Source organism: Ochotona curzoniae, unplaced genomic scaffold (genome assembly GCF_017591425.1).
Source record: "Ochotona curzoniae isolate NIBS_2020 unplaced genomic scaffold, NIBS_Ocur_1.0 contig_2321, whole genome shotgun sequence".
NCBI classification, from domain to species: Eukaryota; Metazoa; Chordata; class Mammalia; order Lagomorpha; family Ochotonidae; genus Ochotona; species Ochotona curzoniae.
The window spans coordinates 8,908,585-9,039,285 of NW_024465421.1; the positions used below are offsets into that span (position 1 = coordinate 8,908,585).

A 130,701-nucleotide genomic window follows, 5' to 3' on the forward strand; every position below is an offset into this window, starting at 1 on the left:
TTAATGCTGCTATGAGCAATTCCCAGTTATTAAGCACCTCGGTTGAACCAGAAATAGAGCACCTCCTTCCAACTGCACTATTATATTTAATGTTCTTTTCTCCTAAGTCATTCAGAACTCTGTGCACGCCATTCACGCTGTGCCACTTGCAAGGTTGCCTGGTGCATGTGTGACTATAAATGAGGTCAAATCCCTGCTTTACCGGAAGATGCTGATGTCTTCCCATTGCCTGTCGCCCTGTGAGCCTGTCGCCATGGGAACTGTAATCAAGTACACAAGAACACCTCCATGAACAAATCCTGGGGGAACAAAGTTCATTTTAATGAAGCTGGTCTGACCGCCTAGCGATCTGGAGGACGTCCTGGGCTTCTCTGAGGCGTTGTGCCGCCTCCTGACTTTAAGCTGGCTCTGGAGGAGGAGAAAGTGGAGCTGTCTCAGGTAGGAGCTGGGGTGGAGCCCGAGCAGGGAAAGTCGGCCCAGGCCTGCCCCACCTGCAGAAGCAGCAGGAGAATGGTCTCGGTTTCCCCGGGGCTGTGCCAGCTCTGCGGGGGTGGGGGGTGGGGGGATTGCACCTGCCATGTGGAAAGCATGCTGGCATCCCAGACTTGGGCTGGAATGTTCTGAAGGATTGCTGCAGCCCAGGAATCCTAGGTCAAAGGGATCCAGGTCTACAACACCTGCTCTGGCCCGTGCAGATGGGACAGGTAGGGGATGGAGTTGCCCTTCCCTTGGCGCATTCTTGCCATGTGCTGCAACGTGTGCCCTTCACCTGCTCTCCAAACAAGCCTGGGGGTCGGGAGAGGAGTTTTGTCTTCCTTTCACTGCAGGCAAAGAGCCTGGGGACCCCTAGGCCCCTCGGCCCTTGCCTCCTTCCTTTCCTCTGTTGGGAGAACCAAGCTTTCTGCCTCGGTTTCCCTGGGCCTGGGGTTAGTCCTGGCCCTTGCCATGCCAGAGTCCCCGGCCAGAACTAGGCCCTGGAGTTAGGACCATCATGGTTCCCATGCTTGTCATGGTAGACTGGGCTTGGCAACAGGAGAAACCAATGCTTAGAACCAGTATCTTATTGGTGTATTAATTGCATTTACTTGTTCTCTTTAATTCTCATTTTATTTATTTGAGAGATGGGGAGACAGAGAGCTTCCATCCACTGGTTCACTCCTCGAATGCCCAGGAGCGGGGAACTCAATCCAGGTCACCTGGGTGACAGGAACCCAGTCCCTTGAGCTGTCTCCTGCTGCCCTCTGGGAGACACCCTGGGGTGCCCATGAGCAGGAGGCTGGAATCAGGAACAGAGCCAGGACTCAGACTCAGGCACTGCTGTGGGATATGGGGCCATCTAAGTTTTTTAATGGCTAGGCCAAATGAGTCACCAGAACCACTACTTAAAATATAGTTACTATAGGGCCAGTGCTGTGGCATAGCACACTAAGCCTCTGTCTGTATTGCCGGCATCCCAGATAGGCACCAGTTCATGTGCCAGCTGCTCTGATTCCTATTCAGTTCCCTGTTAATAACCTGGGAAAACAGTGGAGAATGAGTCAAGTGTCTGGGCCCATGCACCCACATGGGAAATCCAGGGCAAACTCTGGCTTCTAGCTTCACACTGGCCCAGGACCAGTCCTTGAAGCCTTCTGGGGAGTGAATCAGCGAGTGAAAGATTTCTCTCTCAATCTCTCTCAAAATCTCTCTCTCTCCTTTCTCTGTAAGTATGCCTTGTAAATAAAAATAAGTTGGGGGTCGGTACCATGACTCAACAGGAAATCCTTCACCCTGTGGTGCCAGCATCCCATTGCGTGCACCAGTTTGTGTCCCAGCTGCTCCACTTTCCCATCCAGCTCCTTGCTTATGACCTGGGAAGTCAGCAGATGATGACCTGGGTCCTTGGGACCCTGCACACATGTGAGGGACCCAGAGGAGGCTCCTGACTCTTGGTTCCCGGCTTTGGACCAGCTCAGCTTTGGTGTTCATGGCCATTTGAGGAATGAACCAGTGGATACAGGACCTTCTCTCTCTGTGACTCTGCCCTCCTGCTGCAGTTTCTTCTTTAGCTTTCCAAAACACCCTAGGCCTGTACAGGGAAGTACGTGCCTAGCCTTAACAGCCTGAATCAAGCTGATTTGGACACAGTCTGGGGGACCCTGGTCACATAGGAGTGGGTCCATGGCAAGGTCAGGTTCATAGCTCAGGCTTCCAGGCTCACTCCTGGTCCCTCTCTTACACCTGCCCATGCAGCTGAGAAGGGTATGTAGGCGAGAAGGCGGGACAGAGAGAGAGTGTGGGGGCAGAACATGACAGAGAGAACAGAGCCTTCTAGGCTTGAATGGCCTTTGCCTGTCCGTCTAGCCCCTAGGCCATGTGGAAGGCTGAAGCTTTTTCCTCTATCCCTGTCCAACAAGCAGATTGGTTGATTTAAAAAAAAAATACTATGTTACTAAAGTTGTAACACAATTGATTAAAAAAAAACCAACAGAATGTATCAAATTACCTGTACCTGGATCCCTTCTGCTCCAGCTCACCTCCTAGAGGCCATCACCGTGCAGTTGTACCCTGACCATCTTCTGATGCTTTCCCAGATGCATTAGCAGGTAGCTGGATAGGAAGTGAACAAGGGACAAGAACGCACACTCCTCTAGGGGACACCGTTATTGCCAGCAGTGGCTTAACTCACTGCATCACAACACTGCACCCTCGCACTCTGAATGGTCACAATATTCCAGACTGAACCAGGCTGAAGCCAAGGACTACAGACTCCATCGGTCTTCCGCAGAGGCCCAAGCACTTGGGCCATTCAACATGGCTTTCCCAGGTGCATTAGCAGTGAGCTGGAACAGAAATGGAGCAACAGGGACTTGAACCAAATCTGTGCTCATGTGGGATGCTGGCATTGCAAGTGACAGTTTAATACAATGTGTCACAGTGCTAGCCTGGGTCCCACTATTCTTATTAAATGTTTATAATTTTTATTTTTTTAATTTAAGAAGCCGAGAGATAGAGATCAAACTCATCTTCGAGTTTGCTCCCCAAATAACTGCAATGACAGAGCCGATGAGCCAGGAATTGACGATGTCAAGTCTCCCCACAGGGGGACAGGAACCTAGATACTTGAGCCATCACCACTGCATCCTAGGCTCTGAAATGGCAGAAAGCTGGACAGAAACTGATTCAAATTCAGGCATTCAGATATGAGAATCAGGCATTTTCTAAACACACGCACTCCCCATAGTAGCCAGCGATTCCTTCGATTCCTTCGTGGGTATCATTCATCTTTGGTTTTGCATTTCCCTAATGAATAGTGCCCTGAGCATCTTTTTAGGGTCTCGCTTTTACATCGTGATTTGTTGTTGCAGAGTTGTAAGAATTCTTTAACTTCTAGATAGTCACTTCCTACGGGATACACGATTTACAAATATTTTCTCCCATTTCACTGACTGTAGCTTTTGACGCACATCCCCCTGGGGCTGCCCAGTCCTGACTCCCTGGTCGGAGATCATTTGCCCATATATGGTGAAGTTTGATGCCACACACTTGGGAGAGTGGTGGGGCCGACAGGACACGGGCTCTGTCTTCAGGATAGAAATTCTCAACATTCCGCTTCAGGCAATATTTGTCCAGTGCTCAAGGCCTGCGCTCAGCGGGCACTAGAACCCGTTTTCCCACGCTTACTGTCGTCACTTCCTATCGAGATAGTAAAGGAGATAGGACGACCCCACTACCCCATGCTCAGTGCAGGGCCCGGGGTGTCCGGAGCACGGACAATCAAAATGCCTGCTTCCTCAGGAAGATGCTCTCGTCTCTAATACAGGGGTACTAGAAACATGAAATGTTCAGATGGGAGCCTTAGGAGCCTATGATCAGAGTGGCTAAAAGCTGGGGTGCTCTCCCGCAGGCGGTGTAGCGAACCCCAAACCCCGCTGGCAGCCCGGAAAGTCAATCCTAAAGCCGGAGCCCCACCTTGCCGGGCGTAGCCCGCGTCCTTCCCCGGAACCTGGGCGCGGCTGGGCTGTACTACCGGCGCGGGGGGGACACGAGCAACAGGCACACACACAAAAATGCCTGCGACAAGATGCTCTTCTCATTTGTGTCCCGCCACTCCAGAGGCCATGAGGGTTCCGCCACGTCTCCAAAACTAACTCTCCGGGGGTCCCCTTCGCTTTCCTTCGTCTCTCGCTGAGTTACTTCTTGGCCTTGACCCCTCGGCGGGCCACTCTTTTGGTACATCCCGACTCTGATTCGCCAAGGCGGGGCGGGCGCCGAGGGCCACTGCGCATGCGCGCGCCGCGAGGGTGGGTGGGGCAGGTGGGAGGAGTGGGAGAGGGGAGCGCGAGCGCGGACCCCGCCCCTCGGCGGCCGCACGCGTGACGTCGCCGGGGGCGCTGGCCTCCGCCGGGCTCTGAGCGGTGAGAGCGAGGGGCTGGCGGGCCCGACGCCGCCAGCGAGATTGGGAAAGGGATGAGGGTGCTGCGGTCCCTCGGAGGGGGCGTGCGGGGGCGGGGAGGCCTAGGTGCGCCAGAGGCCGCTGCTCACCCTCAGGCTCTGGCCCCCCCCGGGTCCTTTTAGTTTCCCCTTTCCAGAAAGTCCCAGGACTACTGGAGGCAGGGCTGAGGCTGAGCGTTCCTGGCGCCTGCATTTTCGGGTCTCCTTCCCTGGCCCCCCACCCCGTTTGCCCGCCTCTGGCCTTCCAGATGTTCCTTGTCATCAGGTTGACACAGGAGGCTGACTTTGACCCTGCCACTGCTAGAAGAGCGAATGCCCGGGCCTCGGTTCCTCCGCTGTGTGTGTGCGCGTGTGTGTTCCTTGCCTCACCTGATTTTGTGGATCAGTTCCACATAGAGAAAAAGGGAAAGGGGACGGACATTTGTGGAGTTTCTGCAGGGCCAAGGAGACACCTGCTCTGCCACGTTTAGTCTTTATCTGATGTTATTCCTGTGTCACAGACTCCTGAGCTCACTGGGGGTGCTAACCGCCTGTCCCTTGGTGAATGAGGAGCAGACCCGAGTGTTGGGCTCCCAAGAGCGGTTCTGGTCAGACATTCCCTGCCGGGTCTGGACTCTGGAAGGAACTGTGTGGCTTCAGGCAAACCCCACACCTCCAGCACTGCTTCCTCCTGTCGGAGAATGGAGAATTCTCTCTCCTGCCTTCTGATAGCTGGCTGCCGGGGCCTGAATGTCATCAGAAGCAAAATGCTGTGGACATCTTGGGGAATCCAGAGCTTTGGATTCTGATCCTGGCTCTGCTAGCTAGAACGGCCTGTGTGGCTCTGGCGGCATCACCTCTTCACCTCGGCCACGCTAGGCTTTGCATCCATGGGGGGTCAGTGCCTCTTGCAGGCTTTATGTGGCTCACCTTTCCCCCCCCTGTCTTCTAGCCGCCTCTCCCTGGAGGCCCAGCTGCCTTTGCTCCCCATGGGCAGCTGCCAAGCAGGGCACAACGTGCAGCTGTGTCTGGCGCACCACCCGCCCCTGGTCTGTGCCACCCTGATCCTGCTGCTGCTCGGCCTCTCTGGCCTGGGACTTGGGGGCTACCTCCTCACCCACCGGAGCAGCCTGCGCAGCCCGGACATCCCTCAGGTGAGCACCCCCCTGCCCGGTCCCATCCTCCCTCCCCCCAGGCAATCCTGTACTTGCTACCCTTCCCCTCTCACTTGTTGCCCGTCTTCCTCTTCACACACAGGACTGGGTCTCCTTTCTGAGGTCTTTTGGCCAGCTGACCCTGTGCCCCGGGAATGGGACAGCCACAGCACAACGGCCAGGCTCTCATGTTGTAGGCTTACTGACCACGTTGACTTTTGGGGATGATCCAGGCAGGAACAAGACCCAGACATTCCAAGCCAGCATCCCAGGCCGGCAAGTGGGATTGAAAGGTGAGCTGGGTGCGGGGTGTGGCGGTGGAAACATGTGGCATCCAAACATGTAGAACTGAGCCCTGCCTCTCTCCTCACCAGCCTGGTGGCTATGGGTACATCCTTGGATGTTACTTACCACCTCTTTAGCAGGAATTGGGTACTTGTTACCCAAGGGAAGCATCTCAATCAATGGCTTTTCTTTGCCTTTCCTGATTCTTTGAGTCTCTCTTTGTGGTGTGATGACAGGCCAGATTTGACCCAGTGTTCTTGCTGTCTCCTCTTAGAAGTACCTTCTCTTTCCATGTCCTGTTCAATTAAATGAGTGCCTTAAGTGCTTTGCTGTGTTCTTAGATTAGCCACTGTTGGTTTCCAAAGAGTTTGTCTTTTGGGAACAAGTGAGGGAGAGCGCGTCACCAAATGGACTCTGATGCCCGTGTGTATTTGACTTTAGGTGCCTTATCAAAACAGTAAGGAAAGGGTGCTGGGGTGTGATGGGGAAAGCCACTCTGACTTTCAAAATAAAAGAATAAATCTTTTAAAAATGGAGAGATGAAGAGGAAGGAGGGAAAGAATTTTTTGGATTTCCGAGGTCAGAAGGACCTCACGGTGCAAAGCGATACTGTCATTCTAAGATGCTTCTCAGGTCACGTGGGTGAGTGTATCCACCCAGTATGCATGGATGTAACAAACTCCAAGCTTGAGGGGTGCCTGATATGTACAGATTTGACACAGATTTTTCTACCTTTTGAAAAAAATACCTGGGGACCAGTTTTGTGTTGCAGTGTGTCAAGCCAGCACTCGCTGCAGCTGACATCAGCATCGGCCTGTGGGTTTGAGTTCTGGTTACTCTGCTTCCAAGCCATCTACCTAGAAATGCATGTGGGAGGGCAATGACTAATAGCCCAAGTGCTCAGATCCCTGCACCTCGCCCCCAGGTGAAAGGCCAGGGTGGGGGTTCCTGGCTCCTGGCTTTGCCCTGGCACAGACCCTGCTATTGCAGCCATTTGGGGAGTGAGCTACAAAGGAGGATCTCTCTCTCTTGCTTTCCTTTCAAATGCACACATCTGAAACAAATACATTGCAACTGGTATTTTGGCTTGGTGAGCTAAGCCGCTGCTTGAAACACCCACATTCTATATCAAGAGTGTTGATTCAGGAGCTCAGCATGGTAGCCTAGTGGCTAAAGTCCTGCTCTTGCAATCCCCTGTGGCCACCGGTTCGTCTCCTGGCTACTCCACTTCCCTTCCAGCTCCCTGCTTATGGCCTGGGAAGGCAGTGGAGGATGCCCTAAAGCTTTAGGACCTGACACCCATGTGAGAGACTGGGGGAAGCTTTTGGCTCCTGGCTTTGGATTGGTTTAGCTCCAGCCATTGCAGACACTTGGGGAGTAAACTAGCAGGTGGAGGATCTTTCTGTCCCTCCTTCTCTCAGTAAATTGACTTTCTAATAAAATAAAACCAAGTAAATCTTATTTCAGTACCCATGCTACTTTCATCATTCTCATGCAACAGTTGAAATACATGTTGTCACTGATGTTAGTTCAAAAAATAAGTAAATCTTGAAAAAAATGCTCAGATTTAATAAAAATAAAATAAAATTTGCAACAAGCTTTTTTTTTTTTTGCAGTAGTAAACATTATTATCCCTGAGATTTATTTGAAATATACTTATTGCTGATTGGAAAAAAATACATTGCTCCTTGGAGTTTTCAGAAAGTTCATAGAGGGGCTGGTGTCATGACATAATGGGGTAAGCCACCACTTGCAATGCTCGTGTTCCTTATGGAGGCCAGTTTGAGTCTCACATGCTCTACTTTCCACCCAGCTCTACGTTTGTGGCCTGGGAAACCAGTAGAGGGTGGACCAAAATCTTGGGACCCTGCACCCGCTTGGGAGACCCAGAGGAAGCTCCTGGCTCCTGGCTTCAGTCTGGCTCAGGCCGAGCTGTTGAAGCCACATGGGGAATGAGCCAGCAGATGAAGGATTTCTCTCTATATTTCACCCTCCCTCTCTCTTTGTGACTCTGCCTTTCCAATGAATAAATAAATAAATAAATATATAAATAAATCTTTTTTGTAAAAAAAAATTAGAGAAATGAATGTTATAAAATAAATATGAAGTTCAAATTTTTTGTACTAAAATAAGCTTGTTTTTGAATCCCATTTCTCAAGGTTTTTGAAGTACCTTTGTATGATGGCTTTACAGAGATAGGATTCATAGATGATACAAATCCCTGCTTTCAAGGGTCCAAGGAAATGGCTTTTAGTGTGTACACAACAGCCTGCAACTGTCACCACCACAATTAATATTGAGAACATCCCCATCAGCCCGGAATAGTCTACACCCATTAGCAGTCACTTCCCTCCCCCATGCCAGCCTCATAAGCCTGGGCAGCCACCAGTATGTTCTCTGCGTATTCATCCTTGCATGCTTTTTTGTAACTGACTCCCTTCACTTTGAAGCGTGTTTTTTTAAAAATAATAATCATCAGGAAATAAGATAATTTATTCATTCTATTTTATAATATAAATATTCTTACAATTTGAATTACACTAAAATTTATAATTTATTGTTAATGAGATAAATTAATTTATTAAATAAAAGATGAATTATTTTATTAATAAATAAAAAAACATTTGTTGACTTGAAAGGGTGACAAAGAGGAAAGATCTCATATTCCCTGGTTCAGTCCCCACCTGTCCACAAGGGCTGGGCCAGGCCAGAGCCAAGAGCTTCCTCCAGGTCTCCCACATGGGTGCAGGGGCCCGGGGATTTGGGTCATCTTCTGTGTTCCCAGGTGCATTACCAGGAAGCTGGCCTGGAACTGGAGCAGTCGAGTATAGAACCAGTTCCCTGATATGGGATGCCAGCATTGCAAGCAGCAGCTTAACTCACTGCAGTACGCCAGCCCTGGAATCATGTTTTAGAGGTTCGTGGGTTTTTTTTTTTTTAAGATTTATTTGTTTGTTTTCGAAAGTCAGATATGCAGAGAGGGGAGACAGAGGGGAAGCTCTTACATCTATTGATTCACTCTTCAAGGGACAGCAACAGCTGGAGCTGAGCTGATCTGAAAGCCAGGAGCCTGGAGCGTCTTCTGGGCCTCCCACTCGGGTGTAGGGTCCCAAGGCTTTGGACTGTCCTTGACTGCTTTCCCAGGTCACAAGCAGGGAGCTGGATGGGAAGCGGGACTACACCCATATGGGTTTCCAGTGTATGCAGAAGAGGACTTTAGCCGCTAGGCTACTGTGCCGGGCCCTGTTTTGTTTTTTTTTGTTTTGTTTTGTTTTTAAGACTCACCCTGTATTAGTTCTTCATTTCTTTTTATAGCTGAATAAGATCCATTGTGTAAATCTTACACTTTTTTGTTTACTCATCATTTGATTTCTGTTTGGGTTGTTTCCATTTTGTTGCTATTGTAAGTGATGCCGCTATGAATACTTGTGTACATTTTTGGTGGGAACATATGTTCACACTTCTCTGGAGAATATACTCATGAGTGGAATATCCGATAAGGCTGTGCTTAATCTCTTGAGGAACTGACAGACTGTTTTCTGCCCAGCTGTACCACTGAGCGTGCCCACTACATGACTTGCACTTTCCCTGCCATGTCACCAGGGCTTGTTATTTTCCGTCTTCCTGATGGTAGGTGGCCAGGGTCTGTGTCCCTCTGAGGTTGTGATTTGCATATTCCTGGTGACTCATTTTCATGTGCTTCATAGCCATTTGCATATCCTCTTGGAACAAATGAATATTCAGAATCTTTCACATGTTTTAAAAATTGGATGATTTAATTACTATTTTAAATATTACATTAGATTGATTAATATAATTATTAAGTTGTAATCATCCTTTAACGTATTATTTTATTTTTCATTGGAAAGTCAGATATATGGAAAGGAAGAGAAATAGAAAGGAAGATCCACTGATTTATTCCCCAAGTGGCCGCAACAGCCAGAGCTCAGCCAATGTGAAGCCAGAAGCTCCTTCTGGGTCTCCCATACTGGTGCAGGGTCCCAAGGTCCCAAGCATTATTTTTTTAAGATTTATTTTTTGGGGATCCTGGTGCAGTAGCCTAGTGACTAAAGTCCTCACCTTCTATGCATCGAGATCCCATGTGGGCACTGGTCCATGTCCTGATGGTCCCGCTTCCCATCCAGCTCCCTGCTTGTGTCCTGGGAAAGTAGTCTAGGATGGCCCAAAGTCTTAGGACCCTGTACCCACGTGGGAGACCTGGAAGGGGCTCTGGGCTCTTGGCTTCAGATCAGCCCTATGCTCCAGTCATTATGTCCACCTGAGGAGTGAACCATCGGATGGAAGATCTTCTTCTCTGTCTCTCTTCCTCTCTGTATACCTGACTTTGCAATAAAAATAAATATATCATTTTATTTTTTTTAAGATTTATTTACTTTTTATATCAAAGGCAGATATACAAAGAAAAAGAAGAGAAAAATCTTCCATCCATTGGTTCACTCCCCAAATACTCACGACTAAAACTGAGCTTATCTAAAGCCAGGTGTTTCTTTGTCGCTTTTAAGTCTGTTCAGAGGCCCAAGGTTTTTTATCCTCCTCCGCTGCTTTCTCAGGTCATAAGCAGGGAGCTGGATAGGAAGTGGAGCAGCTGGGATTAGAACCAGTGCCATTCTGGAACACTGGCACCTGCAGATAGAGGATTAGTCAGTTGAGCCGTTGCTCCAGCACCCTGACAACATCTCAATACAAGCCCCTTATCTAAATTATAATTTGTAGGTCTACCATTTAAGTTGTCTTTCTATTCGGTCAATAGTGTTCTTTGAAATAGAAATGCCCTTAATTTTGATGAAATTCAATTTATTTTTTTTTATTTTGTTGCTTGTATTTTTGTTATCGTGTCTAAGGATGTTTAACTCAAACTCACTAAAATTTATGTGTGTGAGTGTGTGTATAAAGATTTATTTGGAAGACAGAGTTACAGACAAAAAAGGAGAAATACAGAGAGGAAGAGAGATCTTGCATCTGTTGGTCCACTTCCTAAATAGCCACCATGGCCGTGGGCGGGCTGAAGTCAGGAACTAGAGCTTCGTCCAGGTTTTTCATGTTTATAGGATCCCAAGTCCTTGGACCATTTGTTACTGCTTTCTCGGGTACATTAGCAAGGAGCCGAATCAGAAGTGGAGCAGTCGAGACTGCTCCAGCAGCGGGATGCTGGATTGCAGGCAGCAGCTTAATTTACTGCATCATGGCACTGGCTACTACATACATACACATTTTTCTAGGGACTTGATAATTTTACTTGAAAGTCAGATAGAGATCCCTTCCATCTGTTGGTTCACCTCCCAAAGAGCTTCGAGTGGTCAAGGGCTGGGCCAGCTGATGTCTCCCACTTGGGTCATCCTCTGCTTTCTCAGACACATTAGCAGGCAGCAGGGTTGGAAGTAGAGCAGTTGGGATTTGAACTGGCACTGCTGCAGGATGCCAGCAGCCATAGTTAAGCCATAGCCATATAACTGCCTGTGCCACATTGCCAGCTCCCTATCCACTGGTTCTCTCCCCAAATGGCTGCAATTGCTAGAGCTGAGCCAATCCGAAGCCAGGAGCTTCTCCTAGGTCTCCCACATGGGAGCAGGGACCCAAGGGTTTGGGCCATCTTCCGATGCTTTCCCAGGCTATAAACAGGGAGCTGGATGGGAAGCAGAGCAGCCAGGACATGAACCAGCAGCTACATGGGATCCTGGTGCTTGCAAGGTGAGGATTTATCCACTGAGCCATTGCACTAGGAGCCAGTTTTAAATTTTTTATGTATTTACATATTTGAAAGGCAGGGAGACAGAACGCTTGCAGGAACTGACTGTCACTCTCTGAATGCCTGCAACAACCACAGCTGGACTCTAGCAATGTCAGGAGTCAAGGACTCTGTTCAGATATCTGCGGGGGCCTGGCAGGGACCCAGCCACCTGAGCCATCACTTGTTGCTTTCCAGGCTAGGGAGGTGGGACTTAAGGACTCACTACAGGTAAGGCTACAATAATCAAAGCAATGTGGCTCCAGGATGAGGAGAAACACACAGAGCAGTGCACTAGGAAGGAGTGTGCAAACGGACATGTACATGTGCTTGGGAACATTGTGGACGTGGGTATGTAGCCCAGCAGGTGCTCAGCGACTCTCAAGGACCACCTTCTGTGCTTAGCACCCGAGTTAGCAAATTAGGCACCAAACTAAGCTTTTTTTTTTTTTTTAATTTATTTACTTTAAATGTTTAAATGTTTACATAGTTGATCAGCATGGGAAGGATCCAGGATTAGGGATCACTGTTTTTGAACTTTCTATTTCTTTCTCCTGTTTCTGGGGGAAGGAAGGTGATAAGGGGAAGAACCATGCCTGGCCTTTCAACCACTGCAGTACTCGGGGATGGGGAACAGTTACGTGACATCAAGCCAGGGTTCCCATGTGGTGCATGCTCTGAGGGTTCTGCCTGGGTGATTTTGATAGTTCTGAAATGTCAGTCTTGCCAATCTACAGATGAGGAAACCCTTCCGGCTTCCACTGGCTGACACAGTCAACCCCACAGTCTCCATTCGTCCAGGTTTTTGCTATCATCTTGTGGCTGGGATAGTTGTCCAGTTTGTTCTGTTCTCCTTCCTCTGCCACAGTATCAGATGTCCTCTGCAGGCCCCAGTGGGCTGCCATATCCTCCATGTACTTCAGGCCTGCCATCCACTGCTCCAACTTTTCCAGTGAGGAGGACCAGTTCTTGCAGGAGGACCCAAGGACCTGGGCCAGGCAACCCGGTCTCTGCCATTTCCAGAAACTTTTTGAAGTACTTGTGATCAGTAGAATCTCAGTATGAGGACTTTGGCTGGCAGTGTGGTTCAGTAGGTTCAGCAGAAGGCACCTTGTGAAGCAGCAGATCACCACTTAAATAGGTGGATTCCTACAGCCCATGTGGGCACCCAGGTGGAGTTTCTGGTTGCTGGCTTTGGCCTAGTCCAACCCTGACTGTGGTAAGCATTTGGGGAGTTCATTTGTAGGTGGAAGATTCTCTGTCTCTCTCTCCTGGCCATCATTGCTCTGCCTTTCAAATAAATAGGATCTTGAAAAGCATTGAAGAGGGGTCAGTGTCATAGTATAGAAGGTAAAGCCTCTGCCTGTGGCACTCACATGGGTGCCAATTCAAATCCTGGCTGTTTCCCCCATCCAGCTCCCTGTAATGTGCCTGGGAGTCTTTGGGTCCCTGGACCTGTGTGTGAGACCTTGAGGAAGTTCCAGGCTCCTGGCTTTGGATTGGCTAAGCTCTAGGCATTGTGGTCATTTGCGGAGTGAATCAGCAGATGTAAGATCTTTTTCTCTTTCTCTGAGTAAACTCTATTTCAAATAAAAATGAATAAATCTTAAAAAAAAAAAAGGCATTGAGGAGACAGCATGGACAAGCAGAGAGCTCCTGCCTGCTGGTTCACTCTCCAAATGTCCTCAAAGGCTTACGCTGGGCAAGAATCAAAGCCAGGAGTCAGGAACACAGCCAGATCTCCCATGCTGCTTTCCAGGCAGGTGCTGGTGGGAAGCTGGAATCAGAAACTAGAGTCAGAAATTGAGCCTGGGGAATTCAGATATGGGATGGGAGACTTTTACTGCATTTTATCTGCTAAATCACAGTCTTTCCTTTTTTCTTTTTTTTTTAAATATTTATTTATTTCATTGGACAGATATACAAAGAGGAAGAGAGACAGAGAATAAGATCTTCCGTCCATTGATTCACTCCCCAAGTGGCCGCAGCAGCCAGAGCTACACCAATCCAAAGCCAGGAGCCAGAAGCTTCTTCTGGGTCTCTCACATAAGTGCAGGATCCCAAGGCCTTGGGCTGTCCTCAACTGCTTTCTCAGGTCTCAAGCAGGGAGCTGGGTGGAAAGCAGGGCTGCTGGGACGTGAACTGGTGCCCACATGGAATCCTGGTGCGTTCAAAGCAAGGACTTTAGCACTAGGCTACCATGCCAGACCCAATATTTCCTTTTTAAGAAGAGATTTATTTATTTTTATTGGAAAGGCAGATATATAAAGAGAAGAAGATACAGAAAGATCTCCCATCCACTGATTTCACTCCCCAAATGGCTACAATGGCTGGAGCTCAGCCAATCTGAAACTAGGATCCAGGAGCTTCTTTCAGGCCTCCTATGTGAGTGAAGGGACCCCAAGGCTTTGGGCCATCTTCAGCTGCTTTCCCAGGCCACAAACAGGGAGCTGGATGAGCAGTGGAACAGCTGGGGTACAAACCAGCACCCATATGGGATCCTGGCACGTGCAAGGCAAGGAGTTTAGCCACTAGGCTATCATGTTGGGCCCAGTATTTTCTTATAATACGTAGTTAAGGTTTTTGTTTTTGTTCTATAGCATTCTTAAATATATGTAGATTTTATTTTACAGTGAGAACTAACAGCTTAATGGTGTATCTATTTTTTCCACACAGAAATTGTCCCAAGGCCATTTACTGACAAAGCCATCATTTCCCCACTGATTTAAAATAGGGGTGAGCCTTTTAACAGAGTTTGATATCTGGCGGAAAGCTGCTTTCTTGAAAAGGAAGAACTGGTTTATACAGGCTGAGGTCAGCAGCCTTGCCGGTATTGGCATGATGTGCTGTAGCGATTACAAGCCAAATTCCTTTATGCTGCTGTGAAAGCCCAGTTATTTTCATTTCACAATGATATAAATGAGGGCATATGAACTACTTAATTTGAATAGAACTGATGTGGCCGTGCAGAAAGTTCCAGCCACCTTCGGGCCGTATCCCTGCCCTAATGGAAAAGCTCTGCTCCATGGAGAGAGGTCACAAAGCCTTCCCAGAGGTCAGTGGGTGCACAGAACCCCTGCCTCCATGTGTACAGTCCTGGACCCAGTGCCCAAGAAAGGGAGCCACCAAGCTGGGGTGCAATGTGATTTCCCCCTTGGGGCTTGCTGCATTCCTTCCTCCCTTCCGATAAGTCCTGCTCCCGTTCTTATATTGGCTTGAAATTCGTTTCTTATGCAGAGTCAAAAGCTTGGATTATGAGACCCATCCCCATAATACAATCGCTGCCCAGACACTTTGTGTTCACACAGAGCCTCAGAACTGGGTGAAGTCTAAAGTCAGCCCCCGTCCAACCCCTCATTTTCTCTTATCTCTTCTTCTGTGTCTCCTGCAGGGTCTTCTGCGGATGAGTCCATCCTCATCACAGCCAAGGTGATCCCAGGAAGGACCCCAGGAACCTGCCTGTATTTTAATGCGGGTGCAGGAATCCTGCCCTCCAGCCAGCCACCCATGCCCTGCCCCGAGGAAGCAGCAGGCAATGGCAGCGTGAGTCCTCGGGTGAGGCAGGAGTGTGTCCACATCTGGAGCCACGAAGGCCTGGTGCTCACCAAGCTGCTCACCTCGGTAGGAGCTCCAGGGGCAGTCCTGGGAACTGCCTGCATGCTAAGGGTTGAGTCTCAAAGGTGTCTGGAAGCAGTCTTGCCTGGCAGCAAAAGTACAGACCTTCTAACCTTGTCTTGGAGGCTGTGTGACCCAGAGCAAGCGTCTGAATGTCTCTGAGCCTCAGCTCCCCAACGTGTAGGAAGGCATAGCCAACACCATCCTTCAGTTCCAACAAATGACTTAAATGATAGTGACTGCAAAGTGCCCAGTGCCTGGTTGGGCACATAATAGAGCTGTGATGAATGACAGCGATCATGGTCTCAAAATACAAAAGAACTCCATCTCGACCTCAGAGAAGTTCAGAAATGGAATGGCCTGATCGCTGTCCTAGGCATGTGAGCAGTTTCACATAAATCAAGCAGGGGGCAGTTAATCCTACGCAAACCTGTGTGGAGGGCACCCCAGAGAGAAGATGGCATCTGAGAAAGGCTGTAGCAGTTTGTAATATACAAAGTGCTTTGAGATCCATTATCTTATTTGATCTTCAGGTAGCTTTTTGAGTTAGGAGTTATTATGATCCCGTTTTGTAGATGAGGAGCAGCTTGAGAAGGAGGGAGGGAATTGCCTCTGGCCACACAGCTGGCTAAGTGGCAGAGCCAGACTTGTAACCACACCTTCTGCCCTGTCCTGTCGGGGTGATCCTTGATGAATGTGGGAGGCTTGGGAAGCGGGTGCAGAAGGGGCAGGTGAGACTGCTGGGGCCCGATCACCAGGCCAGAATGCTGCAGTTTGGCTCTGAACAAGGGTCCTAAGCAGGAGAGAGAAGTGGCCGCTGAGGCTGGATGCAGGAGGTGGGCTGCATGGAAGAGGGAGGTGGACCAGGAGGCTGCTCTGCTCTGATCTCCCTGGTTGGCAAAGCCCACAACCCCTGCCCTGGGGGGAGCATGCCTTGGGACAGTCAGGGAAAGCCAGGATTCTAGATCTGGCACTTCTTGCATGGCTTGAAAACATCTATGACACTGAACTTTCCTGTCTCCTGTCAGGGGCTGGGCAAGAAAGCGGTTTGGGACCCATCATGACAAACTTCGGGTGATGGAGAAATCACCTTTGCCCTTTGGTCATTCACTGGATGTAGGACCTGCTCCCCTTGTTGCAGGCTTCTCACTGTCCCCCATTGGGCTGGGATCAGGTGTCTTCCCAAGAGAAGGTGCCTCTCCTTGCAGCAGCTCCCTGCCTCATGTCCCCTTCCCCCTAACACCTGTCCCTAGGAGGAGCTGGCCCTGTGCGGCTCCAGGCTGCTGGTCCTAGGCGCCTTCCTGCTCCTCTCATGCGGCCTGCTCTGCTGTGGCACTGCCGTGTGCTTCCACCCGCGTCGAGAGGCCCACTGGTCCAGAACCCACCTCTGAGGGTGCTGTCCTCCTTCCTGCCTGGTTCCTAGGTGAGCATTTTTGGTTTTGTTTTTTTCCTCATCAATCCTGTGGGAACAGGGAATGGGGTGGGATAGGGTGAGGGTAGCAGATCTAGCCTCAAATATGGCTACTTCTGGCCTCCTGAAAACCCAATTCAGTGACATCCTGCAGGGATGGAAGACAGTACATGCCCTGAGCAGTCAACATTTTTCTTACTTACTTTTGCTTTATTATTAGTATAGAACATTTGGTACTCGTAGAAAAGACCAGAAAACATAAAAGTATAGCTTGGCAATTTATCTATTTATTCATGTATTTATTAATGCATTTTTAGATCCCACTCTGGGGACAGTATTCCTAGCAAGTCTCTTCTGGTTCCCTTGCAGTGAGTAGCTGTCCTGCTCTGTGGCTCATCATCAAGCACACATTCCTAAATGGTCTGGTTTGGCTTTACTTATTTCTGAGTTATGTGTAACTGAAAAAGCCAGGAGCCAGGAACTTTTTCTGGGTCTCCCACATGGGTGCAGGAACCCAAGGACTTGAGCCATCCTTCTATACCTTCGCAAATCATAAGCAGGGAGCTGGATCAGGCAGTGGGACAGCCAGGACACCAGTTGGCACCCAGATGGGATGCTAGTGCTTGCAAGCAGAGGATTAGCCTGTTGTGTCACCATGCCAGCCCCTCTTTATAATTTTTTTGAAAAATATTTTTATTTATTTGAAAGAGAGAGGAAAGACACAGAGGGAAAGAGCTCTTCCATCCACGGCTTCACTTCCCAAATGGCTGCAATAGCTTGGACTGAAAGAGGACAAAGCCAGGAGCCAGAAGCTTCTTCCAGGTGTGCCATGTGGGTGGCAGGGGCCCAAGCACTCGGAACATCTGTCGCTTTCTCAGGTGCATTAGTCAGGAGCTGAGTCAGAAGTGGAGTAGCCTAGACTCAAACCAACACCCATCTGAGATGCCAGGCCATGCTGACAGTGGCATAATCCCCTGTGCTATAGCGCTAACCCCTAGAGTTAACAGTCTGCCTGACACTGCCTTTACCTTTATTTCCCATCCACTTTTTGGCAACAGTTGTTCATTGCAAAGCTTCAGGTTTGACACTTCATCTGGATTATGCATCAAATTTGTCTTGCCTTTGCCCTGAAATTTAGAATCTAGCTTTGATGTAAAATTTTACGAACTTCACCCTCATCAGCCCAAAACAATCTGATGACGTCCACTTCCTGGGCACAGCCTAATCACTCAAGCATTTGACACACACTTCCATTTAGTCATCGCCGTGTTTAGGAAAAGCTGAATCCACTAGCAGGATCTTTGGAGGAAGTCGGTATCAAAAGTAGCAGTAGGTACAGGCCAGAGGAAATGAAAGGTCAGGATCAACTCCACTTGCTTTGCTGAGGGCCAGGCCTGACAGCCCCAACTCTCTCCTTGGCACCAGGAATAGTGTTGCCCTCTCAGCCATGGACAGCAACCAGAAAGCTGCCTGGCCCTAGAAGCTTCTGGGACCCTGATGCCACTTGGTTGGTTGATTGACAGTTGACAGTTGTCACTCCCTCTGCTGCTGCTCGTGTTTCTGGCCCATCCCAGAGCTTCCTCCGAGGGCCTCTGACGTGTCCCGTTTGTTGATTTGTTTTCTCTCCAGGTGTAGATGAGCTTCTTGGATCTTGGTTCTGAGTTGGAAGATACAGAAAATGAAGAACTGGAATGTGGGAAGGGGGAAGAATAAAAGGGTTTTTTTTTTTTTTCCCCATTCTTGGCTTAGGTACTTATTGGGGATGGGCTGACGTGGAAATTACAGTGTAAACAGGATTGGCAAACTTCTGGTTGATGCTAATTTTTGCTACAGATTACATTAGGTTGGGAGCTACCTTTAGCTCCTCCATGATTGGGATCGGCTTTTGGAAAACCAGCAGATGGTTTTGGTCCCAGGCTTGCCACTTTAGGTCTTGTTCCCTTCCTTCCTTCCTGTCTTAAGATTTATTTTATTTCTTTGAAAGGCACAGTGACAGGGAGATACAGAAAAAAAGATCTTTCATCCCCTGGTTCACTCCCCAGATGTCTCCAACAGCCAGGAGCCAGGGACTTCATCCAGGTCTCCCACAAGAATGGCAGGGGCCCAAACACTTAGGCGTCTTCCACCACCTTCCCTGGAGTATCAGCAGGGAGCTGAATCAGAGGTGGGGCAGCCAGGACTGAAACCGGCACTCTGGTATAGGATACAGGTGTTGATTATTTCTTCCATAAAATAAGATCGATCTTACTAGCCAGTCGTGGAGATGCTTCGATATTTGTTGCCCTGTGACCTGGGGCATGTCATACAACTCTGCAGAGCCTAGGTTCCACGAAGGAACCTGGCCAATTGTGTTTCATTGAGTTGCAAAGATGCCTCGCACCTGGGCCCCAGCGTCCAGGTTGGATGCTTCCTAGCCCCGCAGCCATCCACTTTCCCGCCTTTTCCGCGCCGAGCAGTGGCCCTCCCTTGCCTCTCCCAGCCGCCGGCCGTGCACGCAGGCGCAGACTACGCAGCCTGCCTTCCACCCGCGCCCCTTCTAAACTTCCCCTAGCAACAAGCTCTGGCTCGGAAGGAAGGCGGGGCCGGCGCAGGCGCCGCAGCTCTCTCCACTGCCAGTCGTTGGAGAGCGCGCTGGGCTCCTCCCCGCGGCAAGCGAGCCGTTCTCCCCGCCTCCTCCCACCCGGGGTCCGCGTGGCGGGGCGCGCGCGCACCCGGCCTCGCCGGCTGCCCGTCTCCCGGGCCAGAGCGTCAGGAGAGAGGGGCGGGGCCGCCGGAGGGACAGCTCCGCCCCCTTTGGCCCGGCGTTCCTACTGCGCCTGCGCGCTCCCGCCCGGTCTCCATCTTGGAATTGGAAGGAAGAGGGAGACCGGGACGAGACCGGGGCTGTGGTGCGGAGAGCGGCTGAGACGGACAGGCGAGGGAGAGAGGGTGCAGAATTGTCAGCTGCGCCTTCGCTACAATCTTCCGGCTGCTCTCGGGAGAGAGAAGGGGCTAGAGAGGAGGCTGGGGCTGAAGCGAGGGCTGTCACCCTCGGACCCCAGCGGGAGAGGGGCCGTGTGGCCAGACGTCCTCGGGGTGGGCCCCCTGTCGGTGGCCGAAGACCTGGGGCTGGCGCCCCTGGGTCCCATATTTCCGGGCTTAGCCCCTCGCTGCTCCAACACCCAGGTATATCAGCCCTCGTCTTGCCGATACCTGGGACTCTGTTTGATAGAATTTCAAGTCTCTGGGATTCAGGCCCCTGCGTGCATCCGTCTCCGGGGTTCATCCCCCCACGAGGCGTTCAGATATTGGATTCCGTTTCCCCCTGCTCCAATATACGGGGTTCAGACCCCACCGTCCGAAATCCGGGATTCAGCAACCATCGCCCTCGAGGTGGGGGAGGACTGGACCGCGAGGTCAGATTGGGTTGTCACCCCCTCCCCTCCAGGGGAGGCTTCCCGGGCCCGCCCCTCAGGGAGGACGAAAGTCGAGGAAGAGGTGGCAAGGGGAAAGGCCTCCTTGCCCCTCTCCCCGCTGGGCTGTGCCGCTGGAGGACCCCGGGCGGAAGCGGAGGCGCTGGGGCACCAGAGTGACCCCTACCAGGTGAGGTGCTGGGTGCAGGGGCGCGGGGTCCTGAGCAGGCAGTGTGCACAGGAAGGCCTTCACAGCTAGTGGTCAGTCCCTGGCTCGCATGGCCTGGCCTTGCCTCCCTCTTCCCCTTCCTCTTCCCTTCATTGTGTCTGGATGGTAGGGGACCACCTCGGGTGACAAGGGATTTTTGTATCACCAGGGGGTCACATCCTGGAGTGCTGGAGCCCATCGGGTGGGTTTCTCCCTCTGGCCTCTGCCCCTCCCTGATTCTGCCCTGTAGATTGAACCTCACCGGGTTGTACGTCTGCTTTACAGGCCTGGTCTGGCTGCGTTTGTTGTGCTGTGTGTGTGTATGTTTGGGGGTGGGGGTGATACCTGGCAGTGTTTTCCCTGCCCAAGTACCTTCTAACTTCTTGCTGTGATGCTGTAAGCTCTTGTGTTTGTCAAGGCGTCTCCAGAAAGCGCCTTTTCAGCCATTCTCTCATGAGCCACGTGCCCCCCCTTCTCCCTGTGGGAACTTTCATATATCCATCCTCCCATTTCACAGTTAACAACACTGAGGCTCTTGAGAAGTCGCCCAAGGTCACCTAGTGACCGAGGCAGGATTGGAACCCCGTGTCCTCCAACCATCCCAGGCCCTGATCCGCAGTTTCCTGGCATCTTTTCTGTTGAGCCTGGATTTGGCTGTGAGGGGGAGGTCCATAGGAGAAGTTAGGGTGAAATGTAAAGCTGGGAGATGAGCCCCCTTACTACTGGTGACTGCCCTCAGGTGCTCTTCCTGGGGCTGGAGTCTGCCTCCCGGCTCTGCTGTGACCTTCAGCTCCACCCCCTGATCCCAGACATTGGTCTGGTGATCACCCTTGTACACAGCTCCTCACAGTTGGAAGCCCAGCCATCAGAGCAGGATGAGGGGCCAAGGTATGGGAACCTCGTGGTGAGAAGTCGAAAGGAACTTCAGAGTCCTGTTGCTGTCCCTTCCCAGCTGGGTGGGGGAGAGACAGGATGGATGTAGTGCAGTGTAGAGACAGATGGATTTGGGCTTTCTCACCTGCACGCCACAGTTAATGCTGTTTGCAGTTATGGGGAGGAGGTTTCACGAATAGCCCCCATCCCTTCCCTGTGGTCTGCATCCTAGGTGGACATTCGTGAGCGTGGGGCTGGTTCAAGAGGCCAGGAAGCTTTCTTTGGCAAGTTGGGGAGCACCTGCCTCTGTGTGTGGGTGTGTGGTGCAGGTGATGGGGGCTTGGCACGGCTGCTGGCGGAAGCTGGGAGAAGGAGGCCTGCCTGGAACTGCCTGCTGAGGGCTGGGCTGAGGACCGTCACTCAGGCTGGCAGGCTATTCTGAGTTCGGAGCCCCCTGGGGGCTGCTGGAGAGGCAGGCTCCCCGCCACACCCGTGCCCTCTAGCTTCCAGTGGGGCTGAGAAGACAAAATTAACAACACAACAGGAAACAATGCACAGCAGAATATAATTACACGCTAAAATTGTTAGGTGCTTTCGAGTAGCTAGAACTGTGCTATGGGAGTCCAGCTGCTCTGAAGGCTGTTGGTGCCGGATTCCAACAAGTGCTTAGCCGCAGGGGCGTGTCCTAGAGTCCCCTGAAAGATGCTGGTTCTGCTACCCTGCAGGCACTTGGGCTAGGTACTGTCCTTCTAAGTGTTCCCCAAGGGCTGCTGTGGTCAGGGGAGGCTGCTGTGCCCAGGGTGATGAGCACACAGGCCTGGCTGAGGAGTCAAAGGGGCTGTTGTCTGACCTTGGACAAAGTCCTATTCCCCTTGGGTGCCCCACTGTGACCTGTGGGAAAGGGTGGCCCTCCACCTTACCTCTGCAAGCGTGTTTGTTTTGTGAACAGTAAGGGTGCTGGCAAGGTCGTGCTGAGTGGCTCCTAGGAGGCACTTGTGGTACCTGCAGATCCACAGGTGTTGCTTGTACCCTGCAATTGGTCCTATGTCGTGTGGTCCCAGGAGTTCAGACAAGGCAAACCAAATGAGACCAGTGAGGAAGGCCAGATCAGAGAGGCCGCCAAGCCAGATACCATTTCTATCCTGTCCTTTTGCATTCTAGCCCTCCTCCCTGCCACTATGTCCCTACCCATTATGAGAGGGAGTGTGGGCCAGTACCCACTTGTAACAATGGCCGGATTTCCACCTCCTCCGGCCCCAGCCATTTCCTGTTCTCTTCCAGGGTGTGAGAGGCTGAGGGAGGAGGGGGCCTCTGCACCCAGGGGAACAGGAAGATGCTGGGAAAGAGTTGAGCAGGCTAGGGGACCGAGTTGGGGTTCCTAGGACGTAGGGGCTGTGGTGAACTGAGGGGGTGAGGAGGGTACTGAGCGTCCCAGAGTCTTCCTGGCAGTTTCAGGGACTCCAAGGACCTGCCCCCCGCCAGCTGGTTGCCAGGGCAACTCCGTTTTTGTGGAGCTCTGGTATTCTAATCTCCCCCTGCCCTTCCTCAGCAGTTCTTCCCCCTCATCTGGGAATGAGGGGAAGGAGAAGGCAGAAACTTGAGGGGCCCCTTCTACGAATCTTACCTCCCTCCCGCAGGCCAGGCCCTATTGTCGGGGCCCCCAGGGGCCACCATGCCAGCTGGGGGCCGGGCCGGGAGCCTGAAGGACCCCGATGTGGCTGAGCTCTTCTTCAAGGATGACCCTGAAAAGCTCTTCTCTGACCTCCGGGAAATTGGCCACGGTAGCTTTGGAGCCGTGTACTTTGTGAGTTGGGTCTTGGGCAGAGAGGGTAGGTGGTGGGGATTCCATTCTAAACCCCTGTGGACCCACTTGACCACCTGGCAACCCTTCCTGTCCTCTCCAGCCTGGCCTGCAGGTTTGCCCCTGCCTTGTGCTCACCATGAGCCTTCTCCACCTCTGCTTTTGTCCCCCAGGCCCGGGATGTCCGGAACAGCGAGGTGGTGGCCATCAAGAAGATGTCCTACAGTGGAAAGCAATCAAATGAGGTGGGCCAGACCCCAGAGGAGCTGGAAGAGTGGGAGCAGGGTGCCTCCACCCCATCTCAGGGTGCAGCCTTGGTGACCCCACTCTCACCCTGACTTCCTCCTAGAAATGGCAGGACATCATTAAGGAGGTGCGCTTCCTACAGAAGCTCCGGCATCCCAATACCATTCAGTACCGGGGCTGTTACCTGAGGGAGCACACAGCGTGGGTGAGCTGGTCTCTGGGCTCTGTTCGGCATTCTCCTGTGGGATCTTGAGAAAGAGGAAGTCTGTCAGGACCACTTTGGTTTTCAGACAAACCCCTGAGTCACAGTGTCAGTACAGAGAGAGAAGCTAGGCTGCAAGAGTGACGTGGGCTGTTAGCAGGTGGAAAAGGGCATGTGGGCTGGCATGGATGCAGAGAGCCTAGAGCTCCGAAGAGTCTTGGATGGGTGTGGCTGTTGGAGTCTTGGACTCTTTCTTGGGGAGGCCCTAAGTCTAGGGATTGTCCAATCACCCCCTCCTTTTCTGCACTTGCCCTTCCTTCCTGTCATTCCCTAGAAGAAGGATGAGCAAGGAAGGTCAGTTTTAAGTCGACATGAGGGAACTAGGCCAGGGTGGCCAAGAACTGCTGACTTCTGACCTTTAACTCTTCCTTAGCTGGTGATGGAGTATTGCCTGGGTTCAGCTTCTGACCTTCTAGAAGGTGAGTGACTTGCTGCCTCTTGACTGGGAGAAGAGTGGAGAAGCTGCAGGGGCAGGGTTGAGGAGAAGCGACTATTCTACTACCGCCCTTGGGCTGCATCAGTTCATGATGCCCCCTCAACTCGCAGTGCACAAGAAGCCGCTGCAGGAGGTGGAGATCGCAGCGGTGACCCACGGGGCACTTCAGGGCCTGGCCTATCTACACTCCCACAACATGATCCACAGGTACAGGCAGCCGTTAACCAGGGTGGGGCCTGCTCTCCCCTGCTCACTCCCTGAGCTGAAGGAGAGCCCTGTTCACCCACCCCTGTTCTTTGTTTTGGCAGGGATGTAAAGGCTGGGAACATCCTGCTGTCAGAACCAGGCCTGGTGAAGCTGGGGGACTTTGGCTCCGCATCCATCATGGCACCTGCCAACTCTTTCGTGGGCACCCCGTACTGGTGAGTGAGTGGGTGGCAAGTGGGTAGTGCTCCCGTGGTGCTGGGAGTGCGAGTTGCAGGCCCTGGCCGGATGATGAGCCTCTCTGTGCTCTGGTCCTTCCCCAGGATGGCGCCAGAGGTGATCCTGGCCATGGATGAAGGGCAGTATGACGGCAAAGTGGACGTCTGGTCCCTGGGGATAACCTGCATTGAGCTGGGTAAGAGCAGCCCCTCCTCTGTTTGCCCCTCCTGTCTGCTCTGTCCCCACACCCCACCCCACCCTGGCTGCCCAGCCTCTCCTGGTCAGATGGGCTCTCAGGCTCCTAGCTGCCTGTCTGGACACCACTGTGGAGCTGCCCAATGCAGGCAGCTGTCTGTTCCTGCCAGTTCTTAGGCCTAAAGATTTTGTGGCATTCGTCTCCGCATGTCCACTTCTTAGTTCTAGATCTGATTTGAGTGCCCGCTGTGTGCCATGCCCAGTGCTATGCCCAGTGTTCTGGCAGTACAGTAGTCAGAGATTTTGCCCTTGTGGGGCTTAGGTGTCAGTTGGGGGAGATGTTCCAGGAGTGTACAAACACGGAACAAGGGACCTGAGACAGTGTTGTGGCCAGGAGGTGTAAACAGACCCACTACACAAAGAAAGGCTGTGTGGGGGTAGGGAAAACACTGCCTACAGAGAAGGTGCGAGTAGGCAGGGGCAGGTAGGAGCATAGCCTGGAGCATCAGAACAGCAAGCTCAGGAGGCCTTGCAGCCAACTGAGCAGGGCTCTTCACCGGTGGCACAGCGGTCAAAGTGATCGTAATGGCTCTGGCAAGCGAGGGGTCATTGCCCGTAATTACAGCTTCCTGCGGTGACCCTGCCTGCTGCCACTGTCCTCTTGCTTCCTGCTTGGAGCCATTGCCCCCCTGCAAACTGAGTCATCCCGTCCTTCCTTGCACCAAGTTATAGAGACTCTGCCTCCTGCCACCAGCCTCTCACCCTCTTGTCTCACCCTCTTGTCTCACCTTGCTGTGTGTCATCTCCTCCACTCTTGGTCAGAGTTTAGGATGCGCTTTGTCCCCTGTCTCCATGTCTATATTCAGCATTTGAGGCCGTGACCAGGTTGGTGACAGAATTGTATGAGCCAGGTCACAGCTAAGGAGAAGCTGTAGATGGGGACAGGACACAGTTTTGTAGTGCTGAGAACACATGGCGTGGGTGCCCTTCCATATCAAGCCCGATGACCAAGGGCAGCTGACACCCTGAGTCCTGAGTGAGGAAGCTGGAGTTACCCCCACTCTCCTTAGGAAAGGAGCAGCTGCTGCTTCCTGCAGCCACACTTAGGGTTAATGAGACAGCCAGGTCTTTTTTAAGAGAAGCTAGACATTTAGATGATTATTTCTTAATTATTATTATTATTAACATTTAACTTTAAGAAGTCACTGTATAGACCAAAAATATAAATTGTGACAAAAACTTAAAGTTTGACTCATAAGGGGCTCCCAGCTTAAAGCTTGCAGTCAAGGGCCAAAGGTGGAAGCCTTGCAACACTCGGCCATCTCCCTCTCCTGCCAGGTAGCGCTTGGAACTTGTTGCTTGTTCAGATCTGTTGTGGCTTCCTTTGATTCTAGAAGTTCCCAGAAAGCAAGGCCTAATTGGTGGTTTTCTTTATCTTCCCCATAGCACTGTGCATGTTTTTGTTTGTTTTTTTGCTCTCGTTTGGTACCTACTGAGTATTCCTGGCCTAATCACTGGCTGTGCTTCCTTTGCCACCTTCTCGGATGCTTTCACCTTTTGACTTTCTTTGGTGCCTCTGCCAGCAGCCCTGTATAGCTGAAGAGAGAAGACAAGACAAAGAGAAAGATCTTTCATCTGTGGGTTCACTCCCCAAATGGCCACAATGGCCAGAGCTGAGCCAATCCTATCCAAAGCCAGGAACCAGGAACTTGTTTCAGTCTCCCATCTGGGTACAGAATCCCCAGGCTTTGAGCCATCTTCTACTGTTTTGCCAGGCCACAAGCAGGGAACTGGATGTGAAGTGGAGCACCCAGGACATGAACTGGCACTTATGGGATCCTGGAACTTCCAGAGGGAGAATTAGCCAATTGAGCCACTGCCCCAGGCGCGGGAATAGGGATTTGAACCCAGATCCACTACATTCCGTTCCAGTTTCCTTAGCTCTGTTTCATGCGCTTGCCTTCTGCTTTTTTCGTAGCGGAACGGAAACCACCGCTGTTTAACATGAATGCGATGAGTGCCTTATACCACATTGCACAGAATGAGTCCCCCGTGCTCCAGTCAGGACACTGGTAGGACTAGGGCTCCTGTGATCAGGGGGTGAGGTCATGGGGTTGGGGACGTGCTTGGCTCACACCCCACCATGCTTCTCCTGCCTTCCTGTGCCTTGCAGGTCTGAATACTTCCGGAATTTTGTTGATTCCTGTCTTCAGAAAATTCCTCAAGACAGACCAACTTCTGAGGTTCTTCTTAAGGTGAGCACCTTCTGGCCTTATACTCTGGAGCCGCGAGAAACCCCGCGGGGAAGGTGGGGCCTCCTGATGCCTCCTGGATCCAGAGTGTGGGGTCCAAATCCCCCCCCCCCCCAGGGCCCCAAGAACTCCTTGTTACACAGGGTTTTGTCTACCAGACTGCCTGGGTTTATTAAGTCATCATTTGTTTCCTGTATTTTATTAATCCAAGATGTATGTTGATTGTCAAATAGAGCTTCTTGTTAGTGTACAGTAACCAGGGTTACCACACTCATTTCATGTCATTCAAGCCAAAAACCTGTGTGTGGTTTCCTAGATTCTCAAAACCAGTGGGGCTCTGTTCCCTTCACAGATCCACGGCTGCCTAAGGAGCCCAACTCGGATCTGGCTTAGGTTTTCTCATTTGACCTATTGGTTTTATAATCATGAGATCCCTGTTGTAGCCCATAGATGTCTCATGACATGCCCAGTCACACAGCACCTTGGCAGAGGAGCTGGCCCAGAATTCACTTTTCTTGACTGTCCCTGCGCGTCAGCCGTGCCTGATGGGACAGGAAACTGGGGAGAAGGAAGTGGGAGGAGGGGTCAGGACAAGGGAACTGGTGATGGTTATAGACTCACAGGGGAGTGCCTTAGATCAGAGGCCATGCTAGGAGCCCTGCTCACGGGCTTGGAGACGTTGGCAGTGGGCCTCACGTTCTCTTTCTGCAGCATCGCTTCGTGCTCCGGGAGCGGCCACCCACAGTCATCATGGACCTAATCCAGAGGACGAAGGATGCCGTGCGGGAGCTGGACAATCTGCAGTACCGCAAGATGAAGAAGATTCTCTTCCAGGAGGCACCCAATGGCCCTGGCGCAGAGGCTCCGGAGGAAGAGGAGGTACCTTGGCATGCCCTGACCCCCTTGACCCCTTTTTTTCCCCGCCCTGCCAGTACTATGCTCTCATTACCCTAGCAGCTGCTTGGCCCCCTTCCCTTCTCCCTCCTCCTATCTTGGGACTCCATGCACACTCCCCATCCTTCTCCTTCCCTGCCCAACAGCCCACGCCCTGTTCGCAGGAGGCGGAGCCCTACATGCACCGGGCTGGGACGCTGACCAGTCTAGAGAGTAGCCATTCAGTGCCCAGCATGTCCATCAGCGCCTCTAGCCAGAGCAGCTCAGTCAACAGCCTGGCAGATGCCTCAGACAATGAGGAGGAAGAAGAGGAGGAGGAAGAGGAGGAAGAGGAAGAGGAAGGCCCAGAAGCCCGAGAGATGGCCATGATGCAAGAGGGGGAGCACACTGTCACCTCGCACAGCTCCATCATCCATCGGTTGCCGGTATGTGCTCCTCCCGAGTGATCCTGAGACCAGAGGCTGGGCCTGCCTCCCATGACTACAGCTCTTCTGTATTCGGACTGGGTCTCCCTGGATAACTGCAGTTGGGCCCAGCATCCCCTGAACTGCACACATCCCTTCCACCTTGTCCTGCCCTTCCTCCAGGGCTCCGACAACCTGTATGATGATCCCTACCAGCCAGAAATGGCCCCAAGTCCTCCCCAGCCACCTGCAGCCCCAGCTCCTGCCACCACCACCTCCTCTGCCCGCCGCCGGGCCTACTGCCGCAACCGGGACCACTTTGCCACCATCCGCACTGCCTCCCTGGTGAGTGCAGCCATCCTCACCCAGCCTGCATGCTATCCCACTCCTGCCTGTTCTAGGACTTGGAGATCCAGTTCTGACCATGCAGTGTCCTGGGCCCCAAGGGTTAACTCAAGGGGAGGAAACTAGTACTTACTGGTTGAGAAAGTGTTAGTGTTTCGTGTCTATCAGACTTACCCACCCAGCTCCATGAGGAGGTAGTGTTGCCCCATTGGACAAGTGAGAGAGAACAGATGATTTGGAGAAGTGAGCATTCTTGAGACCTCGCAGTTAGTAAGACATAGAGCCAGGATTTGAGCCCAGGTTAGTCTGATTCAGTCTTTTCCAATTGTTTTTTTTTTCTTTGTTTTTTTAGTATTTTCAATATTGTTTACATAGTTGAGAAGGATGCATGGCAACGTGGGCCTCCAGTTAGGGTGGGGAGGATGGATGTATAGAGGCTGGTGGGTGAGATAAATGGTTTCAGTTCTTTTATTTTTCTTCCTCCTGTGTTAGGGTCAGGTAGGGAGTGAAGGGGGCTCACTCCTTGCTTTCAAATTACATCAGCACCTGGTGACTCAGTCTTGAACTAACCTGAGTTGTGCTGCCTTTATGCCAGGCCCTGTGCCTGCGTCCTTCGGTCTTGCTGTTGGGAGGACACTGGCCTGTGATGTAGGTAATGCCTACACTTTGCAGCAGGGGGTGTTGGTTCAGAGAGGCTAAGTGTGAGGCAGGCCCCTGAAGCCCGTGTCCTGCCCCTGTGGCACATGAGGGTGAGCTAGGTGCCTGAGCCCCAACTCTTGCTCACTCCTGCCTCAGGTCAGCCGGCAGATCCAGGAGCATGAGCAGGACTCAGCCCTGCGGGAGCAGCTGAGCGGCTACAAGCGGATGCGGCGGCAGCACCAGAAACAGCTACTGGCGCTCGAGTCGCGACTGAGGGGTGAGCGTGAGGAGCACAGCGCACGCCTGCAGCGGGAACTCGAGGCCCAGCGCGCAGGCTTCGGAGCCGAGGCGGAGAAGCTGGCACGGCGGCACCAGGCCATCGGGGAGAAGGAGGCGCGCGCGGCCCAGGCTGAGGAGCGCAAGTTCCAGCAGCACATCCTGGGCCAGCAGAAGAAGGAGCTGGCTGCCCTGCTGGAGGCACAAAAGCGCACCTACAAGCTGCGCAAGGAGCAGCTGAAGGAGGTGCCCGAGGGCCACTGCAGGGCGGGCGCTTTGCGGGCCAGGTGGGGGCTGGCCCTGACCCCCTCCCCTGTCCCCTTACCAGGAGCTCCAGGAGAACCCCAGCACCCCAAAGCGGGAGAAGGCTGAGTGGCTGCTGCGGCAGAAGGAGCAGCTGCAACAGTGCCAGGCGGAAGAGGAGGCTGGCCTGCTGCGGCGGCAGCGCCAGTACTTTGAGCTGCAGTGCCGACAGTACAAGCGCAAGATGCTGCTGGCTCGCCACAGTCTGGACCAGGACCTGCTACGAGAGGTGAGCTCCCTCGAACCCTGCCTTTGCCGCCCACTTGCAGGTCCTAGCACTGCCCCTCTCCAGTGGCCTCACTGAGACTACTTTGCCCCTGTCCCATGGAGTGTCAGGGCCTGGTTGCCCTTCAGCACACCTCTTCTCAGACCATCAGCCACCTGGGAGGCCAGTCAAGCCCTTGTTTGACTCCCTGCCTCCTCTCCCCAATCCACCCTTGGCCCCCTCCACTGGGGAGTCCTGCGAGCTCACCTCCTTGCCAGCAGTGAAGTTTGCTGAGGAAACCCTGCCACCCTTCTGTCTCAGGACTTGAACAAGAAGCAGACACAGAAGGACTTGGAGTGTGCATTGCTGCTCCGGCAGCATGAGGCCACGCGGGAGCTGGAGCTGCGGCAGCTCCAGGCGGTGCAGCGCACCCGGGCGGAGCTCACCCGCTTGCAGCACCAGACGGAGCTAGGCAACCAGCTGGAGTACAACAAGCGGCGTGAGCAAGAGCTACGGCAGAAGCACGCGGCCCAGGTTCGCCAGCAGCCCAAGAGCCTCAAAGTACGTGCAGGCCAGCGCCCCCCGGGCCTCCCGCTCCCCATTCCTGGGGCTCTGGGACCACCCAGCCCAGACATGCCTAGCCAAGAGCAGCTCTGCTCAGCTGGCCACGAGGCAGTCCTGGAACAAAGGATGTTGGGAGAGGAGGAGGAAGAGAAGGAGGAGGAAGCCGTTCCAGAGAGGAGGATTTTGGGAAAGGAAGGGAACGCCTCGGAGCCAGAGGAGCAAGGGACTTGGGGGGAAGAGTCAGTAGCCTCTAGCCCTAGCCCCCAGAAACATGGGAATCTAGTTGATGAGGAAGTTTGGGATCCATCTGAGGATAATGGGGAGGAACTCAGGGTCCCATCCTTGTCACCTGAGGAGAGGAGCATTGTGGGCCAGGAGGAAGCCGGGGTGTGGGGGGTGTGGGAGAAGAATGAGGGCCTTCTGGAAGAGGAGCTGGAGTTTGGCTGGGACCAGGGCCCGCCACTGACTCCTGTCCCTGAGGAGGAAGAGGAGGAGGAGGACAGGGCTCCGGTTGGGACCCCCAGGGACCCTGGAGATGGCTGTCCGTCTCCAGACATCCCTCCTGAGCCCCCTCCACCCCATTTACGGCCTGGCCCTGTTAGCCAGCTGCCTGGACTCCTGTCGCACGGCCTCCTGGCCGGCCTGTCCTTTGCAGTGGGCTCATCCTCTGGTCTTCTGCCCCTATTGCTGTTGCTGCTGCTCCCCCTCCTGGCAGCCCAGGGTGGGGGAGGCCTGCAGGCAGCGCTGCTGGCCCTGGAAGTGGGGCTGGTCGGCCTGGGGGCCTCCTACTTACTGCTGTGTACTGCTCTTCACCTGGCCCCAAGTTTGTTCCTGCTCCTGGCCCAGGGCACTGCCCTGGGAGCTGTTCTGGGACTGAGCTGGCGCAGAGGCCTTCTGGGTGTGCCTTTGGGCCTGGGAGCCGCCTGGCTTCTAGCATGGCCAGGCTTGGCTCTACCTCTGGCAGCTATGGCCGCAGGGGGCAAATGGGTGCAGCAGCAGGGTCCCCGCATGCGCCGGGCTGTCTCCCGACTTTGGCTGCGGATTCTACTACGCTTGTCACCTGTGGTCTTCCGGGCCCTGCAGGGCTGTGGGGCTGTAGGGGATCGGGGCCTATTTACACTCTACCCCAAGACCAACAAGGATGGCTTCCGCAGCCGCCTGCCTGTCCCTGGACCCCGGCGAGCTCATGCTCGCTCCTTTCATCCACTAGCCCTGTTGGCCAAGGTTTGGGCTTTGTGCAAGGGCTGGAACTGGCGCCTGGCACGGGCCAGCCAGAGTTTAGCTTCCCGCTTGCCCCCTTGGGCTATCCACACACTGGCCAGCTGGGGCCTGCTGCGGGGTGAACGACCCAGCCGGATTCCCCGGCTACTGCCACGCAACCTGCGCCGACTGGGGCCCCCAGCCTCCCGCCAGCCTCCACCAGGGAGTGTGGCTGGGCGGAGAGCCCGAGCCCGCCCATCCCGGGCCCTGCCTCCCTGGAGATAGGCAGCCCAGCCCCACTGCGGAGCATCGAGCACTTTATCTTCCACCACTCAGCAAAGTTTTGCAGCCCCAAGTCCTCTCAGGCCCACCCTCAGGCCTCTGGAGAGGCAGTTGCCTCCCTGGGGAGCCTAGAGGTTCCCCTTTGTGTTCTGACGCCCCCTAAGTTATTGCTGTCCTCCCGTTGTGTGTGTGCTCATCCTCACCCTCATTGACTCGGGCCTGGGACCAGGGGGAGCTGGAGGGTGGGGGAGAGTCATGGTTTTTTTTTGTTTTCTCCTCTTTGATTTTGTTTTTCTGTCTCCCTTCCAACCTGTCCCCTTCCCCCTACCAAAAAAAAAAAAAAAAAGACAAAGACAAACACAAATAAAATATCTGAGCGGAACTGTACCTTTGGCCCAGGCTGCCTCTGTCTGCTTTGTCTGCCGCCTAGCCTCCCCGGTATGCCCCCAGTCTGGACCCTTGGCCCCCAGCTCCATGACTTCCTCACCGCATCTCCCTGATCTCAACCCCTCTCACTCCTCAGCCTCATCCTGTGCCTCCATAGCTTCATTGTACCATGACCGCCGCAAGTTCTGGGGTCTGGGCCCCACCCCATCCTCGGGCGCGTCCACAATCCTTGCCAGTCCCACAGTTGGCCTGTTGGAGGAGCTAGGTTCCAGGTCCTTTGACCTCCTCATCCCTTACCTTTCATGCTGACCCACCCGCTACATAGTCACCCTTGTTTGGGAGCCATGTTTCCTGCGCCAGGCCTTACCCTAGAGGGTTGGGGGGTAGGACTGCCATCCCCCACAGCAGGCACGGCAAGTTTGGGGGGTCCAGGCAGAGAGTGTGGACATGCAGATGGGGTTGGTGTGGGCTTGGAATGGGAGCCCACTGCAAACGGGCCAGACTGGGGTGTGGATCTGGTCAGGGTGGCACCCGTGGTCCTGTTGAACTTGTCAGGCCTTCTCTGGCCACTTCCTTAGCCTGGTTCTCCTCTGTGGCCTAAGACAGGGCAGTCTCTTCTCCACTTCTCAGCTCCGTGCTTCTCCTTCCCTGCCTTCCTCCCCTGTCCCCAGTCGTGCTGCTGCTAATGTCCCTGGGTGTGTGTGGGTGTGTCTGTGAGAGAGATTTCCCACTTTGTCTGTGCTCACATATTCCTGTCTCGAGGGGCTTCTTTCCCTCTGCATGGTCCACGCCGCTTCTGTGCACTCAGCGCTCTCAGTCCTCACTGTCCGTGAGCTCTCATGTTCCTCCTTGTGGTGTTCCACCCTGTTCTGGACATGCCCTTGTTTTCTCTGCAACTCTTGCGAGTCGAGACCTTCCTTTCATCACAGTCCCATCTTATGTCTGTCTGTATACAGTTCCCCCCGCCCCCTCTGTCTAACATGTTTTCTGTTTCTCTCCCTCTCCCTGTCTCTGCTTCTGTCTCCTCTCCTCCTCTCTTTTTTCCCCCTTCCCCCTGGTTGTTCCTCTTTCTTCTCCTCTCTCCCGCCCCATCTCCCCTTGATCCGTTCGCTGCATAGTCTAAGGAGCTGCAGATCAAGAAGCAGTTCCAGGAGACATGCAAGATCCAGACCCGGCAATACAAGGCACTGCGCGCACACCTGCTGGAGACCACGCCCAAAGCTCAGCACAAGAGCCTGCTGAAGCGGCTCAAGGAGGAGCAGACGCGCAAGCTGGCGATCCTGGCCGAGCAGTACGACCAGTCCATCTCTGAGATGCTCAGCTCACAAGCGGTGAGGCCTGGGATCCTGGGAGGGTGCACAGCCGAGATTGGCTGTAGCTGGGGGCATGGCCAGAGCTGGAACTTGAAGCTGGTGAGCTCCAGTATTCACACAGCTGGTCGTCTTCACCGTGAGGGTTCTGTTGTTTGTTGTTCTCCTCCACACTCTGATTATTCCCCGTAGTATTCTCTTAAGGTCTTGACAAGCCATCCTGCCTTCCCTGCCAAGAACCAGCAAGGACAAGAGTGACACTAGCTTGTCCCTGGGCCTGCGTGAGCTCGCTGCATTAGCAGGGGGCAGTTAGAAGGGAGTGTGGTCGCAGGTCTGTTTACTCATACCACTGTGGGTTTACTCAGGCTGCAGTGGACCTCCCCTCGAGTGCGTCCACCTGCCCCGTCAATGGGCATTCCCTTACCCTGTCCCACCTCTCAGAGCTAACTTGCTGATAACATATTGTAGAATTTTTCCAGTGCCCATTTTGGAAGGTGCTATGAAAACTTTAAGCACAAAGGAAGTCACACTTGATGTGCTGTTGTCAAACTTACTTTTCCCAACTGTTTTTGGACCTCTTTCCCCATCAGTACACGGAGCAACCCTCCCCTTTTTAAAAAAGTGTGGTTTTCCCTGGTATGGCTGTACCATGATTTACTTAACCCATCCCTTATTGGTGGACATTTAGGTTGTTTCCAGCATTTTGCTCTCCCAACGCCTCCGTCAACAGCTGGAGCACATGTGCAAGTATACCTGGGGGATAGATTCCTGCGAGTGTAATTGCTGTGCCGCAGGGTATGACCATCTTCCGTTATGATAGATGTTGACACTGCTGCTTCTCGAGCCTTAGGGCCCAGGCCTACCTGGGGCAGGGGAGGATGGTGGGGGCAGTGGCGGAGGTCCCTAAAATGCTTCTTTCCTTGCTCTCCAGCTGCGGCTTGATGAGACCCAGGAGGCGGAATTTCAGGCCCTGCGGCAGCAGCTGCAACAGGAACTAGAGCTGCTCAATGCTTACCAGAGCAAGATCAAGATTCGCACGGAGAGCCAGCACGAGCGGGAGCTGCGGGAGCTGGAGCAGAGGGTAGCCCTGAGGCGGGCGCTGCTGGAGCAGCGGGTAAGGGGCCTGGCCTCTGGGCAGGGAACAAGGGAGGGCAGAAGGGCTGCCTGCCTGCTGGTCTGGGCTCACTAGCATCCCTTCTGGGTGCCCTAGGTGGAAGAGGAGCTGCTGGCCCTGCAGACTGGGCGCTCTGAGCGAATCCGGAGTTTGCTTGAGCGGCAGGCCCGGGAGATTGAGGCCTTCGATGCTGAGAGTATGAGGCTGGGCTTTTCCAGTATGGCTCTGGGGGGCATCCCAGCTGAGGCTGCTGCCCAGGGCTACCCCGCCCCACCCCCTGCCCCAGCCTGGCCCTCCCGCCCTGTTCCCCGCTCTGGGGCACACTGGAGCCACGGCCCTCCTCCACCAGGCATGCCTCCCCCAGCCTGGCGCCAGCCATCTCTGCTGGCTCCTCCAGGTCCACCAAACTGGCTGGGGCCCCCAACACAGAGTGGGACACCCCGTGGGGGAGCCCTGCTGCTGCTCAGAAACAGTCCCCAGCCCCTGCGGCGGGCAGCCTCTGGGGGTAGTGGCAGCGAGAGTGTGGGCCCCCCTGCCACCGCTGCAGTGCCGGGGCCCTTGAGCCGCAGCACCAGTGTTGCCTCCCACATTCTCAATGGCTCCTCTCACTTCTACTCCTGAAGGAAGGGTGGATGAGCAGATGAGGCGGGCAGGCACCGAGCCCAAGGTCCACTTGGGCGGGGACAGGATGTTGGCTCCGGCTCCCTCAGACCTCATCTCATGAGCTTCTTGGGGCTGGCCAGTGGCCCTGGGCCAGCTTGGGCATCAGTTGCCACAAGGCTGGCCAGGAACCCTGCCTCCCCGCCATGGTGCCAGGGTCTCCCTCCATCACCGCCTGGGCAAGGAGGGAGCTTGTGTGTGTCAAATATTCATCAAGTCCCCTGGGGGAGGGGAAGGGTGGGTCCAGATATTCTATTCAGAGAACTATACTACCCTCACAGTGGGGCATGGACTGGGGGTGACAGGGCCCCCAAACCTGGGACGTGGCAGAGCAGGTCTGGGCCCAAGGCGGGGAGAATGGGAGTCCTTCCTTGGAAGGGTCTGGAGAGGGTCTTGGGGTCAGGAGGCCTGCAGCTCTCCAGTCCCCGTGCTGTCTGACGTCCTGTGCCGTCTTGTCCTTTTTCTTTTTTTCTTTTTTTTTTTTTAAATGGGATTAGGGCTGGGGCGGGGGAACAAGGGAAGGACCCTGGGAGGGACTGCCCTCCGGCCCAGGGCAGCCGGGGAGCCCCTGTCCACTGTGGGGCCAGCAGAGCCCCAGGACAAGCTTTTAATAAACTATTGGTTATTCTAACAGACCTCAGGCTCACCCTTTCTGTCTCAGGCATGTGTGAGGAACTGTCCAGTGGCCGATGGTAATGAGTGCTTGTGTGTGAAAGGATAGTCTTGTGCTGTGTGGCTGCAAAGGTCAGGGACAGTATTGACTTCAGGGGTCCAGGGAGGGTCTCCACTTCTGCTTCCCTTTCCTTTAAGACATCTATTTGAGAGGCATATTTACAGAAAGGGGGAGAAACAGACAGCTCTTCCAACTGCTGGCCCTCTTCTCCAAATGGCTACAGTGACCGGACTGGGCCTGGGCCAAGCCAGGAGCCTGGAATGTTCCCTGGGTCTCCTTCGTATGTGGGTCTAGGAGCCCCAAACACTTGGCCATCTTATGCTGCTTTGCTGGGCATATTAGCAGGGAGCTGGATTGTAGCTGGAGCAGCCGGCACTCTGAAACTAGTATCTATACAAGAGGCTCGGACTGCAAGCGCCAGCCCCACACTGTTTAGAAGCTGGGAGCCCAAAGTCCTGAGGTGACTGCTGATTGGTTAGGACTGGCCCTTTGTCCCACCCCTTTTAGGGCTGAAAGCTGACCCCAGAGCCGAGGTTTCCACAGGAAAGGGTGGGAAACATTAAAAAGATGACTTGGGGATAGCTAATGTCTTTTTTAAAAAAATTATTTGAAAGAGTTACAGAGAAGGAGAGTTCTTCCATCACTGGTTCAGTCCCCAAGTGGTCAGGACTGGTCCATGCTGGAGTCAAGTGTTCCACGTGGGTACAGGGGCCCAAGCACTTGGGCCATCCTCTGCTGTTTCCCTGGGTGTCTTAGGAGGGAGCTGGATTGGAAATGGAGCAGCCATATGGGACGCCAGTGTTGGAATCGGCCACTGAACCTGTGAGGTTACAACGCTAGCCCCTTGTGCTTCTCGTGTTAATACCAGTGATTTACCAGGCTCCACTAACAACAGAGGGACTAGACAGGTCAGAGGAAAAAGTCTGGAAGGTGCACCCTTCTCACAGCGGGTAGGAGACTTGAGACGGGGGTACTGACTACAGGCTGGCCTTTAACTTGGGGGACCTGGAGCAGGGACAGAGGGAAGCAGTGTCCAAGGTATGGAGGAAAGAGCCAGACCCAGCTTGAAGTGATTACTTTATTGAGTCCTAAAATATATACCTTCTGAACACTTGTTTCAAGAGAATGTGAAGCTAAGAAGTGATGTTCCGACAGCTTGCGTCCCTGGGGCTGCCAACCTGGCTGGAGAAGCTCCATGCAGGCACAAGGCAGGTGGTGCTGTGTGTACAGCACCGTGGAAGGGGGTTCCTACAGGAGGTGGCGGGCACAAGGCTCAGGTGCTCTCGCCATCACTGCTGATGATGCCACGCATGTGTGACCAGTCTGTGGGGGCCAGGCGGGGCCCTTCCTCCAAGTCCAGGGTCCTATGGTACAGCTCCCCGGGGGGCACTGCTGCTGAAGGGTTCCAGGCCGTACTTCTTCGGGGTCGGCCTGCAGGTCAAAGCAGACAGGACAGGGGCTAGCTGAGAAAGCCAAAGGCCGCTCTACTCTGAGGCAGTGAGAGTGGACTCTTACCCGAACTGCTGATGATGTTTGCCACATCCAGGGAGGCCACCTCGGCCGCCGTCTCCCGCTGCTCCTTCAGGGCCCGGCACTTCTCTAAGGTGGGGTTCCCTGTGGAGACAGACACAGCGTTCAGTGAGCCTGGGGATCATTGGCAACCCCCAGCAGCCCTCAGCGAGTCCCTAAGCCTCACCCTTCATGCCCAGGGCCTCCAGCTCGGCCCGGAGGACATTCAGGCGCTCCTTGTGAGAGCGGCAGGAGCCCAGCAGCTTCTTATAATTGCGATGTGCACCACAGGCCCGGATGTAACGCTTCAGCCGCATCACTGCCGGGTGGTCTTCACCACGGCGCCCAGAACCAGCCTGGCGAGGAAAGAACAGTTGAGGGCCAGGCTGGTAGGCACTCTCCCCTGCTGGCTGCAGCCCTCACTCATCCTCACCTTCCTGCCTTTGGGCTCTGGACTTCCTCCCGAGGAGGAGGAGGAGCAGCTCCGGGCCCGGCCCTTCCGGGAGCTCTTTCTGACAGAGCGGTTCTTTCTCTCCTGGACGCTCTCTGGGGTCTCGCTGTCACTCCCCTCCCTCTCCAGGTCGCTGTCTTCATCGCTGGTACCGCCCAGGTTAGCCGTCTTCGCAGGGCCTTCAGTGGCCGATCCCGCCCGTGGGTGGGCATCAGCCCCATCCTGGCTGCTTTCACCCCTCCCGTGGGTCCCCTCCTTGCTCTTCAGCCGCACCAGGGGCTCCTCATCGCTGTTGCTGCCACTGTCAGCCTCACTGCTGGCTGCACCAGGGCTCTGCCCACCGCTGCTGTCCCCTGAGGCTCCAAGGGGCCTGCTGTCCCGCTTAGCTGACCGTCTACGGCTCCCAGCCTTGGGTTTCCAGTCCTCCTCCTCCTCGCTTTCCTTGTTGCTTTCCGTGTTGTTCTTGGCTCCTTTCTTTCTTTCCACCCTCCTGGCTGTCCTCGGAGCAGGTGCCTCCCTGCTGTGGTCACTGTCGCTCCTGGCCTGCTTCCTTTCCGCAGAGACCTCTCCTGCTGCCAGCTGGCTTTGGGTCCCTGGCTTTTCCCTAGGCCTGCCCTTGGAATCTTTCTCCTCATCCTCTTCCTCACTGCTCTCTTCCTTGCACAGCTTGCGGTCTCTGACACAGCCCTCCTCCTCACTGCTTCCCTCCTGCAATGCTGTCTTTGCAGGCAGGTCCTGCTGCTCCTGTTCATCGCTGCTCTCCTCAACTCTTCTCCTGGAGCTTTGCCTTTGCTTCTTCTTTTCCTCCAGCTCCTCCTCTTCCTCCTCCACCTCTTCCTCACCTGGGTCAACTTCTGCTACTGAAGGCCCATTTTCAGCAGGAGAGCCAAAGCGGTCTGGGCTGGAGGCTGCGGAGCTGGGCTCTGGAGGACGGACGGGAAGGTTGGGGTACTTCCTCCGGGGCCTGCCCCCAGCAGGGCCAGCCGAGGGGAACACCAGGAAACATGGCTGTCGCCCACCCATCCCGGTTCTCGACTCTGCCCTCGCCCACCCCACCTATGCTCACATCTGGGACCACAGTGAGGGAGGAATCACTGACCTGACCCCGAATTGCAGCGGAACCTTTTCCTCTCCGAGTCGCCGCAGGGGCTGGGAGGCCTCTTAGCCTTCTTGGCACCGGCTTCGTCCACCTGTGTGTGCACCAAATGGGGGAGCGAGGGGTGCACAGCATGTACTAAGGCTGTGTTCGGCCCCACCCCATCCCCTCGGCCGCCCCAGCACGCGCCTGCACCTGCATCTTCAACAGCTCTTCCTCCACCAGTCGCTTCAGCGCCTGCTTCTGTTCAGCTTCCAAGTGGTCCCGACCCGTGTGAGCCAAGAACCTCCGCCGCACGACCGAGTGCGTGAGCGTGCTGCAGAGACACGGCGTCAGCACAGTCCGCCTCCACCCCTGGCCTCTTCCACCCCCAGCTCCAACCCCCTAGGCACCTGAGGTCCGGCCGGCTTCGGAACAAGCTGCGAGTGAACGCCTGCATCTCGTCCTCCCACGCCATTTTGGCCCACCCAGGATTGGCGGCTCCCGCCTTTTCTAACCCCCTCTCCGGGCCTCCGTCGGTGCGCCTGACAGCAGCTGGCGCACGCTGGCGCCGTGACGAGAGGGGCCGTTGAGCCTCGTCTGCGGACCGCTCGCGGCCGAGGACTTGCCAATCAAATTGTGCTTTCCCAGGGCAGTTGCAGAACTTCGTGGCCCCTACGCGCTGTTAGAACGAGTCGTCCGTACAGCTCGCGTTTGAAACAGTCGACGCGGCAACCATTCGGGCAATTGTCATCAGTCCGCGACGCTGCCTTTTCTTCCGGGGGCACTAGTTAAGCCGCTGTTCTTTCAGAAGGCAGAAAGAGAGAGGCCACTCTCCAGGAGACTAGGAATCTCTAGGGCAAGTCTTTTTTGCGACTACAGGTTTCGAAGTAACATTTGAGACCCAGGAGTGGAACCCTACGGCGCCCGCCATTCTTGTGACGTCACCGAGGCGCCACTGTCCCATCGCCCTCGTGGTCACGCCCTCCAGGACGCAGGGCACGACGGGAATTGTAGTCTGAGGGGGCTCCGGAAGTGGAAGCGTGAGCGGCCAGGCTTAGCCGGCTGGTGGAGGGCGGGCGGGGGTCGTGGGACTCGAGAGGTTGGGCCGCTGCTCCCGAGCAGGTCATGAACGGGCCGGCGGATGGCGAAGTGGACTACAAAAAGAAATACCGAAATCTGAAGCGGAAGCTCAAGTTCCTCATCTACGTGAGTGCCGGAGAGAGGGAGGGTCGCCGGGGAGCGGAGTGGGCGGGGTGCGGCCTGGACGCCGGGAGGACCTCTGGGTCGGGGTTGACCCGGTGTGCGAAGGGAGGTGGGGGAGCCCATGACGGAGGGAGGGCCGTTGGCCGAGCGCCCACTGTGCCTTCTCAGGAGCACGAGTGCTTCCAGGAGGAGCTCCGCAAGGCCCAGAGGAAACTGCTGAAGGTGTCCCGGGACAAGAGGTGAGGCCCGTTCCCCGGGGAGGCAGGTGCAGGTGGCCCCTGGGGACTCTGCTGGATCGCGACCCTGGGGTGGAGCTGGGGGAGCTCAGGGCCCCGGGATCGGTCCCAGGAGAGCAGGGCTAGGGTCGCACTGAGCAGCCGTGTTTTCTCCCGCTGCCTTGCCTGCAGTTTCCTGCTAGACCGACTCCTGCAGTACGAGAACGTGGATGAAGACTCCTCTGGTGAGCAAGATTACGGCCTTGGGTGGAGGACGCGGCCCCCTCGCTGCTCCTCCTCCTCCTCCTTGGCCAGTCTTGCATTCCAGTTTCTTGGGCACCTGTTGGCACCTGGCCCTTGGGGGACATAGTTACGGAAAGGGACAAAGCCTATGTGGCCTCTTCCAGTTTGCCATTTTCACTGGGGTGAAGAAATAAGTAATCTAGAATGTTCAGTATCATTGAGGGCTGAAAGGGGGTGCAAGCTGTGGTGGAGGACCAGCTGGCAAATATTTTAGGTGCTGGAATACGGAATCTTTGAAGCAGCCACTTAGCCCTATGGAAGGGCCAGGAAAGCTGGGTTCCTACAGTTTTATTTATAAACACACATCTTAATGTTTTTGGACACCACACATGGTTTTTCTTAGGGAGCGTTTCCTCAGCCAATGAAGAGTGTTAGAGAAGCCACGTTCAGCTGGAGGAACCCGCCTGCGGCCCATTCAGAGAGTCAAGGCTGAGCTGGGGCCTATGGCAGGTGGAACCGCTAACGCTTGCGGGCACCTTGGGGAGCTCCAGGTGGGCTTTCGTGATGAGCAGAGGGTCGCAGCAGATGTGGCTCAGACTTGGCTGTGTGTGTCGTTTCTGGTGACCTGTTCATGCATACAGATAGAAAAGGAATCACAACACAGGACACGTGCTGACACTTCCCCTCGTGTGAGTTACCAGCTGAGACAGTGATGCCAGGGTTGATGTGTTCTTATTGGCAGGGCAGATTTACAGAGAGATGTTCCATCTGCTGGTTCACTTCCCAAGTGGCCGTAACAGCCGATGCTGAGCCAATCCTAAGCCAGGAGCTTCTTCCAGGTCTCCCACAGGGGTTCGTAGGCCCAAGGCTTTGGGTCGTCCTAGACTGCTTTTCTAGGCCATAAGCAGAGAAGTGGAGTAGCTGGGACACAAACCAATGCCTATATGGGATGCCAGCACTTGCAAGCCAGTTGAACCACCACACTGGGCCCAGAAACTGATTTTATGACCTATCAATTGTGGATCTCCCTGATTTGGAAAAGCCCAGAAGTAGAAGGGGGCATATGTGGGCCAACAACCAGTGCTGCTGCAGTTTGTGTAAATAATGTTTTGGACCAAAACTACCATTCACCTTTCAGGAGGAGCAAAGCCCAGAGCAGACCCCAGCAGCAGCTGGTTCTGGAGGCTCTGGCAGAAACCGCAGCTCTGACTGTTGGCTCTCCCTTGCTGTGGGAGACTAGTTAGCCTCCTGTGTGAGAGGAGCTCCAGGGCAGGCAGCCAGAGGGAATCCAGCAAGTAGGTGGTCCGGGTGGGTTAGGGCTGAAGAGAAAGAGCCTCAGGCTGGCTAGGGAGCCACCCGCAGGTGACATTTCTCAGCACAGGGTGAGCAGAGCTGTGACAGACAGAGGAAAAGGTTCTGGAAGAATGGCCCTAGGGTGGGAATGGCATGTTTAAGTTTTATTTTTGTTTTTCCCTAATTGGAAAGTCATATGTACAGAGAGACAGAAAGATCTTCCATCTGCTGGTACACTCCTCAAATGACTACAGTGACCAGAGCTGAGCTAAACCAGAGCCACGAGCCAGGAGCTTCCTCTGGGTCTCCCACACAGTGCAGGGTCCCAAGGCTTTGGCTTGTCCTTGACTGCTTTCCCAAGCCATAAGCAAGGAGCTGGATGGAAAATGGGGCAGCTGGGATACAAACCTGTGCCCATATGTGGTCCTGGCACATGCAAAGCACGAACTTTAGCCACTAGGCTACTGTGTCAGGCCTCAATGTGATCACTTTTTTTTTCAAGATTTATCTATTTTTATTGGAAAGTCAGATATACAGAGAAGATCTTACATCCACTGGGTCACTCCTCAGGTGTCCGCAACAACCAGAACTGAGCTGATCCAGAGCCAGGAGCTTCTTTCGGGTCTCCCAAGCAAATGCAGGATCCCAAGGCTTTGGGCCATCCCCAACTGCTTTCCTAGGCCACAAGCAAGGAGCTGGATGGGAAGCGGGGCCACCGAGACATGAACTGGTACCCATATGGGATTCCAGTGTATGCAAAGCGAGGACTTAAGCCACCTGGCTGCCGCTCCAGGCCCTTTAATCTACTTCTTAAAGGATCTGACAGGACAGATTTGGAGTGGCATGCATTCCATGAAGTGGTTAATAGGTTTTTTACTTTTTTTTTAAGGATGGATTGATTGATTTGAATGATGGAATAACAGGAAGGGTAGAGGTAGAGAGATCCATCTTCCGTTCACTGGTTCACTCCCCACGTGGCCAGGCTGAAACCAGGAGTGCCATCCAGGTCTCCCACAGGGGTGCAGGGGTCCACACATTTGGGCCATCTCCCACTGCTTCCCCGAGTGCATTAGCAGTTAGCTGGATCTGACGTGCAGCAGCCGAGACAGGAACCGGCACGCGTGGGTGCCAGCATCACAGACTACAGCTTAACTTGCTGCGCCACACACCAGCCCCTGTGGTGGCTGTGGATTGCACAAGGAGCTTTTGAGGCAGAGGCCGTGACCCAAGAGGGAAGTTTTGTTTTTCACACAGCTAGGTTAGCATGACACAGGGTACAGTTGTGGTGGGAGGCCCTTGGAGCAGGCTGTGGGGGTGTCGGGAAGAATTGGGTGGTTGGGATCCAGTGCAGCCTCACCTTGTGGCATTTGCGGTGGGGGGGAATAAGCAGGCCCCTGGATTTGGGGGGCATAAAACTGTCAAGGAGCTGTGGCTTCAAGGTCAGGTGCCAGCCCCAAGCCTTTCCTTCCGAGCCTCAAAGACATCATCTGGAGGTCCCAGCCTCCCCTTCGTCCCCGGAGGGTGTGACGAAGATGAGGAGAGACTATGAGCAGGAAAGAGCGTGGCAGGCAAACAATGCTTGGCAAAGGTGGCGGGGGGTTGGGGAGCCAGGGAGTCCATGGACTCCCCAGATTAGCACCAGCATGCCAGCTGGGAGTTGAATTTTCCCTGGCTCATCCGCTGCCCCCCTCCCAGATTCCGATGCCACTGCCTCTTCAGATAACAGCGAGACAGAGGGGACACCCAAGTTGTCGGACACACCAGCTCCCAAGAGGTGAGAATCGGTCCGCACCCCTCTCCGCGGGGGTCCTGCACTACCACCACCCAAGCAGCCCCACTGCCTCTGACCTCTCCTCTCTCCTTACCGCAGGAAGAGAAGCCCTCCCCTGGGTGGCTCCCCCTCCCCCTCCAGCCTCTCCCTGCCTCCTGCGGGATTTCCCCTTCAAGCTTCCGGGACCCCATCACCATACCTGAGCTCGGTGAGTCAGGGTCTGGGGTGGGAAATGATGAACCCATATGCCTGGGACTCCAGAGGGGGCACCACTTAGGCTGAGGGGCTGAATGGCAGGGTGAGATGAGCCCAGCACTGGGGACTCGTGTGGGTGCAGAGGGGTGAGTCGGGGCTGCCAACCCACGTGTGCCTAGGAATGGGGGCCAGACATGACGGAGGAGAGCAACCCCCGGCTGAGTCCTGCTGCCGCCCCCTCCCCTCTGCTCCACGGGGCCCGGGAGCCACACTCATCACCATCTCTTTTGTTTTTCCATCCTCCTGTTCACATCTTTCCCCCTTCCCCCCTCACCTGCTCCACACCTCATCTCCATCTCCCATTCCTCCCAGCAGCTGGCTTCCCCTCCCTACACCCCATTCCCTTCCGACTACCTGGCCCTGCAGCTGCCCGAGGCCAGCCCCCTGAGGCCCAAGCGGGAGAAACGACCCCGCCTGCCCCGGAAACTCAAGGTACCCTGGCTTGGGGACATTATGGAGGGGCCTGAGTGACAGAACAGCATCTGAGGGAGGCTTGGACGGGCTGGGGCCTGGCCAAGAACATGGCAGGATGGATCCGGGGCTGGCAGGGCCGCAGACCAGGGCAAGGCACTAAGGCTGCTAGACAGACCCAGGGCAGGACCTTGCTTGGAGAAGTCAGCGAGGGCGCCTGCCTAGTGCCATTGTCAGGTGGCCAGGGACGGGGCACCTGTATCCATAGCCCCCAAGGAGAGGCACAGTGTGTAGCTGATGCCAAATCCAGGCCTGAGCAGATCTCTCCGACCTCGGGATCCCCTGGACTGTGTCCCCATGAGGAGCTCAGGTTGGGTCGTAGTCACTGTCCCCACAGTGCTGACTGTGCAGTGCTCAGGGTTCAGAGCCACAGGATGACCATGAGCCAGACAGAACCCCAGCCCCTCAGGGGGCTCCAGCAGGAAAAGGGTGGACAGGAGCTGATCCTGCAGGTGGGGTGGTACAGGGTGCTGTTTGCTCGGAGGCTCAAGGGAGATGAGTGCCAGCCATTTGGCTCTGTGAGAGAATCTGTCCATCATGCCACCAGTGCCCAGGCCCTGTGATACGTGCATATTTGAGGACGCGGCCCATGTGGTGGGAGGAAAATAAGAAAAGAGGCTGGTCAGAGTAGGTCATACATGGGTTGAGGGTCTCCGCCAGGTGTGGATTTGTCCCATGGGTGAGGTGGCAACCCATGTGGAAAATTGCCCTTCTACACTGATGACTGGCACAGCTGGGAGGAGACAGACCGGGTGTAGGGTTGAGGGTGAACCCACGGACATGAGGAGGAGACCGCAGGAACCCAGGAGAGGGGCTGTGTGGGTGCAGTGTGCACAAAGCTCCCTGAGGAGCAGGTGTGGCCTGGCCTGAGACAGCTGGGCTGTGGCCCAGAGCAGGTGGGGTGGGAGAGGAGTCCAACCTCAGGCAGGTTGAGATGCTATCTGGACATGCCACCCAGACAGTTAAGGCCAAGAGCCTGGGCCTACACAGACAGTTGAGGCGGCGGGTAGAGAACAGATGAGTGCTGGGCACGGAGCCTGCTGCCGACCCCACCCAGCTCAGAGTCCAGGCTTGGCAGACCCCGGCTCCGGAGCCCAAAGCAGAGAGGGAGGCCTCATTTGGAGTCACTCGGAAGATAGGTCCTGAAGTCCGCTCCCCAGCTCAGCCAGTGGCTTCCTGTGTGACCCTGGCCCCGTGTTGCTGTGACCAACAGGGCTTTAGCAAGGGTCCTGGCACTGCCCACCTGGATTTTGGTTTGTGGTCTGACAGAAGCAGATGGTAGAGAGGGCCAGGGTAAGTGGAGCTGGGAGCAGGTGCGTGGAGGGGCGTGGCCTCAGTAGTGAGAACTGTGCCAGAGGGAAAGTGCCACCTAGGGGAGGGACCCACAGCAGCCATCACGGGATGGGTCAGGGAAATGACCAGAACAGGTTGTATTGGAGCCCAAGTAAGTGAGCTGTTGGTGCTATGGGCTGAGCAACAGTGAGAAGGGGACAGGGACACCGTGTTTTGTTGTCTGGGATGAGTCAGGAGTGAGAAGAGAGAAGGAGCTAGCCAAGAGAAATGGGAGTGGATTCCAGAAGACCCAGCAGCCCAATTCTGGGACACCCATAGGCCTCTGTGGGGCTGGTGTGAAAATCTAGGAGGCTGCTTGGCCGAGCAGAGGCGGGATGCCAGGACACTGAGCATGTGGGCTCCATCACTCTGGCCATGGCAGCACACTCCCTGAGCCTGCTTGTCTGCTCTGTGGGATCATCAGGAAGATAAAGCCACATTCACTTCCTAGCCCGCTGCCTCGGCCCTGGTGAGCCTCAGGCTCATGGGGCAGGACAGGGACGGGCCTTACACAGCTGCTCTCGTACCTGTGCTGGGGGTAGGAGCACAGGCAGGTGGGTGCCAGGCACCTGGTGAAGGCCGCTGCCCTGAGCAAGGGCTGCTGTCTGCCCAGAAGATCCTGCCAGGCTCCTGCCCCGAGTCATGGGCCACGGCTCCTGGAAAAGCTGGGGACAGGCCTGTGGCCATGTAGGGAAGTGCGTGCACATTTCCTGCCATGCCCCGGGACTGGACCAGCATCTGCCCTGTGGGGACCTGGCAGGCCTGCGCCTCAGTACTTCTCTGACTAGGCCAAGGACACCTGCTCCCTTCCCCAGCTGCCCACTGCTGGGGCCCATTAGCAAAGTAGACCCCTGCAGGTCCTGAGGGGAGGGCTGCTGAGGTCCCAGGGGCGGCAGGATCAAGCCCACCTCCAAGGTCAGAGGACAAAGCAGGACTTGGGCAGACAGAGGAGGGCCGCTCCAGGTGGAGGGGCCAGCCTGCGGGGAGGCCCGGGGGGAGGCTGTGACACACTGAGGTCTGTGTTCTAGAGAGACCCCTCTGGCTGCAGTGTGGAGGAACTGGATCTGGGCGAGGCTGAAGGCAGGGAGTCCAGTTAGAGGCTGGTCCCGTAGCACAGGTGAGCTGAGGAGGGCCTGGTCCAGCCCAGTTGACTGTGGGGATCCCAAGGAGGGGCCCTTCCAAGGGGGCCTAGAAGCTACGGGGGGGCCAAGAAGCTGCTCAGGCTCCTGGCTTAGGCAGCCCACAGTACCTTCCACCGAACCAGTAAGTCCCACAGTCGGAGGAGGGAAAGGAAGCCAGAGGTGGCAGGATGTAGCAAGGTGCCCAGAGGCGGGAGGCGGCCACCTGGGCAGGCTGGCGCTGCGGTTACCCCCCCCCCAAGTTTCCCCATGACAGGGCATGGCCAGCCTTCCCCTCCCTTCCCCTCCATGCCCACCTGCCCCACCCTACTCCCTCCATGCCCACCCGTCACCCCTAGGCACGCTGAAGGGGCAAGTGTGCCCAGCTCTACCTGGCCCCCAGCGGGCCCCCACTGACAAGCCCTCTCTATTTCTTTCCCTACTGCAGATGGCCGTGGGAGCTCCCGACTGCCCCGTGGGCGGGCCACTCACTTTCCCGGGCCGGGGGGCCGGGGCCACCCTGACCCCCCTGCCTCCCCCCAAAATGCCCCCGCCCACCATCCTGAGCACGGTCCCTCGGCAGATGTTCAGCGACGCAGGCAGTGGAGATGACGCCCTGGATGGGGACGACGACCTGGTGATCGACATCCCGGAGTGAGCCGCCGCGCCGTGGCTGACACACGAGCCCCCAGCTTGCTCGGAGCTGTTTATTGACGCCTGGTTGCCATGCTTTGGCCACTGACACAATCTGAAAAGGCGCAGTCATGCACGCGCATACCCCGGGACGGTGGCGGGGCCCTGCCCTAGCATCCCAGCCCCCTCGGGGACAGTTGTTTAATGGAGTGGTCAGGAGCACCTGCCACCTCGTGGGCGGCAGAGCGCCCTTAACAGTGAGTGCCCCCTCTCCCCTGTCAAGGGCAGCTGTACAGGGCTGGGGTGGGAGGGGTGTATGTGCATGTGTGTGTGTGTGTGTATGTGTGTGTTTTTAAATGAAGACTGTTAATGGAGTGGCTCGCTCTGTCCTCTCCTGCTTAGCAAACTTTCTTCTCCAAACCTCCCCTAATCCGACCTCCTCCCTGGGCGGCGGTGGGGGCCGGGGCAGCCTGGGGAGGCAGGAGAAAGGGGCACTAGGGAGGGGCAGGGAGTTGGGGGGGCTCCCCGCAGATGTGCAGAGGCGGGGCGCTTTGCATATTTGCAGGTAATAGCGAGTCAGGCGGGAGTAAGTTTGCATATGTGAATACACATCTCCACAGTCCCTCAAAAGCAGACAGCCCCACGGTCACAGAGACTCTCACGAAAATAAGACAGGTAGTGCGAGGCAGGGGGACACCCCACCCCGTGTAAACGTGCAACACGTGCGAAGATTGGGTGCTGGCCCCGGCCCCCAGGGGCCATGCGGGGTGGTGACAGTTGCAGCAGCTCAGGCTGAGGGCAGAGCCCCAGCAGCTGGGGGCAGTTCGCTGGTCAGGGTGTGCCAGCGCTCCAGGGCTGTGTCCAGCTGCTGCAGGCAGTCGCACCAGTGTTTCCGGGCCTCTCCACGGGCACCCGGCCCCAAGGACACGCCGCCTGGCGGCACGCACGGCACAATAAACAACCAACCACCTTCCACCACCCTCCCTCGGCACCCCCTCCCCAAGCACAGCTCCCCCCTCACCGATGAAGTCGTTAGATTTGCCGATGTCATAGTCCCAGACGGTAACCTCCAGGGTCTTGGCAGCCAGGGCGGAGAGCTCCATCTCATAGAAAAACTCCTGGGGAGGCCAGCCGTGCCTTCTGCTGGGGCTCTCCCCGAAGCCCACCCCCGGCCCAGAGCCACCTGCCCTTCCCCGCCTCATTTACCTCATGAAATTCTGGATTCAGCGTCTTCTTCTTCACACACGTCTTGTGCTTAGATTTCTTATCCACATCCGGTCTCAGGTACCTGTGGGGTGGGGTGCAGCTGAGAGGAGAGCCATACTGCATAGGTTCCTGCCGCGGCCCTGCAGGGACACCAGGCAGGGGGGCAGGCTCCTTGGGGTGGGCAGCAGGCCACAAGCAGGGGCTCACGTCTTGACGTAGGGGTCTGAGTAGCCGTTGACGTCCATGGCAGCCAGGTGGGCACAGCGGATGATGCCTACCAGCAGCCCCCGGCGCCGGGAGCTGTAGCTGAGGCTCAGCAGGATGCGGCCACGCTCCTCCAGCAGCCCAGGCCCCTGCTCTGCCTGCTCCAGCTGTAGGGACAGGGCCAGTGCTCAGCTGAGGCGTCCACTACCTCCCCCTTCCCAGCAAGAGTCCCTCCAGAGGGGCGGCCTTACCTCCTTCAGGTAGCAGGAAATGCCCCTCAATGCTGCCGACATGGAAGAGGGTGAAGCCAGCTAAGGAGGGGGAGGGAGACAGAAGGTTCTAGAAACTTGGTCTGCCCTGGACGTTACCCCTTCCGGTGCCCCTGTAAGCCATTACACGGACCGGGACCTGGCGTTCAAGGCAGATGTTAAAATGCTTCTTTTGTGAAGGCTTGAGACGGCGAAGGGGTACTCGGATCTCCCCAATAAACTCATTGTGGCTCAGCTTGTCTTCATCGCAGACGGAGATCCTGGAGGGAACTACAGGGTCAGGGCACCCCCTCCAGGGTGGGAGGGAGATCCTCAGACCAGTGCCAGCTCTGCCCTGATCTGGGCTGAGCAGGATGACCACACTTGCCTGGTCCCTCTGCCCTTCCTCCTCCAGCTGCCCACACACAACCCCTGGTCCATGAGAGCCCCCTCCCCTCACCGCCCATGGACCAGATCCAGCCAGTGCCTCAGACATAGGCAGTGCTCACGAGCACAGCAGGGTACCCTCTCACCTCCTCACCTGGCCTAACAGAGACCCAGGGACCCAGCTGTAAGGAAAAGCTTGGTTCCCTTCATCTGTCCCCTTCCCTAGCCCTTGTGCCACTGCCTCTGCCAGTGGCCACTGGGCTGAGCTGCCATGGCGTGTGAAGATGCCAATTGCCAGCCAGCCGCCTGTAGGACCCTGGGGAAGTCACTTCACGTCCTAAGCTTCCACCCCCATCTGCAAACGGAGATAATGAGCAGCTGCCTCCTAATGCTATTATGAGCACAAATGAAATAGATGTAAAAAATGCGTGGCCCAGGCTGGGCACCAGTGAGCAGCAGTATTTTTAGGCCTCCGATTCTCTCACATCTGAAAGCCCAGACGAGCCTTTCTGGTTTTTTGCCTTTGTCCTCCTCCCCTGCCGTCTACCCCCGCAGTCACCACCAGCGTGAGCTCTGGAAAACAGCCCTGGCCATGTCCTTTTCCCTGGCTCCCAGGACTGCTTGAGAGGCCAGGAAGGGGCCTCTGGCGGCCTGGGCTTGTTTCCCTCCACTGTCCCTAGGGTCACAGGACACGTTCCCTGTCACAGAAGACTTCAGTGCTTAAGAAAAGTGGACATTGAGGCTGGCCGGCAGGAAGCTGCGAGTCCCAACTGGCCAGGCAAGGAACAAGGAACCTGCCTAGTCAAAAGAAAGTGGTGATCACCTATTCCCAAGGGCAGCAGGAGCTACTGGGGAAGGGATGAGGGCAGGGGGCTGGAAGACCGGGAAGATCTTTGGGGAGGCTCAGATTGCTCCTGAACATCAGAAAAGTAGGAGCTTCAAGCGACTTGGCAATGGATGAGCTAACCACAGGTTAAATGACAGGGGTTCACGGAAAATGCCACCAGGCAGGAATCCCGGTGGCACTGGCGGGGGCCTCACCTGAGCACCTTGTGAGTGATGTCATCAACCGTGATCCCGCTGTACGTCAGATCCTCGTTCCACACGGGATTCAACGTGTTCCTCTGAGTCTTGGTTTTTAGCTTATTGGCCTGGAACCCAGAGACAAAGAGATCGGATGACACATCCCCCACTGGCCCACACTAACTGAACACAAGGGTTGGGAGGGGGAGTCAGGGGCCTGGGACACTGGGCCCAGGTCCAGGCCAGGTGGGGGCAGACTGGAAGGAGGCTGTTACCTTGCAGGCTCCAGGCAACAGGTGCAGCTTAACATAGGGGTCGGCCAGGCCGTTGAAGTCCATGGGCTTGAGGCCCTGCAAAGAGGGAAGAGGGTTGCTGCTCCTCCTCTTCCTCTGCAGAGGGGGTGGGGAAGGGGGAGGAGGAGCCGGCTCCACCCTGCTCCTTGCAGGTCAGAAGGGAGTATGCCCACCTTGGCCCTGAGGATGCTACAGTGCAAGGTGCAGGATGCCTGGTCATACAGAAGGTCGAACTCCAGGGTGCCCAGGGCAGCTGGGGAAGTGGGGACAGAGTGTGAGTCAGTATGCCGTGCCAGGTCAGGCGCATGGCATAGGGTGTGTTTGTGTGTGTGCCCATGCGTGTACCAGCAGCTGAGTGGGCATGTGCGTGTGTGCGTCTGGGTCCCTGGCTTGGCCGCCAAGCGGGACTGTGTGGGTGGCAGAAATATTGAATATTGAGCCTCGCTGATGCTGAAACCGCCACACACCGGCTGCAGCTGTGCCGGCAGTCCCCACAATCCGTAGCCTCCACCACCACGGCCTCCGGCCGCCCCCCACCCCTACCCCGCCCTGCGCCCTACACACTCACCCAGCAGCTCCCACAGCCCCCTCCCCCATCAGCACCCCACTCACTGGCATCGTCCGAGTCGTAACTGTCCACCTCGGCTCCATCCTCGGGCGTGCTAGCCCCAAGGAGGGCGGCTGGGGGGGCCAGAGCCAGGGGAGCCAGATGGGCAGGGGCTTCCCCGCAGCTCCCGCCGCCGCCACCCCCTCCTTCGGGTCCCGGTCCCAGGCGGGGGAAGTAGTCGGAGATCTGGCGGATGGGCCGGATGGGCCCGGGGCACACGTTGATGGCCATGTGCTCCTGAATGTTGATGGTCATGCGGTCGCCCCTGCGGCCCCTCATGCAGCGCTCCTGGCCGGCGAGGGGTGACAGTGTGAGCCCGGCTGCCTCCCTCCACCTGCTGGCCGCTGGTGGAGCGCTGGGGCAGCCTGCGCCGCTGGTGACCCTCACTGGCCTGTCCTGCCAGGTGACAAAGGGGTAGCCACCTGTGCTGGTCCGGGGGCCACAGCCACAGGAGCCCCGGGCCCTCGCTGCACAGGAGAAGAGGTTGCCAGCCTGCTCCCCCAGACCTGGTACCTTTAGACTGGTTACCCTCCTGCCCTCTTCTGGGGTCTGGGCTTCCCCCCAAGCCCTGGCTCCCCTGGAGGTGCCACCTCTGTCCCTCTGGTCATTCTCTGCACCAGGCGCTTCTCAGGTCAGGGTATCCCCCGCCCCTCCGGGCTGCCTATGCCCCGCGGTCCTGTCTTCACCCAAGCCCAGAATCCCTGTGCCTGTCTCGTCCTTCCCTGCCCCCCACTGCCACCCAAGGAGGAGACCCCAGCCCGAGACGCCTCCTCCTCTTGAGCGTGAAATTGCAGCCGCAGGCGCGCTGAACACCCCCTGGGCCCCCTCCCGCACGCCCCCGGCCGGCCCAGCCCCCTGCACCTGCCTCTGTGCCTCCAACAGGTGCCCGGGCACTGCGCTGCCGGCGGGGCGGCGGCGGCCAGCGAGGAGAGCGCCGAGTCCGGCTGTGCGAGCCGCCGGGGGAGCCCGAGCCGCGAAAGTGCGGGAGGAGGCGGAGGGGGCTGAGCGCGGGGAAGCGCCGAGGCCGCCGGCGCCGGCAGCGGGGGGCGGGGCGCGCGGCCGGGCCGGGGAGGGGGCGGGACGCGGGCTCACCCCCGCCGGGCCCCCACGGCCGTGCCCACGTGGGCGAGCGCACACGCATGCACCAGCCTGCACGCGCGCTCGCACACTCACCGGAGAACTTCGCAGACGCAAACACACGCGGGCTTCCTGCGCCACCGGGAAGGCGCAGGGAGAGCGCTCGGGGTTGGGGTTGGGGGAGCGGGTGAGGACAGCAGGGACGGGTTTCCCCAACTCGTCCCGGGAGACCCTGGCCGCCGCCCACCCGAGCGCTCCGAGTCCTCAGAGCCGCCCTCCCCTCCTGGGGCTCCCGGGCCCGACCACCGGCCTTGTTGCCATGGCAACGCCGGCTCATCTATCCCCCACCCCACCCCACCGCACCCCACCCGCACAGCTTCACGCCCTTCCCTCCAAGCAAAGGGCGCTTGGAGGAGGGAGGAGGGCGTTGGTCCCCCCCAATCCCAGGGCCCGTAGGGGCGGGGCTTAGAGATCCGCAGTGACTTGGATCCGGTCGGCCCGCCGCTGCTGGGCCTGGGCTCTGCGGGGTCTTCCAGGAGGGTTGGGGGAACCTCACTGTCCAAGGGAGAAGTCAGGAGTCCCAGGCTACCGTTTCCCCAACGTGTCCTCTTTGGCCACTCCCCAGGGGCCAGTGCCCCCTCTCAGGGATGGCATCTCCTTGGAGAACCCCACACCAGCAGCAGCCCTTATCAATAACTCAGTGTCCCCGCCCCTCTCACCTGGACCCTGCCCCACACCTGCCATCCATGGCCCCTCACCCTAGCCACTTTTGATCTTGACTCCAGTTTGACCTGGCTGTGATCTTCAAGGCCTTTTAGCTGCCCACGCTGGCTCCCAGGCTTCCCCACACAATTGCTGGAAGTTCCTAGACATCCACCAACCTTTTAGAGCTCCACACCTTGGTTCCCAAAGGCTCCTCAACCTGAGACACCTTCCTTTCCTTCAGGGGTCATCTCAGGCCACCTCCTCCTAGGAGCCTGCCTGCAGCAGGCAAGCTCGGCTTGCCTGGTTCTGGCTTCGTTGCTCCCTGCCTGTTGACATGTCTGTCTCCCCCACCAGCCAATAAGCCAGTGGCAGGTTCATCTGAGTCCTCTGGTGCCCCACCCTGGGCCTGGCGCTAAGTCAGCACCGTGGAATGGCAGGGTTGAAAAGGGGGCAATGTGGTTGTGCAACAAGAGTGAATATGCTTATGCACCTGCTGTATACCACCAAGATGAGTCCAGGACACCTGTAACCTCTACTGCAATGTCTGGGTTCCAGGTCCAGCCTCCTGCAGATGCGCATCCCGGGAGGCAGTAGGTGGTGGCTTGAGTACTTGGGTCCTTGCCACCCATGGAGGAGACCCAGATTTGAGGTCACAGCCCCCGCCTCAGCCTGAAACAGCCCCAGCTGTTTTTGGCATTTGGGGAATGGACTAGCAGACGGAAGCTCACCCTCTGTGTTTCAAATAAAATCTTATATTAAAAGGCAAAAATGACACATAAAGGGTGTCAGCGCGGTAGCCTAGAGGCTAAAGTTCTTGCCTAGGAACATGCTGGGATCCCATATGGGGCACCAGTTCTAATTCCTGCCCCGCTTCCCATCCTGCTCCCTGCTTGTGGCCTGGGAAAGCAGTCAAGGACAGCCCAAAGCTTAGAACCCTGTACCCACATGGGAAACCCAGAAGAAGCTCCTGGCTCCTGGCTTCGGATCAGCTCAGTTCCGGCCACTGGGCTCACTTGGGGAGTGAATCAACAGACGAATGATCTTCCTTTCTGTCTCTCCTCCTCTCTGTATATCTGACTTTCCAATAAAAAATAAATGTCTTTTAAAAAAAAAATGGCACACAGAGAGAAAAAACTTTGTGTGTCTGCTGGTTTACAACCCAAATGCGCACAATAGCCGGGTCAGTGTGGTCTCCCACCTGTGCAGGCAGCAACCCAAGGCCTTGGAACACTGCTTTCCCAGCGCATTATCAGGGAGCTGGATTGGATGTAGGCACCCCTTGGGACTTGAACCATCTCTACAACATGGCATGTCCCAAGCAGTGACTTAATTGCTGTAATTGCTGTGCCAAGCCCCCACCCCCGCTGCAGGATTTGAAGCAGCAGAAGCACAGGCCTCCTTCCAATTTGTGCTGACGGAGGGCTGGGCAACGGGTCACAGGGAGTGAGCGCACGTGTGGATGTGGCTGACCCAACCCGAAGGCTGAGGCTGCAAACTCAGTGAGACACACGTGAAGAGAGAACGCAAAGCAGGGGTGGGGTGGGGGGATTGGAGATGGATGTGGAAGCAGAGCGAACAGCTCTTACTATGGGGCTTGCCAAGGAGGAAGCAGGGACAGAGCTGGCTCTGTGTGCGTGTGTGCGTGTGTGTGTGTGTGCGTGTGTGCGTGTGTGTGTGTGCCTGATGAGCCCGTTCGCTGAGATGAAGAGACAGCAGAGGGAGCGGGCTGAGGAGTCGGGCCCCACGTGGGTGGCACGGGCATCTGGGATGTTCTTAGATTGACACATGCAGACAGGCACAGGAAATGGGATCTGGGGGTCTGTAGCTCGGGGGAGCGAGGTCTGGGCTGGAAATATACATTTGTGGTGAGTCACCAGCCTATAGCTGGTATTTAAAGCCAGGAGGCTGGGTGAGATCACCTTGGGAGGAAGAATATAGATCCAAGGCCAGGTCCACGGCTGAGCTGGCGGTAGGAGGAGGGGGTGGAGCAGCCCCGGGGACTGAGGAGTGTTGCTGTCCTGTGGGAGTGAGGGTTGGGTGCACCCTGTGCTGGACAGAAGCCATGCAAAGGAAAGGGAGCATCAAAAAGATGCCATTGGTGGGGCTGGTGCTGTGGCATAACCTATTCAACTGCTGCCTGCAGCACAAAAGTCCCATATGGGCACTGGTTCAAGTACTGGCTGTTACATTTCTGATCCAACTCCTTGCTAATGTGCCTGGGAAAGCAGCAGCGAATGGTCTAAGTATGTGAGCCCCTGCTACCCATAAGGAATATCTGGATGGAGCTTCTGGCTCCTGGTTTTAGCTTGGCCCAACCTTGACCTTTGCAGCCACTTGGGGCATGCACCAGTAAATGGAAGATCTCTCTCTCTCTCTCTCTCTCTCTCTCTCCCTTCTCTGTCTCTGTGTAACTCGGTTTCTGTCTGTAACTCTGCCTTTCAAAGAACCTTGCAGCTGTGTAGGAGGCCTGGAAGAAGCTCCTGGCTTCTGATTGTCCCAGCTCTGGCCATTGCAGCCTTTTGGGGAATGAGAGTGATCTTTCTGTTTCTCGCTCTCTCTGTAAATCCAATCTACTTTTCCAATAAAGAAGAAGAGCCAGGCCCGTGCAGTAGCCTAAAGGCTGAAGTCCTCGTCTTATACATGCTGGGATCCCCTCCGGGTATGGGTTCATGTCCCAGCTCCACTTCCTTTCTAGCTCCCTGATTATGAGTGGGGAAAGCAGTCAAGGATGGCTCAAGGCCTTAGGACCCTGCACCCAGGTGAGAGACCCAGAAGAGGCTCCTGGCTCCTGGCTCCTGGCTTTGTATCTGCTCAGCTCTGGCCCGTGTGGCCACTTGGAAGTGGACCAGAGGATGGAAGATCTTTATTTCTCCTCTCTGTACATCGGACTTTCAAATAAAAATAAATAAGTCAAAGGTGGCTTCCGTGGCGCAGCGGAGGCCAAATCAGAGCCATAGCTGTGGAAGACGCGGAAAGGGAGGCTGCGGAGGTGCCAGTTACAGCCATGTAACCCCACAGGTTCTCACCCTGTGAGCCAGAGATTGGTTTGTTTTGTCTGAAAGGCAGAACCTCCAAAAGAGGCAAAGAAGCAGAAATCTTATATCTGCTGGTTCATTCCCCAAACAACCACAACCACCAGGGCTGGATCAGGTTGAAGCCAGGAGCCTGGAACTCCATCTGGGTCTCCCACACGGCTACAGCATTTGGGCCATGATCTGCTGCCCGCCAAAGTACATGAGCAGGTGCTTTAGCAGGAAGTTTGATTGCAAGGGCAGGCGCTAGGACTGGAGCCGGTACTCTGATGAGGGAGGCCAGCATTGCAAGCAGCAGCTTAATCCACTGTGCCACACAACCAGCCCTTTGGCTTGGTGGCTTCTGGCCAAGTCATAAACAGAGTCCAGCTCAGCATGTAGCATGAGGCCAATATGTTAATTGAGGGTTGGTTGGCGGATAATTCCCTACGCGAGTGGAAAGGGCCTTTCCCAGCAGAGTGCAGCTGTGTGTGTGTGTGTGTGTGTGTATAAAGGTTTTTATTTGCAAACCAGAATTACAGAGATGGAGGGAGCTCTAATTTCCTAGCCACAACAGGTGGGGGCTGGATCACTTTGAAGCCAGGAGCTTCTTCTGGGTCTCCCACGCAGGTGCAGGGTCCCAAGGCTTTGAGTCATCCTTCACTGCTTTCGCAGGCCATAATCAAGGCACTGGATAGAAAGTGTGGAGCAGCTGGGACTTGAACTAGCACCTACACGGGATCCCAGCATGTGGTAGTTGAACCAGAGCGCTGGCCCCCAGCTGTGTGTACTCTATCCAGGCAACTGTGGAAGCTCCCAAATCCACCTGCTCCCAGCAATGGAATCTGAAGAGAATCTGCTGGCAGGCCTGAGGTCGGGATGGAGTCAGGGACACACACCCACACCCACACACCCACACACCCACACACACACACACACCCACACACACACACACACCCACACACACACACACCCACACACACACCCACACACACACACACACACACACACACACACACACACACACACACACACGAGCCTGTGCCCTGCTACTTTTAAGATTTTATTTATTTGAAAGATACAGAGATTTCCATCAGTTGGCACACGTGCTAACGGGTGCTAATGATTAGGGCTATGCCAAACAGAAGCCAGAACTCCATCCGAGTCTCCCAGGGGAGCGCCAGGGCACATGGGCCCTCTCCATTGCTGTCTCAGGCTGGATCAGAAGCAGCACAGCCAGGAAGAACTCGAACCAGCGTGCAGTAGGCCACAGCCCAGCCTGCAGTGGCTTCTTTCTGGAGGAGATAGTGCGAAGGAAAGCAACCCACACAAGCCACAAGGGGCCCTGTGAGGGCGGTTTCCCTCTGCCATACCTGCTTCCCCTCTCATTCACCCAACAGAAAGCAAACTGTGGAGGCAAGTGCCGGTAGGTGGCTGCGATCAGGTTCCCTCATATTGCAGGTTCCTGGTGGAGAGCAAGGCAGAGCCTCCACCCCTGTCCTGTGTCTGTCCAGTGTCCTGTCACTGGTCAGTCCCAGGCTTTTGATCAGATGGGCAGGGCCAAAACAAGGAGACCCTGGAGAGTCCTTGGGTTCAGGTGGGCGGGAACTTCTGTGACAGACAGCCCTCCTGCCAATCAAAGGACAGCTACCTCTTAAAAGCTGCGGTGCAGCCACGGGGAATGTATACTACAGCGCTGGGAGGTGACAGCATCGCTGGGACTAGAGGGAAGACAGGATGGCCTGGCGGGGGACACCCACGCGTCACTAAAGGGGAAGCTGAGACACGATGGACAGGGTCTTGGCAGGCCCTGTGGAGGGCCAGGAGACCTGCCCCGGGATGGTGTGGAGCGCTTCCAACTCTGGGGCGAGCTGCCGGTCGCTGACAGCCTCCCCCTGTGGCCGGAGGCGGGCGCGGGGCCTCCGGCGGTCACAGCACCAGCGCGGGCACTGCTGCCACCCAGTGGCACGGCCGGCTGCCTCCCGGCTCCTGGCCCGCACGCTCTTCCGCGGACACCGAAGGACTTGGGAAAAGGAAAGGGGTCACCTCGCGCCCCTGAACGTGGGAGGGGAGTCTCGGGGTGGGAAGCACACACCCCAAATTCCCCAGCACGGGGGCCACTGGCGCCCTGGTCCCACCGAGTTCCACCCCTGTGGAGACCCCTCCATCAGCACCGCCATTAGCATCATCTTCACCCTTCTGCCCTGCGGGCTAGCATGTCCTCTCACCTCACCACCTCAGGGACCCCCGTCGGAATGGCTCCAGGCTGTGACATCACAGAACCCGGCATCCTGAAGCCATCCTGGTCATGAGGCTGCGGCTGTGGGTGCTGGTGTGGCTGTGGCTGACGAGGCTGAGGGCAGGGGAAGCAGGTGGGAAGTGCTGGGCGGCCAGCTGTGGGCGAGGGGCAGCGGCCCCTAGGCACGTGTAGGCCTGTCGTGGCCTTCCTTTCCTGTCCACCCTCCGTCTCCCAGTGCACCGCAGCCTGGGGGTTGCGCAGGGCAGTGCCCCCTCCCCAGCTGTTGTCACAGGCGTCCTTCTGGCTCCCAGCACCCAGGCCAGCTAAGGCGTCCACCCCACGAGCAGTGGGTCCGCTCTTCATAGACAGGCCGGACTTCTTCGACTACCCGGACTCAGACCGAGATAGCCTTCTGGCCGTGGCCCAGTTCATCGGGGAGAAGCCTGTTGTCTTTGTTCCCTCAGGTAGGAGCCACCTTGTGGAATAGCCTCTCACTTCGCCAGGGCATGGAGTGGGCTACCCCTGGCATGGACATGTCAGGCCCAGCAGAGTCAGCGGACCCGTGTCCCCCTCCTTGGCCAGCAGATTCCAGTTCCAGGTTCTTCCACCACATCCTGATGGGCGCCATGGTGGTGGCCTTCTTGTTTCTCCTTTTCCAGTTCTGCACCCACATGTAAGCCCTGCCTCACCTTCCAGGACCCCATATAAGCCACACCCTCCTGCAAGCCCCGCCTTCCCAGGCCTGCCCTGCCCACCTCCCTGCGGACAGCTGAAGCACCCCAAACCACCTCCACCGATCTCCATACCCCACAGGAGCTTCCAGAAAGGGGCCTAAGGAGCCGACGGAGCACCCATGCGCACCCTTCTGTGCCCTGATGAATAACTGGCTTGGCCAGGTTCCTTCCTTCACCACCGCTCCGTGGCCAGCGGAGCCCGGTGGGCACTCAGCTCCAGGGTCCCCGGGATCCCCCATCCCCTCCTCCTGCTCCACCTCCCAAGAACTGGGCCAAGACAGGACAGGGCAGTGGTGGCTGTTGACGGAGATCAACTTTATTAGCGGCTGGGAAAGCACCTCCCAGGCACCCCGTCCCCAGCCCAGAGGACGCCTGGAGAGATGTGTAGCACCAGGGACATGCCAGGGCCCAAGGGCGAAGATGTGCGGCCAGTGGGGAGGGACAGGGCGCCCCTCACCTGCCCCCGGGGATGCTCAGCACTGGGTAGGGGCGGAGGGTAGCAGCCTCTTTCCCCCACCCCACCAAACTAGTTGGAATTCGGACAAATAAATAAGATTTCTCAAGCCAGCCTCCCTGGGAGAGGTGCTGGGGGAGCTGGGAGGCAGTGAGGCCCACGGCTTGGTACAGTGCTTGCCCTCTTTCTGGGTTGCAGCTGAGGGGTGAGGCGGGTGCTGGGCAGCGGGGCCTCCCCACGGTCTCTGATCTTCCCCCTGCCCTGTCTCCCTACACACCCTCCAGCCCCAGCAGGGAGAAGCATGGTCCCTCCTCTCTTCTGCCCAGGGAGTGCATGGGGGAGAGGTCCCCTCTGATCCTGCCTCCTGTCACCCCTGCCCCAGCCCCCTCTCCCGGGGGTCAAGTCCATCTGTGGTCCTGGGGCTGTCAGGGCCAGAGGCGTCGTCCCCCCACGTCCCTTCCCTCCTGCCCGCATCCCACCCCCTTACACGTCAGCCCCAGAGCTCTGTCCCCGCGGAGCAGGGCGGGCAGGGTGCTGCTCTCAGTCGCGGGTCTGGCAGGGCGAGGGCGGCGGGCAGCCCCGGGGCCGGAAGAGGCGGCAGGCCCCGCGGCAGATGAGGAAGAACCAGTAGAGCTGGGGGGCCAGCAGTAGCGCAGCGCCCAGGTTCACGTGCGCGGGCAGGGCCGAGGGCACGGCGAGCAGCGGCAGCCCCGCGTGGCGCCCGTAGGCCCAGTACAAGTAGGGGAACAGCAGCACCCGGCAGCACAGGAAGCTGAGCAGCATGAGGGCGCCGTTGACCTTGTGCAGCAGCGTGTGCTGTCGTTTGTACTGTGGGCACAGAGAGGGCTGCCAGGGGGCGGGGCCGCGCCCAGACACCGCCCCCAGCCCCGCCCCGTACCGCCCGTAACCACGCCCCGGCACAGCCATAGTCCCGCCTCTAGCCCCGCCCCGCTCCGCCTTGTCCGCCGCCCTGAGCGTCCCTGCCGAGAGCGCCCCCGTGTGGCTGTGCCCTCTCTCCGCCCGCAGACGCCCCCTCACCTGGATGAGGATCTTGCCGAGGCACACGAAAGGGGTGCTAACCTCCGCCATCAACATGCAGCCTAGAAAGAAGTCTCCCTTGCCCTGTCGCCACACCTGAGGGGAGGGACCAAGACAGTGAAGGGACAGCCACCTCTGCCCTGCCTCTCCCCCGTCACTCCCCGACCCTCCCACTCTGAGGGTCAGAACGAGTGCACAGCAGCACGAGGGGTGCGGGGGCCGGGGAGCGGGGTGTATGACCTTACCGCATCCCTCCTTGTCACCCCTGAGGGAAAAGGGCACAGCTTCTCCCAGCACAGCAAAGGAGACTCAGAGACACGGGGCAGCACCCCAGCTGGGCAGAGCCCAGCCTTCCTCCAGACGCAGGTGCCTCCTGCCACAGGGGCTGGGGGGTGCCCAGCAAGCCTTCTCTGGCGCTGCACCCTGCTGCCAAGACCCAGGGGTGTCCTCCCAGGGTTCCCGTGGGGGTAGGTGCAGGCAGGAGGGCCGAGGCTCTGGGCCAGCCCGGAGGACTCACCACCGAGAGTGGGAAGCACACCAGCACCATGACGGCGTGGTGCAGCACCATGAGGAACTCCTTGTGCAGGTAGCCGCGCACCACAGCCCAGGTGCTGCCCGCGGCGCGGGCCTCCCCGCCATGCTCTTTGACCTGGTGCTTGTGCCAGTGGCAGAGGAACATGGCGTAGATGTCATAGATGAAGTAGGGCACTGCAAACTGCGTGTAGGCGGAGGACAGCCAGTGTCTGTTGGGCAGAGAGAGATGTTTCAAGGAGGGCCAGTGGCTGGGCAGAGCTGGGCACCCTGGCCAGTCAGATCTCCCGTGGTCTTGGCAAACACCCCCCAAGACACAACTGGACTCTTGAATTCTGGATGATGGTGCCCCTGCCGCTGCTCTGCTCTACGTAGGAGAAAGGGAAAAGAAACTAGAAGGTTCCCACGACCAAAGGCCATTCAAGTGCAAGTGCAGGCGAAGCCTGGAGGACGGTGGCTGCTTGAACATAGGACAACGGTACGAGGAGGGCTGGGGGGGGTTACTGGGGGGGGGAAATCTCCCCTGGCTACTCACTACGCACAGGCCCCAGGCTAAGCCTCTACGGCCCTTGCATGTACAAGGCCCTGGAAGAAGGCAGTTGTTAACTCCACAGAGCAGGTGGAGAAACCAAATCACGGAAGGACCAGGTAACGCAGCCCAAGCCAAACAGAAATCTGGCTGCCTTGAGATCCCTGGAAAATTCAAGAAGCATTAGAGGCTGGTCGTGTTCTTGGTGCCCAGGCTGGCACTGTCTGTGCCGCTTGTTCTGCCCAAGGGAGGCCCCATCTCTTGCTTTTTCAGGTATGGCCAAGCATTAAGGAGAAATTGCTGAGCTGAAGGTGCCAAGAACAGACCAAGCTCTCCCTGCTTGGAGAGTAAACAAAAACGAGAAGGGCATGAATATGCAACATTGCATTTTCCCTCTTGAGTCAGCATCTTGGCACTCTCGTCGAAGCCCTGGAGTCTTGCGAGTGACCACCCCAAGGTGGGGTGTGTGTGGTGGGGGGGAGACCAGCAAGGAAGGGCCCAGCAGGAACTCATCCACCCACCTTGGCAGAGGGGTGGTGGAAAAAGATCTAGTGCAAGGAGATGCTGAGGGGGAAAGTAGAGAACTGGGGTTGGAGCCAGCTGAGGACAGGGGTGTGGCAGGGCAGCTGGAAGAGGTGAGGCGGTCCACCGTCCAGCTGGAGACACACATTGCTACAGCATGGGAAGGACAGGGATTTGGGAGAGAAGAGTGGGGAAGACCTAGCTGGCCCGTGGGCAGTTCCCAACAGGAAGGGCCCAATGAGCCCCCAGCAGCCCTGCTGTGGAGTGAAGCCCTGAGCCAGGGGGAGGAGGCTCAGGAGGGACTGACTGAACTTGGCTGCTCTGTGACTAGTTAAACTGGGCCCCACCCTCCAGCAATTAGGTACTAAGAAGGGGAACAGCTGTTGCTCTGGATTAATCCTTATCCTCCTCTACCTGAGGATTAAAGAGAAGAGAGACAAGAACAGACCTAGTTGGGGTGGGGTTGGGGAGGGAATTCAAGAACCGGAAGGTGACCTATGGGTGTTGAAGGAAGGTAGGACATGCGTGGGCGCCTGGATTCCTCTCGGGCCAGCAGTGGGATGGCCCCGGGGAGAAGGACGTCACCCGGTCGGCTTGGAAGAAAGAATTAAGTGTCCACCACATTTACATCAAGGCATCTGTCCCACATCAACTTAGTTCCTCCTCCTGGCAGCCCATCTGGGAAAGGAGGCGACCTCTAGAGACGAGAAAACTAATGCGTCTACAGGAAAAGAGGGGGTACAGTGCGCATGGAGCACACCTTGGGAGTAGAGCCATCCGCACAACGTCCCCCTGGGACTCAGGGCCACCAGAGGAGGAAAGCAGAGCCCTCAGCTGAGGCACCTGCAACTCACTCCCGTGGGTCCCGTCAGCACCACGGACAGAGCCGGCCGCCCGCTGCTGCTGCCCCACCTCGCAGGCCCTGGGGCCTCTTTGGCAAGCGGCAGGCACTGCAGCAGCTACCAGTGCCAAATTTTGGCCTCTTCACCCTCCCTCCTGCCCCCACTGCGTGACCGTTAGTGGCCTTGTTTGTGTCATCTGTCCTCCAGCTTCTGCCTCGTGCTCTGAGCTGGGGCCGGGCACCTGGATGGTGGGAGGAGGTGAGCCACGCAGCAGCTGGAGGGACACCCCAGGTGGGTGCAGGTTAGAAGTAGGGGCCAAGGGGGGGGCGTGAGGAGGAGGGGAGACAAAGACCATCACCCACTAGGACCCAAGTGGCCGAGCAGTGGCCTGGAACCGCCCCGAGGATCCTCTCAGATCCCCGCTCCTTCTCCCCACTCTGACCTTTAAGGACAACATGGGATAAATTTATCCCTAGGTGTTGAGTTGCAGTCACTGCAGTTAACTTGCTCAGGCCCAAGTTCAGGGCTTAGGGACCACGGACAGAGTTCCCTAGAAGGGGAGTTCTCCCTTACCTTAGCAGCCCGCCCCCCCCCCCCGTACCCAGGGTCCGCAGGGTTCAGAGGGCACTTACTGGTCATCTATGATGTGCCTGCAGGAGGTGGAGACAATATACCCAGCAGTGGAGGCCATGATGGCCTGGACGGAGGAGACCAGCCTGGAGGGGCGAGAGGGAGGCAGGTGGGAAGGCAGGCAGGTGGGCTCCAAAGTTCCTCTCTGCCCAGGAAGTGGCTCGACTCCTAGACCTGCTCGCTTCACACAGCCACCCTCACCTACCTCCTCCCCAGGCTGGGCTTGCTGCCCTCTGACACCCCAACCCCTCAGCCGTAGCCATTCACCTGTCCACCCCACACCTCGCTGCCTGCCTTTAGCCTGGCCTCAGTTGTGGATCCCTAGCCCCCCTCTCTCTGGGAAGGGGATCCTGGGAGGGGTGAGGATGAGGTGAGGCAGGGCTGGGCAAAAACCTGGTCCTGGGAGGAAGTGGCAGTTAGACTCAGGGGCTGAGGGAGGGGTGCCCTGTACCTGTCCCCCCTCAGCAGTCCAGTCATCCTGCCACATGCCACTTGTCCCCACCCTGGCCACTCCCCCACTTTCTCTGACTGCGGCCCCCATCCCAGGCTGTACTCTGCCCTGTCCCTTGTTGCTCCAACACTGGCCCCCTGCCTTCTGCCCTAATATCTAACAGGAGCGTCTCAGTGATTGGCCATGCTGGAGGTGGAAGGGGAATGTGGACAGGAGAGAAGGCAGTGTGGATAGTAGACCAGATGGCTGGGTTAGGATGCCGCCTCCCAGGACAGCAAGTGATGCCCTGGGGGCAGGACGGCAGGAGGCTGGGAGTGGACGGCCTTTGCCTCTGACCATTGCAGCAGCTCCTGTCCCCAGAGCACCCAAAGGGACAGGGGACGTGCTGGGGGTCTCTGGCATCTTGGGGCCCCGGAGGGGAAGCAAAGCCCTTTTACCTGGCGGAGACAATCACGGCGTCGGCCTCCCCCCAGCGCGGCTGGGGCAGCCGCTGGAGCGTGTGCTTGGAGAGCAGGAAGAGCCCGGGGAAGACCACCCCCCCGGCCACCATGGGGGTCAGCATGGTGTCTCGGGGCCCGACCAGGGACACAGGAGGGCGGGCCGAGAAGGGACGGGCAGGCCCAGCCTGAGGGAGCGAGTTGGGGAGGGGAAGGGCCGGCACAGCCCCGGGTCTTAGAGGGAGAGCGAGCGAGGGCCAGGGGCACAAAGGGGACAGGGCGGGGACGGGATGGGGCAGGGACAGGATGGGGGCAGGCAGCTGGCCCAGCCCCGGGAGAGGACCGCTGGCCAGAGAGCCGGGAGAGCACCCCCGGAGGATGCCAGGGAGCGAGGGCGCGGGCGAGAGCCGGGGAGAAGGCTGGGGAGGACTGGGCGAGAGGACCGCGAGGGCGCGGGGACGGGAGGAGGGCGCCGCTGGGGGAGGGGCGGGAGGGCCGAGGCAGGTGGGGAGGGGGGGCTTACGTGGAGCAGCGGGGAGGGCCCGAGGAGGCGGGCTGGGGGATGGGGGTGGGACCGGGGTGCCAGCCCCGGGCGGGGGAGGGAGGCAGCACGGCGGGGAGCCCGAGGCGCGGGCGGCCCGGCGAGCGGTCAGCGGTCAACCCCGCTCTCCCGCCGCCGTCGCCGCCGCCTCTCGCTGTGGCCACGGCCCCCGCAACCAGGCGCACATGGCACTACAGGGGGTTGGTGCCCAGCCCCCCGCCCCCCCTGGGCGGAGGGGGAGGGGGAGGGGAAGCCGCCAGCTTGGGGAGGGTGGGGGGAAGGGCGGGGGAACGGTGGCACCGACCAGACACCAAGAAACCGGACCTGCAGCGGCGTCGCCCCATGCAGCTCTGAGCCACAGCCGCGGCTGCGACAGAGATGGGGGGAGCAGGGGGGACAGGGAGGGGAGGCCCTTAAAGAGACAGCAGCTGCGGCAGGCACAGGGGCTGCTAGGGGCAATGAAGGCCAAGGCAGGAGAGCTAGGTCCTGGTGGAGGCAGGTCTGAGGTCCCAGAGGGGCCAGCCTCTGCTTCCCACCCAGTACTCCGCCAACCCCTGCCATGTCCTCCTCTGCCACCACGGGAGTCGCAGCTTGCGGACACCTGGTCCAGCCAGGCAGACAGGATTTCCTGGCACTATCCTCTTGTCGAAGGGAAGGATTGCAACAGGACGCTTTGGCTGGGCACCCATGGGCTTGCCCTCATGGGAGGGAGGGGACCAGCATGCAGGAAGACACAGGAGCCTGGCTCTTCTGCTGCCACCTGTGCCCCGTCCCCAGGTAATGACTGACAGCACAATAGGGGTGAGGGGTGTGTGTGTGTGTGTTGCACCAGCACCCTTGCCACCCAGCCAGTGCCCTGGACACTGGTGGATGCTGCCCAGCCACGTGGTGATGAAGTAGCAGGGACGCCCTCCCTCTAGGAAATCACCCTGTGGAGACTCTGCCCGGCCTCCCGCTGTGCACCTGCCCACCCAGCCATCCTGCACCCCTCATCCCCTCCAGCTTTCCCATTCTCTCCTGCTCTCCTCCCTCTGCCACGGCCCCCAAATAGTCCAGATTTGAAATGGGAAAAGGCCCCCAGGGATTGGCTGTAGCGAGCCCCCTCATTCAACTCCCAGGGCAGTAGGGATCAGTGACCAGGCCAAGGCCACCTGCAGGTCCAAGGTCACCCGCCTAGGGTGGCAGGGGCTCTCCGCACCTCTGCACTCTGCATGCCACCTCCCGTCCAGCTGGGTGCAGCTTCTGCATGATACAGAGCCTACTGCCCTAACTATGGAGTCCAGCTGGCCCCGGACAGACACTGCAACAGCCAACTCCACCAAGGACTCTTCCCCGTCCCAGGTCCACCTCGGGCTCTAAAAGCAGAGCTGGGGGGCTTGGGATTTGCAGTTTTGTGCCGCCCTCTAGTGGCACACTGTGGGAAGGCCCTGGAAAAGTCGCCTAAGGCAGCGGTTAGAGATCGTTCCGGATCAGTCCTGATTAGAGACAGTCCGGATTCAGGCATCATTGGGGGTAGGGATCCAACTTCCTGAGTCTTTTCTCCCTGCTGAGCACAGGGTAAGGCGATTTGTACTGATCTATATTTAAGTCACAGAGGCAGGATAGAATTTACAGGAGAAACAGGTTTCAAAGCTGAGTTGCCACAGCTACGAGCACTGGTTAAGTTGGAAGTCAGGCCTCACTCAGACTGCAGTGGGGAGAGCCCAGGTCGGCCGGGGCTTGGCTCCGCTGGCTCCGCTGGCTCCGCTGGCTGCCCTGCTCCTGATGGGAGCTTGCTTTGTCAACTATGTGGGTGTTCACAAAGTTTCTTCAAAAACTTTGTAGAAAACAGCTTAAAAAAAAAATGAATGACCCTTGTGGCACATCCGCCATTGTGCATCAGCCATGATGCCAGCATCCCATATGGACGCTGGCCACTTCCCACCCAGTTCCCTGCTTGTGACCTGGAAAAGGAGCAGAGGATGGCTCAAGTCCTTGGGAACCTGCACTCATGTGGGAGACCTGGAAGAAGTTCCTGGCTCCTGGCTTTGGATCAGCTCAGTTCCAGCCTTTGCGGCCACTTGGGGAGTGAGTCAGCAGACGGCAGATCTTCCTCTCTCTCTCCCCTCCTCTCTGTATATCTGACTTTCCAATTAAAAAAATCATAATTTATATCATATCATATAATATCATATCACAGGCCAAGATCGTCTGTCTGCTTCTGTTCATTTCCTAAGCAGCCGGAGCTGGGCCAGGCTGAAGCCATCAGCCTAGAGCTCTTTCCTCCAGATCTCTCATGCCAGCACCAGGGACCCACACCCTTGAGCCATTCTCCTCTGCTTTCCCAGGTGCATCAGCAGGGAGCTGGATCGGAAGTGGAGCAGCTCAAACTGGAACTGGCACTCACATGAGATGGTGGTGACACAGTGGCAGCTTCAGCTGAGGCAACACAATGCTGGTCATTATGTTTTGTTTTGTTTTTTTAATCTTTTTTTTTTTTTACAAGGTTTTTAAATTGCCTCCATAAGTCACAAATTTGCTTGTTGAGGACCCAAGCCGGTCCACAAAGCATATTTTATTTGCCAGTATGGTTGTTTTCTTGAGTTCTAAATTCCTCTCCAATGTCCTCAAACAGAGTATGTCCCTCCAGCTCAGGACACACGCCCCCACGCATGGAAATTCGCCCTGTCCTGGCTCATCTGCTTACATAGCATTTCCACAAGGAAAGTGGCTGTTCTTACCAAGCACAATGACAAACGAGGCAGAGGAGGTTGCAGGGGTGCAAGGACAACACGGAAGATTCCGCAGCCTGCACCTTAGGACCCCTAGCCCACCCTCCTCCCATCCCGCCCTTGGCTTCAGCCTTCACTGCTAACCCTTCCTTGAACAGGGGTACTCTCCTAACTCCAGCAGCCCTGACCATGTCCCTCCCGGGGTGGGTGAGGCGAGACACCTTCCTTCCCCTCTTCCTTTGTTTTCTTACTTGGACGCCACCAGGACAGCCTCTGATGTCTCCATCCGCAAACTGGCGAGGTTCTGCAGGGCCCAGCGGAGGGCGGCAAAGCACAGCGGGAAGAAGGCGCAGCCTAGTGCCAACAGCAGGGTCATGCCTGGCTGTGGTGAGGAAGGTAGAGGGCAGTCCCCAGCGGCCTTCAGACCCCACCCCCTCCCCGTGCACCTGTAACCCCGGGCATGCCCCCAGTAGCCCTCTGCTCCAACCCCGTTGGATCCTCTTCATGGATCACTGCGCACCTGAGGGGTGTTTGTTGAAAACCCAATCTGACCAGTTCATTCCTTTGTGCTAGGACAGCTGAGGTTGACCTGCACACCGCCTCTCCCGCTCCAGCCCATCGCAACCTCACACTGTCTTTTTCCTTCGCTCCTGGTATTTCCCTGCCTGTCCTGTAACTCTCCCCAGAACCCCTCACCTTTGCGCCCTCCGCCCCTCTTCCTGGGCACTCACATTTCTCACTTCTGAAGAGCCAAAGTGGGAGAATGACGAGGGAGGGTGGGAAAAGGCAGAAGCAAGCCTTAGCCCATGAAAAGGAAGTGTTAGCAAAAGCCTGGAAACAAATAGCTTTACACCAATATCATTTTTGTCTCCAGAGGCCTCCCCTCCCACCCACTGCCGGGAGGAGAGGAGCCGGGCAGGTGCAGGCAGCAGGTGCGGGATCCCGGCCTGCCATCCTGCATCCCTCAAACGTCCAGGACCGCAGCCTCCTGGGGCGAAAGGAAGGCGTCAAACTGCAAGCCCGCGAGGCTGTGGGGCGGAGGCAGTTGGAGGTGCCAGGGAAAGCCCCTTGTCATTGGTGGGCAGCTGGGAATGTGCCATCCTCCCATTGGTCAACCTTTTGACACAGGCACCCTCTCATTTGCTCCCCTGCTCTGGATGGGGGCCAGGTCGTAGCGCCTTGCTGCCGTATTGGCCAATGAGAATGGCTTGTTGATTTGACGGACAGCTGCGTTTCACGGGTGGAGGTGAAAACCAGGGACCAAGGAAGGAGAGGGGAAAATTCGAATGGGGAGTCCTGGCTTGAAATAGGCAAGAGGGGAAACAGCCAAAAATGGGGCGCCACGGGGTGTGTGGGCCTCAGATTCCACGCACGATCTAAGAAATACACAGTATGTCTATGTTTACATGAAATAGGGGGGTTGGGGTACAATGAGAGCAACTGAACCAAGGGCAGGTGTGAACTGGGGGGCGGTGAGAGACCCCAGTACGCCCCACGGGCATTTGCTGGGCTGTGCACATGCGTGTACGTGTGGAGCCGCAATCCTTTTTATGGTGCATTTGAAGCTAAAACTTTTCTGATTCTAAACAAACACGCCCTCTAATCGCCTGCATAGTAGTGGGTAAGTCCTTTACCCTTGCGCCCAGTGCGGTAGCCTATGTCCTTGCATGGGCTAGGATCCCATTAGGGCACCGGTTCATGTCCTGGATGCTCCACTTCCCATCCAGCTCCCTGCTTGTGGCCTGAGAAAGCCGTTGAGGACGGCCCAAAACCTTGGGATCCTGCACCTGTGTGGGAAACCTGGGAGAAGTTCCTAGTTCCTGGTTTTAGATCAGCTCAGCTCTGGCTGTTGTGGCCATGTGGGAAGTGAACCAGCAGGTGGAAAATCTTGCTCTCTCCTTCTTTCTCCAAATCTGCTTTTTCAATGAAAATAAAGAAAAGCTTTAAAAAAGAGAGAGAGAAAGAAAAGAAATGAGCCTATATTTTGTTTCTTTCTTTTTCTAATATTTATTTGAGACAAAGACTAAAAGAGTAAGCTCACATGCACCTGCCTGCTGGTTCACTTCTTTACAGCCTGCCACAACGGTTCACTTCTTTACAGCCTGCCAGGCCGGGGCAGGAGCTCAGATGGCAATCCAGGCCTCCCCATGGGTGCAGGGATCCAAGTCCACAGGCCATCACTGCTTCTTCCCAGGGAGTGCATTTACAGGAAACCAATTTCGAGCTGGGATCCGGGCATCTTAAGCAGCATCTGAAGAGCTAAACCCAATGCTGCCCTGGAAGCAGACACAGCAGGTCTGTGTGGGGCAGGGCTGAGTGCCAGGGTTGAATGAGGCAGGGCTGTGTGAGGCTCAGCTCAAATGTCCTGGGCTGGATTGGAAACCAGGCAGTGTGTTCCATTGACCAATGCCTTAAGGTACAGGGAGAGAGGTGTGGCTCTGTAGCTTACCGTGGAGTGTAGGGTGAGGGCGGGGAAAGAATCCGTGAGCCATGAGCTGGCAGAGGTCAAGTCCAAGTTGCATCGGGATCTGAACCCTCTCCTACATCTTTCTTTCATCACCGATGTCTTCTTTTTTTCAAACGAGATAAGGCCAAGGTTTCACAGGTTTCACATCAAAGGAGGAGGGGAACAGAGCGGATCCCCACACGTTTTCACAGCCACCCACAGGAGCTACCTTGCGTGCCCTGACTCAGCCCACACCCACACACAGACGCCCTCCCCCGCGATCCTGAGCATGTCACCGTTTGGGGACATTTCCCAGATAATTCTCCCCCAAACAACTGGCCATGACTCCTGAAACCAATTTCATAATGACCCAAATGGGAGAAGCTGTGGCTTAGCGTAATGATTTTTGACCTTTTTAAAAATTGCTTTTCCCAAACAGACTCTTTTTTAGACTTTTTTTCCCCCTGTAATTGCTGCCCAGCATAAAATTTTAATGACACAGATTTACTGTCCGTCTATTTATGTCTATCTGTGCTGGTCCGTATGTAAGAGCAGTTGGATTGTTTTGTTCTGTCCTCCAAGAACCAATTTCTGCCCTCTTGGGGGCGATATTATCCCAACAGAGAACACATGAGCGTCATCAAACACCGCTTTTCCAGCCACCCTGACAGACACCATGCCGAAATCGGAAGAGATGCTGTCACTCCTGTTTTGTAAAGAGGCAGAGAGTGCTTCAAAAGGTTACCAGAGGAACCTGGTGTGATAGCCTAGTGGCTGAATCCTCACCTTGCATGGGCCAGGATTCTGTATGGGTGCCAGTTCATGTCCTGGCTACTCCACTTCCCTTCCAGCTCCCTGCTTGTGGCCTGGGAAAGCAGTGGAGGACAGCCCAAAGCCTTGGGACCCTGCACCCGCACGGGAGACCTGGAAGAACCTCCTGGCTTCAGATCGGCTCAGTTCTAGCCGTTGTGGTCACTTGAGGAGTAAACCAGCAGATGGAAGATTTTTCTCTATGTTTCTCCTCTCAGTAAATCTGTCTTTTCTTTTTAAAAAGACATTTATTTTTATTGCAAAATCAGATATACAGAGAGAAGGAGGAGACAGAGAAGAAGATCTTCCATCCGATGAGTCACTCCCCAAGTGGCTACAATGGCCCGAGCAGAGCCAATCTGAAGCCAGGAGCCTGGAGCCTCTTCCAAATCTCCCACGTTGGTGCAGTAGCCTAAGCATTTGGACCATCTTCTGCCCCTTTCCCAAGCGTATTAGCAGGGAGTTGGATGGGAAATGGAGCAGCCATGACACAAATGGGCACCCATATGGGATGCTGGTATTGCAGGGGGAGGCATTCCCATGAAAATTTGGTGTATCACCAAGCAGATTGAATTCCATGTGCAGCTTATTTTTCTGTAATATTAATTTCCATACCCTTTTTGCAAGCGCCCTGGTGTTAGTGATCCAAGAGTAAAATGGCTGGTAGTTAAAAGAAGAATCTAGAAACTGCCTGAGACCCTGTCTGGGTTCTTATCTTCTCTGTCCTCATTCCCCCACCACATGACGGGCCATGCATCTGCTCCCAAGGAAGGCTTGGGCTTGCGTGTCTGGTTGCTGGCTGCTGCTTACTCTACTTGATCTGACCAAACACTTTTTACAGCATGTCCTATGTGTCGGGTGCCCATCTAAGCTCTTCCGTGGGCTGAGACGCTGCAGTAACATTCTCTGTCCAGAGGAGGGGAGGGGCTGGTGGCTCTTTCAGGGTCCCCGAGTTGAGAAGTGATCCAACTACAGGAACTTTTCAGTGTGGACTTTAAAAGGGAACTCGTCACCACTACTAAAAATAGAAACCCCTGATCACCTGTGGTACATAGAAAATAACACTTTATATAGCAAATGGAAACAAAGATTTTTAACATTGTAACTATTTGTTAGGCTGCTACTGGGACTGCCCAGTCTGCACTGCAGGCAGCTCTCTCTCTCTCTCTCTCTCTCTCTCTCTGTTAAAAGGAAGAAAGCCAGACATAGATAAGCACTGATAAAAAGGTGTTGAAGGACTTTTGGCAGCAAAATGGGACTTTGTCCCAGGGTGATCACAAGTGTTGTAAGGGAATTGGAAAGAGACTAGCTTTCCCGGCACATGTGTGTGCGTGCTGTCATTGAACCGTACATCACCTAAAGCAAACCACTCAAGGTCAGAAGCACTCCACAGCCTGAGATCATGACAGACTCCTTGTCTGGGCATCCCATAGACCCAGCACTGGCCTGCAGGTGCACAGGTACAGGAGCAGCCTGGGGCCTGGCTCAGTGCAGCTGTTTCTGTAGACCTCAGCCACCGGCTCTCCCTCTTGCAGCCCCACTCCCACGTGAGCGTCCCCATCCCAGGCTATCCAGACCTGCCATCCAGTCCCCTCCACCTGGACTTTACCGTTTCCTATCCCCGGTGGGCTCCTCTGTCCCGACGCTGTTTGGCTCATCATCTCTGCCTGGGTGCCGCGTGGATGGGCGCTGCAGGTACACGGGGCTGCTCTCAGCAGAGGAGGCTGTGAATAAGTAAATGTTAGGCAGCCAGCCGTGGCCTGCTTCCCACCTGATACCCAAGGAAGGGTCCAATTCCCCCAACCCCCACACCACGGCAGCATCCCTGCCAGGGTGTCAGAGCATTTATTATTTAGTGCTTTTATTTGTACTGCCTCAGGTCAGCTACTGTTCAAGCAGTCGCAGCCCCACCCTTTACCTGCATACCAGAAAAAGGCCAGAGGCATAACAGGTGTGATGTAGTCAGATGGCTTAAGGTTCAAGGGCCTTTCTGCCCCAGTTGTCTGGCTGTGTGACATCGGCCCGGTTTCAGAACCTCACTGGGCTTCTGTTGTATGTTCACAAGGTCCCAATCATGGCCAGAGCCCAAAGCCTGCCTCTGCTACTTGCTTCTTGTGTGAGCCTCAGGCTTCTATCTATAACATGGAAACAATAGCATTTCCTCTTCCCAGGGTTGCTGAGACATGTGTGCAAGGCGCAGTTCCTGCTTACATGCATACTCATGAGTGATTGTTTGTCCATCATTACTAATGAGCCCTGGCTCAGGGCTCTATTACATTATGTGTAATCATCACCCCTAGCCCTGCCAACAGAGGACTGAGGCCCAGTGAGCTCCGTTGGCTTCCCCCCAGGGCTTCCCAGAAACGCCAAGGGAGGGAGCACTTAGAACTCCAAAAACCAGCTGGATCCAAAGTTGATTGGGTTGTGCTTTTTTTTTTTTTTTTTTTTAATAACTGGGCCGCAGTTCCTTCATGTCTGTAAAACAGAAATGATGGTTCCTGCCACTGGTGAGGATTAAATAAGGTTTGTGATGAGGCTTAAATAAGGTCTGTGGATGCTGTGGGGCAGCTCAGCCTCTCCATTCCTCCAGGGAAATTCTCTAAACCCAGATCTCTCCTCTCCATCACTTGGAGCCTCTGCTGGCCAGATCAGGACCAGAGCTGTCAGCGCCCCCTCCCACTCCCCAGGCCTGGGCCTCCCAGGTTCTACCCACCCTCGGATGATGCCTGAATGGCTCCCTTTTCTTCCTTTCCCCTGGGGTCTTGGCTTTGAACTTCAGGTTGCAGGGAAATCTGGTAGAAGTCTGATTGTCCCCCAGCCTCCCACAGATGCGTGATTCGGGTACAAGTGTGGGGCTTGGCAGAGGGAGAGCCCTAATCACCCCTCCCACGCTTTGCCTGGCAGCGAGCTGGCCCTGCACACTGTCCACCCTGCATAATGTATGAGCCCAATAGCAGGAACAGAATACGATCGTCCGTGGCAGTGACTCTGACCGCTGCCAGCCTTGGACGTGGTTGGAGGCCTTGCCAAAGTTGGTGTCACTGAGTTGGCAGGAGACAGGGAGGGAGGGAGGGGAATGTGTGCCTTCTGAAGCCTTCCTGGGACTGGGGGAGGGATTGGCTTTTTCCCAGATTGGTCATTGGGGATGTCCCTGCATCTTAAAATCAGCAGTGATGACAGTGGGGAAAGTTACAGTGCCTGGGAGGGCATTTGGCACTGGCACCTGGCCTGTGTGTGATGGAAGGTGGGAGGGGAGACCTGGGACTTGGGATGGGGGGGACACAGAGTTGGGAAATTTCCATGCTGCTGCTTCTAGCCGTGTGTTGGGGAAACCCTCTCCTCGAGGGGCTGGCCCCTGAGGGTGAGGAGCCCTGAGGAGTGGGACTTCCGGTGGCAAAGCTGGGAGGCAGTGGCTGTATAGGAGGCCGCGTGGGGAGCGTAGGAAGGCCAGACAGAGGTCCTGGTGCCTTCCTAGTCAAGGGTTGGGGTGCTGCCAGAGACAAGCCCAGGAACAGGACCATCCTGAAATGGAGTATTCACAGAATTAAAAGGTGTTCGCTGATGGTCCCCCTGCCTCCCCGCCGAGTCTGGGCTGAGAGCTAGGGTGGGGGCCACGGATGGGAAGCAGGCTGCAACATCCAACTGGAGAATCAACCAAGTGTTACATCATTACCCAGTGCACAGCAGCCATCCCTGTCCCTGGGGTTTGGGAGGACCTCACCCAGCCCAGGCTGTCCACAGGCCTAAGGGAGGAGCAGGGACACGAGGTAGGGTGTTCTAGTCCCGGGGTGCAGCTCTGAGTCCCCCAAGAGCCTGTGCAGAGCCCCTGGCACACACCTATCATGTGTTTGTAAGATTTCCAGCCTGTGACCAGGGACATGGGTGAGGAGTGAGAGGGTGTGTGCATGTAGGGAATGGGAGCAGCGCTCCCAGAAGCTTGGTGTGGACAGATGTAAGATGTTTTGTTTTTATGATTTATTTATTTTCATTGGAAAGGCAAATTTACAGAGAGAACAAAACAGAGATCTTCCATTCTCTGGCTCGCTCCCCAAATGGCCAGAAACCAGGAGCTTCTTCTGGGTCTTGCACACGGGTGCGGGGTCTCAAGGGTTTGGGCCGTCCTGGACTGCTTTCCTAGGCCACAGGCAGGGAGCAGCTGGAAGGGAAGTGGAGCAGCTGGGACACGAATCGGCATCCAAATGGAATCCTGGCGCTTAGAGGTGAAGGATTAGCCAATTGAGCCATTGCATTGGGCTCTGGATGGAGCTCTTGTACCTTGCCCTGGGAGCCCTGGGAAGCTTTTGGAAGTTTACAGATGGAAAAAGAAAAGGAGCAGGATTTGAAAAAAGGTAGTCAAGCTGGAGAAGCGGGAACGGGCTGAGCAAAAAACTGGCTGCCTTTTCTCCCTTTGTTCTGGAGAAGTCACAGAGCAAGTGGGCGTGTGAGGCGGGTGGGGGGTGGGAGTGGTCAGCTCTTGTTTTGTGGCACCCCAGGACCCAGGGCACCTCCCCCGACGTCCAGCACCCAGGATCCGACCAGAGCCGGGTGATGTAGCGAATCAACTATTGTTTGGGTGCCGTCATCCCGTCTTAGTTAAAAAAAAAATCTCGGGGCTATGGAGGATTCAGCGGGAAAAAGCGGGGCGGGAAGGAGGAGTTTGGGGCTCGACGGCTGCCGTAGAGGCCCGCGCTCTGGTCCCCATGGCAGCAGCCAGAAGCGGCAGAAGGCTCCTGGGCGGCGTTGGCGCCAAGGCGATTGGTCCGAGCGCGGCGCGGAATCCGTGAACTGCCCGCGGCCCCCGAGGGTGCAGGTGATGGGGCTGAGGGGGCTGAGGGAGCCTGGGCTGTGGGGACAGCGGAGGGGGGCCGGCCTGGGCCGGATTGGAGCCTGCGAAGAAGGCGCCGCCCTGGGGTCCCTGGATCCCCGACTCCCGCCATGCGGACCAGAGGCTATCGCCAGGACTCAGTTTGCCCAAACGGGAGATGGGAGGAGGAGGTGAGCCTCACACACACTCTGCTGGCCCCTCTCCATCTCTAAGATTCACCCCCTCGCCTTTTTCTTTCTTTCTTTCTTTCTTTCTTTCTTTACAGCTCCAGGACTTGAGTGGTGCTTTTGTATCCCATGGAGGTGAGTCCGACCCACTCCCCACTGCCAGGCCGCTCTCTTTTCATCCAGGACCCACCCTGACGTGGCCCGTCTTCGGCAAACTGGAATGAGAAAGATGCTTTTGACTCACTTTACCCCTTCCAGCCAGGACAAGAACTGTGAGATGGTGCCACCGGTGGGCACCTTTTTGGTCTTAGCTGGCAAGATCCAGGGTAGCTTGCCAAGTGGCCTAGGAGAAGAATCATGGGGTGGGGTACCCAGAGCCCTGGGCATGGATGGGCCAGAGACCTGGGGACAGCACGTTGGGGGCACTACTAGGAACTTAGTGTGGCTGGGGACGTGGGCAGGGAGGGAATCCTGGGCAGGCCTAGGTGTGGGGCTGGGTTAACCTGAAGCCATTGATGGGCTGTAAGGGAGGTTGGTGGGATGGAGGGGCCACACAGGACAGCTGGTGTGGAAAGAGCCAGTTGTGAAGGTGAGAAGGCAATGCAGGATGAGGGATGCTTTCAAGTCCAGGCAGTGTTAGGAGAGAAAGAGCAGGGCGATGAAATGGGAGGAGGGCAGGTTTGGCGATGGGTAGTGTGCTGGGATGTGTCCTGTTGATGCCCTCCCAGCACACCAGCAGGGGGTTCCCCCAGCCACCCCTGGCTCCCTCCCATCTCCCAGCCTCCCTTCCCTCTGTGCTCCTTGCAGGCTTCCTCCAGCCCGTGGAGTCCAACCCCAGCTCCTGTGGGCAGCCCCGCCTTGCTGCTTCCCATCCCCGCCATTGTCTTCATCGCTGTGGGCATCTATTTGTTGTTCTTGGGCCTGGCGCTGCTCACTAGACGCTGCCTGCTGGTGAGGGACTCTGCGAGGGATAAAGGGTGGGACCGGCAGGGAGAGAGGAACCCGTTAAACTGTCCTCTCTTCTGCAAACTCTTCTCCTTCCGGCTTGGTGGGATCAGGGTGGCTCTGTCTTCTGGTCGCCTGCCCCTCTCCCTGAATCAGCCTGGCTCGATGCTCACCCCTGCCCTGTCCTAGGCCCAGGGCTGCTGCGCGGACTGCAGCTCCCCCTGCAGGAAGCAGAGCGCCTCCGAGCGCCAGGACTGTTGCTGGACCTGCGCCGAAGCCTGCGACTTCCCTCTGCCCCGCCCCGCCCACCTCCTGGATGCCTGCTGCCCCCAGCCCAGTGAAACTGTGAGTTCTCCCTCTAAGGCTGCCCAGCCTAGCCCTGTGCTAGGTGCGATCTGGGTCTCTATGCTGTGACATTTATTACAGAGCAACTGAGCCCGGCCAGGCACCTGGCCAGATCCTAAGTCATGTGAGGACAGCCTGAACCAACATCAACACTGGGGGAAAGGAGGATGACAGCTACTTGAAGAAAGAAAGAAAACCAGGGGACAGCTGAAGCGGTGCCTTTGAAAATACTCCCAATAGCCTGGTGGCTAAATCCTCACCTTGCATGTGCCAGAATTCCACAGGGCACGGGTTTGTGTTCTGAATGCTCCACTTCCCTCCCAGCTCCCAGCTTGTGGCCTGGAAAAGCAGTAGAGAATGGCCCAAAGCCTTGAGACCCTGCTTTTCTCTGTATATCTGCCTTTCCAATAAAACGAGCAAACAAATAAACAAAAACACAGCTCGTGAGTAACTTCTGCTCTCTGAGCTGGGGTCCGGAGGCACTGTCAGAGATGTGATGACTTTTCCCAACACCTCTGAGAGCTAGTATTAATTTTTTAAATGTTTATTTTATTTGAAAGGCAGAGAAGGAGGCACAAACAGAATCTTCCATTCACATGTTCATTCCCCAAATGCTGGGGCTAGGCCATGTCAAAGAGTTAGGCACTTGGACCATTCCCCACTGCCTCCCCGGGGACATCAGCAGGAAGCTGGATTGGAAGTGGAGCAGCAGGGACTTAAAGCAGCACTATGATATGGGTGGGATGAACCTATGTAGTATCAGTGTTGTGTGAAGGCACTTCAACAGCTCATAGAAAATCAATGAAAAGAGGCCAGTACTGTGGCATGGTGGGTAAAGCCTGCTGCGTGTGAAGCTGGCATCACAGGCAGGGTTCCTGCACAGAGGTGAGAAATCTAAAGAAGCTCAGCTCCAGCCATCTGGGGAGTGAACTAGCAGATGGAAGATCTTTCTGTCTTTCCCTTCCTGTCTATAGCTCTTATTTTGAATGGATGGATATATTTTGTTATAAAGTTAAGCTGCTTTTATCATAATTTTGAAATCTATGCATAACTTTTTACATAATGTACCTTTTCCATGAACTTTTTTTTGGTAATTGCTTTTTATTGTCCATGAACTTTTTTTTTTTTTTAAGACTTACTTATTTATTGGAAAGTCAGATGTACAGAGAGGAGCAGAGACAGAGAGGAAGCTCTTCTGTCCAATGGTCCACTCCCCAAGTGACAGCAATGGCCGATGCTATGCCGATCCGAAGCCAGGATCCAGGAACTTCTTCCGGGTATCCCACATGGGTGCAGGGTTCCAAAGCTTTAGGCCATCCTCGACTGCTTTCCCAGGCCACAAGCAGTGAGCTGGATGGGAAGTGGAGCTGCCAGGATTAGAACTGGTGCCCATATGGGATCCCAGGTGTGCAAGGTGAGGACTTTAGCCACTAGGCCCCGCCGCCGGGCTCCCTCCATGAACTTTTTGAAGTCTTGTTTATTTTACTAGTATTTGGTAAGAATATTTCACCATAGCCGCTCCCTATCTTCTGCTGTTTACAAGGTGTGTATGTATATGTTTATTTACTTATCTGGAAGGCAGAGAGAGACAAAGAGATCTTCTATTTACTGGTTCCCTCCCTAAATGCCTACAATAGTTGTATCAGAACTGGCCAAAGCCAGGAGCCTGAACTCAATCTGTGCTTCCCATATGGGCAGCAGGGACCCGAGTTCTTGAACCATCACCTGCTGCTCCGCCCCTCGCCCCCACGCACGCACAAGGTACATGTTAGCAGAAGCTGGACTTGAACTGAGTGGACACTTAAACCCAGGCAGCCTGCTTGGTGTGGGATGTGGCTGGCTGGAGTCGTGACTGTAGCCCCCTCCCAACACTTGTCCCCCAACTAGCCCTATGTAACTTGCCCTAATGCCTCAGCCACCTGTCTGTGTCCGCACACCTGCACACACAAGTGAGTAGAATTCTCGTGAAATTGCTCACCTAGTTTGTTGGTTTCCTGGAAGAGTGTGGTCGAGCAAGTCCTTCCATAGCTGGAACTCAGCCCCCTGGGGGCAGAAGGCTGGCCTGTGGCCATTTTTGCAGTTGCTGGTTTATGGATGTTGAGTGTAGCCAATCACCTTCCTGGGCGGGGATTATTTTGGATTTAGAGATTTAGATAGCAAAGCTCCTGTCCTTGGAGTGATGACCTTGCCTTGGGGGGCGGCAGGCATGGTGAAGATCAGGTCCCAGCAATCCTGTGGTGGGGCTGATTGCAGCTGCTGCGAATGCCTGGCAGGTGTGTTGAACTTCAAAATCAATGGTGTGGCACTGTGCTCTCTTCTTTCTTTTCTTTTTTTTTAAAGATTTATTTTTATTATTATTTTTTTTATTGGAAAGGCGGATATACAGAGAGGAGAGACAGGGGCTCGAATGGCTTGCCCAAGGTGATGCAACTGGGCTGGCCAGCAGCTCGAGTCATTCAGCAATGATTTAAGGCCTTGTACTGGGCTCCAGGGACTCGGCAGAAATGAGAGAGATGAGGCATAAGCTACCCAGGGCTTGCAGTCTGGGGCTAGATAGGCAGTTACAGTAGGGTGGGGATAAGGACCACATTTAGTGGGCAATCTGCATACTAGTGCATGATCTAAAGTGGGTCCAGTTCTCCCTCCCTCAGTAGGTCTGGGATGGGCCAAGAGGTGGTGAAGTTGTGATGAGCGGATCAGCTGTCCCTAGCTGAGCGCTCACAAGTTTTTGGGTAGAGTACCCCTCCTCCTGCTCCTCCATGCCCTGTTCTGTTATCTCCATCAGGGTGGCACAACAAGGACTGTTGGCAGCTCACGGTCTTTTTGTCTCAGAGATGTAGGCATGGAGGCTCCACGTGTGAGTGAGACCCGTGGATGTGCAGCCCCAGGGCTGACCCACTGCAGGGCTCTGGCTGTAGGCAGTGGGGCTGATGGCAAGTCCTCACATAGTCATGGGGACACACAGTCTCGGGGACAGAAAAAAAATCAGCGGGAGAAGTGCAACCCCGGGGAGCCTGGGGCAGTGCAGGGGTTAATGCGGAGCCCTGATTTCATGTACTTAAACAGCAAATTCCTTGCAGGAGACACATGGCTGCTGGTAGGAGCAGAGAAACCCATTAGCAGTTATTAACACTGGCTCTGAACCCTGCCAGCTCAGGGCTGAAGCCAAGAAGTGCTTTTAATCCCTGCTCTTCTAAGGGGAGGGCGGCAGACTTCTGGCCACCAGCCCTGTGCACGGAAGGACTGCGTGGGCCTCCTGAACCTACCATAGCCTGTGCTCCCTCAGCACTGGCTCTGTCCAGAGATGCCCCAAACCACATACTTTGCCCAATATTCGAAAACCACGTCCTTATCTCCCTAACACCGGGATGCCTCTAAGCCTTCTGCATGCGCCCTCTCCCCATGGGTGGATGATGGGTGATCCAGCCTTAACTGGAGCCCCTAATGACACCTGACCTCACCAGTCAGCTGATACCGCACCCCGAAACCTCAGCTGTTGGAAATGTCACGCCCCTATTCCTGGCCTGGCCCCGGTGTCTGATTGAGCTGTGCAACTGGGACTGTCACTAGTTCTGGCTCTGGCCTGAGCAACCAGCAAGCTTTTGTCACAGGGCCATCCTGAGTTTGTGGTTGTAGACCAGCTCTGTCCCAGCGTGGAGAGGCAGAGGGTCAGAGGGGGCCTGTTCCTCCTTCCTGTCCCAAAGGACATGCTGTTCCTATTTCCCCGGGGACTTGTCTTTCCCCCACCAACTCCCCCCCCAGGCCATGAGGGGGGAACTCCAGAGGCCCTCTCTGCTCTCCTTTCCACAAAGAAGTAAAAGCTGGGGGGCTGGCATGTTGGCTAAACTGGCAAATCCTCCACCTGCAAACACCTGTATCCCACATGGGTGCCGGTTCATATCCCAGCTGCTGTACTTCCCATCCACTCCCTGCTTGTGGCCTGGAAAAGCAGAGAATGACCCAAGTCCTTGGGACCCTGCACCTGTTCTGGAAACCCAAAGGCATCTCCTGATTCCTGGCTTCAGATAGGCTCAGCTCCAGCCACTGTGACCATTTTGGGAGTGAACCAGCAGATGGAAGATTTTTCTGTCTCTCTCTGTAAATCTGCTTTTCCAATAGACGTGAATAAATATACATATTTATTTAAGTCAAAGCCATCTGCTTAGATTCATCCATTTATTCCCCACTCCTCTGCCTCCCAGCCACCTGCTCCCTAAGTGAGCTCAGAGGAGAACTTGGGGTGTCCCAGGCCTAGGAACCCTTGGAAAAAGTAGCTGTTCCTGGTGCAGGGAGGCATTGGGAGCACAGGATTGGGGCTGGCAGACCCTGCTTCAAGCCAGCTACTTGCGAGTAGCACTTGAGCAAGTCACTTCACTCTGAGCATTCTGATCATTAGAAGGGCTCAACTTTTTCCTTTTCAGGATTTGTTTATTTTTATTGGAAAAGCAGATTTACAGAGAGAAGACAAGATGGAGAAAAATATCTTCCATCTACTGGTTCACTCCCCAAATGTCCGGAGCTGAGCCAAACCTGAAGCCAGGAACCGGACGTCTACCACATGGGGTCCAGGGGTCAGGGTCTTGAGCCATCCTCTGCTTTCCCAGGCCACAAGCAGGGAGCTGGATGGGACATGGAGTAGCCAGGACACAGACCAGCATCCAAATGGGATCCCTGCTCCCTAGAGAGGAAAATATGGGGATTTGCTTGATCTCCTGCTGCTCCATGGCACAAAGCCTTGACAATGTGGCAGAGCCATCCCTGAGCCAGACACTGGGGTACCTGAATTCCCGTGAGAAAGCCAGGGCCGCTGGTTCTGTGTCCTCCTCCGTAACATGGTGTAGGCAGAGCATGCCTAGGACCTCCCTCCCAGCACTCCTGAACACGATGCGAGTGGCTCCGGGAAACTGCTTTACTGCCAAGAATAGCCCATGGTGGCCTCCCAGGCTGTTGTCCACCCTCCTCCTCCCCGTGAGGGAAGAGGACACCCCCTCAGTCCTTCCCTTCTCTCCCTCAGGGTTGGGCCCCTCGCTGCCCCAGCTGCTGCCCGCTCTGCGACTGCGCCTGCGCTTGCCAACTGCCCGACTGCCAGAGCCTCAACTGTCTCTGCTTTGAGATCAAGCTGCGATGAGTCCCTGACCAGGAGCTTACCCTCTGGGGAGTGGCCGGCCCCCAGGGCTCACCTGCCCCCCTTGCTGATCAGTACCCCTTTCTCCAGCACCCTTCCCCACCCCATGGACACACAAATGGCCGGCCCAGCTCGGTGGCCTGGGACCTGCCAGTGGAGGGCCTGGTTCCCCATGAGCCCACAGAGCCCTTGGGCAGTTGGTGGACGGCAGGTCCTTTGGAGGATCAGAAGAAAGAGGCGCTCCGTTCTAGAATGTGGCCCCACTGCCTCTCCTTCTCCAAGTAAATTGTAATATTTGAAGGTGAGGGTATGGGACAGGGCTCATCAGAGATTCTGGGAGAATTGGGTCTGACTGTGGGGGATGCAGGGGTGCCCCAACCACACTCTGTCGTCTTGGTTATTTTAGGAGTGCAGTGCCTGCATCTGCTCTCCCTCTTAAAAAAAAAAAAAATCAGAAAACCCGAGCAGCCACTAGCCAGGCCCAGAGTTGGGGGAGGGAAAGGGAGGAGCCAGCAGGAGGCAGGCTGGGAGGGGTCAGGGTGACCTAAGGCCCCTTACCCTTTTCTTACAGATTCCAGCCCAAACACAGGGTAGCTCCTGACCACCACGAGACTCCTTCTGGAATCCCAAGGAAGACATTTCCTCTGAAGTGCCAGTGAGTAGGTGGGGAGCCCCCCTTCCCCATACTCTCTCCCGCACCCCCTTCCCAGCAGAGCGACCCAAGGCTTCCTCCTCCTTCCCCCACACCGAGCCCCACGCTGGCATGAATGTCAGGGGCTTCAGGTTTCCCTAAATATAGGTCCCTGTCGGGGATCCGTGGCCGGGGAAAGGGCAGGGGTCACAGGAGAAGGTCGGGGACACTTGTCCAGGGCGGGGGGAGGGCAGGAGCTGCCTTATAACCCAGGCTGGGGACGACCCGCTCACTCGCTGCTGACCAGACTCTGCCAGCTCCTTTCGCCTCGCCGCTTAGCAGGTGGGCCGCTAACTTAGCCGGATCAGGAGGGGGAAGAGTAAGAAGGAGGGCAGTGGAGCAACTCGGAGACGGAGTTTATTTTGCAGAAATAAGGCAGGTCCCAGGAAGATACGTCGCAGGGACTTCCTCGGGGGAGTGTGCGTGTGTGTGTGTGGGGGGGGACTAGCGGGGGCCCGCTGTTTTCCACGTGGTCGGCTTTTTGGTTGGGGGATCCGCGCCACCACGCTCTGGTCGGCGCCAGCCCCATGTGGAGAGCGCGTGCGCCAGCGGGAGCTCGGTTGGGTCTCTGGAGCGAACCCCGGCACCGATGCCTGGAGGCCTTCCTCAGTAGTCAGAGCTTGGCACGAGTGTGCAGGAGGCCTCGCCTCCAAGCCCCTGGCAGCTCCGGCACCCACCCGTCCTGGCCTGGACTAAGCGACCTGGGGCGATCTAGGGCGATCGGCTCCACGCCCAGAGGCAGGCCCGCGCCCGACCTCTCCCTCTGGCGACTGTGACACACGCTGCAACCGCGCAGGCCGGAAGCGGGGCTGCTCGCGGCCGCCAGATCTGGTCCTAGAAGGGGAAGTGGAGGCTCCATCTTTTCAGCCTCTTCCGCTCCGCTTTCCCCTAGCTTCTCATCTCCATCTACTCTGCGGCCTTTATTCTGGCTGAGTCACGGCACCCCGGAACGCTCCAGGCCCGGGCAGCGGGGAGTGCGGGGGGAGGTGCAGCCCGGTGAGGGGGAGGGGAGGGCGCCGCCGACCCGCGGGATGTGGCCGGAGTCACGTCCCAGGCTGCGGGGCGGGGGAAGCAGCCCGCTCGCAGGCACCGCCTCCGGGGCGGCTTCGCGGCTCGGGGGGCTGGCCTCCCACCTAGTTCCTTTCGCGCAATTGGACGTCTCCTGCCCCACCCCCTCCTCTGCAAGGGAAAAGGCCCGGCGGAGGGGCACCGCGGCGCCTTTAAAAGGCAAGGGCTCCACCTCTCGCCCGCCCCTTGCGCCGCCCCCTCCGGGAGCTGAATAGGCTGCGTTCCTCTCGGAACGCGCCGCAGAACCGGGTCCTGGTGACGATCGCCGCGTTCTCTTCCCCTGCGCGCTCTCCAGCCCACCGCCGCCGCAGCCCTCCAATCCACCTTCCCGGGCCAGGTGAGCGTCTCTACGCCACGTGTCAGGGTCAGGGACCCAGAGAAAGGTCTTGGTGGGGAGGCGGTGGCGGGTCGGCTGGGAGACCCTTTCCACGCTTCTCCCCAGGCTACCCTCTCGCTCCCCCACACATCCGCATGCGCTCAGCTCCGACTCCCTAGCCGTCGGCGGCTTGGGCTCCCTGGCTTAGCTGCGCAACGCGGCAGCTCCGCGCGCTGAGTCATGGCGGGGGAGGAACAGCGAGAGGGAAGCTCTACTCCCCTCTCGCAGAGACCCCCCCCACACACACCACCATCACCTACACCGTCCAAATGATTAGGGCTCCTTCGTCTCTAAGGGTCCCCTCCAGAGACGGCGAGGGGGCGGGAGCCGGGCCATCTATCGCCTCAGGGTTCCCGTAGGTGAGGGGTTTATTCGGGCCAAGAGGTAGGGCGTGCCGGCTAGGAGGGGGAACCCCTTAGTCTGGCTTGATGACCCATTAACACTTTGCTATCTTTTCCTTATCTCGTGACGTTGATTCTGAGCCTGGAACAGCTGCTGCCAGCCGTGCGAAAAGACAGGAGCATTTTTCAGGGACAGGGGTGGGGCGCTTGGCGGCTCCTCCACGTATCCTTTCCCTGTGCAAGCAGCGAGAAGGGCAAGCCTCACCCCTCCCTGGGCCCCAGCCTGGCTCGCCCCGCTGCTCTTTCCCGGAACTCTCATCACCTTCCAGCATCCCCCCTCCCACACACACACCCTTTTCCTAATTCCCTGCCCCCACCCTAAGGGTGGGACAGCCTGACCTTGAGATGTCCTTGAGGACTGAATGGCCCAATCTCTTCTATCTAATCTTGGAACTGATCCTCCTCTTCCCACCAGGGTGGAGGCACACAGAACTTTGCCCTTCTTTGGGCTCTCTCGGATGAAGGTGGTGGGGTCTCTGGCCCCTCCCCATGCCCTGGGAACTCTAAAATCCTCTGGTTGTTCGGTTTTGTTTCTAGGCAAGGTGACCCCCATGGCAAAGCGCAAGCCAGATGGGTCCAGCTTCAACATGACCCGCCTGTCCCTGGCTCTGGCATTTTCCTTTCCCCCGGGTGCCAGTGCGCAAACCCAACCTCAGCTGGGCACCACCCAGCAGCAGACAGAGTTAGGAAAGGTACAGGGGGCAGGCCTAGTCTAGGGAAGTCGGGAAAGCCGGGGACAGAAAGTACCCCAGGACCCGCCCGGGTGCGAGGGCATGGGAGGTAGGGAACTTGGGGGACAGGAAGTACCCCAGGACCCGCCCGGGTGCGAGGGCATGGGAGGTAGGGAACTTGGGGGACAGGAAGTACCCCAGGATATGCCCTGGGTGTGGGGCAGGGGAGGTAAGGAACATTTTACCCTGACCACAGGCAAGGGGCCCTGCTTGCTGGGGAAGGTTGCAGGACAGCCCAGCTTACCAGGCCTCCTGCATCCATCTCAGGAACTTGCTGCCACCAGCACCATGCCCTACCCGTATCCAGCGCTGACCCCAGAGCAGAAGAAGGAGCTGTCGGACATCGCTCACCGCATTGTGGCCCCGGGCAAGGGCATCCTGGCTGCAGATGAGTCCACAGGTGCACCACAGGGAGGTGGGAGTGGTAGGCTGATGGACAGCCTCCCCTTCCTGTCCCACACACTGACCCACCTGCCCCCCTCCAGGTAGCATCGCCAAGAGGCTGCAGTCCATTGGCACAGAGAACACGGAGGAGAACCGGCGTTTCTACCGCCAGTTGCTGCTTACCGCTGATGACCGTGTGAACCCCTGCATCGGAGGCGTCATCCTCTTCCACGAGACCCTCTACCAGAAAGCCGATGATGGGCGTCCCTTCCCACAAGTGATCAAGTCCAAGGGTGGTGTTGTGGGCATCAAGGTAAGGGGGCAGACTGTACTGTTGGGGTGAGGGTAGACCCGGGAAGGGGAAGTACTAAAGGGCAGGGTAGGGCATGACCCCAGGCTTGCAGGCCTGGCGGACGTGGGTGGACGGGAAGCCACAGATGGTCGGTTGATGGTAGCTGCTGGGTGTGGTGCATTCAAGCCTCCCAGTTCCAGGCTAAGGGCTAGTCCCATTGTACAGATGCAGACCCAGGAGTTGAGGGAGCGTGACAAGGTGACTTGCTGACAGGAGGTGCTAGAGAGCAAATCTCCCTGTCAACCATAGTCTGGTGTAGCCTGCTGCCCAGAACTAGATATTGTAATATTTGCAAGTCCTGAAAGGGCCATTGCAGAGACTTAAACAAAGTTGGGAGAACACGAGGAACTGGAACCAGAGTTCATGTTCTCTGTCTCATGTCACTGCCATCTTTCCCATCCCAACAGGTGGACAAGGGCGTGGTACCCCTGGCAGGAACTAATGGCGAGACCACCACTCAAGGTGAAAACTCCCCCCTCCCTTAGCTGGGTGTCCCTTCTTGGATTGGAAGGCAGGTTCCCGGGAAGTGGGAGCCCCGTGCCCCCCTCTCTCCTCCCCCTGCCCTAACTCCTCCATCCCTTCAGGGCTAGATGGGCTGTCGGAGCGCTGTGCCCAGTACAAGAAAGATGGAGCCGACTTTGCCAAGTGGCGTTGTGTGCTGAAGATTGGGGAGCACACCCCCTCAGCCCTGGCCATCATGGAGAATGCCAATGTTCTGGCCCGATATGCCAGCATCTGCCAGCAGGTGGGTTTGTTTCTCTTCCCACGGTGGCAACAAGAGGCTAGGACTGCTGCCTCCCCCAGAGCAGCTGCTCCCCAAAGCTTGTCACGCCTCATGCTGGGTCTGCAGCCAACACTTCAATCGTGAGACAGCAAGCAGAGGAAGGAGGGTGTGAGCGGGTGCCCAGTGCTGTGGTCCTCGCTGATCTGAGCTCTGGGAAGAGCATATGGGTTAGGAGGCCTGCATCAGCCCGTCCTTCTCTTCCCACACAGAATGGCATTGTGCCCATCGTGGAACCAGAAATCCTTCCCGACGGAGACCATGACCTGAAGCGCTGCCAGTATGTCACTGAGAAGGTAAAGTGACATGCCTGCCTGGCCAGCCCTTGGCAGTGGGGGGCTGGGGGCTCTTGAGTGTAACTGCTGTCCTCTACCCCGATTCCTAATTTCCATCCTGTGCTGCTCCCCTAGGTGCTGGCCGCTGTGTACAAGGCCCTGAGCGACCACCACATCTACCTGGAAGGCACCCTGCTGAAGCCCAACATGGTCACCCCAGGTCACGCCTGTACCCAGAAGTATACCCATGAGGAGATTGCCATGGCAACCGTCACTGCGCTGCGCCGCACAGTGCCCCCTGCCGTCACTGGTGAGGCCCACACTCTCCATCATGGTCTCCACAGCCCCCCTGCCAGAAGCTCCTCCTTTCCAGCCCTTGGGGTGTCTGACAGTGGTCACTCTCCCTCCCTCACCCCACTTCTTACACCTGTTCCCACAGGAGTCACCTTCCTGTCTGGAGGCCAGAGTGAGGAGGAGGCGTCCATCAACCTCAATGCCATCAACAAGTGCCCCCTCCTGAAGCCTTGGGCCCTCACCTTCTCCTACGGCCGCGCCCTGCAGGCCTCAGCCCTGAAGGCCTGGGGTGGTAAGAAGGAGAACCTGAAGGCAGCCCAGGAGGAATACGTGAAGCGTGCCCTGGCCAACAGCCTCGCCTGTCAAGGAAAATACACCCCAAGCGGCCAGGCCGGTGCTGCCGCCAGCGAGTCCCTCTTCATCTCTAACCACGCCTACTAAGCCAAGGTGTCCTCAGGCCGCCCCCACTCAACACTCCAGGCTTCCGCCCCCTCCCCCCTGCACATTCACTCTTGAAGAGGGGCTTCATGTGGGGGTTCCAGGCTGGGTTTCCCATCACTCTTGCCTCCCTTGTGACTTTGGTTTGTGGTGTTGTCTGTGAACGCTAACTATCACTTTCTCCAGCCCACTGCCAATAAACAGCTATTTAAGGGGGAGTTTAATGTGTGCGCCTTTTTTTTCTTTTTTACATTTCCTTATTTGAAAGGCAGATTTAACAAAAATGACCAGAGTGGGGTCAAGTGCTTTTTCCAGGTTTCCAATGTGGATATAGGGTTCCAAAGACTTGGGCCATCCTCCACTGCCTTCACAAGCTAGAAGCAGGAGGCTGAATCCGAATGAGGGCAGTTGGGACAGGAGCCCCAGTACCTATATGGGATTCTGGCATTGCAAGGTGAAGATTAGCCTGTTGAGCCACCAGGCAGGTGGTCCCCCTCTCCTTTTCCCCACTAACTGTATACTCTTAAGACACGAGAGCCAGGTCATAGAAAAGCCTGGAAGAAGCTCTTGTGGTTTTTTTTTGGGGGGGGGCAGGAGAAGGGGTAGGATGGGCAACCTCTTCTAGCTACTTCATCCCTTGGCAGTATTTGAGCAGGGCTCACTGGGGGGTGTGGATATAGAAAGTCATGAGTGGGGGCTGGTGCAGTCCTCACCTTGAGTGCTGGGATCCCATATTGGCGCCGGTTCTAATCCCTGCAGCCCCAATTCCCATCCAGCTCCCTGCTTGTGGCATGGGAAAGCAGTTGAGGATGGCCCAAAGCGTTGGGACCCTGCTCCCTTGTGAGAGACCTGGAGGAAGTTCCTGGCTCCTAGCTTTGGATTGGCTCAGGTCTGGCCATTGAGGCCATTTGGGGAGTGAACCAGCGGATGGAAGATCTTCCTGTCTCCCCTGTCTATATCTGACTTTCCAATTAAAAAATTGTTTCCTCATTTGTTACCTCCATCCGTAGCACTCCTCCAAGCTGTGGCCTGCTTTCTTACTCGACTGGGGAACCAAAGTGGAGGGGCAGGAAAAGGGGATAATAAACAGGGAGTATCATCTACAAATCTTCCAGTAAACTGCATGGAGCTAGTGGCCATGGAAGAACATCTGGTTCACTTCCCAAAGGGCTGCAACTGCCACAGCTGGGCTGGTCCAAAGCTAGAAACTTCTTCCAGGGTCTCCACCTGGGTGCGGGGACCAAGGTCTCAGGTGCATAAGCAGAGCGCTGGATCAGAAGAGCATCCAGGACTAGAACCATGCCCATATTCTGCCAGAGCAAGGTGGACACTTGGCCTGCTATGCCATGATGCTGAAGAAGAGGATTTTTAAGTGCCAGTTTGGGGCATTTGAGAAGTGAGGAGAAAACTAGGACTTGAGTACACAGCTTTCCTGAATTCAAAGTTTGACTTTTAGTCAAATCCAAAGTTTGTGCAGCTGGGAGCTTTGGGACAAGCTTGGACTGGGATATGCATCCTCTACAGTGCAAGCCCCCAGGTGGTGTGGGGCCAGCATGGTGCAGTCAGTTTGATATCTCCCTGTCCAGGACTGTGGTCCAGAGGGCGGGGGTGGGGAACGGATTAAACAGGTGGTCCCAAAAATGTGCAATACAAAGGTATAAGGGTTAGGTTCTGCTTGGCCGCTCTGTTGGCAACCTCCTTGTGCCAGTAGTCCCATAAGGACACCGCTTCTAGTCCCGGGTGCTCCACTTCCCATCCAGCTCCCTGCTTGTGGCCTGGGAAAGATGACCCAAAGCCCTGGGTCCCTGCACCTGTGTGGGAGACCCAGAAAGAAGTTCCTGGCTCCTGGCTGCCGATCAGCTCCGCTTGAGGTTGTGGCCATTTGGGGAAGTGAGGCAGAGGATGGAAGATCTCTTTCCTTCTCTGTAATTCTGCCTTTCCATAAACAATAAATGAATCTTTAAGAAAGTAACACTGCCTAGCTTCGGTTTATTCCTGTTGCTGAAACGAGGTGAGGGACGCATCTCTATGAGCTGTTGGGGCCCACAGTCACTTCCGCCAGCCTTTTACCTGACATCCGGCCCCTTCGGCTCTTTCCGGTACCTTCCGTTTCTTTCCGATTCTTCGGCCTGAAAGGGGTGCGCCGCGGGGGCGAGGGAGTGTGTATGACGCCACATCCGGCGCGCGGCAGAACGCGCTTCCCTTTGCTTCCGCGGCGGGGCCGGAAGTCGAAGCGGCGGTGGCGGCGGCCCACAGCGGAGGCAGTAGGCACGGGAGCCCGATATCCGAAGCCCGGAGTCGCCGCGGCGGTAATAGCCCGAGACCCCTCTAGGCCACCGTCCTTCTTGGCGCGGGACCGCGGGGTTCGACGGGAGTTGGCGAAAGTGAGGCGAGGGCGGTGGGACGCTGCGGGGAGCGAGGGGAGGTGTCGGGGTTGGGGGGGTGCTTTCCCGCCCGCACAACCGAGCCCCGCGTCCCCTCGTCCCCTCGTCCCCCCGTCCCCTTGGCGCGGACTCCCGGGCCAATGGGCTCGCCTCGGCCTTTCCCGCAGGAGACCCCTCCCTGTGCGGCGCGGAGGGGGCGGCGGCCCCAACGCTGACCCGCGCCGGGCGGCGGGGGGCCATGGCGGAGATCAGCGACCTGGACCGGCAGATCGAGCAACTGCGGCGCTGCGAGCTCATCAAAGAGAGTGAAGTCAAGGCCCTGTGTGCCAAGGCCAGGTGAACCCCGCGCCGCCTGCCGCACCCTGAAGGGTTCCCCGGGGAGTACGGTGGCTGGGAGACAGGTTGGGGGAGAGCTCGGTCTGCCTGAGCCTGTGTGAGCCGGTGTGAGCCGGTGGAGAGCGATGGCTAAGGGACAGGGGTTCCTTGGCAATGTCGGGGTGCTGGAGAGAAAGTTCTGGGAGAGGCTGAACTCTGACCCTGAGATGTCTGGAAAGACTGAAAAAGATAGTCACAGGGTGGTGACAGGGACTTTGGGACAGCTTGGAAATATATATATATGTATTTTTTTTTTTTAATCCCAGCCGCACCAAAAAGATGGGTGGTATCGCCCCCATTTTCCGTGCCAGCGCTGTCAAGTCCAGAGTTAGCAGCTGGCTACTGCGAGGTGGAGTGTGAAACCCGCTGTGCTGCCCTGTTTGGGGGTCTCGTGGGATCTCCCTGAGTGGTCAGCGTGGCACCCGGAGTGGTGGGCACTAAGCCAGAGCTGAGCTGGGCCTTAGGTGGGGCTCAGCAACCAGGGCTGTCGGGTGTGGGCTGTGCTGGGGTGCCCAGGTGGCTAAGGATCTGATTCCTTGTTTGTGAAGTGGAGAGAAGGTGGTGGGGAGAGGTTCTGGGAGGGGAGCCAGCATGGGGTCCCAGGGCAGCATGAGATGCTCGGCCATCACTAGGCGTTAGCATTGCTGTGGCTGTGCTGGCTATGACTGCTCGGACAGTGCACGAACAGCTTCAGGTTGCTGAGAGGACAGAGCTGGTGGTGCTACTGTGATAAGACAGAGGAAGGACTGCTTCTGTGGGTGGTGGCAGTAGAAATGGACATCCCCTGGGTTTGCACATTGGATAGTAAACTGATACTCCACCTGCAAGTGTTGGGATCCTATATGGGCGCCAGTTCATGTCCCGGCTGCTCCACTTCCCATCCGGCTTCCTGCTGGTGTCCTGGGAAAGCCATAGAGGAGACCCGGAGGAAGACCCTTGCCCCAGCTTAGGATTGCCTTGGCTCTGCAGTTGAAGCCATTTGGGGAATGAATTAACAGATGGAGGATCTCTCTCTGTGTCTCCTCTCTGTAAAATCTGCCTTTCGGATAAATCCTGGGGGAAAAAAAAGGGGATTGCAAGCCCTGAGATGTTGTGGCAGCAGTAAGAACCAGTTTGCTGCCTGCTGCGGGTACTGCTGACAGGGTTCCACCAGGGGCAGCGTGGTGGGAGGTGCCAGTCCAATCAGTCTGTTCATTTAACCATAGGGCAACAGTAGGCTCCAGGCGTGCCTGCCTTGGGACTGGGCGCAGGCGCACACACATAGAGGCCCCACAGTCCTCCCCACCAACAGCTCTGTGAGGCAGGGAAACCGGGGCTCTCGGAGAGCCCGATGACTTGACTGAGATGCCACTCTGCCAGCAAGAGGGCTCTGAGCAGGTGGCCGCTCGGCCATCCCTGGGCCCTGGCCCTGTGTCCACAGATACTGCCAGCAGAGTTGATGTGGGTTTGCTGACCAGCCCCTTTCAGATGCTTGTCTTTGGAGCTTCGGGGCTTTAGGTTGGTTGGTTGGTTTTGTTCTTAATGATTATTTTTATTTAAAAGGCAGAGTTACACAGAGAGGGAGAGACCGAGAGGTCTTTTCCCACTGATTCACTCCCCAAATGGCTGCAGTGGCCATGGCTGAACTGATCCAAAGCCAGAAACCAGGAGTTGCTTCTGGGTCTCCCACATGGGTGCAGGGCCCCAAGGACTTGGGCCGTCCTTTGCTCCTTTCCAAGGCCACAGCAGGGAGCCGGATTGGAAGTAGAACAGCCAGGACTAGAGCCAGTGCTCATATGGGATGCGGGTGCTTGCAGGTGGAGAATTAGCCTGTTGAGCCATGGCAGCAGCTCTTAAGTAAACATCCTAAAAATAATTATATACTTTTTTGAGAGGCAGTGTTAACACAGTGAGGGAGAGACTGAGAGCTCTTCCATCCACTAGTTGAATCCCCAGATGGCCACAGTAGCCAGGGTTGGATCAGGTTAAAGCCAGGAGCTTCTGGGTCTCCTATGTGTGTATAGGAGCCCAACAATTTAGGCCGTCTTCCATTACTTTCCCAGGCAAATTAACGGGAGCTCAATAGGCAGTGAAGTCGCCAGTGCTGGAACTGGCACCCGTATGTGATGCCAGTGTTGCAGGCAGTGGCTTTATCCACTACACCCCAGTGCTGGCCCCTCTCTGAAGGGTTTTGAAACCATTATAAGGCACAGGGGAGATGGTGCTTGCTCGGGGACAGGGCCTGACCCAGTGGTGGGTCTCCTGAAGGTGGTGTTGACTGGAACTAAAGGAGAGTGATTGTGGGTCACAAAGGAGCAGCTGACAGTAGGGGCCCTGTCTATGAGCTGCCTGGAATTGACTCTGTGAAATGGCTGGCATTAGCTCTTCAGGAATTGAATTTTTTGAGTTCTTGCTCAGGCACTTCCCAGCTTTGTGACCTTGATCCTGCCACTGTGCTCTAAGCCTCAGGCTCCTTGTGTCAGACGAGGATGAGAGAAGCTCTGGACTCTGTGGGTTGGGAAGAATGTTCCCAGGGGACCATGTAGGTGCAGGAGCCCAGTGCTGGGTAGCCAGACCCTGGGCAAGGCATCTGCCCTGGCTGCTTGAGACATTTGCACCTCTTCCTGTTTCCTGAGTGGGCTCTCTGGGGAGGGGCAGGCAGAGCAGGGCTTGGATGAGGGCTGGGCCCAAGGCAGCAGACCCTGGAGCCATGCTGCCTTGCTTCCGATCCCTCCATGCTCCAGGCATCCTCTTGTGTAGAGTCCTCACAGTTCCTGCCCTGGAGGGCTTTTGGGAAGCAGCCTGGCTTCAGCCAGTGCCCTATGAGATGCTAGGGGGCTGGCAGAGTGTAACTCTATCCCAGCTCCAAAGTGACCTTCTCTTGTGGTCACACAGTGGCATAGTGTCCACAGGGGAGGGCCAAGTCCTCCCTGTCACTGTGTGCTAGAAGTTTTGCGACATAGGTGGCGCTGTGAGGTTACCTCAGGGAGTCAGCAGAGTTGGCGAAAGGCCTGTGACTGTCACAGAGGAACGCCAAGGCTTAGCCAGGAAAGGTCCTGGGTTTCTGTTATGGAAGGTGAAGGGGCCCCTTTCTGCAGGGTGAGTGCCGGGGTGCCAAGCAGTTCGTACCAGAAGAGTTCGTGGGATTCAGGATGAATGAGCCAGGCTGGCCTCTGTCCCGTAGGCAGCAAGGTGCTGCGGCGGATGGCCGGGGCAGCCTCCTCCAGGGAAACTGCAACCTGGCCTGCCCTGGCCTGGCTGTGGTGACCTTGGTCTTCTGTCTCCAGAGAGATCTTGGTGGAGGAGAGCAACGTGCAGAGGGTGGACTCGCCAGTCACGGTGAGTCCCCACTGTACCCCTGACCCGCGTCTGCAGCCTCCTGCACCTGTATCTGCAAGCCTGGGTTCCGTGCTGTACCCCCCACATAAGGCATGGGTGGTATGGGGGAGGGGGCACCCTTGGCCAGGGCACACTCCTGCCTGGTGAGTGACTCTGCTTCTGTGTTTTGGTGGGCAGAGGGCAGGTCCTCTGCAGGAGCTGCAAGCCTCGCTGCAAAGAATTAAGCCCTGGCTTGTGCCCCAGAGCAGTTGGTAGTCCGTGGAGGGAGCCACTGCCAGCCCAGGCTGGCTCAGGGCAGGAGACCCTTGCTTCTGAGATGGGGCAGGGCTGTAAAAGTGAGAGTTGCAGAGGAGAGCCACTGGGGACCCTGGTTTTCCCCTGAGAGCGCGTGTCACCCTGCCTTCCTGCTTCCCAGGTGTGTGGTGACATCCATGGCCAGTTTTATGACCTCAAGGAGCTGTTCAGAGTGAGTGTGGGGGGACCTCCAGGGAGTGGGGCTCTGGGGAGGGTTGGCTGGAAGACCCCTATAATGAGCAGCTGAAGCTGCTCATGTGCGTGGGATGCATGCAAGAGGATTCTAGTTAAATTAGGTAGATGAGCTTTTTTTTTTTTTAAAAGGGAAGTTCACTCCCCAAATGGCTGTAGTGGCTGGGGTTGAGTTGATCTGATCCAAAGCCTGGGTCTTCTTCCAGGTCTCCCATGCGGGTGCAGGGGCCCAAGGACTTGTCATCCTCCACTGCCTTCCCAGGCACGTTGGGGAGCTGGATGGGAAGTAGAGCAGCTAGCACTCTAGCACTCTAATCCAATGCCCATAGAGAATGGAGGTGGAGGCTTTACATGCTGCATCATGGTGTTGGACCTTTTCTGAAAGGAAGGCCTCACTAGGAAGGGAACATGGGTCAGTGAAGTGGAGCCAGGGTGGGGGGCGCGACTTGGAACCCAGCAGGACCTCATCCCTCCCAGGTTGGTGGTGATGTCCCTGAGACCAACTACCTCTTCATGGGGGACTTTGTGGACCGTGGCTTCTACAGCGTCGAGACGTTCCTCCTGTTGCTGGCCCTGAAGGTGGGAGCCCCTCCCTGGCTCTGGCCCAGCATCCCCGTCTTCCCACCCCACCTGCCTCCACAAGGCAGTTGCACCGCCAGTGATGGAGTGACTGCTTGGCGCGGTCAGCTGGGGTTGCCTTGATGGAGGGACATCTGACCAGGGCTCTGAAGCTGTGGCCAGCAGGGAGGGGAGAGTGGTTCCTGTGCTCAGCAGGCGGCAGCGTGGTACACCAGGGGCTGTGGTCTGCCTCAGCAGGTGTGGGGGCGGAGAGGGCAGATGGCGCTGCTGAGGATGTGCTCTGTGTGGGATGATGAAGGGGCAGTTGACGTCATAGTCTCCAATGGAGGGACTGGGAGCCTTGGGCAGATGACAGCAGGAAAGGAAAGGAGGCTGGGCCAGGGCAATGATGAGGAGGCTGCAGTGACACTAGCTGATGTGGAGAGGGTGGATGGAGGTGGAGGGGCATCTAGATCCCAGTGTGGGCTTGCTGGCTGCCCCAGGTTCGCTATCCTGACCGCATCACCCTGATCCGTGGCAACCATGAGAGCCGCCAGATCACTCAGGTCTACGGCTTCTACGATGAGTGCCTGCGCAAGTACGGCTCGGTGACTGTGTGGCGCTACTGCACCGAGATCTTCGACTACCTCAGCCTGTCGGCCATCATCGACGGCAAGGTGAGCCAGCCACAGCCTCTGCGTGCCCGCAAGTGCTAGGGAGCTCTGGCAGGAGCCTCCCTGTCCCCTACTCTCTCCCACAGATCTTCTGCGTGCACGGGGGCCTCTCGCCCTCTATCCAGACGCTGGACCAGATCAGGACGATTGACCGGAAACAGGAGGTGCCACATGATGGCCCAATGTGTGACCTACTGTGGTCCGATCCAGAAGGTGAGGTGGGCGCCCAGGGCCGGGCCAGCTTACTGTGCTCTCAGGCTGCTTTGAAAGTGGCGTAACAGTGGCCTTGAAGGAACAGTGAGACCAGGGCAGGAGTAGGGCCCGTTTGGTCTTGGCTGGTTGCCTGTCGTCCTTGGCTCAGTCTTGGCAGTTGAGTGGGGGAGGCATGGCTGGCACAGTGTGGGGCCATGGGGCACAAGCTAGAATTTGTGGATTGAAGCTGGGAGGGCTGGCCAGGATGAGGTCACCACTCCTGCTGTCCTGACAGTAGCTTTTGAGGGCTCTCACCTGATGGGGTTCTCTGTTAGTGTGGCTTGGGGCTGCTCCTGTCACACACATTCTGTCACTGTCACATGCGTGGCCTGTCCAGTACAGTGTAGATGATGTGTCACCCGTTTTGTCGGGTGGTCTTTGCTCACTGCTGTTCCAGTGTGGTGACCATGAGTGCCTGCTTGCGCTTGCGTGCCCTGCTGGAACAGCTACTGACTGGTGTGATCACTGGAATGGAAGGTGGTCCCAGCTGCCGTCTCTGCCTTCTTGGGTAGCTCAACTGTTGACCCTGCCCCAAGAGTGCTCCGATCATAGGCAGCTCCCATTTGCATGCCCTTTCAAGGTGTGGGTGACTGGGGGAGAGGAACAAGCTGTCCACCCCGAGAGAAGGTATTCAGGAAGCCTGAAGGCTGCCCTCCCCCATCCCTGTCTCAGACACCACAGGCTGGGGCGTGAGTCCCCGTGGGGCCGGCTACCTGTTTGGCAGTGACGTGGTAGCTCAGTTCAATGCGGCCAATGACATTGACATGATCTGCCGTGCCCACCAACTGGTGATGGAAGGTTACAAGTGGCACTTCAACGAGACGGTGCTCACCGTGTGGTCAGCGCCCAACTACTGCTACCGGTGAGCAGGTTGGGCCGGGATTCGGGTGTGGGGTGGGCATCCCAGCTACTTTGTCCCTAACCTGTGGGCCCCTGTCCTAGCTGTGGGAACGTGGCGGCAATCTTGGAGCTGGACGAACATCTGCAGAAAGATTTCATCATCTTTGAGGCTGCACCCCAGGAGACCCGGGGCATCCCCTCCAAGAAGCCTGTGGCTGACTACTTCCTGTGAGCCCCGGCCCCACCCCTCTACCCCCCGGCCCTCGGACCACTGTGACTCTGCCCTCTGCCCCATCTGGAGGCTGGGCATGGCGGGGGGCTGCCCCACTCTGCTCTCCCCCCAAGAGGGTACCCCACGAGGGTGAGGACTTAGCAGAGAGGTTGAGGCCTAGCATCACGTGCCTCCTCTCCTCTCTCCCCACTTGAACCATGAAGTTTCCAGTCATTTTTGTTTTCTTTTTTCCTTTTTTTTTTTCTGTTGGTTTTTAGATAAAAGTTTTGAGAAAAAAAAAAAGAAAAAAATTCTAATAAAAGAGGAAAAATAGTCTGGTGTCCATCTTGATGGGGGCTGAGCAGGGATGCTGAGTTGAGTGGCCACGGCAGGTCACTCAGAGCCTCCAGGCGCCTGTCCAGAAACTTCCTCACTGTCTTTTCTCTACGGTTCTGAGGATTCCAATCCTCCGACTTTGCAGAATAGGAAACAGGTCCCAAGCAGGTTGCTGGGTGCATAGGAGGCCCAGCAGCTGGAATGGGGCTGTGTCCCAGCCCAGCCTCCCTACCACCAACCAAGGTTCCCACAACCAGCCCCCTGGCCAAATGCTGCAGCCCATAAAGAACTGAATACTGATGGCTTTTGAGTTTTATTAACAAAAATAACTCTGGTCCTGAGAACAGCCTAGTGTGGCTTGCACCCGTGGTGGCCATGGGGGTGGAGGGGAGGTAGCACTTGCCCAGGTGCGTTCCGGCCCTGCCTTGGGGGGGAGGGGGAATGCCCCATTTGGCCAGGCACAGCCTGCCTCCATTCACACCGAGGTGAGAGCCGGGAAGGGGAAGCTGGCCCCAGCTGGACTCCAGCAGCCTGGCCTGAGCTTTGAAGCCGCTGGTGGGTGGGAGTGAAATCAAAGTGTGAAGTGGGGGGGCAGGGGCTAGACCCAAGGCAGCCATTTGGTGTGGGGGTGGGGCCAGCAGAAGGGGGCTAAAGTGCTGGGGGAAGGGGGTTAGATGTTTGTGGTGGGAGATGGGGGCAGGCAGAGGGACCCAAGCCGTGGGTTAGTACATGGGCTTGGAGCCCACGTCCAGGTAGCTCCCAGGCCCAGGGTATGGCAGAGGAAAGGGGCCCCCTTGGAGGAAGTGTGGGGCAAAGGATGGTGCAGGTGGAGCTGTGGGGAACCCTGAGGCCCCTGGGCTGGGCTGCAGCTCCAGAAATGCAGCTGGGTAGGGGGCTTGGCGCCCAGAGTCTGGAGCCTCGGGGAAGCTGGTGTTCCTGCAATGGGGAGAGAAAGGGTCACAACACAAGAGGCTCCTCATGAAGCCCCCTCTGGTCTGGAGCAGCCCAGCTAGGTGCCCTCCTGGCACTCACCTGGTCGGGAGGTGCCCGGAAGCCCCATGGAAGGCTGCAGGGTGCAGGAAGTAGGCCTCTGCACTGGGGCCGCTGCAGGGGGCAGGTGGGGCAGGGGCTGCTTCCTGGGGTGCTGGGGTCTGCTCCAGATCTGAGTCTCGGATATCCCCCCCCAGGGTGGAGTCACAGGGACCCCCTGGTGCATCTAAGGAGACATGGACACATCAGGCCATGGAAAGGGAGGGGCCCAGACCAGCACTGGCACACCGCTCACCTCCAGTCCCATAGGTCTCCGTGGTTACTGACTCTGAGCCCCGAAGTTTCCTCTTCACACGGGCGTCTCGCTCCCTAGGGATGGGCAGTGGTGATGATGATGATGGTGATGATGGTGATGATGGTGATGATGGCAATAACAGTCCTTACCAGGTGCCAAGCCTTGCGCCCTGCCAGGGTCCCACCCTATCGGGTAGGTGCCGCTACTACACCCACTTTACAGGTGAAGGCTCAACCGTTCTATGGTTGAGCTGAAAGTCTGCCCCTCTCCTATACTTCCCACACCCTCCATGCCGCCAGGGCAGCATGTGATCCGAGTCCAGCTTGTCTCCCTCTGCCCATGTCTACTATCATCACCTAGCAGCATCTCTGGAATCTTCACCTGCTTCACTTACCCATCTTCCGGAAGTCCTCCCTGACTCCCATCAGCCATCAGTTACCCTTTCCCTTCGAGGGACCTTTCAGGTAATGTCTGTCTCTCGGATGGCCGGGAAGCTTCCCCAGCTTTTGGGGGCCGTCCTCAGAGCAGAGGCCCTCCCTCACCTTTCCCATCCAGCAACCTGGGTGCCCATCACCTCCTGGCTTTGCTCCTGGCTCGGTCCACTCTGGCTGCGCCACAGGTGCAGGCCTACCCCAGGGCCCTTACACATGCAGTGCCTGCTCCCTAGGTAACCTACACAGCTCCTTTCCGCCTCTCGGATGTCCCCTTCTCTATCACCTGTCCCCCCACACCCTGCTTCATTCCTTTGCCCTATCGTGTTTTCTATTGCTCCAGTTTATTTACTCTATGTGTCTCGCAGGGGCTGTGGTTTGATTTCTTTCCTGGAATCAGGCCTGCTGCACAGCTGCTGCCGAGTAAGGACTTGCTGGTTCAGGAAGGGAATCAGCGCTGTCATGTGGCTGACTCAGCAGGGCCCGCCTCAGGTGAGCAATTACAAAAGTGCTGGGTGAGTGAACCAGTGCCCACCTCTTACAGTTTCTGCCGTTCTCTCGGAAGCCTTTGGCGAAGGGATTGGCTGCGATCTTTAGCTGTGTGATCTGGGGCAGAGGGAGAGTGCACACGGTGTACGGTCAGAGCTTCTGTGTGGCACTTCGCCCCTCCCCGGCCCCCCACCCGGCATGGTGACTCACCCGTGGGTTTTGGTAGGCTGTCACAGAGATAAACATGGTCTCGGGGAAGCGGAAGGAGGCCACGCCCCCCCAGTGTTGGCTGCAGAGCTGGGCAGCCCGCACCAGGTGTATGCGTGGCTGGTACTTGTGCATAGAGTGCAGGATAAGCTGGAGGGGCCAAGAAGTGGGAGTGACCCCCTGGCCCCAAGCCCTGGACTCCCATCCAGCACCGATCCCCAGCCCCTATCCCTGGGACTTACGTGGCCATGGGGGTCCAGTGTGCTGTTGGTGAGCTTGACACGGTGGAAAGACACAGGCTGGCGCATCCAGTGGGCCCCAGTGGCTGGAGAGTCCGGGTGGATGTAGACACGGTCAGGCAGGCGGGGCTCTGCCTTGCCACTGGGCTCCCAGCGCCGGCCCTGCCAGCGGTAACGAGCCCCGTCCACTGGTACCACGTCCAAAAGGAACAGGTAGCGGGCCTCAGGGTCCAGGCCGGACACAGACACTCGGCAGGCAGGGAACATGCGCCTGGGGAGGAGAGGTGCCTGGAGCTGCCTGCTGGACAGGGCTGGGCACAGCGCTGAGGAGGGGTCCCTGGTTCTCCCAGAGAAGTGTTACGGGAGCTAAACTGGGATCTGGCAGGGTAGGGATCGTGCTGGCCCGCTGGGCAGGGGATGTGACGAGGGTCACGCAGCCGGTTAGGAAGGCAGCCCTGACTCTTGGCTCCAAGCCCCTGTCATTGCAGTGCCCAAACAGTGGTGATGGCTTTCGCCCTACACCCTTGCCGGGAAACTCCTGCCCTGGGCTCAGCAGCTGTCAGGCAAATGTGGCCTCACCACCAGTGGGTCAGTGGCCTGAGCTCTCCATGGACCACACACCCTGCTCCTGGGCTGGCCTCCTGGCTCCCAGCCAGATTTCCCTGATGTGGCTTGGTGACTGACAGTTGACCCCAGACACAGCCTAAAACACATAACATACTAACCTGTATCCCAGCCACAATGGCCCAGACTGACCCATGACCCCTGCTGTGGACTGGTCCACAGACTCCACAGGCTGACCTCTGACCCTGGCCACAGGATAACTACCCCTGCTCCCAGGATTTCGGCAAAGCTGGAGCCCCCAAGAGCTTGCCTCCCCTCACCCCACATCCCCGCTCCCCGTGGAACAGGCCTCACCTGCCGGCCTTGGTAATGATCATCTCTGTCCCCACAGAGCTGAACTGCTTCCACAGCTCCTGGTTCTCCAGGCTCAGGCTGACCCCCGGGAGCAGCGAGGGGGCAGCCTCTGGTGCTGCTGAGGCTGGCTCGCTGCCCAGGGCCGGGGGCAGCAGGGGCAGGGCTGGGGGTGCTGCCAGCGACCGAGGGGCAGCTTCAATCCCAGAGAGGAAGCAGTCCAGTTTTGGGGTATCCAGATCTGTGAGGAGTGGGAAGAGGATGAGGAGCCAGTGAGGGCCTTGCCTTCCTCACCGGGCCCCACCCCCATGCGCCTCCTGGTCCCAGTGCCCACCTGGGTAGCGGTAACCCTCGGCCAGGGCAGGCGCGAAGCTGGAGTCAGCCCCTGGCTGGGGGGGGCCCAGACGGTAGCCAGTCCCCAGCGAAGGGTACAGCTCTCGGGGATGGTACATGTTGTCTTCAGGTCCCACAATGCCTGGAGTTGCCCGGTGCTGAGAGATGTCCCCTTTATAGCTCACAGCTCGGCCCCTTCCAGGCCCAGGGTCACAGCCCCTCCCCTCTCGGGGGCCCTGGTGCTGGGCCGCAGTGGAGACCCCTGGGGCCTCGAAGGGGGTCCAAGAGGGGGCCGGATACCTGGGGACCCTCCCCTCCTGGGCGGTTTCATTAGCCCCGACCCCCTGCCCCCTCATTACATAATTAACTCCTCGGCCTGATTGATCCCCGGGGCTCGGAAGGGGACGCAGTTTGGCGCTTCCGGCCAGCTGGTCCCCGTTCCCACGGGGAGAGCCCCGGCTAGGGATAAGCCATGGGGGGAAGGGCGGGGCCTGGGCCCTGACAAGCAGGCTTTCTGGCAGGTGACCCTCCCCCGCCTGCTACACTTGAAGGTCCAGCCTCGGCGAGAAGCCGCAGAGGCTGAAGTGTAGCGGGAAGGACGCGCCCTGTGAGCGGATCACGCGGCGCACGGGGGACTGCGAGGAATCCACAGCCGATGCCCGGTCCCGAGAGTGCTCCCTGGTTTTCCATTTCCTGGTTATCCACACTTGGCGAAATCCTCCAAAGTCCTGAGAGGCTGGCAGCTCCACAATGTCTGAGAAGGTCCATCACTGAATCCGCACAAAAAGTCCCGCGCCGGGAAAGTCTCGAACTACACTTCCCAGCATGCTGCTAGCTGGGATCCCCGACGAAACACGTGAGACCGACTGCCCCGAGGGCCATTGGGAGTTGTAGTTGGAAAGAGGTGGGGCCAACCCAGCGGCACAGTTGTATTTTATAAGGAGCTGCCCCTAGGAGGCGGCCGAGCACCAAAGCCAAGAAGATGCAGTTCTGCAGAGGTCAAGGCCCTGGGGAGCCAGCGTGGGCTCGAGAACTCACTACCCTCTAACCCCCACTTCGGCAGTGCGACCCAGCCGGGGCTGCTGTGAGCTCCGGAAGAAACAGACCCAGAGTCCCCAACCCCTTTCTGGATGCCGCGTGAGCCCGGATCTGTGTGCACTCCATGGCTTTATTATATACAAACGCTACAGAACAAGGGGAACAGACACGCGTGGGATCCGAGGGCCTGGGTAGGGGGAGGAGCAGGAGGAGTTCACAGGGCAGACGGCGCCCCGGGGCTGAGAGCGCAGCACACAGGCTGTGTCTGTCGGGCAGACGGGACCGGGAGGGGGTCAACATGAGATCCAAGCCAGCCAGATCGCAGGGAGGGGTGGGGGTGTCGTCCGTCCCCCTTCCGGTCTCCCCCCCAAGGTCACAGTGCATGCAATAAAATATATGTACAGGAGCCGCCTGCGTCCGGGGCTCCGCGCCGGCGGAGGGGGGCCCGCGGCGCCCCTAGCGGCCACCCCGGGTGGAGCCGCATGCGGCAGGAGGCGCAGCGGTCAGTCCCAGCCGTTGTCTTTGATCATGTGGTTGAGTTCAATGATGTACTTCCCCTCTTTGTATTTCTGGCTGCTCTCAAAGGCCTGTTCCTGAAAGGGGGTTGGGGGCTGTCATCCCTGGAGCTGAGGGAGGTGGTCTGCACAGCTCAGGCTTGGCACACTGGTGGCCAGAGTGGGGCTTTGTTCAGATCACAAACAAATGCTTAGAGCTAAGGCCTCAGTCTCCCCCAAGCCCCCCTGCAGATGTGTCATCTCTCTTAACAAACCCATCTTTTTTGGCCTTGCACGCCCTTGGATGGAGCCACCACGTTTTAAAACTGTACAGAGATCCAGAGGCCAGACCACCTGGGGTGAGGGCTGGCTGTCAGCCTCAGCAATCCTGCCCCTTGCTGGCTGTCGGCTCCATCTTTTATCTGATCCCTGTAACAAGTTCAGTGCCAGGTGGCGGCTCTGCCCTCAAGCGCTGCCAGATAAGGCAGTGAAATCAGATCCTGGATGGCACCAGTGGCCAGGAGTGCTGCAGGCAGTGGCCCACAGGCACAAGTGAGCATGGCTGTGGTGTCGCTGATCCCCTAATGACAAGAGCCTAGGTAGGGGCTGAGTACTTGGAGTGATAAATAAATAAAGAACCAGCTTGGTTTCTGACCCTTATTTGGTGACCAACCAGCTGTGTGGGCTTGGGCAAGTGACTCAACTTCTCTGGGCCTCCCTGTCATCCAGAGAGAGAAGCAATTCTATCCATAGGACGGACAGTTGTCATGCTTGGGTACAACAGGATGCACAGAGCATACAGCCCTAGGCAAGCGGCAACTTTGCTGGTTTCCTCATCTCTGTACTAGGGCTGCTGGTGACTGCTCAGGGTGGCTGGACACAGTCCCTCCAGGACGCCAGAGGGGATGTGGTTGGTTGGAGGAGATAGGCCGGGCTGAGCAGAGGGTCCTGAGAAGGCAGCAGGTGCTGCGGGGTCAGGCCCAAGGGGAGAGGAGGGGATTAGGGGGAAACTAGCCACTCACATATTTCCAGCCCAGCGTGGTCTTGCAGTTTTCACAGTGGATGTCAGCGACAGCATGGAGGCCCGTGAGCAGCACCCGTTCTTCGGCTGGCCCGCAGCCCACGTTCACCCTGTTGGGGACACAGGACAAGTCCCAGGGAGGTAGGGATTCCTCAGCATCGCAGACCCACCCGGCCCATCTTTTATCTGATCCCTGCCCCTTGAACCTGTGCAACGGGGAACTCAGGGGTCTGGGCATGATGCCAAGGAATCACAGATCAGTAGACAGGTCAGGGAAGGAGGCGAGGGGGACCCTTAATACTCACACAGAGTTGAAGAGGTAGGCCCGCCCCTGACTGCCCTGGAAGGACTAATGCAAGAGGAGGGGGTCAGACTCTGGTTGAGGGGTGCCGCAGGCCAGTCCCTCCTCCTGCCTCCCAGCCCAGCTGGTGGTGTTACCTTGGAGATGAGGTCGTCGTGGTTGGCCAGGTGAGCACGGCAGTGGGCACAGCTATACCTCCGGTGACAATCATCCAAGTAGGCCTGAAACGTCTTGGGCTTTGAAATCCGCACCATGGCGGGGGCCAGGGGCAGTGGCCCCACGCGGGGAGCGGCCCACGGGGAGCAGAGAGATCCCAGTGCCTGCCGGGGAAGGAGCAGGTGGACTGTCAGGTGCCGGGCACGCCCAGAGCCAGCGGTGGCAGTAGGGACTGTGGGGTCACACTTGGCTGTTCTCTCCTTCCCTGGGAGCCAGCAGCCTCTCTGGGGACCAGGCTCAGCTGGGTTTTGACTCACTGAGAAGGCCTCAGGTTGCATCAACAGGGAAACTGAGGCGAGGAGGTGCCCCAGGTGAGTCACTCCCCTCCGCGGCTTGGGGGGACCCCACCCCTGCTGAGCTGGCAGCTGAAATCGGAGGAGGGGGCCTGGGGTTTGTGGGCTGTGAGGAGGGGTGGAGGCAGGGATGGGCCGGGGATCCCGTTAGGACCACCGGCCCAGGTTTCAGAAGAGGTTGCACAAGTTCACCTGGGGAGCAAGCTGCACCTGGAGGCCTCCCGGAAGGTGGGGAGCCACTTAGGAGGGTTGAAGGGGGGCGCGCGGAGGGCACCGTCCATACCGAGGGGGAAATCTTACCTGCGTCGCGCAGCCTTACCTGAGCCCCCGGGGCTCACTTGGGGCTGGGGGTGGTTGAGGGTGGGGTGGGGGGGAAGACGGGCGCCCCGGGAGGAAGGGTCGGGAGGGGGGGCTGATGGTGGCGGCGCGGGGTGACGCGCAGCCCTGCCGGCGCGGGCCTCACCTCGCCTGGGTGCGCGGGGGGCCCCGGTGCGCCGGGCTGGGCTGGCTGGCAGGAGGGGGCGCTCGGGGTGGGCACCGTGCCCCCCGGGCCGGGTTCGCAGCCGCCGCCGACTTGTTTACACCGAGCCCAGCTGCGGCCGCCGCTGCGGCGGGCGGGGGAGGGGGCGGCCGCGCGGGCCGGCGGCGGCCGGGGCCAATGGGCGCGCGGCATGCAAACGAGGGGGCGCGTCCTCCGGCGGTCAGCGCCGGCCGCCAGCCCTGCCCCCCGCTCCCCGGCTCCCCGGCTCCGACCCGGAAATGCGGCTCCCCGGCCACCCGGCCCTCGCAGGGCACCCGTGGTCGAGGCTCCTGTCCCTGGCGTGCAGCTGGAAGTTGGTGCTGGCACGCACGGTTCCCCGAGAAGTGATCTGCGTGCGAGCGCGGCCTGGAGCCCCTCTTCGCTGGTTCCCCCAGGCTCTGCGGGAACCGAGACCAGACCCGGAGTCTTGCTCACTACAATGGGCTCCAGGACCCAGCCTGGCCTAGCGCAGGCCTGGGGCAGCTGTGAAACGTGGGGGATGAGATTTATTCAATGAAGAGAGGCACCAGTCCGGGGAAGGACGGCGGCCACTCTGGGGACTCCTGGGATGGACAGGGTGCAAGGACACAGGTGGCGGCAGAAATTAAGACTGCAGCTCAGGGAGGAGCTGGGGCTTCAGAAAGCATCAGGTGCACCGGACTAGTCTCTGTGGCTCTCAAGGGACTGGAGAGGGGACGCAAGGGACATTCCTGGGGAGCGTGGAGGCCGGGCTGCGCCGGGTGTGGCCATCCTCTGAAGCTGGAATGTGGTGGAACCAGCGGGTCAGGGGCTGCCCAGGGACCTCGGGCTCTGGCCCCAGACTGGCTGGTCTCCTTTAGTCGGTCAGAACCACCCCTCCCTCTCAGCACAAGGAGGCGCCTTGAAAGAAGTTATTTATTTTCCAAGCAGAGATAAGGGAGAGAGTGGAGCGCGCCAGGGAGACCCTCAGGGTTCAAGAGGCAGGAGCAGTGGGTCCGTGGTTGTCCAGGTAGCGCCTCAGCGCTGTGGGGTAATCGGTTATAACGCCTGTGGCTCCCAGGTTGAAAGCAGTGTCGAAATCCGACTCTTCGTTAAGGCACCAAAACAGCACCTGCGCCAGAACAGGACTTGAGGTTCCTGCACCTGGTGCTTAAATCCCCGCGGTGGCCCCGCCCACAGAGCTGGGGGCCTGCTGCAGCTGTCACCTTCTCAGGCATTTTGCAAACTAGTTACTCAACAGTTGCTTTGCAGGGCCTGGGTTTGCATGGTGGCACAATGTCTAAACTGCCACTATGTGAGCACTGGTTCGAGTCCTGGCTGTTCCACTTCTGATTCCTCTCGCTGCTAATGGGCCTGGGAATAAGAGCTTGGGTCCCTGCAATCCATGGTGGGAGACCTGGAAAAACACTCCTGGCTTCATTCCTGTCCAGTCCCAGCCACTCTCGCTCTCTAACTCTGCCTTGTAAATAAATTTTTAAGTCTTTTTTTTTTTAAAGTTAAACTGCATCAATTTCCAGTTAAATTGCAACAAAACAAATGTAGCAAGTACTCAAAGCTTGTTACTTTGTAATCCTTTTAGTTCAGTTGCCTATGTCCTTGAAGTTGTATCTGTTGAATGTGTGAGGTGGCCCTGGTGTTGTAGCACAGCAAATTAAGCTGCTGTTTCCAATGTCAGCATTCTCTATCCTAGTGCCGGGTTCCTGACTGCTCCCCTTCTGATCCAATTCCTGCTAATGAGCCTGGGAAAGCAACAGTGTTTGGGTCCCTGACCACCCACATAGGAGACTCTTGGCCATGGCCCACCTACATGGAGCTCTCAGCTTCAGCCTGGCCCAGACTTAGTGGTTCTGGAGATGTGGGGTGTGAACCAGCAGATGGAAGATCTCTCTCTCCCCACAAGTCTGTCCTTCAAAATAACAAATCTTTGAAAACAATCTGTGTGAGATTCAGCTATTTCTACGACCTGCCTGCTCCTTGTCTTGCAGTTGGCAACTTCATGTGTGGGGCTTAGAACTGGCCAATTAAGAGTATTTAAACCAGGGAATGAATTCTCCTGTTTGCGCTTCAACTTATTCTTCCCACAGAACTGTTTTGTTTTTCTTAAGAACATTTTTATGTGTTTGAGAGACAGATTTCCCATCCACGGTTCACTTCCCTGCTGGGATGGGCTGGACCACAGCTGGGAGCTGGGAACTCAGTCTTTGTACTTGTGCTGTGAGTGGCAGGGGCCCAAGCACTGAGCCATCACCTGTTGCCTCCCAGGGTGCGCATGGGCAGACCGTGGAGTCAGGAGCCAGAGCTCAGAGCAGATGTGGGGCCCCCAGCCAGAGTGGGAATGGCTGTACTCAAAAGGCCTGAGTTGAGGTTGTATCCTCCACCCCACCTCAGGCAAGTTCCTGGGTCTCTTGATTTCTTGGTTTGATAGAGAAAGGTTGCTCAACAGATGAGGTGTCTCCCAGTTGACACCTTCAAAAGCTGTGGGTCCCGGGGCTGCAGCCCCAGTTCCCTCGCCCATCTACCCTTGGTTACTTCCTCCAGGCAGCAGTGCTAGGCTAGGCTGTCAGCTCCTCCCCGTGGTGCATGGTGTGGGGCCTGCTGCCCCTTCCCTCCCTTCAGGCCTCTCACCACCCCCAACCCAGCTTTCTAGACCAGCCTCCCTTCTGTCCCCAACATCCTGGCGAGAGTTTGCTCTTTTCCTCTGCCCTTACTGGTAAGCTCCCAACCCTGGGATCACAGGGTCTGGAACATTCTCACCACATACTAAGCTGACTCACTGAAAGACCTGGTCAAAGCTGCTGCTTGTAAGAGGCGGACAGGGCCTCTCTCCCTTCTTTGGCCATCCCCCCTATCCTACCCCATCAGATTCAGTAGACTGCTATTACCACCACCACCATCATCATCATTATGAAACCCTTTCGAAGCACCAGGCATGTGTAAGACACTATTCTACCCCTTTTGTGGCTGGACAAACTGAGACCCAGCAGGTGCGAGGCCCTGCCCCAGTGTCCGGCACGTGGGGTCCAGGCTGCCAAAGGGGTGGCCAAGGCCTCACCTGAATGCCCCGCTCCTTCAGGTGTTGGATCAGGCTTTTCCTCATGATGGCCCTGCAGGGGGAAAGGGGTGTGGAGAAGAGGAGCCACAGGGCAGTGGCAGTGCCCTGGGGGGCCACTCCCCGCTGCCAGCTTTGCCACCTTACCATTTCAAAACCACAGCCACTAGCTGGTTCAGTCCAGAGCAGGAAAATGGGAAGTAGGTCCTGTGTAGAGGCATGGGACGGAAGTATGGGGGGAGAGGGGAGGGTGACCCCCTAACTTCTAGAAGCCACTCTGCCATTGCCCTCACCTGCCATCCCCCACCCCTGGCAACCCGCCCCCGTTGTCCAGCCAGAGGCTTCTTGCTCACTGGGGCTGTGCCCATCCCTCCCCAGCTGACAGCATAGATGGAGCTTAGATAAGGGACCTGCTTGGACACTCTGGGACTGAACTGGGGCCAAGGTGGGGCTAGGAGGCAGCTACACACAAAGCTGGTAGCAGGTCAGCGGAGAGGGAATCCCAACTTGGCCTGGCTGCTGAAGACCAGAAGGCTCCTGAAGAGGTGCCTACTTCCCCCTGCACAGTGGCCTGGGGCACACCCAGCAAAGGACAGACCCTCTCTGAAAAAGCACTACAAATCTTAAATGCAAAACTGTACAACAAGGGTCCAGCAACAGTGGCTCAATTGGTGAATCCTCTGACTTTAAGCACCAGGTATCCCATATAAGCACTGGTGCATATCCCAGCTATTCCATTTCCCATCCAGCTCCCTGCTTATGGCCTAGGAAAGCAGCAGAGGATGGACCAAAGCCTTATGATCCTGTGCCAGTGTGGGAGACTTGGAAGAAGCTCCTGGCTCCTGGCTTCAGGTTGATTCAGCTGTGCAGTTGAAGCCATTTGGGGAATGAACCAGTAGATGGAGGGTCTTTCTCTGTCTTTCCTCTTTAAATCTGCCTTTCCCATAAAAATAAACAAATGTTTAAAAAAAAAGGAAACTTGGTAGAATAAACCATCGCTTCATAGCCAAGTGGGGGCTGGCTGGGAGCCTTGCTTTCCCTCCCCCTCACCAACAGAGGGAGCAGGGGGCACTGGGGTTTCCCTGCAGAGAGGCAGTGGGCAGTCTGGCTATAACATGGCTGAGGACAGCCACACTCCACATCTGGGTGTCTGGATTGCCATCCTACCCAACTCCAGCTTCCTGCTAATGCACACCCTAAGGGGTAGCAACTCAAGACGCAGTGGCCCAAGCACGCAGGCCCCTGCCATGTGGGAGCCCTGGACTGGGTTCTGGCTCTTTGCTTTGGCCTGGCCCAATAGGCCTTTGTGGGGGGAGTGCTCTGGCAGATAGAAGATCCCTTTTCTTTTCTTTTCTTTTCTTTAACTGAAAAGGCAGATTTATGGAGAGAAGGAGAGACAGAAAGTTCTTCCATCCCAAGTGGCCGCAACAGGTAAAGTTGAGCCAATCCGAAGCCAGGAGCTTCCTCAGGGTCTTCCAGGTGGGCATGGAGTCCTATAGCTTTGGACTATTCTCCACTATTTTCCCAGGCCACAAGCAGAAAGTCGGATGGGAAGTGGAGCAGCCGGGACAGGAACCGGCACCCATATGGGATCCTGGTGCTTGCAGGGGAAGATTAGCCAACTGGACTATTGCATCAGGTCTAAATGACAGACCTTGCTGTGTATGTCTCTCTCTTTCAAATATCAAGCAAGCAAGCAAACAAGCAAGCACTCCGCCTGCTGGTCCCTTGGGAATCCTAGCCTCCCTTGGGAGAGCTCAGGGCTTATCCCACCCACAGTGGTCTTACTCTAGGATGTTACTTGCACCCTGAACTCTTCACCACTTATTGTGGACGAATCCAGGTGAATGATAGGTACTCCATGTACTGAACGCTTGCATGTCATTTCCAGCCCCTGCAGCACTGGGGGCTGCTGGTTGAGATCTACCACCTTCAAAGGACCTTGCGGGGAGGGCAGCCAAGGAGCTGATGGGGAGCCCTTCCTGCACCCTAGATCCTTGGTGGCGGGAAGGAGGTGTCCTGCAGGGGGGGCTCAGGCTACCTGTTGATGATGGTGGGCAGGAAGCACATGAAGAAGCGCTCGGGAATGGGGACAAAAGGCAGCAGCCCCAGGTAGTAGAGCAGCAGCAGCCTGAGCCCCCTACTCACGGTGAAGGCCCGCGGCATCTCCGGGTTCTGCCGAGAGCAGAGGGGAGGAGGAAGTGATCGATTAATCAATTGTTCAGCCTGCTCCTATGGAAGCAGATGGAGGGAGGGGCAGGCCACCAGAGGGTAGGTTCAAAGTCATATCCAGCCCTTCTTCCAGCCAGGTTAACATGCCTCTCCATGGAGACCTACAAGCTTCCCAGCTCGGGCTCCAGACCCAGAGCGGGGACGCAGAGGGACTCACGGCAGCCTTGCACATCTTCATGACCGAGCTCTTCTCCGAGGCCCAGATGGTGATGTCACTACGCCCAAAGCGCTGCACCAGGCCTGCTATCTGGGGAGACGAGGGTGAGGCTGAGGGGAGAGCCAGGCCTCTCTCTGGCCACCAGCCCCTCGATGCCCACGGCCACCGCTGGCAGCAGCACCTTTTGAACCAGCTCCTTGTTCTCGGCTTTGACCTCCACGCTCATGGGAGTCTGTGGGAATCTCTGGAACACGTCCTCCAGCCGCACCATGCGCCGGTCAGCCCCGTGAGCAAAGCGGCCTGCGAACAGGGTGGGGTGGCAGGAAGAGACAGGAGTGGGAGGGTGAGGATGGGAGAGCCCCAAGTGGAGGGAGGGGATGGGGAAGGCGGGACTCGGTTCAGCCCTTGTTCTCACCTGGAGAGAAGTAAACCTCCAGCTCCTCTTTGTAGAGGGGCAGGTCCTGGGGAAGAGTGGAAACCGCGTTAACAGGTGGGACGCTTGGGAGCAAGTGTCGGCTCTGGGCTGGGGGGACGGGGAGAGGCCCACTCACCTCAAAGTCCAGGCTGCCCACATCCCTGTTCAGGCCCGACTGGCGGGACAGGTTCTGGTCGTGGGATACCACCACCACGCCATCCCGTGTCAGCTGGCAATCGAGCTCCAGGAGGTCAGCTCGCTGTGCCAAGGAGCTGTCAGAGAGATGGTGGTGGGCCCAAGCACGCAGTGCTAGGAGGTGTGAGGAACCCCGGGCAGTGGGATGTGGTGGGGGGGAGTGGGCCTCATGGAGGGTTGTGTGGGTCCAGTGCACACCTCCCATGGGTGCTGAGCCCTGGAGCAGGAGGGGGAGGCGCCGTGGGCAAGGCAGGTGCACTCACTTCTCCATGGCCTCTAAGGTACTCTCCAGGCGTTCTCCAGACCCTGTGTGGGACAGCTGAGGTGAGTCCCTGGCGCCCGGCGGCCTTATCGCCAGCCATCCCCCTACTTCCCGCGCTAGCCTCTTTCCGGGCTGGCTCAGACAGCCTGGCTGGAGCCAGCCTTTCCCTGTGTATTTGGTGCCCCGCCCCACTCCTGGCTTTCTTTCCACCTTGGTCCTTGCCCCACTTCTCGCATCCCAGGGACCTCCCCTCCCTGAGGTCCACCTGGGCACTGGTCTTCCTGACTTGTGATCATCCTCCTTCCCAACCCCAGGAGATGCCAAGCCGGTTCCTCCCGTGCCTAGCTCACCTCCTCGGTGGGCTGCCAGGCGGACACAGAAAGCTGGGGCGCAGGCTGGGTGCAGCAGGCGAGGCCGGCGCAGGAAGAAGATGGAGAGCAGGATGTAGCCGCCCAGGGCAGGCAGCGTGTAGTATAGCATGGGGCTCATGGCTGCTCCCTCCCCCAGCGGTGCCCAGCAGGTGCAGGTGGCCTGACGCTACCTCTACTGGCTGTCTTGGCTGCCGAGAGAAGACAGCCAAGAGCCGGTATAGGCTGGCTGGGCTTCAGTGCCACGCCCCTGAGACTTGCTGAGCCTGCTGCTGGCTTGGGGCCAGGCTGCAGGGCTCAGCTGGGGCTGGGGGAGAGAGGTGGGAGGCCACCGGCCAGCAGCAGGCAGGCAGTCAGCTTTGACTATCACGTGCTTGATCCTTCATGGACTCTGGCACACCCCTCTGTCTTGGGCCACATGGGAGGAATAAAGCAGCCCCTTATGCTTGGATGTTTGTGACCCTCACATTCAGCCTCAACCCTCTTCCAGAAAATCTGGAGGTGTGCAGTATACCCCTGAGTCACCCCGAGTCACCCCAGCCAGTTCGACAGGAAGTCATTCTGGAGCAGCAGTCGTTGACCCCACTCTTTCCATGAGTCTGAGACAGGCCCCTCCGCCCCTCCCGACAACCCTCACCCCTGGCCAAAGGTTACTAGGATCGGAACCCAAGGTGGTGCTGGCTGGGCCGGACAGCGGCAGTCACACAAAGAGCCAAAGTCATCATACACACATCTCTATATTTATATATTAGATACAGGCACGGGGCGGGAGGGGGCGGGGGCTCCGTGTGCGTGCTCCCCCCGCCACCCGCTCCCCTCCCACAGAAGCAGCGAGGGCGTTAATGCGGCAGCCTGATGGGAGGGCTGAGGGCTGGCTCCTTTCCTTAGGGGTACTAGCCCTTGAGATTCAGGAATGTTCCCCAGGGAGATGGAGGGGGGAGGGTGGTGGTTCAGGAGGTGAGGGGGGGGCAGGGCTTGCTCAATGTCCCTGCCCTGGCCCTGGGGACATTCCTGTCCCCGGAGGAGCAGCAGTGGCGTCCTCGGGTCAGAGCCCTTCACTTCCCCAAGGAACAGCCTGGGCCAGCTGGGGTGAGGGGGGCAGGGCGGCTGGGGAGTAGGGCACTAGGACGTAGGACAAGGGGCTCTTGGCCTGTGGGAAAGCAGGGGTGACATGGGGGCTTGGCCCATCACCCCCAGCCCCCTGCCCTGGCCCCAGGCTGCCAGGGGCTGGGCACAGTGTCCGTTTTCTAACAGTCCGGCATAGAAGGGCAGGCAGGAGACAGGGCCTGGAAGAAAAGAGGAGAAGGAGCCGTGAGCAGCAGGTGCCTGACTGTGGGTGGGGAAGGTTTTACCATCAGTGTTGGCCCACACAGTCCAGTCCAGCCCAGCCCAGCTCACGACGTGCTTGCACAAACGGGAGCAGGAGAGAGGCCGTGGGTGGCCAGGGCCATGGTGCGGGTGGGGGAGGGCCCACTAAGAGGTCCCCAGGTGTAGGACAACTGACCTGAGCAAGTGAGGGGCCCCAGGCTCAGGTCACGTGATCCCTGAGCTCCTCCCAAAGCAATCACAGCCCACAGGCCTCTCTGTCAGTGTTTGGCTCTGCTCTCCGTGTGGGACTCAGTGTTGGCGGGGAGGGGCAGGGACGGGCACGTTACAGGACTGGGTGGGTCATGAGTCAGGGTCTGCATTGACAGATGTGAGGTCAGCTCACGGCTCCAGAGGTGCGGCTGGTGTGACACAGGGGAACACTCACCAGGTTTTCCCAGCCCCCTCCCAGGGGGCACACAGGGAAGTCTGGAGGGAGGCTAGGGGCACTCCGGGGCCCCGGGCTGGAAGCGGGCCGTCTCCTGGAAGATGAGCTCCTTCAGCCGCTCCTTGGGGAGGTCATCCAGCTCCATGTCGAAGGTGAAGGGCTCCTCGGCCACAGGCTGCAGTGAGGAGACCGGGGATGGCTCAGGCCAGGCCCGGGAGGCGCTGGCTCACCTGCTGCCTTGCCCGACCCCACTGCGCCCTGCCCCACCTCGTCTGTTGGGTCATAGTACTGCTCCAGATAGGGGTGAGCCAGTGCTTCCTCCACCGTGATCCGCTTGTTGGGGTTGAAGGTTAACATGCGGTCCAGCAGGTCAAGGGCTGGGGGGAGGGGCAAAGATGAGGCTGGAGGAGCCCCCAGGAGCCTCCCATGGCTTGCCCATGCTGGCAGCCCATGGGATCCAGTATCTGCACACCCCCACCTGCACCTAGCATGTCTCCTCTCTCCCAGGGGCCCCTCCCCAAGTCTCACTCACCCTTGGAGTCTGACTTGGGAAACAGTTTGTTCCAGGCCACTTTGGTCTTGGCGGGCAGCGACTGCAGGTAGTTGCGGGCCTTCATGTTGATGATACAGTTGAGGTCCTCCTGGGACGGCGAGCCCAGGATACCTGTGCAAACAGAAGGTGAGCTGCTCAGAGAACTTCCTCCTCCTCCTTGCCCTTCTTTCTGGCCAGCCCCTCAGTCACCTGCCTTACAGTGTCAAAGAGCCAAGGGTCTGGAGCCAGGCGCTCTGAGCTCAAAGCTGGGCTCTAGCCTTCTTGGTTTTAAGGTTTATTTATTTTGGGCCTTTAGCAGTAGCCTAGTGGCTAACTACCTTGCTTTGCATGAGCCAGGATCCCATATGGGCACCAGTTCGTATCCTGGCTGCTTCACTTTCCTTCTAGCTCCCTGCTTGTGGCCTGGGAAAGCAATGGAGGACGACCCAAAGCCTTGGGACCCTGCACCTGAGTGGGAGATCCAGAAGTTCCTAGTTTCTGGCTTCAGACAGGCTCAGCTCTGGCCATCGAGGCCACTTGGGAAGTGAACCAGTGGATGGAACATCTTCCATTAAATCTGCCTGTCCAATAAAAATAAAATCTTTTTATTTTTTTTTGTAAAGATTTATTTGTTTTTATTACAAAGTCAAATATACAGAGAGGAGGAGAGAGAGGAAGAGCTTCCATCCATTGATTCACTCCCCAAGTGAGCGCAACGGCTGATGCTATGCCGTTCCGAAGTCAGGAACCAGGAACCTCTTCTGGATCTCCCACGCAGGTGCAGGGTCCCAAGGCTTTGGGCTGTCTTCAACTGCTTTCCCAGACTACAAGCAGGGAGCTGGATGGGAAGTGTGGCTGCCGGGATTAGAACCGGTGCTCATATGGGATTCCGGCACATTCAAGGTGAGGACTTTAGCCGCTAGGCCAAGGTGCTGGGCCCAGATGTATTTATTTTTATTGGAAAGTCAGATATTGCAGAGAGGAGAACAGACAGAGAGGAAGATCTTCCATCCATTGATTCACTCTCCAAGTGACTGCAATGGCTGGAGCTGAGCCAATCCGAAGCCAGGAACTTCTTTCAGGTCTCCCAGGCAGGTGCAGGGTCCCAAGGCTTTGGGCCATCCTGCACTGCTTTCCCAGGCCATGATGCAACCCATGTGGGATACTGGTGCATAGGAAGAGGCTTAGCCTACTATGCTATGGTAGCAGCTAGAGCTTCCAGCAAGTACTTCCTGAGGTCTGAGGCTTTGGCCATCCAGCCGATCGGGACAGTTACCTATGCCCCCCACTGAGGCCATGAGATACTGCTGCAGTTCTACAGGTGGCAAGTGTCAACGATCCTCACCCTCAGACACTGCCTCCTCTCTGATCCCCCTCACCTCCCCTGCCTCTGCGGGGCCAGGCCCTCTCACCTAGAATGTGGTTGAGTTGGTCCAGGTAGTGCTTGCCGGGGAAGATAGGCCGATTGGAGAGCATCTCAGCCAGGATACAGCCCACAGACCAGATGTCGATGGACTTGGTATAGCCCTGGGGGAGGACAGAGAAGTAGTGAGGGGCTCCTGGAGCAACATTGGCTCAGCAGGGTCCTGGGGCATGGGCCAAGCTACCCCTGCCATGCTAGACCCTGGGTAGAGCCCAAGTCGCTGAGGGTGGACTTCCTGTACCCTGGGGGATCCCTTCCAACCCTCTGTCCTGGCTCATAGACGGCTTCAGGGTTCTGCTGCCTTCCCTTCTGAGCTGGGGTGCTGTGTTACCTTGGAGTTCAGCATGATCTCTGGGGCCCGGTACCAGCGTGTGGCCACGTACTCCGTGAGAAAGCCGGTGTGGTCATGCTCAGGGTCTGCGATGCGGGCCAGACCAAAGTCGCAGATCTGCAATCACACCGGGGCATCTGAGCTTGGCGCTCGGTGCTCGGCCCGTGAGGTCTGTGCAGCCCAGGCAGTGCCACCCCACCCTCACTCCCCCTCCTTGACCTATGCCGTTCTACAGATCCCCAGCATGGATGAGGCGAGAGGGGGGGCCCGGCGGCCTCCGCGGACCTTAAGGTCGCAGGTGGTGTTGATGAGCAGGTTGGAGGGCTTCAGATCCCGGTGCAGCACATTGGCTGAGTGGATATACTTGAGGCCCCGCAGGATCTGGTAGAGAAAGTAGCAGATGTGGTCATTGCTCAGCTGCTGGCTTTTGAGCAACTTGTACAGGTCAGTCTCCATCAGGTCCTGCACGATGTAGCTGGTGATGGCCCGGGAGCCCCCCGCCAGACAGGGGACAGAGAGGGGCACTCCGTCAAGGAAAACTGGCTCAGGAAGATGTGACTGTACACCCGTGTCCCTGGGCTCCCTGGGATTTGAGAGATCCTGTCAACCACCCCCCAGCAAAGGCAGAGGGGACCCCAAATATTGCACTCTGGCCCGTGGCCTCCATCTTCCTCCCAGGGAAATGGGGCTGCGAGCAAGCCCTGCTGTAGCTCGGGTCCTTAAAACGTGCATAGGCAAACAGAATGAGAGGAAAGCACCGATTTGAGGGCAGAGAATACAGTCCACCAGTTCCATGGGTCTCAGAGAGTTGGGAGGACTGTGTCTGGTTAAGAGATTCTATGGGGCCTGGTGTGGTAGCCTAGTGGCTAAAGTCCTCCTCTTGCATGTACTGGGATCTCATATGGTGGCAGTTCATGTCCCAGCAGCTCCACTTCCCATCCAGCTCCCTGCTCGTGGCCTGGGAAAGCAGTAGAGGATGGCCCAAAGTTTTGGGACCCTGCACCTGTGTGGGAGACCTGGAAGAGGCTCAGAGCTCCTGGCTTCAGATTACTGCAGCTCCAGCTATTGAGGCCACTTGGGGAGTGAATCAATGGATAGAAGATCTTCCCCTCTGTTTTTCCTCCTCTGTGTATCTAACTTTGCAATAAAAAATAATCTTTAAAAAAAAAAGATTCTATAAGTATTTCAGGTTTTTACGGGGGGACGGACACGTAAATAAAGATTTTCATTCTCTTTTATCTGAGTATTCCAAGGTCTTATGAACTCAGCCTGTGCCTGCATCTCCACTGGTCTGAGAGAGGGTAGACAAACTGTGTAAATGAGCCAGGCCACAACTCATGGAGTAAGTCCTTAACCAGCACAGGGCCACGTGGCTGCCGGGGGTGGTGGTGGTGGTGGTTAAATGAGATAATGTAAGAACACCATCTGGCGTGTAATCAATGTTTGGCTTAAAAATAAATGCCTGCTGCTTGTACAAGAAAAAACAAACGAGGCAGCACTCCCAGCAGAGCACTTGCACTGGGCGACGAGGGCCTGGCCACCTAGCGGAGAACGGGGGAGTCGGTGTCCTTTTCCGTCGGCCTTGTTGCAAGACAAAACAGAGATTAGCCCAAATAAACACATAAATGTCACGTAGCTCATCTCTAGCCCGGCTTTTTGAATTAACCTTGTTGGGGTCATCAGTGAACTCCAGAGCCAGCCCAGCACTACTGCCCAGAGAGGTGCACCTGTGGCAGGCAGGTGGCATGGGCGGGGTAGGTGAGAGGTGCTGGTTATCACCAGCGGCCAGGAGCTGAGCCAGGGACGGAAGCCGACAGCAGTGCGGTGGTGCAGGGCACTGAGGCCGAGCTGTGCCTCCCTGGGCAAGGTGCAGCTGCACAGGTGCTCAGGGCGGGGCTCTGGGCAGGAAGTCCCAGGGAAAGATAAGGGCAAGTTCCTGACTGGGGAGGGAAGAGAGGGGGGACGGCCACAGAAACACTTCCTGGGGCTCTTTGGGCCTGGGCATCCTTATCTTGGGGATGGTACTGGTGGGTCGGTCTCCCAGGGCAGCGGGAAGGCAGGGTGCACACTTGACTTTCCCTCCTCCCTGCTTTCCTTCCGTCTGGGCACCCAGAGAGAAAGAATCACCAGTCTGTTGGGCAAGAGCTGACCGTGGGCAGGGGCCGGGGCAGGTCACATAGCTGCCCATGGCGGAGGACAAAGCGCCCATAGAGGCCGTGGGGCCCAGCCTCCCATGGAAGGCACAGAACAGGGAAGGGGTGGAGGAGGAGAAGGCACCTGGCCAGGGCCACCCTGCCCTGCGCAGCCAGCGTTTAGGGCTCAAGGATACACATCCCTCATGGCGTCCAGGGTGGGCGCGCGGAGGATGTCCCGGATGCCGATCACATTCTCGTGGCGGAAGCGCAGTAGAATCTGGATCTCGCGCAGCGTGCGCTGGCAGTAGGTCTGGTGCTCGAAGGGGCTGATCTTCTTGATGGCCACGCGGGTCTTACGCACGTGGTCATAGGCCGAGCTGAGAGGCCCAGAAGACAACTGAGTTTGCGCCGGCCATCATTCCCCAATATCCACCCCCCCCCAACTCCAGTGTGGCCTCCACAAAGGGGCAGTCCTGGCCTGTCCGGCCCCACCCAGGCCAGGGCAGGGAGGGGACAGCGCTCAGGAGGGCTCTGGCCCAAGTTATAAACAATACTGGTTCCTTCCTGCCGCCAAGGCCTGGGCTCTCCAGGGAGAGAGAGCTGGGGACCAGCCAGGCGGCCTTTTGGTGACTTCACAAACAGAGGAAGAGGCTGACCACTCGCTGGTTTCCCCTTTGCCTCCTCATTCTAGCTGCCCCGACCTGGCTGGGGCCCTCCTCTTCCCCGACGAGACTCCATCACAACCCCCTCTCTACCACCCTCAACTCTGGACAGGTCCAGGCAGTGGGAGAAGAGACAGATGTGGCAAATAGAGGGAGAGGGGGGCAAGCACAGGAGCCATGCAGGGAAGGGATGGGAGGGGTGGGCCTGAAGTGAGGACTTGGGTAGGCAGGACCCCCCGAGACATCTCCTCAGAGATGCAGGGAAGGAAGGAGGCACTCCTGGCTGTGAAGCCCCCACGGTCAGCCAGCCTCAGGCCCTGAGGCCCACAGCCTGGCCCCACCCTGCGCTCTGCTCCTTCCGCCCCAACTCCCCGGGCAGAGCGTCCCCTGGGAGCTCCAAGGCGTCCTAAGGCCCCCTCGTCCAGGTAGGGGGCAACAGGGTCCTCAGACACCAGGACCACTTATTGCCTTCGCCTCTTACGGGTCTCCAGGGTCACCCACGAGCCCATAGCTCCCCCCGCCCAGACACCCAGCTGCAGGCTCCCTCCAGGGCCCAGGGCTGGGTTCAAAGCCCCCAAGCCCCCTTCCCCGGGGTACGTGGGCTGCGTCCCCTCCCCCAGAAGGCACTCCAGGGCTCCCATCCCGGTTTGCGCCCCTAGCCTCCAGAGTCCCCCGCCTCTGCAGGACGCTCCAGGTCTCCACGTCCCACCAAGTCCAGGGCACCCCTCCCCGATGGCTCCCCCACCCCGAGGCCGCCCCCTCCCCCGGAACGCCCCCTCACCTGACCATGCCGTACGCGCCCTCGCCGATGTACTGCAGCTGCGTGTAGCGGGGGCCCACGTCGAACGGCTGCCCCTTGACGATCTCCACTTCCCCGGGGACCCCCGGGCCGACCCCCTCGGCTCCCCGGGGCTCCCCGCCCCCGCCCCCCTGAGCCGCCGCCGCCGCCGCCATCTCCACTCCTCCCCTCCCGCCCGCCGGCGGCCCCGCCCGAGGCCCCGCCCCTTCCCGCCCGCCCCGTCGCCCGCGGGGCCGCGCGCGCCAGGCCCCGCCCCGCCCCCGCGCGCCCCGCCCCCGCGCGCCCCCGCCCCGCCGCCGCGCGCGCCCCCGCCGCCGTCACGTGGCCCTCCCCCGGCGTGGGCGCGCGCCTGGGGCCGTGATGCGGGGCGGCTCACGCCCCCTCGGGCCCTGCTCCTGGGGCGACTGGGAGACCCCACCTGCGCTTGAAAGGGATGCTGCCCGTGTGGGGTCCGGCCCCCTGCACGGGGGGCTCACGCCCCTCGAGGCCCCGCCAGCTTCACACCTTGGGCGGTCTGTGCCAGGCCCAGGCTTGCTGTTGGGTTGGGCACGACTGGATCCCTGGGGACACTTTTATGTCCCTTAGGACAACACCGCCTTATTCATGGATGACTTCTGATGTTCTCAGCAGCATAGGGGGGCATGTCCGTCTTGTTCCTTACTGGACACCCCTTCCCTACACTGTGGGTGGCACTGAGACGGAGAAAAAAGTTTAAATGAAGGAATCAGATTTTTATATAATATTTATTTATGTGAAAGGCACAGTTTCAGAGAGCTTTTCCATCCGCTGGTTCATTTGTCAAATGGCCCAAAGCCCAAAGTTGGGCCAGGTGGAAGCCAGGAGCCTGGGAATGCAACTGGGTCTCCCACACGGGCACAGGGGCCCCAACGCTTGGGCCATCCTCCACTGCTTTCCCAGGCACCTTAGCAGGGAGCTGGGACTTGAACCAGCATGCACATGGGATTCTATCACCGCAAGCGCAGGTTTAACGTGCTATGCCGTGGGACCGGCCCCAAGTTATTTATTGCATAAACTTCTAAGTGGCAGTGAGGGCTGAGCTCTGAACTAGGCACTGTGGCTAATGCAAGGTGGGTGAGACCTAGAGCTGCAGAACGCCAGGGCCAGGGGCTGAGGCGCAGGAGCCGCAGCGGTAGCCTGGCTGTCCAGAGCAGCTGCAGGGCTGCAGGGCTGCAGGGCTGCAGGGCTGCAGGGCTGCAGGGCTGCAGGGCTGCAGGGCTGCAGGGCTGCAGGGTTGGAGGGGGTTGGGGATGGGGAGGCTTCCGGGTGTTCGTAAGTAGTGAAAGCGCTTGGAGGGGAGGTTTGCCAGATCCTGTTGCAATTGCGGGAGAATCCAGTGAGTCAGAGAAAGCAGCGTGGGGTTCAGCTTTCCTGAGTGGGAGTGAGTGAGCTTCCCGCCTGGGAAAGGCTGCCTGGAGGTGGCGGGAGCGAAGCAGCCCCTCCTGCGGGGAGTCGCAGAGACAGGCGCAAGGTTGAGAGCGCCCTCCCGTGGCGGAGGCTGGTATTTCCTCCATGGACGGTGCTAACACCCGTCAGGCGGTTCTGTGTACTTCCTCTCCTGTAATTCTGTAAGCTTCGTATCAATCATAGGAAATGGATGCCACCGGCTTAAAAAAAAAAAAAATTCTTGTTAACATAGGGAAATAGAGATAAAATCTTCCATCTGCTGGTTCACTTCCTAAATGGCTGCAATGGCCAGAGCTGGACCATGCTGGAGCCAGGAGGAGCTTGGAACTTGATCCCATGAGCACTTGGGCCACTTTTGAGCTCTTACGGGATGACAGTGCCACAGGCAGCTGCCCACCCCCCAACTGCTTCACAGCACCGGTCTTCCTTTAAGAAGGAAAAAGAGAGGATTGGTGCAGTGGTACAGCAAGCTGATTCTCTGCCCTGTGGCACCAGTAACCCATATGGGTGCTGGTTTGTGTCCTGTCTATGCCACTTCCCATTCAGCTCTCTGCTTCTGGTCTTGGAAAGCAGCAGAGGATGGTCCAAGTCCTTGGGCCCCTGCATGCACGTGGGAGACCTGATCCTGTGGCTTTCATCATTGTTGGAGTTCTGAGTGATTTCTCTGTGTCTGCCTTCCACCCCGACCCCTTTTTTTTTTCTTTTAAGATTTATTTATTTTCATTTAAAAGGCAGATTTACAGAGAGAAAGAGAGACAGAGAGAAAAAAAAAAACTCTCTGTGTGTTTTTACTCCCCAAGTGGCCACAATGGCTGCAGCTGAGCCAATTCAAAGCCAGGAGCCTCCTCTGGGTCCCCATGTGGGTGTAGGGTCCCAAGATGATCTTAGGCCATCTTCCTCTGCCCTCTCAGGCCACAAGCCAGGAGCTGAATTGGAAGTGGAGTAGCTGGGACACAAATGGGCACGCACATGGGATTCCAGCGCTTGCAAAACAAGGATTTAGCTAGTAGGCCATCATTCCATGCCCTGCCTTTTTACTTGTCTAGAAAGAAATTCATCAAGATTTAAGTGCTGGGAGCTGGTGCCATGGTGTAGCATCCTATACAGGCACCAATTTGGGTCTCATCATTTGGAGAGTAAAAGATTCTCTCTCATTCTCTTTGTAACTCTGCCTTTCAAATAAACAGTTAAATTTAAAAAAAAATATTTGAAACAAAGATTTTACAGAGAGAAATATCTTCCACCTGCTGGTTCACTCCCTAAAGCCACAATGGAACTGGGATGATCTGAAGCCAGGAGCAAGTAGCTTCCTCCAGTAGCCCGTGCGAGTATACGGGCTCAAGGACTTGACCCATCCTCCCCTGCTTTCCCAAGCCATAAACAGTGAGCTGAATTGGAAGTGGAGCAGCCAGGATACGAACCAGCGCCCATATGGGATGCTGGCGCCCCAGGTAGAAGATTAGTCTGTTGAGCCGCCCACAGCACTGGCTAGTCAAGACAATCTCTTGAAGGCCATTTACTGGCATCTTTCCTCTGACACCCTCTTCTGTACCAAGTCATGTCTGACCCCAGGAAGCTTCTCCCGGAGGCAGGCAGTGGGTGATGATGGGTTGGAGGATGCTTCGGGGAGTCTGTGTGAAATAGACACCATCTATCTGTATGGAAGACAGCTGGGTGACTTTTTGCAGCACAGCTATTCACGAGTGTCATGCCTGGGATTCAAACTCGCATCTGTCTGACTCTAGAGCAAGGATTGTACTTGGCTGCCTCAAGGCTGTGTTGAACCGACAACTGTACACGTGGATGTGTGTAGGACTTGGTCCACGCCATTTTAATTTCCTTTAGAGAGAAAGAAAGAAAAGAAAAGAAACCATCAAACAAGGGATCAGCATCTGTACAGTGGGCTAAGCTGTCATATGAGGACCCAGCACAGTATCCTAGTGGCTAGAGTCCTTGCCTTGAACCCATTTAGGCTTCCTGTTCTAATCATGGCAGTCCTGCTTTCCATGCTTGTAGCCTGGGAAAGCAGTCAAGGGTGGCCAAAAAAACCTTGAGACCCTGTACCCTTGTGGGAGACCTGGAAGAAGTTCCTGGCTCCTGGCTTCGAATCGACTCAGCTCTGGCCATTGCTGTCATTTAGGGGGTGAATCATCGGACAGGAGATCTTTCTCTCTGTCTCTCCTCCTCTCTGTATATCTGACTTTCCAATAAAAAAATAAACATTAAAAAAAAAAAAGCTGTTGTCTGCGCTGCTGGCATTCCGTATAGGTATCTGTTCACATCCTGGCTGCCCCACTTCTAATCCGGCTCTCCGTGAATGAGCCTGGGAAACCAGAGGAGGATGGCTGAGTGCCTTGGATCCTGCTGCATACACGGGAGAGCTGGATGGACTTCTAGGCTCCCGGCTTCAGCCTGGCCCAGCCCCAGCCGCTGTGGTCATTTGGGGAATGAAACAGCACATAAGTGATCTCTCTCTTTCTCTCTCTCTCTGCCTTTCAAATAGGTAAAATAAATCTTTGTAAAAAAACAAAAAGCACACAGCAAAACAAGAATGGGTTCCAGAGCAGACAGCTCTGTTACTGCTTAATTGTTGTTTCAGTTCTTCAGTGTTCACATCTCAAGAATATCTGACACTTCCTGCATGGGGATGTGACAATTTTTGCTGCTTTTGTGTATGTGACTGTGGCTTGGTGGCATCACTTTCCTGAACCTTAATTTTCTCAAATGCAAACTTGCTACCCCAGGCTGCTGGCAGGTGTAGCGAGGAGTTAAGAGACTTTGAGAACAGCGCAAGATAGCTGTTCAGATGGCAGCAGGTGTCAGCTGCCTGCTCTCAGGAAAGCCTCCCTATGTTGACAGTAAATCTATTTTAAAATACTTATTTTTTATTTGTGTTTATTTGAAAGGTAGAGATGGAGAGACATGGTGGGGCATGGAGAGAGAGAGAGAGAGAGAGATCTTTCATCTGCTGGTTCACTTCCCAAATGCCCACAGCAGCTGGGACTTGGCCAAAGCCAGGAGCCTAGAGCTCAGTGCAGGTCTCCCTCGTGGGTGGCACGGGCCTCAGTCTTTGAGCCGGTATTGCTGCCTCCCACGATGTGCATGAGCAGGAAGCTGGCTGCATTCCAAGCTCTCTGCCATGAGATGTGGATGTCCCAAGTGGCAGCTTAGCTCCCCGTGTTGATGGCCCCTTTTGGTAAAGCTATTCCTTACATCCCCACGGAATTTATCATCTCAAAGTTCAGCTGTTGGGCCTGGCACAGTATCCTAGTGGTTAAATCCTCACCTTGCATGTGCTGGGATCCCATGTGGGCGCCAGTTCGTGTTCTGGTTACTCCACTTCCCACATCCTTGCTTGTGGCCTGGGAAAGCAGTGGAGAACAGGCCAAAGCCTTGGGACCCTGCACACCGGTGAAAGAAGAAACTCCTGGCTTCTAGCTTCAGATCGGCTCAGCTCTGCCTGTTGTGGCCATTTGGGGAGTGAATCAGCAGACAGAAGATCCTCCTCGCAATCTCCTTCTCTTTGTGTATCTGACTTTCTCATAAAAATAAATAAATCTTTTTTTAAAAAGTTCAGCAGTTTTTAGTATGTTCAGAAGACAGGTGAGTATCCCCGCTACCTAATTCCAGCATATTTTCATCATCCCAGGAGCGGCTCCCACAGCCGTCGGCGCTCAGTGCCTCGGGCAGACGGCGCCCCTCTCCTCCACCCTGACAGCTGCTCATTTGCTTTCTGGCACTATTCTGGAAATTTTGTGTAAATGGAATTCTTGACTCTATGATCCTTTTTGGCACCTGGCTTACTTTACTTGACATCTTTTTTTTTTGTAAAATTTATTTTATTTTATTTTATTTTGTAAGATTTATTTTATTTTATTGGAAAGTCAGAGAGGAGGAGAGACAAAGAGAAAGATCTTCCGTCCAATGATTCACTCCCCATGTGGCCGCAACGGCCGGTGCTGCGCCGATCCGAAGCCAGGACCCAGGAACTTCCTCCAGGTCTCCCACATGGGTGCAGGGTCCCAAGGCTTTGGGCCATCCTCGGCAGCTTTCCCAGGCCACAAGCAGGGAGCTGGATGGGAAGTAGAACAGCCGGGATTAGAACCAGCACCCATATCTGGTGGTTGCCAGGTGAGGATTTAGCCACTGAGCCATGGTGCTGGGCCCTGTTATATCCATTTATGTCATGGCTTCCTCTGGCTCCATGAACATACCTGGGATGGCCATGATGATATCTAGGTTAAATCTGCCATCTGTTCCTCTCACAGGTGCCTCTGCTTCTTTGCCTGTTTATCCTGAATCCCATGTTCCAGCTTTCGTGTGTGTCTCATAATTTTTGTTACTATCTTGCAATAATTCTGCTTGTGGGTTTCCCTTTTCCCATGCTGGGTATTGTTTTCATTGTTTCCTTCATACGTACATGAAAATCTATTTAGAATTCAAAATTTTTATTTTAAAATTTTATATTTTATGAAATATAGTTATGTGTTATATATACATACATATTTATTAATTTGAAAGAGTTACAGAGAGAGAGAGAAAAGTATTCCACTTGCTGGTTCACCCCCCAGATGGCCACGATGGCTAAAAGGCTGGGCCAATCCGAAGCCAGGAGCCAGGAGATTCATCCAGGTCTCCCACATGGGCACAGGTGCCCTAGCACTTGGGCTCTGCTGCTGCTTTCCCACGTGCCTCAGCAGGGAGCTGGATTGAAAGCGGAGCAGCCGGGACTCTAACCTGGTGCCCAGTGATGTGCCACAGCAGCAGCCCCCTCATCTCTTCCTGGCTACCCCTTCCCTGGAGCCACATCTCCGAGTCCTCCAGCGGGCGCTGGGCAGCCCACAGCTCTGGTCTTCCTGGCTCGCCTTTCCCTGTGTGGGAGCTTTGCTGTCGGAGCAGGTGGGCATGAATGGGTCCTCCCCCTTCCCCGGAATCTTGGATTTTCACACCTCCTCCTGTGGGTAGGAGGAGCTGGGGAGGGGGGAAAAGGGCCCTGTTTCTCTGCCACATGCAGTGGGAATCTAATCATTGCATTTTAGACCTGCAGACAGTGAACACAGAAGCCTGCATCTCCGGGTACCACGCAGCGAGCGGTGGCTGCAGGCCGAGGCCAGGAGCCGGCCTGTCTGCTGGTCCGTGCGGCCTTCTTTGCAGCCAAGCCAGGGCGCTCTTGCCAAGGCCCGGTCCCTTAATTTTCCACCCAGCCTCTTGCCCTGGCTCCGAGGTAGGAATTCTAAGTGGAGGAGTACACGGGTAAGGTGCACAGATGAGAGCGGGCCTGAGACGTTGAGAGGAGGAGCATGCAATCATGTGTGACCCACTGTGAGTGGGCTTAGAGCGCGGGTGAGCCCCTGCCTCAGGTAGAGGTGAAAGGAGTTTCCGGGTCCCAGGACTCAACCTCTGTTTAACAGATGGGGTACTTTAACTGAATAACCTCGGCGGGTGGGGTCACAGGATCTTCTGGAATTTTCCTGGCCACTCCAGGAGGGTGCTGTAGCACATGATGGTAGCTCCTCCCTTTGGTCCTGGATGAGACGCAGGTGTAGGCTGGGAAGGTGGATGTTGCAAGGGACCCCCGGGTCTGGCGAGGTTTCCTGCTCGTCTACGCTCCCGTCCCACTTCAGGCCTGCAAAGCCAGAGCACTTGCCCACAGAGGTTTTTGACAAATGCCCCTCCACCCCTACCCTGGGGGGAGAATTTTTGTACCTGTGTATGTTCCCAGAGAGGGGGGTCCAACGTGGTCAGTGCTGTCTCCAGGGGAACCCTCTCTTGCCCCTGCCTCCTCCCCCCCATCCAGTAGTGACAGTCCTTTGAGAATAAGGTGTGGACGGGAGTCCATGTTGCACACGCTTCTGCCCAGTGGCTGCCTGCCTGCCGGCAAGTACCGAGCTGTTGTTTTTCAAGGTTGCATCAGAGCTGCAGAATGGGAGATGGGACCAGGGCAGCTGGACGCCGCCAAACTCGTGATTCTCACCATGATGGGGTCTTCTAAAAATTACATAAGTGTGGCTAGTTGAAAAGCAAAGAGAGAGAGGGAGAGCAAGAGAGAGAGAATATCTTCTGTCTGCAGGCTTATTGCCCCCACTGCCTGCAAGGACTAGGGAATGGGCCAGGTTGATGCAGGGAGCCAGGCCCTTCATCCAGGTCTCCCCCTTGGGGTGGCAGGGCTGCAAGCACTTGGGCTCCTTCCATTTCCAGGAGCATTAGCAGGAGCCTGGATGGAAAGTGGAGCAGCCGGGAGCTGAAGCAGCATCCTGCAGCGGGATGCCTGGCATGGTCGTGGTTGCAGGTGGTGGCTTTGCACGCTGCTCCCTGATGAACTTTTGACTCTGACTGTGGAGGCAGTTCTAAAAGCTGGAGGAAGCGCATTCTGCTGCGCCACAGTGCCTGCCCCTTTCTGCCTGTCTGACTTGTCCACATTGGTTGTAAAATCGCCTTTGCGAGTTGTTGCTCCCTCTTGCGGGGTCTGTTACACCTACAGTTGATGTGAACCAATGCCTCAGTGTTGGGGGCGGGGGTTTCCTCCCACCCAGGACCTGGAGGCCGGTTCATCTTGAGTTTTTTTCTTTAGAGAAAGCATAGCCCGGTCGGAGGCTGGGGTTCGGCTTTCTCGTGGTCATCTGCGGCTGTTTCGCCATCTCGCCCAAGCAACCAGCCGTTGCTTCCTTTTTCTTGCTCCAAATATAGCCCTGAGCGCGGGGCTGCTGTCTGCGGTGGGTTTTGTGATCTCGGCTTTTAACCACCCGCAGCCCTCCTGATTCCGAAGGTCTGGCGCGTCTATCCCAGGGCAGGTGGCTCTTCTGACATCCTGTATTGCCGGCATTTCCTGTGCAGTCACTTCCGGTTGCTTCTTTTTAAAAAAAAAAGAAAAAAATTATCTTTTTCTTTTTAAATTCTTTCTACCAAGACTACTTTAAATATTCAGCATTTGATACTTTTTTTTTGAAAGATCTATTTATTTTATTGCAAAGGCAGCTTTAGAAAGAGGAGATTTAGAGAGAAAGATCTTCCATCCCCTAGTTCACTCCCCAAATAGCTACCACGACCAGAACTGAGCTGATCCAAAGCCAGGAGCTTCTTCTGGATCCCAAGGCTTTGGGCCGTCCTCTATTGCTTTCCCAGGCCCCAAGCGGAGATTTGAATGGGAAGTGGAGCAGCTAGAATGTGAAACAGCGTTCATATGGGATCCCAGTGCACTCAAGGTGAGGATTTAGCCACTGAGCTATTGCACAGGACTCCTTCTGTTGGTTCTTTGTGGGGACTTAAAAGGCAAGAAGGAGTGATTTTTTTTTTTTTTTTTTTGGCGGGGAGACCTTTTGGATATTTTGGACATGAGGAAGAAAGTGATTCATATATTAGTTCAATATTGTCACATGGGTGGGTACAGAGTACATGAAGTGAGGTCGCTGCCTGTTAATTTGCACCCCATGGCCCAGCTGTCTGACGGTCACAGGCCCCCCCGGCCATCTCCATCACACTGGTACAGACACACACTGCTGTTTGCCTAGCTTGTACTTCAGCTGTCTATTGTGGTGGAATAAACAACCCCAAAATTCAGTGGCATAAAACAACAATCACCTTTTTCTCCCCTTTATTAAAAACTATCCATTTATTTTTGAGAAAACTTTAAAAAAAGATGTATTAGAAAAGCAAATTTGCAGAGAGAAAAAGAGACAGATCTTTCATCCGCTGGTTCACTCCCCAAATGATTTCAGTGGCCAGAGATGAACTGATCCGAAGCCAGGAGCCAGGAGCTTATTCCAGGTCTCCCACCCTGGTACAGAGTTCCAAGGCTTTGGGCTGTCCTCTACTGTTTTCCAAGGCCACAAGCAGGGCCTTGGAGGATGGGAAGTGGAGCAGCCAGGACACACACTAGCTCTTAGCTGGGATGCTGGTGCTTGCAGGTAGAGGATTAGCCCGTTGAGCCACCATGCCAGCCCCTCCCAGGTACTTTATCAGAGATCTGGATCAAAAGTGAAGCAAACTGGTGCCCTTACGGGATGCCAGTGCCATAGGGGCAAGCTTAGCCCGATACACTACTTCACCAGAACTCGGATGTATAAATGAGAAAAAACGAAAACCGTAGAGGCCTGGCACTGTGGCACAGCATGCATTAATTCCTTCTCTTGCAAGTGAGGCTGCTGGGACTAGAACCGGCACCGATATGGGATTCAAGGCGTGGACTTTAGCCGCTAGGCCATTGCGCCGGGCCCGGATTTTGTTATTTTCGTGTTTGTGTAGTATTCATGAGTACTTGGAAACATTCATAGAAAACATTGAATTGGGGCTGGTGCCATGGCGTACCAAGTTGAGCTGGCATCCCATATGGATGTCAGTTTGAGTCTCAGCTGTTCCACTTCCCGTCCAGCTCCCTGCTTGTGGCCTGCAAAACTAGTAGAGGATGGCTCAAAGCCTTGGGACCCTGCACCTGCGTGGGAGACGTGGAGGAGGTTTCTGGCTCCTGGCTTCAGATTGGCTCAGCTCTGGCTGTTGACCCCTTTTGAGAAGTGAACCAATGAATGGAACAGCTCGCTCTCTGTCCTTCTCTCTCTGTAACTCTACCTTTCAAGCAAAAATAAACTATTTTAAAAAGAGAGAAATGAAAAGATAGTTCTATTTTGGTGGTTTTTTGAGATTTATACATATAAGAGTTTATAAAAGGTATATCATGAAAAAACTGCATACTTTTAGAATGTTTTTAGATCTATCTGTCTGTATAAAAATGTTTGTAACTGAGCAGTAGAGAGAGAGAATTCCCTTCACTGGCTCACTGCCTGCAGTGGCTGGCTCAGCAGGCTGGCGAGGGGTGCGGGGAGGGCCGGAAGCCAGGAGCCTGAGCACCCCATCCAGGCCACCTGTGTGGGAGGCAGGACTACAGGGCCTCCTGGATGGGCCCTGGTGGGGAGCTGGAGCTGGGTGCTGGGCTGGCGGGCACGCCACAGGGTGGGCCCTGGTGGGGAGCTGGAACTGGGGGGACTGGAGAGAATGCCCCAGGTGGCAGTGGTGGATGCAGGAATCCCAGTTGGCCTCTGAACCAGGAGGGATAGAGAAACGCTTCTTCCCTGAACTCATCTTTGGTTTTAAAGATTTGTCTTATTTTTATTTGAAAGGCAGAGTTACAGAGAAAGGAGAGAGAGAAGAGAGATCTTCCCTCTGCTGGTTTACTTCTCAAATAGCTCCAATGGCCAGAACTGAGCTGATCCAAACCCAGGAGCCAGGAACCTCTTTCCAGGTCTCCCACATGGGATTTGGCCATCCTCCACTGCTCTCCCAGGTGCATTTCCCAGGGTGCTGGATCAGAAGTGGAACAGCCAAGACATGAACTGCTGCCCATATGGGATGCTGGCATTGCAG

The 130,701-nt window shown here is 56.7% G+C and overlaps 14 protein-coding genes across 37 annotated transcripts; 7 read left to right on the plus strand and 7 right to left on the minus strand.

Moving 5' to 3' along the window:
- Positions 1 to 4,323: 4,323 nt before the first annotated feature.
- TMEM219 (transmembrane protein 219) lies at positions 4,324 to 18,874 on the plus strand. Of its 5 annotated transcripts, none has more exons than XM_040973055.1 (6): positions 4,324 to 4,397; positions 5,366 to 5,567; positions 5,671 to 5,860; positions 14,990 to 15,219; positions 16,467 to 16,636; positions 18,254 to 18,874. In XM_040973055.1, the coding sequence occupies exons 2-5, from the start codon at positions 5,403 to 5,405 to the stop codon at positions 16,602 to 16,604; spliced, it is 723 nt and encodes a 240-aa protein (XP_040828989.1). In that variant the 5' UTR covers positions 4,324 to 4,397; positions 5,366 to 5,402; the 3' UTR covers positions 16,605 to 16,636; positions 18,254 to 18,874. The 5 variants fall into 5 exon arrangements, with proteins under 5 accessions (XP_040828989.1, XP_040828990.1, XP_040828986.1 ...); XM_040973056.1 differs by lacking the exon at positions 4,324 to 4,397 and adding an exon at positions 4,430 to 4,633; XM_040973052.1 differs by lacking the exon at positions 4,324 to 4,397 and having other exon boundaries at positions 4,642 to 5,567.
- A 940-nt stretch (positions 18,875 to 19,814) lies between these two features.
- Positions 19,815 to 35,930, plus strand: TAOK2 (TAO kinase 2). 6 transcript variants are annotated; one of them, XM_040973060.1, is made up of 19 exons: positions 19,815 to 20,206; positions 22,735 to 22,901; positions 23,072 to 23,143; positions 23,248 to 23,349; positions 23,780 to 23,825; positions 23,953 to 24,049; positions 24,151 to 24,264; positions 24,370 to 24,461; positions 26,439 to 26,532; positions 26,634 to 26,715; positions 27,424 to 27,591; positions 27,753 to 28,031; positions 28,194 to 28,355; positions 29,151 to 29,516; positions 29,599 to 29,802; positions 30,100 to 30,339; positions 33,330 to 33,542; positions 34,453 to 34,635; positions 34,732 to 35,930. In XM_040973060.1, the coding sequence occupies exons 2-19, from the start codon at positions 22,770 to 22,772 to the stop codon at positions 35,254 to 35,256; spliced, it is 3,171 nt and encodes a 1,056-aa protein (XP_040828994.1). In that variant the 5' UTR covers positions 19,815 to 20,206; positions 22,735 to 22,769; the 3' UTR covers positions 35,257 to 35,930. The 6 variants fall into 6 exon arrangements, with proteins under 6 accessions (XP_040828994.1, XP_040828996.1, XP_040828997.1 ...); XM_040973062.1 differs by having other exon boundaries at positions 27,771 to 28,031; XM_040973063.1 differs by lacking the exon at positions 34,732 to 35,930 and adding an exon at positions 34,210 to 34,316 and having other exon boundaries at positions 34,453 to 34,610.
- Positions 35,931 to 37,032: 1,102 nt separating this feature from the next.
- HIRIP3 (HIRA interacting protein 3) lies at positions 37,033 to 40,032 on the minus strand. Its single transcript, XM_040973064.1, has 7 exons — positions 39,417 to 40,032; positions 39,190 to 39,340; positions 39,028 to 39,112; positions 37,911 to 38,851; positions 37,665 to 37,833; positions 37,484 to 37,582; positions 37,033 to 37,399 (listed from the first exon to the last, which is right to left on the minus strand). Exons 1-7 carry the CDS (start codon positions 39,479 to 39,481, stop codon positions 37,242 to 37,244), a joined length of 1,668 nt encoding a protein of 555 aa, XP_040828998.1. The 5' UTR covers positions 39,482 to 40,032; the 3' UTR covers positions 37,033 to 37,241.
- A 9-nt stretch (positions 40,033 to 40,041) lies between these two features.
- Positions 40,042 to 48,398, plus strand: INO80E (INO80 complex subunit E). 5 transcript variants are annotated; one of them, XM_040973069.1, is made up of 8 exons: positions 40,042 to 40,212; positions 40,378 to 40,448; positions 40,617 to 40,669; positions 43,656 to 43,734; positions 43,831 to 43,939; positions 44,299 to 44,418; positions 46,818 to 46,906; positions 47,356 to 47,433. In XM_040973069.1, the coding sequence occupies exons 1-7, from the start codon at positions 40,132 to 40,134 to the stop codon at positions 46,884 to 46,886; spliced, it is 582 nt and encodes a 193-aa protein (XP_040829003.1). In that variant the 5' UTR covers positions 40,042 to 40,131; the 3' UTR covers positions 46,887 to 46,906; positions 47,356 to 47,433. The 5 variants fall into 5 exon arrangements, with proteins under 5 accessions (XP_040829003.1, XP_040829004.1, XP_040829000.1 ...); XM_040973070.1 differs by having other exon boundaries at positions 44,302 to 44,418; XM_040973066.1 differs by lacking the exon at positions 46,818 to 46,906 and having other exon boundaries at positions 47,356 to 48,398.
- Positions 48,328 to 51,787, minus strand: DOC2A (double C2 domain alpha). Its single transcript, XM_040973065.1, has 10 exons — positions 51,514 to 51,787; positions 51,075 to 51,154; positions 50,884 to 50,958; positions 50,627 to 50,736; positions 49,353 to 49,479; positions 49,202 to 49,261; positions 48,954 to 49,117; positions 48,747 to 48,828; positions 48,562 to 48,658; positions 48,328 to 48,473 (listed from the first exon to the last, which is right to left on the minus strand). Exons 1-10 carry the CDS (start codon positions 51,785 to 51,787, stop codon positions 48,328 to 48,330), a joined length of 1,215 nt encoding a protein of 404 aa, XP_040828999.1.
- Positions 51,788 to 58,609: 6,822 nt separating this feature from the next.
- On the plus strand, positions 58,610 to 59,375 carry CUNH16orf92 (chromosome unknown C16orf92 homolog). Its single transcript, XM_040973877.1, has 4 exons — positions 58,610 to 58,673; positions 58,852 to 59,004; positions 59,126 to 59,213; positions 59,354 to 59,375. The coding sequence occupies exons 1-4, from the start codon at positions 58,610 to 58,612 to the stop codon at positions 59,373 to 59,375; spliced, it is 327 nt and encodes a 108-aa protein (XP_040829811.1).
- Positions 59,376 to 60,268: 893 nt separating this feature from the next.
- Positions 60,269 to 68,336, minus strand: TLCD3B (TLC domain containing 3B). Of its 2 annotated transcripts, none has more exons than XM_040973879.1 (5): positions 68,212 to 68,336; positions 63,823 to 63,906; positions 61,284 to 61,509; positions 60,767 to 60,862; positions 60,269 to 60,556 (listed from the first exon to the last, which is right to left on the minus strand). In XM_040973879.1, the coding sequence occupies exons 1-5, from the start codon at positions 68,334 to 68,336 to the stop codon at positions 60,269 to 60,271; spliced, it is 819 nt and encodes a 272-aa protein (XP_040829813.1). The 2 variants fall into 2 exon arrangements, with proteins under 2 accessions (XP_040829813.1, XP_040829812.1); XM_040973878.1 differs by lacking the exon at positions 68,212 to 68,336 and adding an exon at positions 64,709 to 64,833.
- An 8,001-nt stretch (positions 68,337 to 76,337) lies between these two features.
- On the plus strand, positions 76,338 to 82,626 carry LOC121151862 (keratin-associated protein 10-2). Its single transcript, XM_040973715.1, has 4 exons — positions 76,338 to 76,343; positions 77,016 to 77,159; positions 77,343 to 77,498; positions 82,513 to 82,626. The coding sequence occupies exons 1-4, from the start codon at positions 76,338 to 76,340 to the stop codon at positions 82,624 to 82,626; spliced, it is 420 nt and encodes a 139-aa protein (XP_040829649.1).
- Positions 82,627 to 83,138: 512 nt separating this feature from the next.
- ALDOA (aldolase, fructose-bisphosphate A) lies at positions 83,139 to 88,632 on the plus strand. Of its 6 annotated transcripts, XM_040973072.1 has the most exons (9): positions 84,500 to 84,719; positions 85,697 to 85,851; positions 86,158 to 86,290; positions 86,376 to 86,587; positions 87,034 to 87,088; positions 87,211 to 87,371; positions 87,620 to 87,703; positions 87,818 to 87,992; positions 88,122 to 88,632. In XM_040973072.1, the coding sequence occupies exons 2-9, from the start codon at positions 85,711 to 85,713 to the stop codon at positions 88,415 to 88,417; spliced, it is 1,257 nt and encodes a 418-aa protein (XP_040829006.1). In that variant the 5' UTR covers positions 84,500 to 84,719; positions 85,697 to 85,710; the 3' UTR covers positions 88,418 to 88,632. The 6 variants fall into 6 exon arrangements, with proteins under 6 accessions (XP_040829010.1, XP_040829011.1, XP_040829006.1 ...); XM_040973076.1 differs by lacking the exons at positions 84,500 to 84,719; positions 85,697 to 85,851 and adding an exon at positions 83,139 to 83,278; XM_040973077.1 differs by lacking the exons at positions 84,500 to 84,719; positions 85,697 to 85,851 and adding an exon at positions 83,576 to 83,596.
- Positions 88,633 to 90,637: 2,005 nt separating this feature from the next.
- On the plus strand, positions 90,638 to 97,836 carry PPP4C (protein phosphatase 4 catalytic subunit). Of its 4 annotated transcripts, none has more exons than XM_040973079.1 (9): positions 90,638 to 90,798; positions 90,966 to 91,134; positions 94,440 to 94,491; positions 94,907 to 94,957; positions 95,455 to 95,556; positions 96,039 to 96,212; positions 96,296 to 96,422; positions 97,134 to 97,323; positions 97,404 to 97,836. In XM_040973079.1, exons 2-9 carry the CDS (start codon positions 91,037 to 91,039, stop codon positions 97,531 to 97,533), a joined length of 924 nt encoding a protein of 307 aa, XP_040829013.1. In that variant the 5' UTR covers positions 90,638 to 90,798; positions 90,966 to 91,036; the 3' UTR covers positions 97,534 to 97,836. The 4 variants fall into 4 exon arrangements, with proteins under 4 accessions (XP_040829013.1, XP_040829015.1, XP_040829014.1 ...); XM_040973081.1 differs by having other exon boundaries at positions 90,649 to 90,729; XM_040973080.1 differs by having other exon boundaries at positions 90,649 to 90,723.
- A 235-nt stretch (positions 97,837 to 98,071) lies between these two features.
- Positions 98,072 to 102,134, minus strand: TBX6 (T-box transcription factor 6). The gene is made up of 8 exons (XM_040973078.1): positions 101,749 to 102,134; positions 101,418 to 101,655; positions 100,503 to 100,770; positions 100,264 to 100,410; positions 100,100 to 100,170; positions 99,134 to 99,207; positions 98,881 to 99,064; positions 98,072 to 98,784 (listed from the first exon to the last, which is right to left on the minus strand). The coding sequence occupies exons 1-8, from the start codon at positions 102,101 to 102,103 to the stop codon at positions 98,571 to 98,573; spliced, it is 1,551 nt and encodes a 516-aa protein (XP_040829012.1). The 5' UTR covers positions 102,104 to 102,134; the 3' UTR covers positions 98,072 to 98,570.
- A 761-nt stretch (positions 102,135 to 102,895) lies between these two features.
- YPEL3 (yippee like 3) lies at positions 102,896 to 105,700 on the minus strand. Of its 2 annotated transcripts, XM_040973083.1 has the most exons (5): positions 105,574 to 105,700; positions 104,739 to 104,921; positions 104,606 to 104,649; positions 104,302 to 104,410; positions 102,896 to 103,378 (listed from the first exon to the last, which is right to left on the minus strand). In XM_040973083.1, the coding sequence occupies exons 2-5, from the start codon at positions 104,853 to 104,855 to the stop codon at positions 103,289 to 103,291; spliced, it is 360 nt and encodes a 119-aa protein (XP_040829017.1). In that variant the 5' UTR covers positions 104,856 to 104,921; positions 105,574 to 105,700; the 3' UTR covers positions 102,896 to 103,288. The 2 variants fall into 2 exon arrangements, with proteins under 2 accessions (XP_040829017.1, XP_040829018.1); XM_040973084.1 differs by lacking the exons at positions 104,606 to 104,649; positions 105,574 to 105,700 and having other exon boundaries at positions 104,739 to 104,912.
- An 807-nt stretch (positions 105,701 to 106,507) lies between these two features.
- Positions 106,508 to 112,408, minus strand: GDPD3 (glycerophosphodiester phosphodiesterase domain containing 3). Its single transcript, XM_040973880.1, has 10 exons — positions 112,270 to 112,408; positions 111,921 to 111,963; positions 111,599 to 111,734; positions 111,463 to 111,508; positions 111,229 to 111,347; positions 111,048 to 111,137; positions 110,700 to 110,833; positions 108,806 to 108,865; positions 108,662 to 108,713; positions 106,508 to 106,720 (listed from the first exon to the last, which is right to left on the minus strand). The coding sequence occupies exons 1-10, from the start codon at positions 112,406 to 112,408 to the stop codon at positions 106,583 to 106,585; spliced, it is 957 nt and encodes a 318-aa protein (XP_040829814.1). The 3' UTR covers positions 106,508 to 106,582.
- Positions 112,409 to 113,005: 597 nt separating this feature from the next.
- MAPK3 (mitogen-activated protein kinase 3) lies at positions 113,006 to 120,095 on the minus strand. Its single transcript, XM_040973085.1, has 9 exons — positions 119,905 to 120,095; positions 118,656 to 118,838; positions 116,612 to 116,801; positions 116,327 to 116,443; positions 115,985 to 116,099; positions 114,573 to 114,704; positions 114,308 to 114,417; positions 114,041 to 114,215; positions 113,006 to 113,573 (listed from the first exon to the last, which is right to left on the minus strand). Exons 1-8 carry the CDS (start codon positions 120,075 to 120,077, stop codon positions 114,093 to 114,095), a joined length of 1,143 nt encoding a protein of 380 aa, XP_040829019.1. The 5' UTR covers positions 120,078 to 120,095; the 3' UTR covers positions 113,006 to 113,573; positions 114,041 to 114,092.
- Between the last annotated feature and the right edge of the window lie 10,606 nt (positions 120,096 to 130,701).

Coding starts and splice junctions, on each gene's coding strand:
- TMEM219 (XM_040973052.1), top strand. CDS start 5,304: ATGGGGGGTCAGTGCCTCTTGCAGGCTTTATGTGGCTCACCTTTCCCC. Junction 5,568..5,670: donor GCAGCCCGGACATCCCTCAG/GTGAGCACCCCC, acceptor CTTCACACACAG/GACTGGGTCTCCTTTCTGAG. Junction 15,220..16,466: donor TCACCAAGCTGCTCACCTCG/GTAGGAGCTCCA, acceptor ACCTGTCCCTAG/GAGGAGCTGGCCCTGTGCGG.
- TAOK2 (XM_040973057.1), top strand. CDS start 22,770: ATGCCAGCTGGGGGCCGGGCCGGGAGCCTGAAGGACCCCGATGTGGCT. Junction 23,350..23,779: donor TGAGGGAGCACACAGCGTGG/GTGAGCTGGTCT, acceptor ACTCTTCCTTAG/CTGGTGATGGAGTATTGCCT. Junction 23,826..23,952: donor AGCTTCTGACCTTCTAGAAG/GTGAGTGACTTG, acceptor CTCAACTCGCAG/TGCACAAGAAGCCGCTGCAG.
- HIRIP3 (XM_040973064.1), bottom strand. CDS start 39,481: ATGGCGTGGGAGGACGAGATGCAGGCGTTCACTCGCAGCTTGTTCCGA. Junction 37,583..37,664: donor GGAGGCCCTGGGCATGAAGG/GTGAGGCTTAGG, acceptor CTGTCTCCACAG/GGAACCCCACCTTAGAGAAG. Junction 37,400..37,483: donor AAACATCATCAGCAGTTCGG/GTAAGAGTCCAC, acceptor TTTGACCTGCAG/GCCGACCCCGAAGAAGTACG.
- INO80E (XM_040973066.1), top strand. CDS start 40,132: ATGAACGGGCCGGCGGATGGCGAAGTGGACTACAAAAAGAAATACCGA. Junction 40,449..40,616: donor AAGGTGTCCCGGGACAAGAG/GTGAGGCCCGTT, acceptor CCTTGCCTGCAG/TTTCCTGCTAGACCGACTCC. Junction 43,940..44,298: donor CATCACCATACCTGAGCTCG/GTGAGTCAGGGT, acceptor CATTCCTCCCAG/CAGCTGGCTTCCCCTCCCTA.
- DOC2A (XM_040973065.1), bottom strand. CDS start 51,787: ATGAGGGGCCGCAGGGGCGACCGCATGACCATCAACATTCAGGAGCAC. Junction 50,959..51,074: donor GTAGCATCCTCAGGGCCAAG/GTGGGCATACTC, acceptor CCCTCTTTGCAG/GGCCTCAAGCCCATGGACTT. Junction 48,829..48,953: donor TCAGACCCCTACGTCAAGAC/GTGAGCCCCTGC, acceptor CCCACCCCACAG/GTACCTGAGACCGGATGTGG.
- CUNH16orf92 (XM_040973877.1), top strand. CDS start 58,610: ATGAGGCTGCGGCTGTGGGTGCTGGTGTGGCTGTGGCTGACGAGGCTG. Junction 58,674..58,851: donor GCTGAGGGCAGGGGAAGCAG/GTGGGAAGTGCT, acceptor TCTGGCTCCCAG/CACCCAGGCCAGCTAAGGCG. Junction 59,005..59,125: donor TGTTGTCTTTGTTCCCTCAG/GTAGGAGCCACC, acceptor CTTGGCCAGCAG/ATTCCAGTTCCAGGTTCTTC.
- TLCD3B (XM_040973879.1), bottom strand. CDS start 68,336: ATGACCCTGCTGTTGGCACTAGGCTGCGCCTTCTTCCCGCTGTGCTTT. Junction 63,907..68,211: donor GCTGTCCTGGTGGCGTCCAA/GTAAGAAAACAA, acceptor TCGCCCCTCCAG/GCTGGTCTCCTCCGTCCAGG. Junction 61,510..63,822: donor AGGCACATCATAGATGACCA/GTAAGTGCCCTC, acceptor TCTGCCCAACAG/ACACTGGCTGTCCTCCGCCT.
- LOC121151862 (XM_040973715.1), top strand. Junction 77,160..77,342: donor TCACTAGACGCTGCCTGCTG/GTGAGGGACTCT, acceptor GCCCTGTCCTAG/GCCCAGGGCTGCTGCGCGGA. Junction 77,499..82,512: donor GCCCCCAGCCCAGTGAAACT/GTGAGTTCTCCC, acceptor TCTCTCCCTCAG/GGTTGGGCCCCTCGCTGCCC.
- ALDOA (XM_040973071.1), top strand. CDS start 85,522: ATGGCCCAATCTCTTCTATCTAATCTTGGAACTGATCCTCCTCTTCCC. Junction 86,588..87,033: donor GTGGTGTTGTGGGCATCAAG/GTAAGGGGGCAG, acceptor CCATCCCAACAG/GTGGACAAGGGCGTGGTACC. Junction 87,704..87,817: donor GCCAGTATGTCACTGAGAAG/GTAAAGTGACAT, acceptor CTGCTCCCCTAG/GTGCTGGCCGCTGTGTACAA.
- PPP4C (XM_040973079.1), top strand. CDS start 91,037: ATGGCGGAGATCAGCGACCTGGACCGGCAGATCGAGCAACTGCGGCGC. Junction 91,135..94,439: donor GCCCTGTGTGCCAAGGCCAG/GTGAACCCCGCG, acceptor TTCTGTCTCCAG/AGAGATCTTGGTGGAGGAGA. Junction 94,492..94,906: donor GGGTGGACTCGCCAGTCACG/GTGAGTCCCCAC, acceptor CCTGCTTCCCAG/GTGTGTGGTGACATCCATGG.
- TBX6 (XM_040973078.1), bottom strand. CDS start 102,103: ATGAGGGGGCAGGGGGTCGGGGCTAATGAAACCGCCCAGGAGGGGAGG. Junction 100,771..101,417: donor ATCATTACCAAGGCCGGCAG/GTGAGGCCTGTT, acceptor TCTCCTCCCCAG/GCGCATGTTCCCTGCCTGCC. Junction 98,785..98,880: donor TCCGGGCACCTCCCGACCAG/GTGAGTGCCAGG, acceptor TCCCCATTGCAG/GAACACCAGCTTCCCCGAGG.
- YPEL3 (XM_040973083.1), bottom strand. CDS start 104,855: ATGGTGCGGATTTCAAAGCCCAAGACGTTTCAGGCCTACTTGGATGAT. Junction 104,650..104,738: donor ACGACGACCTCATCTCCAAG/GTAACACCACCA, acceptor CTCTTGCATTAG/TCCTTCCAGGGCAGTCAGGG. Junction 103,379..104,301: donor CCACGCTGGGCTGGAAATAT/GTGAGTGGCTAG, acceptor ACCCCCTTTCAG/GAACAGGCCTTTGAGAGCAG.
- GDPD3 (XM_040973880.1), bottom strand. CDS start 112,408: ATGAGCCCCATGCTATACTACACGCTGCCTGCCCTGGGCGGCTACATC. Junction 111,964..112,269: donor CCTGGCAGCCCACCGAGGAG/GTGAGCTAGGCA, acceptor TGTCCCACACAG/GGTCTGGAGAACGCCTGGAG. Junction 110,834..111,047: donor TGAAGATGTGCAAGGCTGCC/GTGAGTCCCTCT, acceptor TGCTCTCGGCAG/AACCCGGAGATGCCGCGGGC.
- MAPK3 (XM_040973085.1), bottom strand. CDS start 120,077: ATGGCGGCGGCGGCGGCGGCTCAGGGGGGCGGGGGCGGGGAGCCCCGG. Junction 116,444..116,611: donor ACACCACCTGCGACCTTAAG/GTCCGCGGAGGC, acceptor GTGTGATTGCAG/ATCTGCGACTTTGGTCTGGC. Junction 114,705..115,984: donor CCAACTCAACCACATTCTAG/GTGAGAGGGCCT, acceptor CTGTTTGCACAG/GTATCCTGGGCTCGCCGTCC.